At 41.7% G+C, this 102,049-nt stretch overlaps 1 protein-coding gene across 1 annotated transcript; it reads left to right on the forward strand.

Annotated features, from left to right (window-relative positions):
* Nucleotides 1-1,595: 1,595 nt before the first annotated feature.
* On the forward strand, nucleotides 1,596-97,313 carry slc22a13b (solute carrier family 22 member 13b). Its single transcript, XM_084702967.1, has 10 exons — nucleotides 1,596-2,740; nucleotides 3,231-3,334; nucleotides 17,720-17,874; nucleotides 44,423-44,591; nucleotides 95,437-95,557; nucleotides 95,759-95,853; nucleotides 96,057-96,271; nucleotides 96,525-96,633; nucleotides 96,783-96,992; nucleotides 97,071-97,313. The coding sequence occupies exons 1-10, from the start codon at nucleotides 2,366-2,368 to the stop codon at nucleotides 97,138-97,140; spliced, it is 1,623 nt and encodes a 540-aa protein (XP_084559093.1). The 5' UTR covers nucleotides 1,596-2,365; the 3' UTR covers nucleotides 97,141-97,313.
* Nucleotides 97,314-102,049: the final 4,736 nt, after the last annotated feature.

Here is a 102,049-nt window from a genome sequence, read left to right on the forward strand (position 1 = left end):
GACCCTGTACACTTGTTTCATCCGCATTGCATTCCCGCGGAGAACACGGTCCAGTGTAGAGAGGCTGATGGTCTGGATGTTTTTGAATGTGGCATGGTCAGCCAGGATCCTGGTTTGTATCTGTTCGAGCGTGATAGTGTTGTTTTCACGGACCATTCTCACAATGTCAGTCTCCTGTTCGGCTGTGAAAGTGCATGTTATTCCTCCACGGTGTGGTTCTCTTTCAGTCCTGCAAAATACAAATACTGTGAGCACACTATTCTATTGATATGCAATATTTCAGTACACAAGGCAAATATAATTCATACCTGTTCTAATGATGGCAGCAACTGTGAAGCGGCTGAGATTTGGTTGGACCCTCTGGCCAGCCTCCCTCATGCTCAAACCATGGTTGAGCACATGGTCAACCACGGTGGCCCGAATATCATTAGAGATCACCGTTCTCCTTCTTCTTTCTCCTCCACCTCCTTCTTCTTGTCGTCCTCCTCTTCCTCCTCCTGCTTGTCATCCTCTTCCGTGTCCTCTTTCGTGTCCTCTTCCTTGTCCTCTTCCTTGTCCTCCTCTTCCTCCTCTCACTCTTACCCCTCTCCTTCTCTGGTTGTTGATATGTTCTAAGTTCTCCATTGTTCACCAAACAAAACAGAGGCTCAAGGCCCTTTTTATGCTGCAGTCTTGATCGCAAATTGCTCACCAGACCTGAGTGTTTACAGATTTGAATAGTTGTGTATTATAGGTTGATGCTTTGAGACTTTACTTGAGAACTGTGTGCTACAACTGAACATTGTGTGTAGTGTTTTGACAAAAAGGTGATGTGTTATTGACATCAGTGTGTAAACAAGGAAAGTCTAATGCAGATAAGGGAGTTTAAAGTAGTGATAAATTGGGTCGAGCAATTGGTACATGACGTTAAGGTTGTGAAAATTGTGCCAAAGTTTTGCTTGTTGGGTGTTAACATTTGTGAAAAACTGTAATACTATAACTTGCATTTTCATGCTGTCTGTTTCAGCAGAATCCAGGAGCATGACACAGCTAATGAGCTATATAAATACATATTCATTGATGAGGTTGGATTCAACCTGGTGAAGGAGGCAGCACCGGGGGAGAAATGTCATTGGCCAGCGCGCCATTGTTGAGGTCCCTGGCAAGCGTGGTGGGAACATCACTTTGTGTACTGCAATGGGTTGAGCAGGCCCGTTGACAGTATTGTATAGTTCAGAAATAAAACTTTTTTTGCTGCATATGTGTGCTGTTTTATGTTTGACTATGGAAAAAAATAGGCCTACCTACACTGAGACATTTTACAAAAGGAGAAATGGCTCATTTTCCAGAGTCATTGTCATTCATATGGTGTGTTCCATTTCGAGAATTGTGTTTTCAATTTTGCACTACAGTGTGCTGTGAATGCTTGGTAGTATGCAGCAAATGCTTGTGTGTACTGTTATGAATGGTATGTGTGTATCCTTACAAAATATTGCTGTGTGTACCAAATGAGAACATGAGTTACATTTTGTGAACAGGTAAGAGATTTGATTAGCCTGGCTGCCAGACCAACTTCTCCCCGCCCACAAAAAAATGTGGTCGGGAAGTTGGGTCTGGAGGGCCTCGTATTGGGAAACAACTACAGAAAACCAGAATCTGGGGTACAAATGAAATTGCCAGGGCGGGCTTTATACGATGATGGACAGATGATCAACAGTAACGTAATCACCCACGTCACAAAAGAGCGCTTAAATTGAATTCGTTTTGAACAAAGAACATATTACGTTGCTCTGATTGGTTGTAGGTCTATCCAATTGAGCGAAGAGGCATTTGTTTTCCATGCTCGTGTGAAACACGCCCCGTAGTCAAAGCCCAACGGAGAGTTCTCAGACTCATATTCTGACTAGAATTATGAGTATGACAACGTCAGGCTAAAATTTGATGGCAAAGAGTCATCTTGCAAAGGGAGTGTCAGGTTTACCATTTTGGGTGTGAGGTTTTCAGTTTTGTGTGTGCAATTTTGAGAAATCCGTTACGTTTGTAATCAATTGTGAAAAAACTGTAAAGAAATCCCCACTTGTGGTTAGGCAAGACATTTTTTTGTGGTGTGACAAACTCGGAACACATTTTTAGTTCTCACTTTACAGGGGCTTTAAATACCGGTTTATATAGGCTACTTTCCCACTAACAAGCTCTAGTAGTTGGAAGCTATGGCGTTTCACCGCTAGCAATCTGTGTGCACAGTTTAGCCAATAGCTTAAATATTAATTTAATTTGTACATTGCCCGTCCAGTTTGTACATTGACCGTCTGTTTAATAGCTATGAAAACCTACCTCGTGGACGTCATATCCAACTCGATTCGTCTTCAGATTACAGTTTCCTAGAATGAGCGGCTTCGGGCAAGTACTCAAAGCGGTCGGAGAGTTTGGCGCATTTCAGAAGCGATTGCTTATAGCAATATGCATCCCAAACATTTTTACTGCCTTTCACATGTTTGGCCAGGTGTTCACAAGTCTTAATTTCTCACATCACTGTAATACGGACTGGATCCATACCAATGGCCCTAACTTGACCAACGAACAACAAAAAAATCTCACACTACCTTTGAACAAGGATGGAGAGTACGAATCTTGTAAAATGTTCACAGAAGTTGATTGGGATATTGAGTCGATCAAAACCAACGGGATAAATAGTACCACGAAGTGCACTAATGGGTGGGATTATGAAGTTCCTCAAGACACCACCAGTCTGGTGACAGAGGTAGGAATGTTGACTGAAATATTGATGTCATTTAAACCGCCTGTAATTTAGGAATAGTCTATTTTTGTATGATGAATTATAAGAACTTTGGCATCCAATGTCGATGTTGAATTGTAATGCTTCAAACACTTCAATAATATCTGGTACCATTTGATTTGGCAACAACCTAACCCATGTTCCTTATTTATTTGTCATATCACTACCTTGATAGAAACCTGTGTCATCAAATAAGCAACAGTATGTATAACTGGAGATGGAAGCATTTTCTCTGTTCCCTAGTTCCTTGTTTATACAAAGTTGACATAAACTTCAAATACATTATTCTGATCTAATCTGATGTGAGAGTGTGTCTGCTTATCTTGTTTACTTGTCAGTTACTATGTTATGCTTCATTGTGTCACCAAGCAAGACATCTAAGACATCAAGCTAAACAACGAAGATTTTAAAACTGTCTCTTATTTTCTCAATCTTCATCCCACCTTCTTCTCAGTTTAACCTGGTGTGTGATAACAGAGGTCTAAATGAGGCATCACAGTCCATCTACATGGCTGGCCTTCTGGTTGGTGCTTTAGTCTTTGGGCCAATGGCCGACAGGTATGGAACTTACTTTATTTAACGGCTACAGTGCACTTAACATTACCTGCTGTGCCCATTATGAATAGTATGCACAATTTTCATCTGCCCACTTTCAGGACTCACAAATCTGTAATTATTTATAACACAGCGCCATGGTTTCAGAACTTTGTTGCTTATGTTAACAGGTAGGCTTATACTTTCTGCCTACTTGCACAGCGGAATAATAATTCATAAAGAGATGATCAGACGTTTGTCTCTTTAGCCATTAATCATTACATTGTTTATAGCAGAATCTTGCACAACATACTGCTCTCCGTGACTCAGGTAGAGAGAGAAAAGAGGGTGAACATCCCTCTTATAAGACAGTGATGTCAACAGTCACACGTGACTTCATGCCATATGAGGCACAACCTGAACACATACAGTATCATACATTTATACACTTATCCACTCTCAACAGCTTATGTAGCCGGTTAAACTCACTCCTCAGGTAATGCATGTATACAGCAGTGTTTCCTCTAGGATTTTTTTAGCAGTGGGGGCAGGTCTGTCCGACCACACACCCCACCCCGGCCGAATCAAAGTGCTAACCCTATATTTCGGAGCAGGTTAATGTAGGCCTAATAGTTTAATAGCAAATGTAATATTGCACATACGTTTGTCCTATTTCCCCTAAAGAAATAAAGTTAGGCTACTTAATGACACCTTACAGTCATAAAGTATGTTCTAAATGGCATAAATGCTGCCAATTAATAATTGACATGCCAACTTATTGTAAATGGTCAGTAGCTTAGCCTATCGATTAAGGGGCCACTCGGAAGCATGTATGCTGTCTGATTCATTTGATCTTGATAGGCTAAGCGTTCTGTAGTTAATAATAACAATATAGCCACTATTTATTAACTAAAACTACTTCAGCATTATAATGCACCCAAAATACAAACGTGAGCAAGGGCAGCAATCGCATCGACGTGCAATCTCGCGAGCAGGGAAAGAAAAGCCTACAAACAACGAAAATCACCAGTTAACTTAATTTAAATTAGCAAGAACTATAGACTATTACAATAACAGGCTTAAATTAACTGACATCATAAGTTATACGAGTATCTACAGTCCTCAAGGACGCACACACGCGATCTCAACTGCGCTGTGAAGCACATGTCCGTACTATCCTCCGATACACTTTCTAACAATCACAGCTGCTGATAGACGGCCTAAAATTTTGTACAGCCCTATTTCTGATACCGTGGCGGCAGAAATTTAGCCGTGGCAAGCCGCCACGGAAAAATCAACATAGCGGAAATACTGTACAGGCCACACGCACCAGCGAATAGCTAGCTTTTTGTTGGGATGGTATGGAAGTTTATTGTATTCAAATGGAAATGCATTTTTCAAATGGCAATTCAATGTGCTAAGTGGCAATGCCATCTGCAATTCAAATGGTAAAGTAGATGTCAAATGGCAATTCAATGTGCAAACGACAAAGAAATCTGCAATTCAGTTTGTATTATTTTGAATACAAATTTTAATGAACACTTATTGTATTGCATTTCATATTGACAAGGTTTTTAAAACTCTTTATTCAATAGTCTATAGCATTAAAATATACATGTCACCACGCTCTTCTTGTCAGTGGATCGTCAAGGCGGGTCTTCAGTTTGGACGTCACTTCCTCATTCAGTGACTTGGATAACAGTGAGCAGTTGGCAATTTTCAATTTGGTCTTCAGTTAGGACTTTGACGTTTGTTTTGTGTTTATTCTGACACCTTAAATTTTGCTAATGCTCAAATCCGGACCCAACAGTAGGCTACAATTGAATTAAATATTTGCCTTTAAAAAGACAGACTGCAATACTGTTGTTGAAGAAAGCGTTATAGTCTGCCTCTTCACTAATGGAAAGACTAGGTTTAAGTTCTGGTTGTATTATCAATCTTTAGCTTTAGAGAGTTTATAGCTCAAAACAAAAAATGATGATTTCAGTGCACTGGTTCGTCCAAGTTCGAACCAAGGTGAAGTTAGTTTCATATTCGACATTCGTCTCACATTCGGAAGATGCTACTTTGCAGTGTCGTGTTAGGGACCAGGTGAAAACTACCCATACAATTTGGAAAAATTATGACTTTTATAATATTTTTATATATAAAACCTCAAATGAACAGCAGAGTATTCCAACAATGTCTATACCTCATCCCTGCCACCAAAGCTGATATCGAACCTGATATCGGCACTGTCTCTGATATCCACGTGTCAACCAAGACAGCCCTACAACATCCGGAGCGATTTTTAGAAACGTTTTGATTGGTTGAAACGAAAATGGTTGCAAATATATGTGTACAGGACTGTGTATACCACAAAACAAGACTGTCTGAATTTTTTATCAATTAATCAAGCTAAAAATATTACATTTATCGTACTCTCTGGATGATCTGGCCGCCATTGTTGCCGGTCGCGCAGTATTCACATAGCCCTAGGTTTCAAGTAAGCTCCCAATCTTACTTGGTTTTAAGGGGTGTATACCCCTTTGTCTTAGCCCTACCCCTACCTCAAAAAGAGTATTGGGACACCACTAGCTCTCACGGGAACGCCCAAAACTAAGGGTAAAGGGGTAAGGGGGAGTAATGGGATTTGGCCCTAATCTTGACATATCTAAGCATGGAAGAAAAAGGACCCCCCGTACGAGCAATGACTACGGAGCAAGAGCCTCCTGCTTTAGAATGTTTGAGAAGAAGGTTGAAGAATTCAGGGTGAAAGGTTAAATCAGAAAATCACACGTCTGAGGTGGGATTAAACACATTTGCCCGAGTGGTGAATTCCCTGCACCAAAGAAACCCATAGAAAGCCATTAAAAATGAACAATCCAAAAGGCAGTCGATTTAGCGGGAGAAACAACCACGTCTGAGCACCGAAAGCATGGCATGCAGAATAAATAGTGAAAGGGAGTCTGTCATCAACCTTGGGGGGAAAGGCTTTGCCTGTGCCTTTAAAAAGCAATTTTAAAATTGAATGAATGAGAGAATGAATACTCTCTCGCTTTCTACACTAGTGTAGGGGGCACAGAGGTATTTTGTGGCAGTGGCAGCAAGACAAGGTAATCGGTATTTGTTGAGTCCCCAGTACTGGTATGGGTTGTCTGAGGCAGCGATGGTTTTCTCTGCAAGATATCCATGCAGTTGGACTGCAGGGCTCGAGCTGCTTGCTGCACTGGGATCTTCACACTCCTCCACAATTTGGTCAAACTCTTGCATAAAGCTGCTCTTACTTGGTGCTGCTGCTGCCCGAGGGGCCTTTTCTTGTGGCTCTGCAGCCTCTGATGCTCCACCTGTGCTAATCCTCAAGTCTTCCTCTAGTACTCCTGTCAGTGCATCTTTTGCACGCTTTGCAGATGGTGCACTTGTAAAGTAACTGAAACAGAAATAAAACATGGTTTAGGCTAAATATGAAAAATTTGATAACACTAAAACTTGAGGCTGATTAAAGTAATATACAAATGTTCATTTGTATAATCTATATAAAGAATGTAGGCCTATATAATTTATGTCCTACATGTTTAAAAAACGTACACCATGGCATCTCATCAATTACAGTAGTAGTGTTACTGTGGAGAGTAAAACGATCTATATACCTAATGAAATTAGTTTAAAATCTTACCTGTCTTTATATCTCGGTTCCAGCAGGGTGGCAAGTGCATATAAGGGTTCATCTTCCACGGTGTCAAAGCGTTTGGTGACAGCTTGTAGCAGGGTATTTTTCATTGTTTTGATTCCAGTAACTGATTCGCCTTCTTTAGCCAGGATGCGTTTGAGGACGGTGACAGCTGGAATGACGTCAGCGGTGGAGGCAGTCGATGAGCTTACTTTCCTTGTTAGCTCTTCGAATGGTCCTAGAACAATGCTCGTTTTTTCTAGCAAAGCCCACTGGTTAGCGGTCAATGTACTGGGCAGGTCATGGTCAGCAATGTAAGCAAAGAGGACTCGCTTCTGTTCCAGAAGACTCTGTATCATCAAGTAGGTACTATTCCACCTTGTTTTGACGTCTTGTTGCAGGCGTTTAGGTTGCATTTTTATCTGGAGCTGGATATCTTGCAGCCGTGAATATGCAAGTGGGGAATGTTTAAAATGTCCCACAATGTGTCTATTGACTGCAATGGCATCGCTCACACTCCGTTGTGACAGTAGTCCCTCATTGACTACAAGCTGCAATGTGTGAGCAAAGCCGCCTAAGCTCCTCACCCCCATGTTATCCATGGCCATTTTCATGTTACTTGCATTGTCCCTGAGTATGACATGCACTTTATTCAAAGGAAGGTGAAACTGGTCAAGCATCTCCTTCATTGCAGCCGAAATGGTATCGCTGGTGTGTGAACCGTGGAAGTTCTTCGCTTGTAGCATAGCACTGTGTGGTGTACAGCTCGTGTCCAACCAGCGGACAGTTAAACATAAAAGCGACATTGGACACACAGCAGAGCTCCATATATCTGTAGTGAAACTCATTGCCTTTACGTCTTTAATCTCTTTTGAGATGTGTTCGCACACTTTTTTGTACTGGTCTGGCAGTGCGGTCTCAGAAAAATACTTGCTGGAAGAGAGTACCTTGGCTCTAAGTGTTCCAGTAGGCGACAGAAGCCCTCGTCTTCAACAACTGACATTGGTTGAGCATCTAAAACAATGAATTCTAAAACTTTCTTTGTTATTGCCAATGCTTTCAAGCTTTCCTTTGGAAACTGGTTGCGTCGTTGAAATGCTTATGTTAAAGTTAGTTGCTGTGCTGTATTGTCTCCTGCTTCTTTGGTTTTGTTGAGCTGCAGGAATTCAGTGTGCTCCTTAGCATGGTGCTTTTTGAGGTGTTTGATTAAATTTGTCATGTTGTACTTCGTCATGCTACTACCACCCCTCGAAACATTTTGTTTGCAGATATTGCAAGCTCTTCCAGCAATGTGACACACGTGCTGCTGACGAATGACGTAGGATGTGCTTTTTTGTCTAGATCGGGGCCGATATCCGATCTTGGTATCGGATCAGTGCACCCCTAGAAGCAGCGCAGGGACTCGAACCCGATTTAAAAGGATCCAACAAAGGGCCTCGGACACCTGCTTAAAGATAGAGGGGCTGCTCCTACACCCGAACAGAAGGCACACGGCGAAATAAAAACGATCCTCCCATTTCATGCCAAGCAGGTGCCACTGAGAGGGGTGCACAGGGACGATTTTAAACGCGTTGGTGATGACGGCCTTGGAAAGCCAAGCTCTGGGCCCTGCCAGCTTTATGAGCCTGATGGCGTGATCCACGGAGGCGTAGTACAACGAGAAAGGCTCAAGGGGAATAAGCCTGTTTATTCCTGGAACCGGACCAGAACGCGGAGCAGACAAGTCCAGGATAAGCCAGAACTTCCGCGTAGCAACACCGAGGGGACTGCTGCGAAACAGAGGAAACGGGAGACGAGCCAAATGGGCCCATGACGAAACGTTTGTCGCACTCCCTGGCCAGAAGCCGTGACACGACGTCTGGCTCTCGCTACGCCGACTGGAGGTTACCCAATACCAGAGAGGAGGACAAATGAAACCCCGATCCTGAACCCCTGAGTCAGCCCAGTTAACAGATGGTCAACGAACACAGAATCGGGATAAGTAGAGAGTTTGAAAGCCAGTGCATCAACATTTATTGGTGTAGAAGGGTGGCCAGCCATCAATTCAGGCCACCACAACGCCCTCGCTGAGGACAGACCCGGCGCGAGCATACGGAACGGGGGTGAGCTTCCTGACAGCCGCTGCAAACATGAAGAAAACTGCAATTGCCGTAAGCGCACACACCCTCATTGAAATTATTGCAGATAGGTTTGCTGTGCGCAACATGAACCCCTGACCAGCATGACAAGGAGCTCAGTGTCCAGCACGGACCAGTCCAACAGCGTGTTGCAACGGGTGTGGTACAGGTAGAAGACATTTTTCCCATAACGCAGATTAAAATTGCCAATGAGGGCTAGGTACCCGTCCAGTTCCTTCCTTCTCTGGGGTAAGACGGAGCACACATCCTCGCGCAATATGCCGAATGCTACCACAAACTCTCCAATAGACATATCCCTGGCCAGCCTTGCATCAGCTGTTTTAATGACAGCGCAGATTTGACTGCTGGCGGCCATGCTGACGTCGCACCCGGGGGAAGGGAGGATCAGCCGCATTAGATTCATATTCTGTCTTGCAAGATATGCGACCTCAGCATATCAGAGAAATATCAGCACTGACAGGGACGTAAGGCCTACACGGAAATGGTGCTGCCATGGCGGAGGCCAGGGTGTAAAGCGGCTCTTAGATAGCCACTAGGGACGCTGGGGCAGGAGGTGGAGCGCCCACAGGCGGGACCATCCCAGCAGCGGAGGTCAACACCCAGGCGCTCTCCAGCGAATGCAGACGGGCATCGATGGACTGCAATGAACAAGCCAGGACCAGCACGGTAGAGGACATGGCCTCCCCAGGAGGATAACAAGCGGGAACAGGCAGGGGAGCAACGGCGGACGCGCCGGTGGATGGAGCTCCTGGTGAAGCGACTTCCTTTCACACTTCCGACCCAGAGAACCGATGACCCTGGAAGCTGGGGACGACAGGACCTAGTTGGAAGAGACGCCGTCCGCCTCTGTAGCCAGTGCTTGGAGCAGGGAGAGCCCCAACCCGGGAACAGGAAAGACGCCCCGAGCTTGCAGCCGCCGCAGACCCGTCGGATCCCCGACGGGAAGCAAGCCGAGAACTACGGCGAGAAACCGAGACGACTTCCTCAAGATCTGGCTCAGAATCACACATCGTGAAAAATCCCCCAAAAAACAAAGAACAACTGCAAGACCAGCCAACGTATCACACAGTCGCGCACCTGATAGGCTGGAGAAACTACACGGGGAGAGAATCTTATTTAAAGGCACGTTAATGTGATTCTTCAACAGCGTTCATTGATAGACGAGAGCGATGATCGAACCGAACCATACGACAGGAAAGAGGGAAAGAAGAGCGTTTCGTAGTGTGGGGAGTTAGTAGTGAAACATTGTCGAAGATGCCCGAGTGTGGTCTTGCCTGACTGAACTTGTGCTATGCTACATGTGTTTCAATCAAATTACATTCATGGTTTCTTCCCATTTGTTTCACATTACTAGTCACTAATTCACTAATTTATAGTGAATTGTTACACTCTCACAGTCAGCTACTTCATGTAGGTCAGGACAATCCTCACCAACACGTTCAATACCTAGCATAGGGAGGTAATATTCAAAGTCGGCTCTATGCTTAGAAGTACACCTTATTAACATATAACGAAGTGCATTCTCTTAGTAAGCATCTCCACAGCGATAATCTCAAAAGTAAAACCCATTAAACCTTGGTCAAATACTCAGGACCCCAGCATGTAAAACATATCTGTAACATATGTAAGGGATAATGCCCGACGATGTGTCCAATATCACCTGATAATGGACAATGCGGAGGATGTCTGCTGCCCGTTGGACGGTTGCTTCCACGGAGTCCATTATAAGGTGATATTGGACACCTCAAAAGGCCTTATCCCGCTTATACCATGGTCACTTGCCAACATTTTTTTTACAAACATTAATTTATGTTTTAAGGCGTTTTGCAATAATCTAACGTTTTTCAACCTTAGCCAACTCTGATATTTCTAGTCCGCTCAGCTCATAGAACCCACACCGGCTTTCCTTTGGCTGACCTATTAGCCCAAAATCTAACGTTAACTGACTAGCGAGGTGAATAGCAAATGGGATGTGAGATGAGTGGTTACGTGACACTGACACGGTACATTCAGAAAGGTAACATTTTCAAATAGGTTAAAATAAATATTGAAGTCACTCATTGTTGTAAATTACAAGTTAGCTTCTTGTTAAAGATTTTCAAAGTTGTAAATGGAGGCTTTAACTCGGTCACTGTTGTTATGGTTACTTATTTCAGACATTTTGTACAGGCTCATATGATGTTGCCAGCGGAATAATTTAGAACGGTGAAAAGACAGTTTTGCTGCAATGACGTAGTAGATGTCCGTTATCACCCGATAATGGACACCCCTGCAGCCAATCAGAATCGAGTATTCACCCAGACCATGGTATAATAGTTATGCTAATCCCTTCATCTCGCCGTAACGGTCGTATATTTTAGAAAATGCTGCGAGTTGCGGAAGTCTGGCTCTGTCCTTCGTACTTCTGCTCAATTTTCATTTTGCTTCTGTACTAGCTCTGGGATTTCGGCATATTAGTCGGATTTTTCACATTTACTTTTTACTGGTCCAATCAGCAAACAAAGGTAGTGTCTGAGGACGATGACATTGATGTTGTGCGCTAGTTTGAGTTGTAGTTCAGTAATAGCGGTGGAGAAAGATGCGAGCGAAGCCATTCGGTCCGTTGGGGCAACGCTGCCGAATATCCAAAAGTTAAAGCTGGAGAAAGAACAATCTTTGCTGAGTTTTATTGGTGGCCATGATGTTGTGGCTCTCCTCCCCACGGGGATCAGGAAAATTCATTGATTTTCCAGCTAGCCCCGCTAGTGATAATCCCCTCACCCAGCGAAAACTGGGCGCAACACCAGCTAACTAATTGGTTCTGCTTCTATTGTTCCTATTAAACTAAAGCCTATGCTACAAAGTCTGAAATTAATTACATTACTAATTTACAGAAATGTTGTGTATGTTACAACAGAAATAAAGTATTACTATACATAGAGTAATAAAAAAAAGAAACAGGCATGTCAACTTTTAGTATTCCACATTAACTTAGGTATTCATCAGGGAATTAAAGCACATCGAATTGCAGTCTTAAAATCCTTTTCCGGCGTATAACAAAGCAAATTAAAATATAGCTGCAAGCAGCGATGCGGGTTCCTCCGCAAAATGTCAAAATATTATAAAGATGTACATTGTAGAAGGTCAAGAGTTGGACAACAAGAGAGCAAAACTACTTCATGTTGGGCCAACTACAATAGCCTGAATGGGGATTTGAACTCATGAGCATAAGATTACAAGGCAGCCTCTCTATCCTCTCTGCTACACACAAACTGTTGAGAAAGTGAGAGTAGAAAGGACAAAGTATTAGCTTTGGTCAGATTTGGGACAAAGGTTAAGAAATGGTTGACATATCAAAGTGGAATTGCGTGAAATTGCGCATGGTATTTCATAATAATGTCGTCCCGTTTAACTTAACAGATATTCCAATTTAAGACAGGCTAAAAGACTGTGGCTGGATTTAAATCTACAATCTTATACTTTGCAGGTCACTGAGGTATTGATTGAGGTATTGAGGTATTCTCAGTGTTGAATATTGTCATGTTCAGTTACTGTATAAAAAGTAAGCTGTTTCTTCTGTGGTAAGAGTTGTTAGATTCAGCCAAAGTTTAAACTACTCAAATTCAATCATATTTTGACATACCAAGGTGAAATTGTTGATGGAGCTTCAGAGTGATGTCATCTTGAACCCAATAAGGTTTGAAAACCATCAGTCAAAATGATATTTGATTTTTTGACACAAATATATTGAGGCAATGTGGACATTTACATAAATACACCCCTTTCAGACATTTTGTATGACATTTCTCATTCCACTTCACCCTATATAAAAATACACCTGCCCGCACACTATCCCAATCATGCCGTTTACCTCCCTCCCAGCGCAAGTCACGCCAAAGCAGAAATGCTGTAGCGGACGCATGAGGTTTAGATGACGACCAAAAATTGCCTCTCACAGTCAAAACATATTGCACTCAACACTGTTTCCAGAATTTCTCAAAGATGGCTTGAACACTGCTTTCCAGAACCACAGTCAACTTACTTTCAAGAATAGCCTCATTGGCAAAAGGTTTATGGCACAACCCATGATCAACTCCTTGCGGACATTGATCTATAAAAGCCGACTCTCACTTCCCATTAAACCACACAACATGCACTCTCAGAGTGACTAACAAGATTATTTTAACTAACAACAATATTACAAACATCTAACTGAACGAACGCAACAAATGAAATGCCTTGCATTGCTGTTGTAACCAAACTATTTTCCACAAGTCTTGGCATTTTTTACATGCCGCACTGCATGCTGGGTACCCAAGACACTGACGCTGATGATCTAGCTGTGCTCCGACTGCGTGACATGACGAGATGCTAGTGACACGCTAAGGTCTCGGAGTCTCCTGAAATGGAACGCGTTTTTCTGCCTTGAAGCTGCGTGCGCATCATCATCAAGACCCCATGTAAATGTCAAGATAACATCCAAGCTAACAATTTCGCCAAATCTGACTGCAGCTTTGTACACCATATGTACTGTGTTATGGTTGTTTGAGTTAAAGGTGACATGACATGTTGTTTTTGGATGCTTTTATATAGGCCTTAGTGGTCCCCTAATACTGTATCTGAAGTCTCTTTCCCGAAATTCAGCCATGGTGCAGAATTATAGCCACTACAAGTAGTCCCACAACCAGCTTTCATCAGAACGCACTGTTTCTGTGTCTGTAGCTTTAAATGCAAATGAGCAGGAGAGGGGCGGCAACATGCGCTAATGTTTACAACGGATGTATCGCAATGGCTTGTAGCCCCCGTTGCTGTAAGATGCCTCGAATTTAGCCATTCTCATCTGATCACCCTGGTTTGCAGAGGTGCACACTCAGTCATTTCAATGTGGAGAAAGGCGGATATCGCGCACGCCATAACACCAACAGCAGAACGGTTATCCAAATAACAAAGAAGTGTACAACACTCGCGTTACAGCTTTTGAATTCACACACACACTTAATGCCATCTACCTTTACATTAGCGACAGTAACTCAGCTGGCTCGTAGCCCCGTTGCTGTAAGATGCTTCAAATTTGCCCATTCTCATCTGATCACCCTGGTTTGCAGAGGTGCACACTCATAATAATTTCAATGAGGGGAAAGGCGGATATCGCGCACGCCCATAACACCAACAGCATAACAGTTATCCAAATAACAAAGAAGTGTACAACACTGGCGTTACAGCGTATTCACACACACACTTGATTCCATTTGCATTTATCTTTCCGTTAGCAACAGTAACTCAGCTGTTGGCTGCAGAGCTAATGTTACAGCCACATTCTAAGGGTAGCAAGCTAGGTAACTATATACAGTAAAGCAACAAAATGATATAGCTTTAGTTAACTTACTTGTCCAAGGTTTGTAGCTTGACCAAGGAGATTTAGTAATGATCCAGAATTTAATTTCAGCAAGGCCAGCTTTGTGTTGGCTCAAGTTGAGGAAACAGTAGTGGCTGAAATGTTTGGCGCAGACATGCAAAACTTTGGGAAGTTGTGTTGGCGCTTTTCCAGCGAAAATTAAATTGAGATATTGGTTGTGCAGAGGCTCGGATGAAGGAATTAAATAAAGACTTGTGCTTGCATTTGTACATCCAAGCACTGAGCAACTGTTGTGCTTCGTTTGTTTGCTCGGCACTTGCCATTGCACGGTGGTAGCTCAGTTTCTCATGGGCGGGCCAGATGATCTGGGCGGGCAAAGCAGAGAGAGGGGAGGTAACCTTTCTCGTATCTACGTCACTTGGAGGAGATTTTCAAACAGAGCGTTTGAGCCTTCATTTTGTCAATGGTGGAGAAGAACACCCAAATCAAATCAAATCAAATCAAATGTATTTGTATAGCCCTTTTTACACGCAAGCATGTCACAGAGGGCTTCACATACGCCCATAGAACTGCCCCTCAACCAACCTAAACCCTCAAGGAAGACAAGGAAAAACTCCCAGAAAAACTCCCAACGGGAGAAAAAATGGAAGAAACCTTGGGAGGAGCAATTCAGAGAGGGATCCCCTCCTCCAGAGACCCAGGGCTTTGTTTAGACCTATCGAAAATTCTAGCCACTGGGGGACCAAAGGCAGGCTAGGGGAACTCATATTAATGTTAAATAACCTCATAAAATGAAGTTTTCATGTCATGTCACCCTTAAACAACCTTTGCCTAAACTGACAAGCACCAACTCTGAACAGAAAACTGAGTGTCAACATCCATTTACATCCACATTTAGTCTCTATTTTTTACTCTACACTTAAGGCATAACTATGTTTAACTGAATGTCTGCACCTCTCTGTCACCAACTTTCTCTGGAGTGGGGGGTGGGGGCTTCACAGGTTGTCTACAGGTGTAAACAAGTTCAATTTAAGACTTTTTAAGACCTTTTAATAACACTTCGAATTGAAATTAAAGACCAAATTTACGATGGAAATACAAATCAAAAGTGGAAATATACAGTAATCTTCCCAAACACTGATGTCTGTTCAATATGAACAGTATGGTAAAATGACAACAATTGGTTGAGTTTAAGAACATTGACTAAATGTGTGTAATGCGAAAGGATAACACAAATGGAATTGCTGTCCTAAATTATATTTTTTATTACACAATAGTGGAGCAGAAACTAGCAATTCCATGAATCCCATGGAAACAAAGGCAAATGTTTGAGATGTACTGATGTGGAGCACAAATCATCCAAAAAGCAGTACTTCTCTTGAGTGGTTTTTATTCAGATGACTAATCATTGGATTCAGGTCAAAAGTCTATAACTTTAACTGGTTTCATTACTTAAGACACTAAAAGTCAGCAGCTTGGTATGCTGGGACATGGAAAGGATTAAACATTTAGACTTTCATCAAAGTAAAAAATGCTGGTTTGTCCTTTTTCATCAATGTCCTCAAAAAAGCAGTCTGCAGAGCTACTGTGTCTGTGGGGTGACTGTGTCTCTGTAGGGGCAAGCAGGCCCTGCAGGCAGGGGCAAGCAGGCCCTGCAGGCAGGGGCAAGCAGGCCCTGCAGGCAGGGGCAAGCAGGCCCTGCAGGCAGGGGCAAGCAGGCCCTGCAGGCAGGGGCAAGCAGGGCCTGCAGGCAGGGGCAAGCAGGGCCTGCAGGCAGGGGCAAGCAGGGCCTGCAGGCAGGGGCAAGCAGGGCCTGCAGGCAGGGGCAAGCAGGGCCTGCAAGCAGGGCCTGCAGGCAGGGGCAAGCAGGGCCTGCAGGCAGGGGCAAGCAGGGCCTGCAGGCAGGGGCAAGCAGGGCCTGCAAGCAGGGCCTGCAGGCAGGGGCAAGCAGGGCCTGCAGGCAGGCAGTCAGGGCAGGGCATGCCAGCTGGATGAAGCTGTCCTGATTCTGTCCAGCTAGAGGGGGTAGTCCAGCAAGGGATCAGTTTTTCTCTCAGCAGCCTCTGTTGAACTCTGTTGAGCAGGCCTCTGCATGACCCTCCAGACCTGTAAAAGTGAAGAAAGGATCCATGTCAGTTGTGAAAAATTAAGCTTTTTACATGACACTTGACATAAACTACAGTTTTGACTGTGAAATGCAGTGGCATTACTTGAGCTTGAATCCAAATGTGTTGAACTGATGGAGACCCGGCCATGCAAAGTCACTCAAAACATTTGGCTCGATTCCAGGCTATGGCAAGAGTATTTAGCTCTAAACTGGTCAATATACACATCTGACCAAAGACCAGCTCGACCTTTGCCTGTAAACAGTGATTCTGACTGTCAGAGACCTTTAAATACGCTGACCGAGTGAAACTAGCCTGGCTAACGTAGGTCGCTTTCTCAGGATAATGACAAATGAAATAGGCTTGTTTTGAAAGATCCTATATACTGGCTATCTTCAGCAGACTCTTGTCTACAAAAAGCAGCCCTCCCTGACGTTTTAGGAGTAAAATTGAGTGAACTACAATATTGTTTACACACTGCCAGTGAGTGAGCGAGCCGAGTCTGTCACCGAGGCTAAGTCAAAACAATGTACCCCCGGGACGCAGTCTCACTCCACTTGCAAGATTTTCACAAATCACAAAAATAATCGGAGCATCCGGCTACAAGCACAATTCCCACATCTCCTAAAGGCTGCCCTCCTCGACATTTTTGTTGTCGACCGAACTGTGAAATGGTAAACTTATGAACATGACGCGACCAAAACATGGCTGCCGCCTAAGCCTATGCGGTCTCCCTGGCGCAACAATAGGTTCCCTCCTACCGGAGGAACCCTATTTATAATCGAGATCAGTCGGCTGAACCAGGAAAAGACGCCCCATGTCTGCCCACTGTATCAGGCTCAGAAAGTGGGAGGGGATAGGTAGAAATGCAGACTTTGTCATGGAAAACCTGCTAGTGATTAGGTTAGGATCACAGCGTAAATTACCATAGACACTGACCAAAAGTTTTCGTTACCTCTCTTTCTGGAACGGAAAACCCAGAGTTTGCCTACTTTTAGGGTTACGCAACTCAGGGTTTTCACTTAAACCGCTTTCTAGAATACCCCCCAGGAGTACAGATGTACAAAAACACACCACTCTGAATTTTCTGTGTTGTGTAAACATCAACATGAGGAATGCAAGTATTCTTAGTCAAAATCCTGTAAACTAGGTAATGTAGAGTCTCTCCTTTTCTCTCTGCAGGTATGGTCGTCGCTTTGTGATCCTCTTCTCCCTTCTCCTTCAGCTGCTCTTCGGCGTGGGGGCCGCATTCTCACCCAACATATATGTTTATATAGCTCTCCGCTTCATAGTTGGAGCTACTATTTCAGGCATTGCCATCAACACATTTGTCTTAGGTGAGTATTACTACACACATGATGCATGCACACTGAAACATGATAAAACTAGCCATCAGGACATAAGCATGCAGTTTATATATTATTTATTTTCTTTTGAAAATTTACCGTAACTAAGCACCAAAACGGTAGTGTAAATTATAATTACCCAAGACTGAGTAGTTGTGTGCAACAATAATTTGTATTTATAAAAAATATATATATATATTTCTGCACTGTATTTATACCGCAAGCCCCAACTTCCTCTCTTTCATGATCCTATATCCTCTCCTGTCCTGTCTCATGATATGTGCTTTGAGCTCAAGTTGTCATGAGTATCTGGCAGTTTTCAGAAATAAAATCGGTGATTGGACGGCAAAGATATTAAGGCAGGAAACATGGGAATTTTATTTCCCATAGTTGAATTGTCAGGCAGGAATCATCTCGTCTCCAAATATTTTTTACGACCCCCCGACAACCCCCACTTTGAGAACCGCTGGTCTAGCTGACTGGTTACTAAGTAACAACTTTGTTGCAGGAGCATTCTTTATACATTGCGAGCTAACAGTGTCCGGTAGGCTTCTTCGCTATAAATAATGATGTCGCTATAAATAATGATGTAAACCGAGGCCATTAAGCCCTCAAAGAAAATGTAATGTCAAAGAAACAAAAGAAAGGTTTGAGGTTACTCTGAAAATTATAAATAAAATAGGCTAATGTAATAATAAAACTGCTAAATCCTTCTCTAACTCCTCTATCTTGCATAATGAAACATCAAGTTTTTTAAGTGTAGGCTGTGAATCAAAAAGGCCAGAGACGCGCTTGGTGTTTGTCCCTGGCTTGGGAACCACAAGTCACCTTTGGTTAGATTCTCAGGGAGATAATTGACTCGTTAATATCTGACTCCAATTTTTGACAATGTGCACAAGTGCGTTACCTGTAACCTTGAGCGCTAAACAGTTAATGACATGAAACTCTGACGTAGGTAAAAATCATCTGCTTGATCAGAGCACCGACCCTAAAGTATGCGTGTTCACTAATCAGTCGTTTATCTCTACTATAATATGGATTTTAACCATAGTAGACCTAGTAGGATATGTAATCGATCACTCAGAGGCTCCGGTAAATTCCTTCAGAGCGTGGAGATCCACTGTAAGTGACTCAGAGGCCTTAAGTTAAAACCTATTCCAAAAGTCTATGTTTATAATCAGTTAGCCGCATCAACCAGACTAGATCAAAGTTTTCACCGCCGTAGCTTGATAGATACGTTTCAAGGAGAACAAGTAACCTAAAATGCACACATTAATAGTTTATTATCTAAATAGCAAGATAATCAATACAATGATAATGAAATATCATCAAGTACAAAACATACCTTCAGAGCAATGGTTAACGAAGGTATTCACAATGAGGACTAGGCGCCTAACGCACCGGAGCTGTATCGTAAACAGAACTCGAAGTGATTGGTAAAAACTTCTTCCTATATACACCCAAACCTGACTAAAATGGGGACATCGGTCATGTGACAGAAAAGTTGTCGAACGCATACAAATTCAAATTGGATCATTAATCAAGACTGCAGTAGACCAAGTGGTGCCCTTGCAAGACAAGGGAATATGTTAAACATATGTTGGTCTGCTGCAGGCACAAACTCTGTAAACCCCGTACATGTACATGTTACAGTGTTAAAATTATTACTAGAATGTAACACACAAAATAAGAAACAAAAGCATATCAAACATGACATTTAAAGCTGTTTAGAACCTTATTTTCAAGAACACAACTTTTAATGATAATTTCAGAGTCTTCCTCTGTCCACCTTCCTCTTCAACTGTTGAGACCACCTCTCCAGAGGTGTGTCATCAAGGTGTGATTGTCATTTTAGCATTCATGCAAATCAACAACTGTCCCAGACGAGTGTCTGGGTGACCAGTGACAAAGGGGCTGCCAAAACAGCCCTGCATAAGTAATCAATACAGGGCTCCAGACTTACTTTTTTTACTTGGAGCACAGTAGCCCTTGCCTGAAAATTTTAGGAGCGCAAGCAGAAAATGTAGGGGCACACCTTATATTGACCTAATGCATTTATTAATGTAACTAGAGAGGGTACAATTCAGTTACAATTTTAGACCCTTTATAGGAGTGCTCAAGCACCCCTAAATTTATTCTCAGCACCCCTAAAATAATATATGTTAAATGTATTGTTTATTATCATTTGATGCTGGTAGTTCATGAAGAACGGGACATCCTTAGTTTTTTCATTTAATATTTTGCATAATAATACATAAATGTATTAATTGTTATCTAGTGAAATTAGGGATTTATATTAGCAAGGGGGTTTACGTTTAGCACTTTTGCAAGGCACTGTATGTCATGTCACATTCTCATTGGGGGCTGAACACCCCTAAAGGTCTGATCCTAGAATCGCCCCTGGGACAATTTCTGGGGAAATTGTGGGGTGTGCCTGTGTCGGTTGCAGATGGGTCAGTTTTTTTTACTGTCATTTTTACAACTGATATACAGCGACGCACCATATAAGCTTGAGTTTACATTATTTGATGTGACATTACGTAGGCCTACTGTACATGCAAGTCTTAGCTAAATGACTTAAATGTATGATGCACTTTTCGATCAGTCCTCCGACACTACAACACAATACTTGCTGAGTATAACAGCGCAACAGCTCAAACACAGGCAGGGATGGAGTAGCAACGCTAGTGCTAAATAAGTATTTAGCTGCTAGGCTCCATGACGCCGGGTAAGAAGGGCTTGTGAAACTGCTCATCAAAAGAACGAAGGGGAATCCATTTGTCTGGCAGATTAAGACGTTCGTAGGAACCTAGTGAAAAATAGCCTAAAATTTCCAAGACTTTTAGCTAGGTTTATAGGTACCTAGCGAAAAATAGCCTCAAGTTTCCTAGGCTTTTAGCTACAGTACTAATGCAGAAGGAACACTGATATTGTTGTCATACTAGAACGTCGTACCTGTGTCGTTGCTAACATGTGCTGACATGTGCACACTCAATGAATTCAAAATTTGTCGGTCACACATGCGCGAGTGTTTGTAAAAAATGCTTGCATTGTCTCAAAAACTGGTCGCAAAATGCGACCATTTGTTCGCAGTCTGGAGCCCTGAATCAATAAGCCTGCGCTTGCCCTCATTACTCAAATGATGCCGTTCAGGGCGTTAAAATGACAAAATAGGACGCGAGTGTCTCAGAAATGATATAGAGCTATTTGTGTTCATGGCCAACCAATGAGAATATTGTGAATAAAAACAACACAGACACTGGCGGCAAATAAACAGGCAGATGTTAGCCTTGCATTGTTTGAAAAAGAAGAAGCGGGAAGCCAGCTAGTATATAAGAGGCAGATGTTGGATCATATCACACCACGGAAAACCAAAGTCGTCCCCACGTCTGGATCGTTGGCAGCTCGTTGGTATACTGGCTTGTGCGACACGCAGAGGAGGTCGGACTGTACCCCGACCTTGCACTGGAGTGCCATATTGAATGGGTAGGGGTGAGGGGCATGAGGTGGGCAGACCTTGTGCCTAAGCTCCGTGAGAAGCGTGGCATGCTTCTCAGCCCGGACATAATGGTGCTCCACGTTGGGAGAAACAACCTCAGCCAAGTGACCGGGCTAGACCTGACGAGGCGGACGAAGCGAGACCTGGGGGCCATCATGGAGATGTTCCCAAAGACTGCTGGTGTTTTCGGATATCCTGGAACGCTGCGTCTGGTGGTATCAGAGGAGCACCAGCGCTTCTGGTATCGACAGGGTAAGACGTCGAGTCAACGCAGCGATGTCTAGCTTCCTGGCCGACCGTGGGATGGGGAGCATTCAACACCCCCAAATACGACACGGTTTCATGTGGATGTACCGCCACCTTGATCACGTTGGAAACAATGTGTTCTTGGGAAACATCCAAGACGGTCTCCGACGACTCCTGTGCTAGCCACAGCACACACAACGACGACTCTTTTAAGAGCCACCCAAAATGTAAAAAAAAGAATAAGTAGACCGTTCAAAGTGCCATTGTAATTTTACAACCATGGGGTCTTACGGGGTTAAATGGTACTATCTTTACATCTTTGAAGTGTGTCATAAAAAGTGGCGTCACGTAGGCTACATTGCGAGCTCAGCTCACGGTGTCCTACTCTATATAGCGAGCAACTCTACATTCATACGTCTCTGAGCTTGCTTTAAAATAACAGAAAACATTAATATGTTTACGTTGATACATTAAGATGCTTTTATGAATCAATATGTCACTTGAGAAAAACTGTCCTTCACATAATAAAAAATAAAGACAAACGCAATATTGGACCATAGCCTACAACCTCATAACCAGGTGCAACAAGTGCCTCAAGAGGTTTAAGGAGTTGCTGTGTGTAAGCAGATACTGTGTCTTCCTCTTGTTGGGCAACCAACAAGTTGCTTATATCTGAATACAATTTACTAAGTTACCTACTGAGCGATACCATCTGAGTGATAAATGTCATTTTTACAAAATTATTATCAAGGGAACATAATGGTCAAAACTACAGTCATACACTTAAATGCTTTTTAAATATGTAAACACCAAAAGACTATAGGCAGCTGGGGCAGCCGCAAGCACACCCTCACAATTTCCCCAGAAATTGTGTTCTCTCTAGTTCCTTATAAGTAGCCTACACAGAGCAGCGCGCAGCTAAACTAGTATCAGAGATAGACGCTACCTTGGGCTGGTCTGGATGTAAATTTTTGGGCGTGACAAAGATACAGACCAGAGCCAAAAAGGACGGTCCCCGGTCGTACGTCACACCGGTGGCTTTGTTGAAAAGCCAGCGTTTTACAGCAAACATTTTTTTTTTGGAGATTTGCATAGGAAAGAGGTGTCAATGGACTTTGGTATTCACTGTATATTCATTTTACCCACTGAACTGTCATTATTCAATTATGACAAGGTAAAATCGGTTTTGCAATCAATCGCCCCTTTAAGCTGAAGTCAGGTGAAGTACAGAGTTAATGTTTGTTTGACGTATGACGTAAACATAATAACGTTATTGTCAAAGGATCCTTAAAGCTCCTTCGTTTGAATGCACCTTGGAGAAATAATGAATAGAAATTCTTACTAGATAAAATTTGTATTTGCATAGGATGTGTTAGAACTTGCTTCCATATGTGTATTGAGACAGGATGGATTAGCAAAAGCTTGCAATATGTTTTAGAACTCTTTTCCATTTTGTTATGAATTAGCAACTGCTTGCTAATGTGCATCTAAGATAAGATGTGTTAAAACGTCTTGCGTAAAGTTTCAGATATGAGGCCTCTGTATGACAGCTTGACACTGTTTGCCTATGACTTCTTAGAAACTGCCCGCATAGGATGTGGTTAGAGAACTGCATAGAGGAAGCCACACTTGACCTTTTAGAGACTGCAGGTTACTTGGAAACATGCACGATACCTGGATACGTGCGTCATAGCATAGTCAAAAGTTAAATTTGTCATCAGTATTGAAGCATATAAAATGATTTGTATGTCTATGTGAAAAGGAGAACACGAGACTTCAGAGACGAGAGCAAGAGAAGAGAGCACTTCGAGTGCTGCAGCGGGCTCACAGAAGAAGTCAATCCAATAGACAGGATATAGCTTGTGAAGTCTTGTGCGCCCCTCGCCGGACCCGGGAGATTTGCAAAGCCCCACACGCCTGGAACCGTGGTGAGTCCCCAGGAAGTGTTCAGCTGTTCAGGCTCACTCTCTCTCAAAAACCAATAGGTGCGGTGTTGTGTCCTAGAGATAACGAGTGGAATAAGAGCGAGAAGAGAGCTCTTGATCGTTTTGTCTGTAAGGAACTGTTAACTGGGAGAGAAATATAACAAAGGAATAAGTGAGCGACAAAGAGTGATGTTTGCCATGGAAGGCCAAAAACATTTGCTGTAATAAAGATCTCTTGATGTTGTATTCAAAGCCCAGCGCAACACCGTGGTTGGTTGGGTGCAGGGATTCTCGAAAGGGAGCCTCTGACCAACTGAGAACCAAACGTGCGTTCTCCGCGCACGCAGCCTATGCAAATTCGAGAGACCCCGAGCGCGAGGTGAGGTGAGGGCGCCGTGCATGCATGCTCTCATGCTCTCAGTGAGCCCGGGCCTCGTTCGTTCGACATTATCAACATAACATCATCGACACACAAACATAAGACAACCTTACACCCTCTCAACAAAGGCAGTAGCATTTTCTTACCCTCTCCCAGACCTTCCCTGCTTGGCTTCTATCGTATTGTCTAGTCATTCCTGGAGAAATGCTCTGAAGTTTCAATCATTTGGATAGTTTTTGATGATATTACTCAAAAAAGTGGATTGACTACAACCACAAAAAGAACCAACCTGAGGGACTGAAGCCCAAGGAGAACAGAAGTATTTTGGGCTGCTCTCCCAGACTGACCACAGGCAAGCAAGCTAAAGCTTGTTCCCTGTAGAACTATGGCTTACAACAACTACAAACAACTTACTCAGAGGATAGTCGAACTGGAGTTAAGAGTCAGAACCCTCTTAGATATCAGAGAGGCCGAAGACTTTATAGATTCCATGCTACCTAGCCCGGAGGCTAAGCTACCGGCTGATGAGCCACCATTGGAACCAGCTTTCTTTCCACCGGCCGGTGGACCGGATGAGTCATGGCCTGCTCTTGGCGCTAAACCAAAGAGGCCTAGTGCCGCTTCTACCTTCATCGGAGATGGGACTGGCACCAAGGATAAAAAGCGAGGCAGAAACTCTTCCCGCATCACCTCTCCTCCTGTCCCACTCAGAAACAGATTCAAACCACTGGGAACTCTTTCTCTCTTGTGTGTGGAATCCAAGGCGAAGAGGCACAGGAGTGCTAGCCACGCAGCTAACAAACATGAAGGGCCCAGATCGCAGACACACCATGATGGTAGCTACTACACACATGCAAATCCAACACATCATCGTCTGCTGCGACCGGGAGTCCCCCATTTCACTCCAAGCCCCTCTCGGACCACTGTACGACCCCCTATCAAGCCTAATCAGACAATTATATCACAGGATTATCAAGAGCCAAGGTATGCTAAGACTACATTTACATTTAGTCATTTAGCAGACGCTCTTATCCAGAGCGACTTACAGTAAGTACAGGGACATTCCCCCCGAGGCAAGTAAGGTGACCGGGAACCGAACCAACAACCTTCTGATTAATAGCCCGACTCCCTAACCGCTCAGCCATCTGGCCATCTGACCATCTGGCCATCTGACCCCGCCATCTGGCCAAGACTACCCACAGCCCATCAACACTTAGAGGAGCTAACGCTGCTAGCACTATAGAATCTACTGCTAGCACTGATACAGTAGCTAACCTTGGTCTAGCACAAGGTCCTATCATTTCTAATCCAAATAAGATAAGAACGCAGTTACTGATAAGGCGAACGTTAGAAATGCAAACACAACACCATATATGCCCACTATCTTGATTGGAGATGCCATGACAGCACATGTTAAACTGGCATAGACAGGAAATATTTGTCTTAGCAACACATCTGTTGAGGAACTGTCGTCAGAGGTACCAAAAATTCTCAACAATAAACCAAACAACCCTAAGATTATCATCCACACTGATTTACAAGAAAACTGGCACTGAGATACTTAAACATTTCACCCAGCAACTGAACACACTCAAGAGATGTCAAGATGTATTCATCAGTGGACCAATTGCATGTTTTTGCACTGGAAAAGAAGCCTTCAGTCAACTACTATCTTTCAACACGTGGTTGGCATCTGTCTGTCTGGCACACAAACTGAGATTTATCGATAATTTTAATGTGTTGTGGAACTGTGCAGACCGTTTTAAAGCTGACAGACTCCACCCGAACCGTAGAGGATCTCGACTACTAACAGCAAACATCAGTCACGTGCTCCTGACCACAAATCAAGTTTCTCTCCCTATCCCTGTTGTGTCTAAGGTGACTGACGCATCCCAAACAACCTCCCATGGAACAGAACATTCAAAGAGCTTCCTGCAAGGACATGGGCCCTGCACAGATCTGCACTGCCCGGATGAATTCCCTTGTGATGGAACAGCTAAGTGACGTAGACCTTCCCAAAGAAAAGCTACGCTAGGACAGCCACCAAGCTATTTTATTAGACATACCGGTCATCATCACAAACAGAAAATGGCATGGTAAAATTCATGGTTAGAAGTCACAGAACTATCCATATTCTTCCAACAGATTTATCAACCCCTGTTTTATCTGTTAATATCCTACAGATGAAACTGGCCCTTCTAAATGTTTGATCACTAAATAACACCGGCGCGAAAAACCGTGGAAACGAACGTAGTGTCCACCAGAACACAAGGAAGGAGTCAAACGAAGCATAGCGGAGCATAGGAGGTAATAAGAGCTAGCTTGAGTAGTAAAGTAAAAAGTTAACTTAATGCGGCGGTGGTTAGGACAAAGTTCTGGGGGCGAGTAGAGGAACAAGGCAGGGGATGAGGATATTGATAGCACTAGAGAAACGAAGAAAAGAAAATGTAATGCCAAATGGCTGACGGGTCGGGAATGGCTTGTGTTTGACAATTAAAATGTTGTCATGTTTTGTAAGGATTGCCGCATGTAGTCTACGCATAAGAAAATTATGTTGCTTACTGACACAGTCTAGTGTAATGTAAATACACTGTTCTTAATAAAGAGTATATTTGGTCAGTTTAATTAAAGCCTGCTTAGGACAAAACGTTACTGTAAATCAGGGCTGCCAACTCTCACGCATTGGCCGTGAGACACACGCATTTCAACCATTTCACACGCTCTCACGCCACACCTTCTATAGCTCACGCTGAAAAGGCAACGGCAACCAAGTAGCCCTGTTAACATTGTAAACAGGGCCGTGGTGGGTAATCGGGAGAATCGGGATAGTTCCCGGTGGGCCGCTTCACTTTTGGGCAGGTCGATGACTTTTTGTTGTCGACATTTGTCACGTTAGTATTATCTATCTTCTCTTAAAGTAGGCTACACACGTTCCGCATTCTGACACCTCAGCATCTCCATGGATTGTACCATGTGAGGGAGATCTCCCCTCCCAAATCGAGTTGGGTGGGTCTATAGCCCGTCTTTTCCAAAACGTTTTCTCAGATAGGCTACCGATAGCTGGGCCGGGGGGCCCTACCACGATACGCGTCAGCAAGGATGGATGGGAGCAGGGTCAGAGTGATGGCATCACTAGACAAGGTTTTACCAATTGAAAAAGGTCTATGTTTATTTTCCATAAAGCTCAATTAAACTATTTTGCGCTCAAATAATGGCCAAAATGTTTTGGTCACGCGCTATGCACGCTCGCATTACGTGTGGTGGTTCCCATCTTGCATCACATCGAACTCATACGTCCTAGGTTTGGGCTAAGCCCAGAATGTTTACAAAGTCTGGCTCCGTGCCTGATTAACATTCTGATCGTTAGCAGTCTCAAAAAATTTATCAATATAAATAATAATACGATCCCTTTCTGTAATCATGATACCCCAGAAAAGGCTGCATCCGGCCCTTTTTGGTATACAAGAAAAGTGGGCGGGGGGGGGGCACCAATACCAAATCTCACTCCAAGGTTTTTGCAAAATTTGGCAGCCCTGTGTAAATGCATGGGCAGGAGTCAATCTCATCATGATGCGAATGGACGTTTTAGCCATTTACAATAAATTGTGTCCTTACTTAGTCACGTGTTGGTGATTTCAAATACCATTGCATCATACTTCTGTGCTTCATTTTACTTCATTTTCTGTTTTTTTCATGCCAACAATGTTAATAAAATGATCAAATGCATTCAGTGAAACTCATAATTGTTCTTATTTTCACCGGAAGTAATTTGGCTAGTGGAAATTCTGATTGGCTGGTGATCAAAAAGGTTAATTTAGAACCCTGCACACAACATGTTTTTTGAACATTGAATGCTACAGCATATTAACAGGGAATGTGACATAAATATATGACAAATCTACTGGACACATTTGTAATTGTACATCTGAAGTATTCATTTTTAGTTCTTTTAAAATTATTTATTATGTTATCCTGTTGTGTGCATTAAGCATGAAAACATTGCCATACCCTACAAAAAGCATTTATAGATTGAAATTCGCTAATAAAAAGAACCTCAAATACATTTAGTATGGAAGCAAATCGTGACCAAAATTAAAATTAAAATGCATTTCCAGAAATGCTTTTTCATTTTAAGAATGTGGCTGCATTATTTGACTCATAAATAAAATTTGTAATCAATCATCCTATTTGCATTTTAATTTTCTTTAAGACTGCTCATTCTTTCACTTAATTAAAATGAAAACGAAAAAGACATTTGAAATTTAATTTTCAAAATATGCCCCAGCAAATAGATACCAAAATTCAATTTGAAATGTAAAATTCGAAAATGAAAATGCATTTCTAGAAATGCGTTTTCATTTTAAGAACGTGGCTGCAAAATCGTGACCACAATTCAAATTCAAATGTATTTCCAGAAATGCATTTTCGTTTTCGTGTTCTGCCCGCAAAGAACTGCCCATAATTCAACATCCAGCCTGATATAAAATCATGAACTTCAATTGTGTCTCTTAATTATAATACCTACACAGAAAATGCTATTGCTATTAGCCAATTTTGGATGGTCAAGCATATTTTTCATTGTCTCCTTATTCCTATCAAAGTCAATGTTCAGCCTATAGGCTATGTTCATTTGCTAAGTGACATTTCATATCGGTTATGGATAGTGAAATATTTGCTTTCTGAGAGATCGGACATAGTCTAGTATTTAACAGCATATAAGGAGTTATCTATCAGCATATATCTGTAGTGCGGCCGGGTGTGATTTGATTAATCGTCCACACATCGTCTGGAAGTCAGTTTCGATCTAATACCAACTATCTCCATACATCTTGCCGACGTATCTTCTACACATTGGGCCGACGTCGGCAAGACGTATGTGTGCTATCCCAGATGATCTGGGTCTTCGTCAAGCAACTAACTCAGTCACGGGCATCAGACTCAGATATATTATTAGTTTCTACCAGCTCAGCTAATTCTATCAGTGTCTGCACAATTTGAGGGAGCGCCATGATCTGTGATGCGTCCTCTAAAGACCCGTCAATTCAATCAATTTCCCCGCAAATTTTGCCATGTAAAGCAATGCGTATGTGCACACCGCCCCCTACCGAACAAGATGGGTAGCTCGGTCAGCAGGGAGCTGAAGAAGAGCGGCTACTGACGTCACTCTGCTGCGCCGTCAGAATGCATTTTCGTTTTCGAATTATGGGCAGTTCTTTGCGGGCAGAAAACGAAAATGCATTCCTGGAAATGCATTTGAATTTGAATTGTGGTCACGATTTTGCAGCCACGTTCTTAAAATGAAAACGCATTTCTGGAAATGCATTTTCATTTTCGAATTTTACATTTCAAATTGAATTTTGGTATCTATTTGCTGGGGCATATTTTGAAAATTAAATTTCAAATGTCTTTTTCGTTTTCATTTTAATTAAGTGAAAGAATGAGCAGTCTTAAAGAAAATTAAAATGCAAATAGGATGATTGATTACAAATTTTATTTATGAGTTAAATAATGCAGCCACATTCTTAAAATGAAAAAGCATTTTTGGAAATGCATTTTCATTTGGTCACGATTTGCTTCCATAATTTTGGAATTGCCTTCTTTAATAACTTGTGGCAAAATATAGCATCAACACATTTCTGAACTAGGAAGAACCCATTATGCCAGGTCTCAAAGGTCAAAATCAGGGATACAGATATAACAGCTCAATATCTGCAAAACAAAACTGAAACAATGTCTGAAAGTACTTGTTTGTAATACAGCTCTTGAAAAGATTTAGATTTACATTCCCACTGTTCAACATTCTCATTGCTAATACATAACAGGTTAGGTCAAAATAAATTAAATGTCATGGTCTACAACAGGGTTCTCCAATCCTGGTCCTCGAGGGCCGCTGTCCTGAATGTTTTAGATGTTTCCCGCTCCAGAACACCTGTTTCAAATGAATGGACATGCAGGACAGTGGCCCTCGAGGACCAGGACTGGAGAACCCTGGTCGACACTCTACAATGTATATTTATTTTAGCGTTCGACATAACAACTAAGGATTTTAGGGTCAAAATCAGGGATACAGATAAAACAGTTTGTCATACAGCTCTTGAAAATATTTCGATTTACATTCTCACTGTTCAACATTCTGAAAGCAAAATAGTTCGGCGGTTGCTGTTTTGTTTGTCCAAGTCCAGTGCTTTTGCACGCTTGCTCTCCATGCTCAGAAGAGCTAAGTTACTTAACCGCTCCTCCTCCATCGTTGAGCGCAAAGGAAAAATAATAATTACAACTACATAAGACAACTTTGTTAAATGGATTTAGCAATACTTACGAAATACCAAACATGTTACCCTTTACAACCTAGATAATAAAAATGAACAAAAGTTGTATCTAGCTTTACCATGGACTTATGAACGGTACTGATACTATCAGTGACAGCTGAACTGTTGCTAGCATGGCCATATAAGAACAATACTGAATCAGGGCTCGACGTTAAAGGGGCAATTGACTGCAAAACCGATTTTACCTTGTCATAGTTGAATAACGACAGTTCGGTGGGTAAAATGAACATACCGTGAATATCAAAGTCCATTGACACCTCTTTCCTATTCAAATCTCAAAAAGAAAAAAATTGGCTGTAAAACGCTAGCTTTTCAACAAAGCTACCGGTCCTACGTAGGACCGGTGATCGCCCACTTATTGGCTCTGGTCTGTATCTTTGTCACGCCCCAGAATTTACATCCAGACCAGCCCGAAGTAGCGTCTATCTCCGATACTAGTTTAGCTGCGCGCTGCTCTGTGTAAGCTACTTATAAGGAATTACAAAGAAGAACGTTTTGATTTATAACAAGGATATAGAAATGGACCACGGTCGTAAATGCTGTGTTCCAGGCTGTAGCCTACAGGGAAGGCTAACACTCACAGTCTTCCCAAGGAGCCAAACATTCAACAGGCATGGCTGCTGTTGTCTTCTGAGAAGATCCCGGCGATGTTCGACACTCAATCATTCATTTGCTCTGAACATTTCACCCAAGACATTTTTGTCACACTTGGACAATTGCAAGCAGGATTTGCTAGGAAGCTGAACCTGAAAAGAGGTGCTGTTCCGACCATATGCTCATTGCAACCGCCTATAAGGACAGTATGATGTTGTGCTAACAGTTATTAGCAATGCTAACGTTTCCTGTATAATATAGCATACCAGGTAGAATGCTAAATAAGTTTCTACACACATCAAATGACTCTAGCTAGACTAGCTGTAGTCGGCATTAGAAGGGAAGCTTCCGAAAAATAGCCAGAAAACGAACAGCAGTCTGGCTTATTGCTAACGCCTGTCTAGATAATCTATTTGAAAGAACTGGAGAAAGGCAGGTGCTTGATACAGGATACGGTAGCATTGCTAGTAACTGTTACTAGTAACACCTAAACTGTAGGCATGTAAACAAGTTTAGCTTGCTAACGCAAGAGCATAGGTAGAATGTGTGATAATTTAGCCTAGTTTATTGGCAATGGGGCTAACGTTGATTCATGTTCCTGACTGTGTTTCATTCAAATAAATAACCTGTGTAATGTAAATCTACAATTCAAGATGCATGTTTGTCCAGATGTTGGTCATGTTATTTTTCAGCAAGTTATTTAGAGCTAGCTAGCTAACTGAAGCTGAGTAGAATTAGGATATGGTTTGGTTGCTAAGCTGTAGCCTAACGTTCTACCCACCCAAGTCAATCCAGTTTGCTTCAACAACAGAAGTGGAAACAAGTAATGTTATCATTTCAAATGATATATAGTCAATCTGTTGAAAACAGTGTTGTGTAGACACAATAGATTTATTTGCAAGTTTTTATTTCAAGTCTCCAACTTCGGTGTTTCAGCGAGTGCTGCTGTTGGCCGTGTTGCGTTTTTGCTCCCCAGCTTCACTTGTTGAAAACCAACCAATCAGCGCGCAGCTCATCTAAATATTAATGAGCATACCATAAAAGGAGAAAAGCTAGTGTTTTTTCCCGGGAACATTTCAGAGGATCTGTCAGTGGGCATAGAACAGCACCCGGGCCATTTTCAACCCAACCAATGTTACATACCCTATTCGGAGACCTTAAGGAACAGTGTGAAATACCCCCAAAAAACAGTCAATTGCCCCTTTAAGGCTTGTCCGCGGCACTTATCCGGGACGAGTAGAAGAGAAAGAAATGTACTTGTAATTTTGTAGGCTGATTTACCAAAGGATCCTTATCATCCTTTAAAAGCTGTATACTGTAGAGATTTAATATTAGCTGATATTTAACTACGTTGCTCTACATTTAACCGATACAGATGCTGCTTATGCTTGATAGGTACTGTATACAGCTGCCAACGCTAGCTAACGTCAACGTAAATATAGCTATATAAAATGATAAATCTATAGCCAGTCACCAAGACAAGTGACTTTTGTGCATTGACAATTGAAACGTTAATGTAATTGTCAAAAGAACAAGTGCCTCAAAAAGTTAATGTCGAGCCCTGCTGACCTGGGGCAAGCACGGCCATATAAGAACGGTACAGTACTGATAGCTGAACTGAGGGCTAGCATGAGCATAATTAGCTAGCCTAGCTACAGTAGGCCTATAACATCCACACTTGTGACTTAACAAAGTCAAGTGTACACTTAATTATGCTTTCATGAGTATGCTTTGAGAGAACGATTATTTATTCACCTTAAATATACTGCTGCTGCACGGTTGAACGAAATACCATTTGCTCTCGGCGGTTGCAACTTTGAGTGTTCTTCTTTTTCCAGATTAGGCTATGTTTAACTAGCAGTTGGTACTCAAAATAAATTGCCATTACTGCCACCAAGTGGAAGTTTGCTATTGTCACCTCAAAGTCGAGAAAATGGACATGGACCCTACCATTAGAAAAGGGGTGACCCAATGCTGCCATTAATGAATATAACATTGTAGTTCTAATGTTAACAATAATCTTATTTTAATGTGATTTAATAACATTTATTATATTGTAATAATATTTTTTTTAGCATAGCGAGATTGGGGTGGCAAGTCTTTTTGTTGGGGTGGCAGCTGCCACCCCTTGCCACCCCGTAGATCCGCCACTGGGCAGGTGATATACTCTTTAGAGTTGGCATGTTTTTGAAAACCCTTATCTTTTTCAACTGCATGTTTCCAATCATTGTAGCCCCGGACCATGGACCACCGGTCTACTGTTCCCCGAGCAGTATTACCAAAATGGCGGCAAGGAAAGCAGTAAACTGCGTCTGCCTTGACACTGTATTCCAGCCAATCTCTGTTATGATACCATCCACTTACGAATGACCGCTTTTTCCCTGTAGGCTGTCGGGCTCTCACGTTGCAAACAAATCAACGTTTTTACAGCAATCTATATTAAAATCTCATCACTTGGCTGTTTTCACAATAGTCATATCGTCATAACATTTCCCCCTTTCAGTTTTTTCATGTAAAATTGAACTATAAAATTAGCTACAAAAAATACTACTATGATGCTTTCTAGCATGGCTGCCGCCTAAAAGATGAGGCGGTCTTATGGGCGACTTGCACTCGCTCAAATTTCAAAGACTGTCACGACCTAAATCAAAAATGCGAGATTGCAGTTCCACTTGAAATCGCTTTCTCTACAAAGCCAAATGGTTGTGATTTTTTGGGGGTGGTATTTTTCACTCGTAATCCAAACTCCAATTTGCGAGCTAGAAAGTCTATATCACGTTGTATCCATGCGTCGTTGCTAACGTGTGGTGACGTAGCTTACACAGATTACCCTTCATCGACAAAAGGCACTTTGTCCCCACAAAAACGTTGTAACCTCCTAAACTGTGCAACGGAACGTAAATCTGAATTGCAACGCAATCGAGACCAAGACGGACCTTTTGACATTGACGTTGTCTATGTAGTCCAAATATTGACTGAGCCTTAGGGGCACGAAAATAAACAATAATAAAAATAAATATATATGTGAGATAACAATGGTTTGTGCTCGCCGAAGGCAAGCACACCCCAATAATTATTTTATTTATACATTTTAAAGTGTCATCATATCAATTCAGACAGAATTATGACACACTTATACTTTAACAAAAAAAATTTGGGGGGGCATCCCCCCCAATGCCCCCCCTTGGAGCCGACCCTGCCTCATAAGCGGTCTTTTGTTTCCATGCTTGTAGTTTTACACGGTCTTTCATGCTTCAATCTAGGAAGCGGACAATGATAGCTCGCGGGGGGCATTGCTCTCTTTCGGCTTGGTAACCAGTGATAGGTGGGCGCTATCAATGCGGATATCCGTGTCTTGCAGTGGCGGCTGCTGGTCTTTCAAATGGGTGAAGCTCGTTTTCAACCTACATCATATACATTTTCCATTTATTTTGCTAGTTCACTGGCTAGTTCACCCCTTCGACAGTAGCCTAGTCTACTTTATGAATAAGTGAAGGAACGATATACTGAAACAATATTAACAATATTAAACTTGAAGGAAATGTGGGAATTAAGTTAAACTGAAACAACGAGGCCTAATTTGGTGTATAATTGTATGAAATGTATGATAACAAAATTGGCTAGCAATTTCGCCAAGCAAATACAAAGAAACAGGTGGTCGCAATTTGTTTTTCAACGAGTTGCAAAATCCGCAATGGGACTGAGCTGGAATTGCTTCGGTGACTTTTTATAGTACAAAATCACTGTAAATCAAAAGGAGATGCAGTCTTTCGACAGACCCTCCAATCATTACGCAGAACCCCAGCGTCCAGGCCAGCCCACTCCTCCATTCAGCCCCAGAGACGCTGAGCATCCAGGGCGGGACATAATTGCAGCATTTATCCAATGACCGTATAGTTTCGAAGCACTGAAAAAACAAAGCAGCCCCATCGGAAGTCCATGGAAGCTGAGCTTCCACAGGGAAATGCACTCTGGCACAACGGGAATGTATGAGAAGGAAATCAGTCAGTCGAACTGCTAATGTATGTGGCTGATTCGGAACGAACTCGTCTTCGATATGAGCGTGTTCTAACGCATTTAAAATGTTAACACGATAGTAAATATTTGACCATTATTTTTTTTTGTTAGGGGAAGCTAAGCTTCCCTTGCAGTCTTAAAGAAATCGCCACTGGTGTCTTGCAACAATGAACGAATAAAATTAGTTACGAAACCTAAACCTAGAGCCCTCTGGAATGCCATGTATCCGATTATAATACGGGTAAATGAAATCAAGCATTCTGATTGGTTGAGAGGGAGTCACGGGGTGTGCTTTATTGAGCGATAAAGTAGTGTACACCTGGGTACATTTACCTTAAAGGGGAAAGTTCCATATTAGTGCGCACTCAAAATAACTAAAAGGTTGCCGAAGAAAAAGGCCGTCTACAAGTACTTGTGTTCAGCAGTTTATTGGTTAGCAATATGGATGGGCGGATCGATCCTAAAGTATTGATATTTTAGATACTGGCATTGTATCAAAAGGATCGATTCTCAATTTGAAATATCGATCCTACCTGGGATTTCTTTTAAACAAGTGATTTTAGAATATTTTTTGAACATTAATAGTAGTCGGCCGTGTAGTATAGAAATGTACTTTAACCACAGAAGTCAATGGGAACTATTTTTTCTTCTGCTGTATCATGAGTTCATCAGCAGCAGCGCGCTGCGCTCTTCCACTCTCACTCAGTGAAAGCAAACTCGGCGCAGATTCGAGTGCATTAATGCGGTCATGACTGAAAGAAAAAGAAGCATAATCTGGAGTTATTTCACTCCAGTTAACAACGATGAAGCATTTGTCAAACAACAATACGCCATTGTGGCAATACCACAAACATGACAAGTATCTAAAAGTTGAACACCCTAAAGAGCACAACGAAGTAGCCTACAGCTGACGCGAGCAGAGGAGGCAACACAGACATGTAATGCCTATTGCGATCTATTTAATATTAATAACGATGGCTTTTTGAATGCATTATAAAATACCTCAAAGAAAAATATTTCATATAGAAGTATCGGTATCGACGATACTGGTTACTGACAATACTTGAAAGTACTTGATATTGGATAGAAAAGAAAATGATTGGTATCGCCCATCCCTAGTTAGCAAGCTAGACTAGCAACATTGCAACATAGCACTTTTCCGTGTTATCATTGCTAACTAGCTGGTCTACCTACTGAAACTTTGCACGGAAGCTCAGGTCTAGCCATTAGTTGCTAACTAGATATCCACTTATTTAATTTGAGCTTCATAGCCACGCAATAACATGACATGGTCTTGGCTTCTTAAAACTATGTTTTCCAAGCATGCACAATTAATGGAGATATCCAAATCAACATAAGCTAATCTTAACAACAGCCTAATGTTAGTCTATCGAGTCCCAAGTCACTCGTAACTAGTTTACAGCATATGTAGCCAGCTAGCATATACCCAGTGCCTACCAAACATTTATGATTGATTTAGAATGTTTAGGCCTAATGTTGAAATTAAATATTATTTTATTGAAAGTGTCCCATTGTCGTTGTTATTTTAAAGGCAACTTTTATAAAATGAGCATTGAGAATGAATGAGATGGTGTGAGATCTAGCTAGGCTAACAAACGTAAATTTCACAATACACGTACAGGACTATTTTCTCTCGGCTACTGAAATGCAATGCACAACGTTTGGCTATAACTATTTTGTGCTGAAAGGCACCTTACTATTTATTTACTATTTATGTCGCTGGTAACCGTATTATAAAATCAATAAGGTACGAGAGGCAGTACTTTATCGTCAATAAAGTACGTGTTCCAGGGTTTTCGCTCCGCTGAGCGTCTGGCATAACAACACCCTTGAGCATGTACTTTATTGATGATAAAGTAATGCCTCTCGTACCTTGTTGCTTAAATATTGTTGCGCCTTGACTCCAACTCGTCGCACTTTGCAGCTAGTTTTGCCTCTTGGTGTAGCATACAAACTACTGCCAGAGCCTGTTTAAGGAGAGCTTGCCCACTCCCTATTAAGCCCCGTTGTACCGAATTGTGTTGCAGTTCCACCAGAGTTCCACTGGGAGTGATCGTGGTAGAGTGCAAAGTGAATGGGAGTCTATGGAGCTAAACAGCTACATTTGTCATTGAGAAATCTCAGATTTGATTGTAGTTTTTGCATGTTCAACATGGATTACCGTTCAAAAGTTGAATGAACGAGTGTCCTTTCAATTTCTTACAGGGTAAGTCGTTGTTGCCCATAACACGCTAGTATTCTGCCAACGAATGCTGATTGGTTAGTGAAGGACTGACTACAACCAGAGATTCCGCTGGATGACATCCGAAGCAGAACCAGAATAACAGAGCATTAGCAACATTAGCAACAACATTAGCAAACCAAAACTCTTTCTAGCATGTGTATTGACAGGGAGAGCCTCCCCTGTCAGCTGTGTTGTCGATGCCTCGAGAGAAAAGTGGCAGTAACCAGAGCTTGCCGTCAAGCAGTATCTCGGGCCGCACAATGTGTATGACGTCAATGACATTTTAAAAGGCTTTTTAGAACAGAAAGGCGACTTTAAAAAAATCTATCACCCAGCGGTGTGTATTTTTTTTGCCTCCCCTTTCAAATTCAGAATTCAAATTACTAGACAAAAAATTATATCCTGAGAAAAGTGGATTTTGAGGGATATAGCTCCATAGACCTCCATTCATTCTGCAATCGACCTTTAGCGCCCTCATATGGAACTAAAGTGGAACTGCAACCAGTTCAGAACCCGGAAGTTTCCCGAGAGTGGGAGTTCTCCCCATATTAGACATTGGCTGTTTATCAATCCGAAGAACGCTGAGAACTCAAGTACATTCTTTTGAAGAACGTTCTTGCAAGCGTCCTTGCAAGAATGGTCTTGCAAGTCCGCAAGGACTTCTGGGAAATCAGAAGCGTTCTCGCTGGTCAAGTCACCATCCGATGCATCCTCGATAAAAGGGGCGGATCAGGAACATTTCCGGGTATTTTTGGCGTTCTTGGTGACTTGTGTTCTTTGGATTGGAACCGTACTTGGGCAATGAAAGATGACGGCAAATGAACACAAGAACGGAAAAAAACGTGGATTGATAAACAGCCATTCTCTGCTACTGCTCTGTCCAGCCGCGACCTCATCCAGTTTTTCGTCCATAACAACTGTTTGGTGTTCCAGAGAGTCATTTACCGCTTCTGTGTGCTCTTGTCTTAGCTTGCATAGTTCTGCCAGTATTTGAAACTGTTCTTTCCAGAAGTTGTCATGTTAGTCTCCAGTCTTGTACGCGCCTTTTTGTTGCCATTTACCGCTTCTGTGTGCTCTTGTCTTAGCTTGCATAGTTCCGCCAGTATAAACGAGTCCTGGGGCCCGTTCGTCGTAAGGGTTGAAGCTAATGCTGGGGACACACTAAAATATTTTTTTGATCTTATAAGATCTTCAAACTGTGAGAGACTACAAACATGAAGACAAAAAATCCTAGATTTAGCCGTTTTGCTCCTACAGTGTGTGGTGTGCCATGATTTAACAAAGACAGCGCATCACAGACAAACAGATTTCCAACCAGTGTTCCAACTGTTAACACAAGAAATCTCGCAAAAACGGTTGAGATTTAAGAATAAGCATGGCGGACGATATGCAGGAAGAAATTGCAATGATAGTGTTTGGAATGATTTTCACAGAAATCACAGGAAAAAAGAAAAGGGTTTGCTTTTTCCACAAATCAATTCCATTTAACTTTGTGCTGCGCCGTGACTCCGTTTGTTATGCTTCCGTCTTCTCTCAGTTTGCTTTCTGATTGGATATTGTTTCGTTTCACCTGATAAACTCGGCGTTTGTCCTCGGGGTTCCCCCTACACATCAGGATTTCTGATCGCAAATATTCAACATGTTGAATATTTAGGATTCGCGATCGGGGCGCCTCCGACGTCCTTCCGAGCAGATTCAGTCACTCTTGACACACCTCACACCAAGGGAACATCTGATAAAATAATCTGTAGAACCATCAAGATAATCGGGACGTTACCTAGGATTGTCGGAAGGGGCGAAATCGTCCCGATTATCCTGTAGTGTGTCCCCGGCATTAGTTAATCAATTGTCCCTTTAGCCCGTTAACATTAGCGAGCTAACTGAGAACCGCAAATATCGGTTCATCGACGGCTGATCCGCATCTAAATCATGTGGTTAATTTCAATCAGGCTAAACTTATCAGGGCAAGTGCACGAGCACGTCCTACTTCAGAAGGCAGGAAAGGTCGATCACCAAAACCGTGATTTTCTATTGGTATAATGGTTGAAAAGACGAAAGAGAGAGCGGTGATATTCTCGCCATCTGAGCAAACTATTATAATGAGTCTCTACAAAGACAAGCATATTATCATTGCTAAGTCAAACACCGCCACCGCTGCCAGAGCAAGACAGGCAGCTTAGCAAAAAAATTGCCGATAAACTAAATGCGTATTTTGGTAAAATGTATAGGCTCATCTTTAGTGCCTTATTACCCCAATCAGATCATATTTCTTTTAATGTGCATGCTGGCAGTAGGCTTAATGGAAATTAATCATCGAATGAGATCTTGCAAGCGAAAATAATGATAGGCCCCATAAACTATTTTAGAATAAGTATAAAAACAAGGCCATAGAGTATCTAATTGATACGAATTAATAGACACTTATGAGGATATATGTAGGCCTACTGAAAGCGCTTATATCATGTACTAGGGTGATCTCAGGTCAAATGGGCCACTTTTTGGTAAATCGTTTGGGACAGTAATAGAATACCATGCCTTTTCCATGTGTTTTTATGATTACTAATGACAGTTTTTGAATTGTTTTTATTGAAATGATGTAATAAAATGATTTAGGCCCTACAGTTCTTGAAACATCAGCTGTGCTGATGCTCATTGTTTGCAATTGTAGGCTACTGTTAATAATTATATTGCTATGATAATTATTCTCTGATAATTTAGATTGAGATATGCCTGATGCCTAAACATTTGAAATCTCAAACTAACATCCATACATTTAACGGTGATCGTGTAGCCTATCAAAGCAGTGTTACAGGAACGTCTGGTTAAGCACAAAGTCACGCTAAGCCTGACAGTTAGTCTGACCCTGACCAGACTAGTTTCGCTGCCGAAGTTGCCATTGTAACCGAGTTAGAACTACGTTGAGCTAGCTTTATGGAACCGAATGAACTAGAAATGAGTCCGACTAACTGACATAAGTCTGGCTTATTCGGTAAACTCGCTTTATGGAACAGGCCTCTGGAGTCTCGTGTAAAATCAGCTGCCGCTCTGATCCGAAATACAAGTTTTGAACATTTATTCTGTTGTCTTCTGAATGTGTCATTGTGTATTTTTTATTAATATGCATTACTTGTCACTATTGCTGTCACAAGTTTGATTTTAAACCCTAGTATTGCAGTTGTTTAGAAATGGTTGATGAAGTTGCAACTGTGATATCAATGACGTCAGTAATGAAGGCGATATACAATGCTCAAAAAAATTAAGGGAACACTAAATTAACTGATGAAGAAAGTGTTTTGTCCGTCTTTTCATAAACGGAGTGACTAAGTTCAGTTCTGGATTTTAATAAGTATTTATCAATCTGCAGATTGGGAGAGAAAACCAGACCTCTGACAATAAATGACAACACAACACCAGGCTTAGGTCTCAATCAAGTCTCTCCCCGCTCTGAAGGCCGGAGGACCATCTTTTATAGGGCACAAGAATGTAAACATAGATAGTGACAGTCAGGCAGTAATGACGTTACAACAGTCTCAGAGAAAGAGATTCACAGCTCCCAACACATGACCACTCAAACTACAGAGTTAATAGTTGGAGCTCTCCTTGTAGTTATGACAAGGACCATTTAGCCTGTACTTTCTCCTGATCTCAAACATCTATTTACCCTGACACATAGACACAATCTACTCTTATTAATAGCAAGCTTACATGAGAACATACTAACTAGTATCCAATGACTAGTTCTCTTGATTAGTGAATAATGTAAGCACACAGGAAATCTAAATTTCTTCCACATAAAACATCCTAGATTTGAATGAATAAAATAATCTCATTAAATACTTTCTTTGATTCCATTGATAATTGATCATTTTTGTGTGATTTTGTTGTCAGCACATTCAACTATGTAAAGAAAAAAGTATTTAATGAGATTATTTCATTCATTCAGATCTAAGATGTGTTATTTTTGCGTTCCCTTTATTTTTTTCAGCAGTGTATAAAGTCCCATTCACCTGTGTTTCTTACTGCACCATGGCATGCCCATTTCTGAACTAAGTTTTGGATGACGAAGCATTGATATTGCTGCGGAAGTGCTGAAGCAATATCTAACTAGGATGTGCTTTCAGACGTGAGAGGTTAATACATTGTTTTACAGTGTGGATTGAAGTCACTTATTTTTCTAGTATCTCCAGATACAGTTTCCTCAGTGTTTTCTTCTTGATTTCAATACCAAGGTCTAGATCCTGGAGACTTTTACTGACAGCAATCTGTGCATCTGCCAGCTCAATTAGCTTTTTCAGATGTTGAGTAGAGACATCTGACAGTTTGTGAATTCTGTAAACCACCCATTGATTAGCACAGCAGGAATTGTGCGTGATTTAGATTTCCTTTAGCCCATACTTACTATGTTGCCAGGCTGGCTGTCAGGCTGTAGCGTACTGTGTCTGGATCCTGTTACAAATATATATTATCAGTGCCATATAGCTGACTTTTGTTGTGTTAATTGTTGTGTGGTTTGAGTTGTATATTCTCATGTGAAGCCTTCTTGCTGCATACAAATTGCCCTTCTGGGTCAAAGAATAAACTAAGCTGAAATGACTTCTCATATATTATGGGCTAAATATGCATTTCCAAACAATTTACATGATACCTCAGGCCTTCTGGAGTCCAGTGACACAGTCTCCTCATCATCAGCTGCGGAAGCCGCATCCCATACTGCAGAAGTTCCTTCCCCCTGCCATATTGAATATAATTTGTGTTGACAGGATGTGCCAAGCCATGTGCTTTTAATGAATAATACTCACTGGATCTTCATCTGGTGGCAGGAGAGTAACTGTGTTGCTGTTTTACAGTTTTTTTTACAGTCGCTAGGACACATTTCTGAATACTTAAGTCCCGTTTTCAAAACTCTTCACACAGCGAGCACAACAGAAGTACATGTGGGCTAAACTGTGGACCATTTATCATTGCTTTGGCACAAAATGCATTCAATGACTACATTCATTATTTTCTGACTTCGACACAACAACTGCCAAAACTCTATGTACCTACAGGCCAATTTGCACATGCTTACATACTGTTTTCAAAACTGTTAAACTTCAGTTCAAAACAATAACATAATACAAAATGCTACATTTCTACAGTAATATTGTAATTAAATATATTTTGAATCAAAAAATTAAATGCTATAAAATTATCTCTACGGAAGGGTTGTGCTAGGTGAGAAAAAGGATGCAGAGAAGAAAGCCAACATTTGTATGGGACAATGTGGCATGTTACCACTCCTGTGCAGTCACCGAGTGGTTTGCAGCCCATCCCAGGATGGTGTCACTTTTCTTCCCACCTTACTCTCCATTCCTCAACCCCATAGAATCATTATTTTGGAGGTGGAAGGTTTACTGTATGACCACCATCCACATGATCAAATGTCCCTCCTGGACGCAATGAATGCTGGATGCCTGAACATTGAAAGGGATGGATCAGGCATACCAGAAGATTTTTTCCTAGGTGTATTGCCCTAGATGACAAATAACCAAATTCAGAAGATTTCAGTAGCATTCCTATTGTATCTGTATCAGTGGATGGTGTGTATACAAATTCTTGTATTCTGGAATTAGTGAAAAAAAAGAAAGATATACAACATATTGAAGCATACTGCACCATGTCTGATTCATTCCAGTAACATATATTGCAGTGAATTCTAAACAGTAGAGTTGTCCTTGTTTTACACAAGAAAACATTGTATAATGCTATCTGTTGTTAGTGATTTTTAGGTCATTGTTTTGTGGGTGACAAAGTATGTTTGTTGGCTGTCAACCTTTGCTACTGTTATGTAAGAATGAGTTGATTTGAGACGTGTATGAAGTGATTTGGTAGTTTTAGTGCATTTTCAATGTGCAATTAACTGCTGTGCCAAGCTGAAGTTGGATAGGAGAACTGTGTGAAGAGTTTTGAAAAAGTGACTTAAGTATTGAGAAACGTGTCATAGCGACTGTAAAAATCTGTAAACCAAGGAAGGCCTGTGATGGAAGGGATTCAGGGTGGGACAGCTACTGACCACCTGCAAAAACTGCCCTCTTCATACAAGGTACTTGCAGGCCTTATGTGTCCAGCGATCCAGTGAGTATTCCTCAGCTGGGGTGAAGCCTGGAGCTGGTGCTTCTGCTCACTTTTAAGGCAAAGTAGGCTAAATAATAATACATTTTATTTACATAGTGCTTTTCATGGTAGGCTACTCAAAGACACTTTACAGTCCAACCAGCACATTTAGCACATAAACACAGATACAGCAATATAACCAAGACATAACACAAGCATATTTAAAGCAATTAAAACAGAGTGTACAACTTTCCTAATAAGTAGATACTTTTCAATCCTTTTGCATTCAGTTGCTCTGCGATTGTCTGCCAGGCTTTTCTCTGTTTAATAACAGCAGCCATATTTCCTTTTTTACATATTATATGCTTTACTAAGCTTCAATTTCGGTAATTAGTTGCTGGTTAGCGGATGAAGAATATGCCGCACGCGTCTTCTCCTTTTCTGCATCAGTCAATCTGTGATCGATACCATGGTCTATTTAAGAAAGCCGTGAAGGTGCACTTATCCCAACTATGTACATCTGGATTGACATAGCTTCACCTTCTCATCCTGGTTTGGCAAACGTGCAACCACATAAGCCGTGATGAGCGGATCACACTAAGTCCAGCTGCGCTTTTTCAGTTATCCTGGATTTCTTTATTCTACTTTTGTGCAATAGCCCCCAGATGTCTAGAGTTTATATAAGACCAGATACTTGTGGCATTAGTTATCATTCGGCTGGACGACACTAGCAAATACGTGTCCTGCAGTAGATTGACCACAGAGCGCTCTGTTAGGTAATGTACGGTACAGAATAAATAATTTGTAATAATATTCAAGTACACAGTATCTTCAGACAAGCGCAGCAGACCCAGCAGATTGAAGTGACAGCAAACTAGCAGCATTCTCTAGTGTGTGTAGAGAAAATAAAAATAAAAATGCCACTGTGGCATGTAGTCTCCATAATTTACTTGACAAAGACTAAATTTACCCGCATTTAGCGACGTACGAGTGCTTTTTTTTTTTATCCGGTATGAATTATGAATAAAATGTTATTTAAAAGGTTAGGCACAATAATAAAATAGTACATGATGCTTTAAATGTATGGACTGTAATTGTATTTCCTCAGTGTCATCTATCTTAAATAACATCTGAATCATAATTTTAGTTATAATTTACATCCTAACAAACTTATTGTGCTATACTTACCATATTAATTACTCTATTCCAAAGGGACTGAATGGACAGGGACCTCCAGACGAGCCCTCTTCACTATCCTCTCCCATTGCTTCTACGCACTGGGCCTGATGCTGCTATCAGGGATCGCCTACTGGATCCGTAATTGGAGGATCCTGCAGCTTGTCCTCTCCAGCCCTGTCTTGATTCTCGGCATCTTCTTTTGGTGAGGTTCACTTTTATTTTTAGGGTATTTTCCAGAGTTGTGGAAAATGTAAAATAGTTTGATTAGAAAAGCAGTGTGGGGGATTTCAGTTTTTGTGTTTGTTCAGCTAAATGTGTGTAATGTTATTGTTTGTTAGTTAAGATAATCCTGTTGGTCATGGGCATAGGTTTAGGGGGGGACGCTAGGTACTAGTCCCCACCAATATTTTAAGATTACAAAATTGTCCCCACCAATATTTTAGCAAACTCCTTTGTGCTGCAATTTGGATCGATTCTGAAAAAAATATTTTGCACAATATATTTGAAAAACTCATATTCGTATTATTGTTTGTCACCCAGAAAAGTGAAAAACACATTTCCAAGTTAACCAATGTGCCCTCGAGCCTGCGAGACAAGATTATGTCATTTAATAGGCTGAAGTGGCAGAGTCAGAAACACTGTGAATCTTGACTTGCAGAGAGAGCTGTCAGTAGTCTGACACTGTAAACTACTAAATACGCCAGGAAATAATAAAGCCTCATATTAGTATTTTGTTTGGTCTCAGCATTGATATTTTTTACCCTTTTGTGCTTTGTAGATAGGAAAATGTCACCCAAAAAGAAGAGATGTATCAGAAGTTTGTTCACCACCCAGAGAGTATAAGTAGCTATCAAGAAGGTTGTTAGTTAGCTAGTAGGAAAACTACCCACACAGTGCAAACCTGCTAGGCTTACATTGCCACCCATTGGCAACAATGTAGAATTGCCATTCTACAATGGAAACATGTTTTGAAAGTTGTTATAGTAGAGCATGTAACTTTTGCTTGTATTAAATCTATCCCTACCGTCTGCAATCTTTCGACCAGTCTGTTAGCAGCAGCTGGTCTTGTTGAAGCCAGAAGGATAAAGCTAACCTATCCACATGGAATGTGCTAGTTTAGCCTAGTACCAGCAGGTTAGCTACTCAAAATTGATATTAACTGGTAATAAGTAGGCCTATATGATCCCTTGGATAGTAATATGGCTATCCCTGTAATCTCGACCAATGTCAGCAGTCAACTAAGCATGGTTAGTGTCTGTAAATTGATGAATTACTGTGCAGGAAAAACAGCACTCTGAAGCTACAGATGTAGAGCAGGTTGGTTGTCCATTTTGGTAAAGATTGCATTATATTACCATTTTTTAAGGGATGTTTAGACAATGTTACCCATGAATGTTATCATTCACGCTTATACTTGTATGTAGTTTTTATTATTATTAGCGGGGGTGGGGTGCCGCCGGGCAGTGTCCCTACCAAAGCAGAGACGAAGCCTACGCCCTTGCTGTTGGTCACCCTGATTGTGTATGTCGTGTAGTTTAATGGCACGAGAGAACCTAACAATGTTTGGCTATTTGGAGACTGCTGTATACTCCAGTTATACTCGCAAGCAGAATATTATTAGCACTGTCCAAGCACAGTTTTCCTCATGACTCTTGTCATTTGTGCATTGACTGAGATTCCGGATGAGATCAACTCAGGCAGAGTTGTCACATCTGCTTATATCTTGCTAAATTGGGGAGCTGTGAAAACAGTGTCGCGGTTAAAATGTAATGATCGTGGGTGGCATGTGTTTGTGCTACTTCTAAACCTCATGCGGCAGCCGCATTTATGCCCCGATGTGACCTGCGCTGGGAGAGAGGGAAACATCACGGATGGGGGAAAATGTGTGGGCAGAGCGTGCAATAATAGTTAATAACCTACACACACTTCCTTTAGTAATGTGGCTCTTCACTTTCATAAAATAATTGTTGCTCTGTGTCTCTGTTCAGTGGTGATAGGAAGTGGCATGATTAAATAATTTGTTGTAATGAACCAATGAAACGTGAGAATAGCAAAAACATTCGGTAAGTTTTCAGGCATTTTGGGCTGGTTTATAACACTCGTTGGGCTGGAAATTTTTGCCAGACCTGGCAACCTTGGACTCAGGTGTGATGTAATTCCGTCCTGAGTCAAAGTTTTTAAAGAATGGATCTCTGCATGATGGGCTTGACCAGAGCACAAGTGGCCTTACAGAACACACTTCAAAGTTGTCACTTTCAAAAGGGTGTAGTTTTGACCCAATCAGGCCAAGATGTCTGAAAGTTGGTATGCATGGCTTATTGCTCATGGGGAACAAAAAAGTCTCAAGAATTATGTTGGCATGGATTTTTGTCTACAAAAATGTACTTAAAATCAGCCATTGCTCCAATTGCCTTGAAATGTTGTTGACATGAAATCGTGTATGTCGTGTCTGTATCGTGTATGTTTTGTTTGTATCGTGTCAATATTGAAATAGTTTGCAATGTTGAGGAGGAACCCGCCATTGCTGCCTGGAGCTATATTTAGGGTTTCTCCAGTAGGAGAAAACCTATTGTGATTGGTGTTATTTTTTTGTTCTTTGTTCCATGGGAGTCAATGGCAGTAATGTAAAATGTTGAGAAATTAGGCATTAATGCAGAGCATTAGTAACTACCATGCCAAATATGGCCCATGTGAGACAATAGGTGGCGCTAAAGGCCACGCCCTAATTTATCAATTTTCATGTAATTTGCAGCCCAAAGGTCCCAACATTTTTAAACTTAGTATATATGCCTTATTTCTCATAAGGAACCAAAAAACCTCGAGAACCTATAATGGCCACCATATTGGATTTTTCTGTACAATAAAAATTTGTACAAAACTACAATTATTCTCCTCATGAACCGTAGCTCCGATTGACTTGAAAAACGAAACGGATTTGTAAGGCATATGTCTATGTATAGGCGATGAGTGATATATTACAAAATTGCCAAATTATTACAGTTTTTCACAATTGTTAACACACGTTTCTCAAAACAATAACGGCTTTCTCAAAACTGCACACACAAAACTGAAAACCTCACACACAATATGCTAAACCTGACACTGCCTTTGCAAGATGACTCTTTGCCATAAAATCTCTTACCCGTTCACAAAATGTAACTCATGTTCTCATTTGGTACACACAGCAATATTTTCAAATGACACACCCATACCATTTATAACAGTACACACAACTCAGCATTTGCTGCACACTACCAAGCATTCACAGCACACTGTCGCAAAATTGAAAACACAATCATAGAAATGGAACACACCCAATTAATGACAATGACTCTGGAGAATGAGCCATTTCTCCTTTTGTAAAATGTCTGTGTAGGCCTACTTTTTTCATAGTCAAACATAAAACAGCACAAATATGCAGCAAAAAAAAGTTTTATTTCTGAACTATACAGTACTGTCAATGGGCCTGCTCAACCCATTGCAGCACACAAAGTGATGTTCCCCCACGCTGGCCGAGGACCTCAACAATGGTGCGCTGGCCAATGACATTTCTGCCCCGGCGCCTCCTCTTCACCTTCACTTCTTCCTCCACGGTGTGGTTCTCTTTCAGTCCTGCAAAATACAAATACTGTGAGCACACTGTATTCTATTGATATGCAGTATTTTAGTACACAAGGCAATTATAATACATACCTGTTCTCCATTCTAAAGATTCTAATGACGGCAGCGACTGTGAAGCGGCTGAGATTTGGTTGGACCCTCTGGCCAGCCTCCCTCATGCTCAAACTATGGTTGAGCACATGGTCAACCACGGTGGCCCGAATCTCATTAGAGATCACCGTTCTCCTTCTTTCTCCTGCTCCTCCTTCTTCTCCTCTTCCTCCTTCTTGTCGTCCTCCTCTTCCCCCTCCTTTTCCTCCTCTTCCTCCTCCTTCTTGTCCTCTTCCTTCTTGTCCTCTTCCTCTCCATCCTCTTCCTTGTCCTCTTCTTTGTCCTCCTCTCACTCTAACCCCTATCCATCTCTGGTTGTTGATATGTTCTAAGTTCTCCATTGTTCACCACACAAAACAGAGGCTCAAGGCCCTTTTTATGCTGCAGTCCTGATAGCAAATTGCTCACCAGACTTGTGTTTAGAGATTTGAATAGTTGTGTGTTGTAGGTTGATGCCTTGAGACTTTACTTAAGAAGTGTGTGCAACAACTGAACATAGTGTGTAGTGTTTTGACAACAAGGTGATGTGTAATTGACATCAGTGTGTAAACAAGGAAAGTCAGAGTCTAATGCAGATAAGGGAGTGTGAAATAGTGCCAAATTGGGTCGAGCAATTGGTACATGAAGTGAAGGTTGTGAAGATTGTGCCAAATTTAGCTTTTTGTGTGTTAACAATTGTGAAACATTGTAACATAAGGGTAAATTTGCACCTGATGCACATATATCATGTGTCCATAAATAAGTGCCACATTGACCTAGGGACTTGATTTGTTCCACACATGACACACAAGACATTACAACATGTTACCATGTGTGAAGGCAACTTCATATCTCCAAAAATGATTGAATTAAAGGAAATCTAATTTATCGCTAACGCTAGAATAACGCTTTACACATCCGCCGTTCAAAAACCGATACTCTGATTCAATCACAAGACTTGACAATGTTAGTACATATAAGAAAAAGGTGAACGTAAGATTAGGGATGGGTATCGAGAATTATAACCGATTTCTTGAAATAGTCAGCCAAATTCTTTAACGATTCTGTTAACGGTTGCGCAAACTTTTATAGTTTGTCAGACTGCTGCAAACATTGCAAATAGGCAGAAGCGTTCTAAAGTTTGGTTGTATTTCACACGACAAAATGACAACAACGCCCCTGTAATGCATGTAAAAAGTCTATTTCGTCGAAGGGAGGAAATAGAACAAATATGAAGAAGCATTTGAACACAGAGCATGGAATGAAGTTACTGGAATGTCTTGTGTTCAATGCATGCAGCAGCGCAGCTAATGTTCGTGCTTCATCTTTAACTATCCAAGGTAGAGCTAAACCGTGTGAAGCAATTTGTCAAAGTCATGCAACAGCCGCATCACATGTTTCGTCAACACTGGTTAGGCAGGAAGCACAACATGCAGCTCTGCTAGAGCGTGCTGCAGCACTGAAGAGAAAACAAGAACTTGAATTTGAATCCGCTAGAATCCAAGCTGCAAATGAATTTGAAACTGCTAGAATTCAAGCTGAAAAATAAGAATTAGAGATGAAAACGTCGTTAGCTGAAAGGCAAGCAAAATTAAAGGTGCTTAAAGAATATGAAAGAGATGAAGATAGTTACAGTTACCATATGCATTTTGGGAATGTGAAGAAGGAAACAGTTAGCATCAGCGGCGTAACAATGCCTTGGCGGGCCCGAGTGCAGATCTCACCAACGGGCCCCTTACCGACAGGCAAAATTATTGAGTATTGAGCTTAGCGATGCGCAGGGAAATTTAGGCTACTTATGATGTACAATTATGGGTAACGACTGCTCCTTCTATGTGAAGATAAATGACGGTTTAAAAAGTGAACGCCTCTGACTCGCGAGTCTCTGGCTCTAGATATGCTTGCAATAGCTAGGCCTACAACACGGAATGAGCATAATGGAACAGTCAGTCATGAGCAGACGTATCTGCGACGTTTGAAATAGAGCACAGAGATGAGAAGAAATCTGATCATTTGCCGATGCTTATCCAACCGTTATGAATGACGATTCGATCTGTCATGTGTGCTATCTGGGTATTAGTCTAAAAAAACAGTCAGTTCAATGGTGAATATTTGATTTTATGTTCGTTAGATATGCTAGTTTACTTTAGTCTATCTAGCTTTAGCTATTTTCCGGCTATCCTGCACATAGTGCACAATATCTAACCTGGCTGCTGCCTGGTATAGCCTATGCCTATATTTGCATTTTTATGATATTTAATAGCAATGTCAACTGCATACACCAGACAGTAAACATGTAAGGGATAATGTATAGAATGCCGGTCATTATCGGGAAAATAAGCCCCTTCAGAGCGAAGCTGTTCGCCCTGTCGGGGCTTAGGCTATTTTCCCGATAATGACCGGCGTTCTATACATTATCCCGCTTATTAAACGGCTACTTGCCAACAAAATTACTTAACACAGTGTGTCTTTTTACAATTTGTTACCATTGGTATTTGTTATGGTATTTGTTACCATTCGTAGTGTTGATCAGCAGAGAAATAGTTGGCCAAAGACGTTGAACTTCATAGACATTGAACATTCTTTAGGCTTCAAATCAGCTGACGTTGCTAAGCAACGGAGTACGTTAGGGTTGAAAAGTTACCGGACTACTTGCGGAGTGCTACGAAAGACGTGAATCAGAAGCAAAAAGGCCACTTTCCTTGACAGCGGTCTGTTATTCATAGCAACGGTCTTATCAGAAGATATCAGACTGCAGAACGTTGGGAAGCCCCATTCAAGTGAATGGAGCTTTCTACAGCGTTAAGAACAGCCGTGTAATAATAGGTAATTAGCCTACCCTGATGCCTGAGTTTCACACATTGCTGTTGCCGGGCTGGTGTTCAGACGTAGCGTCCTCTTCAACACGCTTCGCCACAAATCCAAATGAGGATAGTTTTGACAGCTTTGCCACCCTTACATCTTGCTCTTTTCGTTCCTGCCGCTTTCTGGAGCCACTTTTATGTTTAAAGGGCATGGGGTAGCCTAATTCGCTTCAAAACGCTAATGCAACAGAACTGTAGTATCCCAACAACAACTGTCTGGTATTCCAATAACTGGATGGGAACAATCGTGTGTGGGTGGGCGGGAATCTTTGACAACAATATTACCCAGACATCCTTGCTATTTTTCGAGGGCAATATTACTTAATAAAAACGAGATTTGTTTCATTCAGCAAAAGGCAAATGAGGAAAAATCTATTATTTACTGTTGTTAAGACTGACTGTTTTTAAAATGTTTATTGGGCAGGTGATAGCTCATAATTATGAATAACTGACACCATAATTGAGAAATGTTTGTGAATTGATGGGACTATTATGTAGGTTACTATTTGCGGTTTAAAAGCGGAGCAAGGGGCCCGGTCGGGTGGCCTCAAGGGGCCCGGTCAGGTTGTCTCACTTTTACTATGAGATCGAGGACGGGCCCCCTTTCGCCACGGGCCCTAGTGCAGCTGCACTCCCTGCACTCCCTATATTTACGCCACTGGTTAGCATAAGGATACCGCAACAAACTAACACAAACGTTCGCATTCAACAATCAATGCTGTACTCTCAACCACCACCGCCTCAGTCAGCCACAAGTCATCGGCCTAACACTCGAGTGGACAGAGATGATGACATACTAAAGGTCATGCCAAGGCAGAATGTAATCACTGAGCTACTTGTAAAACAACAGCAGCTGTCTCAGCTACCAACAAAGGAAATTCCTGTGTTCAAGGGCGATGCGCTACAGTTCAAGTCTTTCATCAGAGCATTCGAACATGCGATAGACCAGAAAACTGACAATGAGCAAGATAAATTGTACTTCTTTGAACAGTATACAGCCGGTGAACCCCAAGAGCTTGTCCGCAGCTGCACTCATATGACACAAAGCAAAGGCTATCTTGAAGCAAAGCGGTTACTTCATAAGCACTACGGGGACGAACTACGGATTGCCAGCGCGTATATTGATAAAGCACTAAAATGGCCGCAAGTGAAGTCTGAGGATGGAAAGGCGTTGAGTGCTTATGCAATGTTCTTAATTGGATGTCTCAACACCATGATGGACATTGAATACTTAGAAGAGATGGACAACCCTACCAATCTACGGACAATGGTGTCCAAACTGCCGTACAAAATGAGAGAACGTTGGCGGGCTGGAGCTTTCGATATTAAAGAGCGAAGTGGCAGAAGAGCGAAGTTTGCTGACTTGGTGAAATACATTGACCGTCAAGCTAAAATTGCATCAGATCCCCTCTTTGGTTATATACCAGACAACCGCCCATCTACAAGTGGAAAAACAGAACAGAAAGAGAGGCATCCACCAAAGAAAGAAATAAGAGGAAGCAGCTTCGCCACCAATGTTTCAGCAGAAAGCAAAGGGCCTCAAGAAACGCATGGTAAGCCAGCAATCTCAAGCAAAACCACAAGCGCCTTCGATAAGCCGTGTCTGTACTGCCAGCAGCCTCACACTCTTACTGCATGCAGTAAAATCAAAGCTCAACCACACAAAGAACAAGTGGACTTCTTGAAGTCAAAGGGATTGTGTTTCGGATGCTTAATGCCTGGACATCTCAGCAAAAGGAAGAATTGAATGTAAAGAATGTAAGTTGAAACATCCGGATATTCTGCACATAATTAAAGAAAGTTCTGCTGTGTCTGAAAAGAAAGAAGATGCTCATGGAAGCCAAGTCTTGTAGCCTCACAGGGGCCGTAGAAGCTGAATATGTGCTGTCAATAGTACCGACGAAAATTAAATCAAAGAAGAGTAACAAGGCTCCTGTATGGTCATTGACATAGTCACTGATCTGCATTTTGCACTATTGTATTGTACTCCACCTAGGTTAGAATAGGTTTAGGGTTGAAATAGGTTGTATGTGCATTTAGGGTTAGTATAGTGTATTATTTATTGTTATCTGTAATTTAGGAAGTTTTAGTATTAGGGTTAGTATAGTAGATTATTTATTGCTATCTGTATATTTAGGCAGTTTCACTTATTTAAGATCGGCATAGATGTAGATTATGTTCTGTGTACTAATATGTTATGTTATGCCAGGTGCTTGCGTTGTCTTGTTTTAAGAATTTCAGTGCCCAGTCTGACCTTGTGTTGTTCTGTGTACCTGACAATAAAATACTTGAAACAATTCATCAAACTGAAAAATACCCTGAAAAGGAAAGGTCAAAATTAGAACAACACATGAAGAAATACAAAAGAACAATAGGAAAGAAATCACTTACCTTGGATGATTTAGTTACTGCAGAATTAGAGATTATCCGATGCAGCCAGAGACAGCAGTTCAGAGAAGAGATCAAAACCTTGCAGAAGGGCAGACATCTCAGCCGCAGCAGTCAGTTGCTCAAACTGGACCCCATTCTTCAAGACAACACCTTTAGGGTTGGTGGAAGACTCAACAAGTCTGCCATGCCAGAAAATGCTAAACATCCAGTGATTCTGTCTAAGCATAGCAGAGTCGCCACACTGATTCTAAGAGACATACACCAAAGAACAGGACACTGTGGACGCAGTTATGTCTTGGCACAATTTAGACGCAAGTACTGGATCCCACAGGCCAATGCTGCGATCCAAAAGATAATCAGCAAATGTACAACATGCCGCAGGATCAACAGGTAGGTTGGAGAACAGAAGATGGCAAGCGTTGTGAGTGTTGATTTCTTCGGACCGTTTGATGACAGACAGGGCCGAGGTACGGTCAAGAGATACGGCGTGATGTTCACTTGTCTCATTCTCAGAGCAGTACACATCGAAGTTGCAGATAACCTTGACACTGACTCTTGTGTTAATGCAATTCGACGTTTCATAAGCAGAAGAGGCCAAGTTACCATCATGAGGTTGGATAATGGCACTAATTTTGTGTCTGCTGAAAGAGAACTTGAGAGGAGCCATCCAACAGCTGGATAACGTCAAGATTGAAAGAGCCCTGCATCCAAAAGGGATAAAGTGGATATTCAACAGCCCAGCGACCTCTCACCAAGGTAGAGTTTGAGAAAGACAAATTCGGACAGTGCGAAGGATCCTTAATTCCTTATTGAAAGAACAGACAGTGAATGACGATTGCCTACACACTATAATGTGTGAAGTGGAAAGCATCATAAATGGCAGGCCGCTCACATGCGTCTCGGATGATGTGAACGACGTTGAGCCTTTGACACCGAACCACTCGTTGTTACTGAAATGTCAACCCAGCATGCCTGCAGGCATATTCAGCAAAGACGACACATACACAAGAAGGAGATGGAAACAAGTCCAATATCTCATGGATTCATTCTAGACCAGATGGACACGTGACTATTTTTAACTTCTGCAGGATCGGCAGAAATGGCTGAAGCCTAGAAGAAACTTCATGACCGGAGATGTCGTGCTACTAGTGGACAGTTTCTCTCCACGCAACTCCTGGCTCATGGGGAAAGTTGTGGAAACATTGCCAGACTCAAATGGAACAGTGAGAAGAGTAAAGATAAAGACTAAAACCAGCACGCTTGAAAGGCCTGTAAACAAGCTGTGCCTATTGGAAAAGGCAATATCAGAAGAGTGAAGAGAGAAGATACTAGTTTAATTGTTTATAGACATTTGAAGTATTGTGGCTCTTGTTTGCTGTTTTGATGTTTAAGTTAAAATAGCTTAGTCCTCCTGTCTAACCAATTAGGGGCCGGGTAATGTAAGAGCCAAATTCATTATTTCATGTGTTATAATAATTTAGTTTAAAAAGATTTACAAAGGTAACTGAAGATAAAACATTTCATTATGGTTTGAAAGAATGTTTAGGTTAAACTATATAATTTAGTATTGGATTTTGAAAGCTGAATAACGTCAGAATGTAAGCTTCCATCAGATGACGTTACGTCAGTATAATACCTGCTGCCTGTAGTCAGTGAAGGAGTAGCATCAACGGGCGGTGGGCATGCAGTTTGCGCAGAGCGAGTTCCAGTTGGGGGAGCTGAGGTTTCCCTGTGAAGGGTTCTCACAGCCCTTACCGTCACAGGGATGTACTCTGGTGGTGTACGATACCCTGGTAAGCCAGACAATGAGCGCTCTTCCTCAGCCTCTCTGTATACTCGACTTTGCAAGTTCACCGTCAAACTCCACCCTTTCTCTTCGATCTTTTAATTTTGCCTCCTCAAGATCAAGCTCATGTTTGGATTCAAGTGCTTGCACTTTTGCTCTGATAACCGCGCATTCGGCTTCGGCCTTTTCACACTCGTCCTTTAACAATTGTTGCACAGTGATGAAGAAAGTGTTTTGTCCGTCTCTTCATAAACGGAGTGACTAAGTTCAGTTGAGTTCTGGATTTTAATAAGTATTTATCAATCTGCAGATTGGGAGAGAAAACCAGACCTCTGACAATAAATGACAACACAACACCAGGCTTAGGTCTCAATCAAGTCTCTCCCCGCTCTGAAGGCCGGAGGACCATTTTTTATAGGGCACAAGAATGTAAACATAGATAGTGACAGTCAGGCAGTAATGACGTTACAACAGTCTCAGAGAAAGAGATTCACAGCTCCCAACACATGACCACTCAGACTAGAGAGTTCATAGTTAGAGCTCTCCTTGTAGTCATGACAAGGAACATTTAGCCAGTACTTTCTCCTGATATCGAACATCTATCAACCCTGACACAGACATAATCTACTCTTATTAATAGCAAGCTTACATGAGAACATACTAACTAGTGTCCAATGACTAGTTCTCTTGATTAGTGAATAATGTAAGCACACAGGAAATCTAAATTTCTTCCACAACAGATGCTTGCAAGTTTACAAATGCTTCCAAATATTCTTGAAACTATGACCAGTGGCTTAACAGTTTCTTTTGGCTGTCCACTTTGTTATGGAATGCAGCTAGAATCCACATCTCAAACAAGCAACATTTTTAAATAGAATCTATGTTAAGGTTCAAGACGGAGGAGAAACTTATAATGCGTGCCTGCACACCCAGTCCTGTTCAGACACTTAATTTAATATGACATCAAATAATAATCCATAGTGCAGGGTTGCCGATGTTGTCGTTGTCCCTGGTGAGTTTTTTATTAATAACAAGACCATGTTACTCTCTCTAACCGCCGGATCATTTCTTGCAAGTGTGTCAAAGTGGTATGTAGATCTACTACTTCAAATTGAAAACGGAGAAGATATTTAGAGTAAAGACAAGTTACTTTACATCTGTGTTCAATATCGTCAATTAAAAGTAAAAACTTTCCAGTTACGATGCGTTTGTTCGTAGAATTAACGCCAGCTGCAGCAAACACTTACCCCAGCCCTGGTTTGGCTGTTTGTGACGGTTAGCTATGACTGTCTTGAGCCTCGATTTTTGCAGATTTCTGTGAAACACGATCTAGCTAGATCATGTACACATTACGCCCAATGTACATACCTTGTTTGGCCAATTTGGTCGATACTGTGGTTGAAGAAAAAGTCGAATGGAGAGTCATATTGCGCTAGCTCGATTATAAGAGAAAAACAAAAATTTACCTAGCATCCACACCTCAAGCAAGTTAACCTCGACGCAAAACTGTACGTCCAATCCAAAAATAAGGATATATTCCGAGACCCAAGACTCTGCCGAAACCATTGATATCCTTTATGTGTCTGTGCGGTCAGAAATACAACTCTTTTGGCAGTTTCCAAAACGTCATCCAATTCTGCTTTCATGGTGCGTGTCTGTTTGGTTGCCACGGCAATGGAGCAGCTGTACTCGCTAACGAACTGGGCAGAGAATGACACATTTAGCTAGCATCCACACCTCAAACAAGTTAAGCTAGACGCAAAACTATACGTCCAATCCCAAAAATGAGGATATTTTCCGAGACCCAAGACTCTCCCGAAACCAGACATGTCCTTTATATGTCTGTGCGGTTATACGACTCTACCGGCTAGGGCTGCCCGATTATGGCCAAAATGATAATCACGATTATTTTGATCAATATTGAGATCACGATTAATTATCACGATTATTTGTTGATTTTAACCTAATCAAATTTGATTGTCACAATGTATTGTACCTGCAGAATGGATGTAAATAAAACTCTAAATATACAATCAATAAAAAACAAACGATCTCCGTCCACACTAGCGTTTTCATATAGTTTTCCAAATGTTTACCGTCCACACTAACCTGGTACATGACAATCGTTGTCATGGTTACGCCATTCCTGACCTTCCCTCCCTCCCGCCACGGTGCCCTGTTTACATACTCCTCTGGCAATACTATTTGGTGTTTTAAAATTGTCCGACCAGCTAGCTGTTCAGCCAGGTCTCACCCAGAATCGCCGCTCTATGTTTGGTTTAAACCGTCTCCTCTGCCTTGTCCCCCTATCGTTTAGGCACACCGAGCAGGCTACAAAAATCACCTTCTGCGTAGGAGTAACGCATAGGCTATCTATTAAATGACAGGCTAATACTTGTACCTGAAGTAGCCTACACCAACTAAACTGGTAAATAAATTATAGAGATGGAGCAGCATATTTCTTTCACCTTCCATGTTCATCTTGACTTTAGCTAAAGCTACCCCCAATGCCATATCAACTGTATGTCATAGTATCTGAAAAGCTCCGTGGACCCCGTCCACACTAGCCTACTACGCAAACCCAGCATTTTCAAATTTCTCCAGCTAGGAGAGCGTATTCGAAAAGCTCAGTTTTCAGTGTCCAATTACGCCGTACGGGAGGTACAAATGCAGACATATGTATGCGTTAAAAAATTTACTCGACTCCATGCAGCGCCGTAGCCGGCTGCAGCCTACAGATTGGAGAAAGTGTTTATCATAGCCCAATACATAAAATGACAAATGTTCCGACTTTACAGAGCCGTTTATAATTCCTCCCCGACTGCAAGCGGCAACTCTCGCTGGTCGTTGCATGCAGCCGCAGCCGATGTCGAACGTACCTATTGGTTTACGGAGCGCTAGATTGGCTTTGCAAAAAATAACTTTGATACAGAGCGTTCTATTAACAGAATGATGCATTTAAAATATTGCTCGATCACGTGAATTTGATCGTGGGAAGCCGAAATCGTGATTGTGATTAAAATTCGATTAATCGTGCAGCCCTACTACCGGCAGTTTAAAAACACGTCTACTTTCGAAATTCTCTAACGAATTTTACCCACCTCTCCATTGAAGTTACTGAGAGAATTTGAAAGGCTGCTCTCGCTTCAAGGATCAAAGCTGAAAATCTGTAAATGTGAGCTCTTTAGTAGTTACATTGGCTGAAAGAGTTACATTGGTTGAAAAGTTTTCCTACATTTTAAGGTATAACTTGTTTCTGTAAGTTAAACTATATGAACGTCAGAGGAATTTGTTTGTCAATTTAGTTGAATATCAGAAAAAGAGCAACCAGCTGGCTGCTCAACCATAAAAATCAAGAAGGAGCTAATTTTTTCATGTATTTAAAACTGTCACGATTCAAAATTGGCTGAATGTCTTGTGAACATTTTAAAGTTTCAATGGTGTCTCTAGCTGAAAGAATGCTAAAGTAGTTAAGTTTGAAAGAGGAGGAAGCTTTTTAATGATTTGAAAGGATTTACCATTACTTTTAATGGGAGAATAATTTGCACAAAAACCTTAATTCTTTAAAAAGTATAAAAGTGAGAAATACCATCATCTCCCAAAAGAGCTGAACGTTTTGATAACAAAATTGCAGGAATCGGTGAAAATATGCAGGACTAGTTAAAGGCCAAAAAACCTACGGAAGAACTAAGAAGTTGGAACTAGAACATGCATTTCCTGCTGAAAATGCGTTGGAATGCTGAAATCAGATTTTTTTTTTTTCAAATGGCTGAAAATACAGAAATGAGAAAATACCCTCAAGCTGAAATTAATTTAACAAATGTATGACTTACTCAAAAGAGGGAATGTGGAAGCTGAACTGCATCATCTAACGAAGCTCAGTGCTTAAAAACTATGCGGGAGAAAACGTTTGAACGTTGTGAAGCAATCGAAGAAAAAGTTTAATTTCAAGAGGCAGTGTGGAAGCTGAACTGCATCAACAAAGCTAAGAGTTTAAATAGCCTACAATGCGGGAGAAGCTGAAAGTTGAACTGTTAAACAGAAGAAGAAGTTGGCTATCGTTGTAACAAGAACATTATAGTTTTAACAGCTGAAATTATAGTTGGGATAGTAATATCAGTAGCAGATGTAGCCAATCATTGAGTGCATTTACTCGTCTTTCCTAGTAGGATTCAATGTTTTGATTGAATGAAACATACAGCAGTAGTAGGGCTGATACAGGAAGACACGGCGACACTTTGTTGAAGAAGGATGATGGTGCACGTTTTGTCCGTGGTCCATAAAAGGATTAATAAAAAGAATCATGTAGACGTGTTTGAGTAATCGCATAACTAATTACACATGTAAACGGAGTAATCGTATTATAGAGGGTTTTCACGGACGTCACATTCTGGGCAATAACCCAGATGCGCGGCCATCTTGGAGGCACTCGATGTAAACAACTCAACGGAGTACAACGAAAATAACGTAAATTCTACACTCTTTGGTACAACTGTAGCCATGTCTAAACGACCGAAAACGTCACCAAAACGTGTCCAAGATCCAAAGGCATACAGGGAAGGCCTTGGACCGCAAGAAAACCGTCAATATGTTGAGAAAATTGGATTTATTGGCGGTGCAGATCCCTACCAGTTAGCTCCCTCGTCTTGGATCTGTGACGACCCTGTGATTTTCCTTCAGTCGGACATCCAGATATTGTGAACTACCTGGTTTTCTCGCTGAACCCATATACAGCGGAAGACCTTAAAGCTTACAAAGGTTTGGAGGCCTACAACCAGATGGTGTGTGGATGGGTGAGGGAGATGCAGTACCAAGTCCTCAACGACCGTTGTGTTGTCAAGGCGAAAGTAAGTGATGCAATAGCGTCTTAAATCAACCTAACCATAACTGTATGATATCATTGCAATACTTAAGGTGTAGCCAAGTGACACTCAATCGTGTTTTTCTTTTCATTTCAAAGACCCCCAGATTGCTATGTACACTGTACACTATCTGAGTTCGTTTCATAAGATAAGATAAGCCTACATGTTATTATCTTGGACACGTTTTGGTGACCTTTTCGGTCATTTAGACATGGCTACAGTTGTACCAAAGAGTGAAGAATTTACGTTATTTTTGTTGTACTCCGTTGAGTTGTTTACATCAAGTGCCTCCAAGATGGCCGCGCATCCGGGTTACTGCCCAGAATGTGACGTCCGTGAAAACCCTCTATTGGCATAAACTGACAATTGCTATTGGGTTTCTCATGGTCAAGAGAACGCACTCAGTGGCGTAGTTGAACAAAACAGTAGCATTAGCATAGTAGTTAGCAAAAGAGATATTAGCAGCATCTTCAGAATTAGTAGTTGTAGTGTGGCATAAGATATAGCAGTATCAGTAGTGGTAGTAGTTGTGTTGTGGTGCTCTTAGTCTTTAAATGAGACGAGTTGACTGAATCGCTTGTCTTGTGTCTCCACTAATCATCTAATACCAATCACCTGTGTAAGAGGCGCTTGTTTGTGTGGTTGCCACGGTGATGGTGCAGCTATGATTGCTAACGTTCTGAGGGCAGAGAATACCAGAAATTTAGCTAGAATCCACACCTCAAACAAGTTAAGCTAGACGCAAAACTATATGTCCAATCCAAAAAATACATATATTTTCCGAGACCCAAGACTCTGCCGAAACCAGAGATGTCCTTTATATGTCCTTTATCCTTAACAGCAGTTTATAAATCTTGTAATTTTTTGTTTTCAGTGACTAATTTGTCACCAGATTTGCATTGGACTCCATGGGGCGAGGGTTGGACGTTGTCCCGCTTTCGTGGAGCTCTGAATAAATGTGTAAGTCTGTTAGTTTCCACAGACAACTGTCTACGACCAGCACAAAATTAGCTATCTATTGATCCAAAAACGAAGCATGAAGATCGAAAATTGTGGCAATGCTGGCAAACTAGAAATATGTTTTCAACGTCATCCGAAGCTCCCCTTCACTCTAAAGGTGCCAGTATGGTACTCAGACTCCGTTACGGATGGGCGGGCCGCCGGATAGGACGGATTAATTAGCATTTCTGTTGCCTTTATGGTTCTCCGAAGGCTGGGGGTGCTGAAAACAATTCACCGCCAGAACAGTAGGTGGAGAAGCGTTTTTTTGTCGAAAACACTTTGCTTTGTTGCGTTTTTGTAAGTTAGAAATCGTCGTTGTTTATCTCCCACCTCTCATCACACGTGTGACCCTCCTACCAGCTGTCACTAGTCAGACGATGAGTGCTGCAGGTGCAGTCGCATAATATTATATTAAAGACTGTGTCTAATGCAATATAACCACCTGAAAGAGCAAACGTGGCCAAATGTGGCCCGCCACGTCATTTTATGTGGCCCGCGGAAGCTTAATGGGCTATTGAAATAAGTCTATGCTGCTTTACAGCGTGCATTGACCATAAACGACATCTCTCACCATGCATTTTGAATGTGTTACGGCAAAGTGACGACATCCCGCCTCTAGAAAGCAGTGTATGCACATCAGTGTTAAACGCAAAGTTTAACTGGGTGAAGGCGAGCATGGTTTGAATGACAGCACTCCAATGCAGCCGGTTCTGCGAACGTACCCCATGTGCATTTTTAGTCAAGGTCCTCGGGCATTCAACCCAAGTTGGTATCACTCTCGAACTTGGTTAGAGTACTCAGCCAAGCTAGCATGTTTCTGCTTCCCTTGTCGACAATTTGGAGCCAGAAATGATGAAGACATCACCTTCATTAGACAAGGTTTTACCAATTGGAAATTGGATTTTACATAAAGCTCAAAAAGCTATTCTGCGTTCAAATAAAGGGCAAAAAAAGTTTTGCTCTTGCGCTATGCGCTCTTGCATTTTGTCACCAAACACTGAGAAAAATATGCACATTTATCCTCCATGAAAAACAGCAGATTGTCCAAGAATTAAAAGGCGGACTTCGATTGCAGCATAATAGGCCCTATGTTCACAAAAGCTACAACAAAAACACCATGCTTTTACATTGTTACTGACGTTACATCGTAGTTACAACTGGCCCTTTGACGGCAACCGTAATGCTGATGTGGCCCTCGGTGAAAATGAGTTTAACACCCCTGCGATATAGACAAGGCTCTGGTTTTGTGAATTCATTTCTCCACCACCAAGTGTATAATCTAATGTGAAAAATGATAAACAAAAAGACTGATATAATTGAAAACAAAAAGATCCATGCAAATTGTATGTACAGTCAAAACTACCTACTCTAGGTCACGTTTCTGAATTCGCTAGAGAAGAGCATAAACTAGCTCACAATAAACTTTCTCTCCAAGAAGTTTTCATCACAGACGTCTTTCAAGAAGACGACCTTAGAGAAAACGCCTTTCTGTCGAAGTCTGAAATGATGTCGTAGCGGACCAATCACGGCCAAGGGGTATCCGTCACTGTACAGCACGGCATGACGGATCGACAGGAATTTCAACAGTGCACGGGAGAGCTCTCCGACGGCCCCGCAGACGACGGAGAGGGCGTTCCAGGGCGTTCCATCTATGCGTAGGCCCTTCCCATGTGTCCGTAATCGTGAAGTACGGAGTACCATATAACGGCCTTAAGCGTTTCAGTCTGCACTCTAGGGCTTTCACGTAGACACCCATGTTAATCTCAGAAATGGTTTGAAAAACTCATTAAACATAATCAGTGATATTGAAAAAAGTTGAATGGATATCAAAAAGCTGAATTATTTTAAAATAGTTTAAGGTTTTGTCAACATTTTAAAGTTTAAATGGTGGCTCTAGCTGAAAGATTGAGGAAGAAGAAGGATTTGGAAGTTGAAGAAGTTTTAAGAAGTTTGAAAGGATTTGAAAGAAAACTCCATTGGAATCCCATGTTAAAAATATTATGAATATTGATTTATATTAATTCAAGCATACGAGGTACAAAGCTGAATAGTTATAGCACCCATGGTATGAAACTGCTGAATTTTTTGATAGTTGAACGGTTTTAATAGCTGAAGATTTGAAGGCGCTGAAAGGTGTCATGGAAGAAATAGAAGAAGATGCTGAATAAAGATTCAAAGAACAATACTTGCTGAAGCAGCATTCCAACAATAAGAAAGAGAAACAGGAAAACAATAGCATTCTCACAAATAAAACAAAAATGTTCCAAAGAACACATGGCAGTGGGCTTAGGACAATTTCCAGAACACAGACGCTGAACAACGGGTTTCACCAGGGAGCGCACAACTTCATACACGTGTCACTGTCTTGCTATTTATTTTACACAATGTACTCCGGCATTTCTCCCCGTGCTGCTTCCCTGCTCGGCCTGAAGGAAAAAGAGAGCGACCGAGATGCATCGTGCAACTACTTGGCCACCTTGGCTGAAATAACTAACTAAAAACGTACCTTCTGCCAGCAAACAAACAAACATATGTACCTTTCTTTCAAGTTTAGAACACAAAAAATACATACTGTAGGTCAGTGGTTTCCATCCCTGGTCCTCAGGGCACCCCTGTCCTGCATGTTTTAGATGTTTCCCTGCTCTAACACACCTGATTCAAATGAATGGGTCGTTATTCAGCTCTGCAAAAGCCTGCTTATGACCATTCATTTGAATCAAGCAGGGAAACATCTAAAATATGCAGGACAGGCGTGCCCTGAGGACCAGGGTTGGGAACCACTGCTGTAGGTAACCTTAGTTCTTGGTTTAGGAACCGGAATTGTTCCGGGGCGCAACCCAGTCCGGTGAACTCTCTTCATTGGCCCATCTTCCAAAGGTTCAGCAGTGTATGTGGTCCCTTGTACATCCATAACTTGGTAGACTATAGGACTCCATGAATCTTGAATCTTATTTCTCCCTAACAACCTGTGACGCAAATAGACAAGCTGACCTATGCCTACAGGAGGACAAAACACCTCATTTTGGGAAGGGATTCTGTCAGCTGCCTTCTGTTCTGAGTACTCCCTAGCTTGCTCATGTGCTTGTCTCAACCTCTCCTGATGGACAGACAACCAGTCCTGTTGCCTGTCTGTAACATGCTCATGCCCTAATAATGCATCTACAAGGAGATGTGGCTGTACCACAAAAAGTAAATAATAGGGTGAATATCCTGGGGGGTATTCCAGGTAGGGGGGTTTAACAAACTCTGAGATTAACCCTGAACTCTGAGTTGAGTTACTCTAACATGGGAAACTCTGAAAATTTGGTTCCAGAAAAGCTGATATGAATTTGTTAACTCAACTCTGAGTACGGCAACTCTGAGTTCAGCGCGTTTATGAATACTACCAAAAGCCAACATCTATGGAGCTCCGATACTAGGATTCACCATGGCAACCGACGACAAAAAACGTCATATTTCACCACACTTTAGATACAAGTTTTATTTTGTGATCATGCATCAATCTGAGCACATATTCCGGAAAAAAGCAACACGGCTGTATAGCCTTTAGCTACAATTGGCGTGGGAGACAATTGCTGCCGAGTCAATGCATTACTATTTGAATGCAATAGCCAGTCCTTAAATTGAACATTTAACCCCACTGTCCGTTAATATTACAGGAGAAAAAGTGGTGGACTTAATAAAATAGCATGTTCAATGTTATATTACATATAAAAACATACTACGAACATGTAATGCATATGTTGCTTCTAGGCTACGCTTGTGATTGTAGCCTCGACGTCACCATGGTTTTAATCATATTCAACATGATACAAAGTTTAAATATCAATTGGTGGCTATTTCAACTTGTAGTAGCAGTTTCCCTCAACAGAATGCTTTTTATCAAAGGATGATGATGATGATTAAGATGACGAAGAGACATTAATGAATGCTGCCGCAGAAATGGATGCAGAGAATTACTATGTATGGTAGCTACTGGTAGTTCTCTCTCCATGTACTTTTATTTACATGCTTTTTTTGTATTTGTCAGTTACACTGACATTATGAGAATATTGAATATAAAAAAGATTTGCACATTCTGAAAACAGGGTATGCTGTATACAGTGAGATGTTCATTTAATGGCAGGTGAATTTTGCATGTGGAACAGTGAAATGTAGCTAATGTAATCTCATGTTACAAGTAAATTAGTTGTACAAACTGCACCTCGTGAAGAAAGTGCCAGAAACTGACCAAGAGATGATGTAGGACTACTTATGGTAGAAGAATACAGGCTAATCTTGAAAAAGATTTACTGGAACACCAGTTACGAGAGGATGCATGGTCACAGGTGATGTTAATTGTATAACCTACATTAATATTGATTGTTGAATTTTCTGAATTTCTATTTTGACTCAGAGATGTTGTACATAGGGCAGAAGAATAAAGGCTGATCTTGTAAGGCTATCCACCTGCCCCCAGCTCTCTTATGGTAAAATATGGAGTTACTGGATGGAGTCTCAACTTGATGGCTCTCACATCTTTGTAACTTACTGTAGCATTACTAGACATGTTGATAAGTAAGGGTCAAGATTCTGGTGTGATTGTAGTTGTTCTCGGGTATAAACGGAATTGTGAAGCATTGTTCTGTGGATTCTTGATTTCCTGAGACCTTCTCCTCAGCTCTGGCTTGTCCTAGGCCTACTCCTTCTTCCTCACCTCATGCTTTCTATCTCTGGTTTACAATAATCATGGTAGAGTAGGCATAAGAGTTAACTTCATTGATTGCATTTATTTGCAATATGATAAAATGATTATATTATTTAACCTTAATTTGACCATACCTGCTCTGATTTAACCCAAAGAGTCAAATAACTGTAATTCCATTGGTATTGGCATTATTTGCTTAATGTTAATACACTGTTTAGTTTCCCATCTTCCTTCAAACAATAGGGGAATTAGTTTCGGTTGTTTGGCCAATATATTGACCCCCAACAATGTTTAAATAGATTTGCTGAAACAACAGTTACAGGACGGTAGCATACATCGTGTAAATTGTAGGAATTATATGAATCATGTAAATTGTAGGAACAATAGCCGATAGAAATAAGCTACTCATTGTTAGATTTCTATTTGTAGGCAATAAAGAAGACCAAATACAATTTCAATTATTTGTCTTTATTTCAGTGCCAAAAGGCATTTGGTCAATTCTGAGTGCAAATCCACGGCGAGTAACACTATCGATGAAGACCCAAGGGCTGAGAATGTTGCTAAAATAAATTACAGATTGTGACAGGAAACGGTGACGTTAACTTAGACATTTATCAGGGAATTAAAGTACATCAAACCGCAGTCTTAAAATCGTCTCCCGGCGTATAACTAAGCGAATACATTTTTGTTCGAGATCGCTCGGCTGAACCAGGAAATGATATGCCGTGTCTGCCAACGCTATCAGGCTAAGAAAGTGGGGGCGGATCGGTTGAAACCAGAGTTTGGCATGGATAACCTGCTATCGAGCAGGTTAGTTTCAAGGAGTAAGTTACCATGGAAACTTACCAAAAGGTTTCGTTACCTCTCTTTCTGGAACACGGAACTCGGAGTAGGCCTATGCCTCTTTTCAGGGTTAAACAACTCAAAGTTTTCTCTAAACCCGCTACTTGGAATACCCCCCTGTAGTGGAATGTGGCGTGACATTGTAGGCATAAACTAACTCAATAAGATAATCAGGCCACCGTCTCTTTTTCCCTGGTGGGAGTGTCTTCAGTAAATCGTGGAGTGTCCTGTTGTACCTTTCACACTGCGCGTTGCCCTGCGGTCTGTAAGGAGTTGTCCTCGCCTTTTTAACACCATAGAGCTTGCACATTTCAGCCAAAACTTCAGAGGATATATGGTTTTAATAGTTGAATCAGTTTTGCCTTTATGTTACAGACTAACATGTAGCAAAGAAATTCTGCGAATTGCCAAAATTACAAGTTGAGCAACCTTGTTTAATTTGGTTAGACAATTCTGAAATAAAGGGTTTTTCATTCTTCTTTTTTTCAGTCGTTAGAAAATCTAGCTTGTTAGCTAAGGTTAACTCCAGATTAGCTCACGGTTGTTATGACAATAAAAAAAACACCAGCAATTTCTTTTGTAGCTACTTGGAAAAAACATCCTTGTCATCTTTTTCTGCCTGAAACAGACGCCTAGGTCTGAACACAGCCAAAAGAACAACATATTTCAGACCCAGAATAAGAAATCAACAAATGCTGTTCCACTTTTAATGGGTAAATAAAGTATGGTATTGCCTTGTGCTAGATGTAGGTAAAAAGCTTGCTTATCTAGCTAGCTATAATCATAATGTTTGCAGAAGGATCTTTGTGACTTAAGTAATGCTAGTATACTCAGAGAATGTCTCATAAGGGTGCTTTGGCCACTGAAGGGAAAACTTGGGCAACTCCGACTTACTTTCCTCTTCCTCGAAAAAACCCTCCTTATGTCCATCTCGTCTGTGGAACATATATGTCTGAAGTGAGTAATGTAAAAGATTAACAGCTCCCAACTCATGACACTCTCAGACTAGAGAGTCATAGTTGGAGTTGTCCTTTTAGTCATGAAAAGGGACGTTTACCCAGTACTTTCTCCTGACCCCGAACATCTATTAACCCAGACACATAGACACAACCTACTCTTATTAATAGCAAGCTCACATGAACTGTAGTAAGTTCAGAGAAAAGCGTACCTGCACTAATCCCCTAGGGGGAGGTAACGTTGGGGTGAAGGTATAAGACACTGTGTTAGAGAGACAATGGCAGAGAATAAGTTTAGGCCTGTGGCTATGCTCTGTTGGTGTGCAGTGGACAATAAACAAACGTTTAATCAAACCATCATGTGGTCGTGAGGATATTACAATTGGCGACGAGGATCGAAGCGGGAATTCAAGACTTCCGAACTGCAGAGGAGGACAACTGCAGGTGTGTCGGACTTGTCTGTGTGGTATATCCTCCCCATCCGACCCACTCGACAAGTCCGACACCTTTACAGATAGTTTACTAAACTAATCTCTGAGGAAGGGAATGTTGTAAGTTAAGAGAAAAGCCTACCTGCACTAATCCCCAAGGGGGAGGTAACGTTGGGTTGAAGGTATAAGACACAGTGTTAGAGAGACAATGGCAGAGAAGAAGTTTAGGCCCGTGGTTATGCTATGTTGGTGTGCAGTGGACAATAAACAACTAAACTAAGCTGTTAGTTTAATAAACTTTCCAAGAATCCATGTTGGGAAAATGTTTCTGATTCAGGTGGACGCATACTCAAAGTGGATTGAAGCGCATGCGGTGAGTAAGTCCACATCGGCTGTCACAATTGAGTGCCTGAGACAGAGTTTTAGTCAACACCGCATACCCGAGGTTATGGTGTCGGATAATGGCAGTTGTTCACAATATCACCCCTCTTCTAATGGCTTAACGGAGAGGGCAGTGCAAACCTTTAAGTCACTGGTTGAGAAGAGCACAGGAGACTCAATTGACACCAAAATCGCACGAGCACTGTTCAACTACCGTATAACCCCTCAATCCACCACGGGAAAATCACCAGCTGAGTTATTGTGCGGTAGGAAGTTTAGGGCAACTCTAGACTTAATACACCCAGATTTCCAAGGCAAAGTGCGCGGGAAGCAGGAGAAACAAAAGTATTACCATGACAGGCATGCCAGAGCAAGGATGCTTGGGGAAGGGGTCTTAGTCTTCACACGTAACTACAGCTCAGGACCACCCTGGGAACCTGGTGCCGTAACAGAAAAGACTGGTCCTGTATACTGCAAAATCACACTCGGGAACGGACGGAAGTGGTGAGACGACACATTGACCAGGTGAGTGGCAGAAGTTCCCCCGCGCCAAGGAAACCGGAGGCCTTCCCTGAGGCTTCACAAGTGGAACCACCAATCGGACCTGAGACCCCTTTCTGCGCTGATGATGACGGCACGGCCGCCGAAACAGCCGATGAACTGTCAGAGCCATTTCCGGCAGAGGAACAACCAGCAGTGAGAAAGTCTCAGCGAGCTAGAAAGGCTCCTGATTACTTCTCTGCAAGCTAGAAAAAAAAAGACGTTGAATGATTGGAATGGTACTTACTAGTATCCAATGACTATTTAGATTAGTGAATAATGTAAGCACACAGGAAATCCCAATTTCTTCCACATCAGTGACCGCCCATTTTAAAGCAAGTAACTCCAGCTTCATGCTACTGTAATTACGGTAATTCTTCTCAGCATGGCGTAGCCTGCGACTAGCGTACGCTATCACTCGTTTAGTGTTACCTTGCTCCTGATATAACACTGCACCTAATCCATGCTGGCTGGCGTCTGTCTCAACGAAAAAGGGACAAGTGAAATCAGCAAAACCCAGTCTGGGGGCAGACGTAAGCTTCTCCTTTAACTGTTCAAAGGCCTGACTGCACTCGGGAGTCCAAATTGACTAACATACGATTCCCCTTAGCTACTTTCCTTTCACACAAACAATGGTTGACGAGGCTGTGCAGTGGCTCAGCAAGCTGCGAGAAACCCTGAATAAACCTCCTGTAGTAGCTACTGAATCCCAGAAAGGATCTAAGCTCCTTGACACTGGATGGGATCTACCACTTCTTAACAGTGGAGATTTTACTTGGATCTGTCCCCACACCCTCTGCTGACACCTCATGACCAAGAAACGTCACTGTTTTCTGTAGGAAAGCACACTTCTGCAGTTTTACTTTGAGGCCAGTCTTTGCTAGTCACCTAAATACAGCTTCCAACCTGTCCAGGTGCTGTTCAAATGTCTCAGAATAAACCAAGTTGTCATCCAAATACACCAGGAGTATTTGGAAAACAAGGTCACTCATAGTAGCCTGCATAAGTCTCTGAAATGTGGGTCGCCCGTCAGACACCAAGCGGCATCCTAACATACTCAAACAAACCAAACGGTGTGGTAAATGCTGTCTATGCCTATCTCTCTCATGCATGGCCACTTGATGATATCCACTGGCTAAGTCTATGGTGGAGAAGAACTTAGCACCAGTCAAAGACTCAAAACTCTCATAAATTATTGTTAATGGGAAGGTGAGTCAGAACACATGAATAGGTAGGTTGGAAAACACATGTAGTAGGGCAGAATAGAGGAACTGGGCAAAGGGTGGTGGTGTGGAAAGTCCCCAAAAACTGTGCAGAATGGGCAGAAAATATTAAATGGCATTGTATCAAGGCCCAAATGGATAAGAAGCCATAGGATATTTACATTTACATTACATTTACATTTAGCAGACGCTCTTATCCAGAGTGACTTACAGTAAGTACAGGGACATTCCCCGAGGCAAGTAGGGTGAAGTGCCTTTCCCAAGGACACAACGTCATTTTGCACGGCCAGGAATCGAACCACCAACCTTCTGATTAATAGCCCGACTCCCTAACCGCTCAGCCACCTGACCCCCACACGATATTTACAATTGTAGTAGGCCAATAGATCTGTTTCAAAAGTTCAGGAGTGTAATTTGTTGGATATTAAGCCCCCACCAACCACTCCAGAGACAGTTGGTGACAGATAGGTGCAGATCATAAGTTAAACATGTGTTAAGAGTAGGGTCAAAAATAGAGACTTAATGTGTAAATGGATGTTGAAACTCAGTGCTCGGAGATGGTGCATGTCAGTTTAGGCAGAGGTAGCCCAAATTCAGATTTGATTGAAACTCTTTTATACATTTATAGTTGGATTTAAGATCTTACAGGCATTGAATTAATTTAGCAAGTTCTTTAACTCAAACAACTATAACACAGTACATATGGTGTACAAAACTGATGTCAGATTTGGTGAAATTGCTAGCTTGGTGTGGCGTCACAAGAAGAGCCTACTTGGGCAGGCAAGAGTGAGGCAGTGCAACAGGGCGGAAAGGACAACGCAAACAAAGGTTCCAAAGGAACCCAGATAGCACACATACGTCGGGCCGACGTCGGCTTAAAGGGGCAATTGACTGCAAAACCGATTTTACCTTGTCATAGTTGAATAACAATAGTTCGGTGGGTAAACTGAACATACCGTGAATATCAAAGTCCATTGACACCTCTTTCCTATTCAAATCTCAAAAAGAAAAAATTTGGCTGTAAAACGCTAGCTTTTCAACAAAGCTACCGGTCCTACATAGGACCAGTATTCGCCCTCTTATTGGCTCTGGTCTGTATCTTTGTCACGCCCCAGAATTTACATCCAGACCAGCCCGAGGTAGCGTCTATCTCCGATACTAGTTTAGCTGGGCGCTGCTCTGTGTAGGCTACTTATAAGGAATTACAAAGAAGAACGTTTTGAATTATAACAAGGATATTGAAAATGGACCACGGTCGTAAATGCTGTGTTCCAGGCTGTACAGGGAAGGCTAACACTCACATTCTTCCCAAGGAGCCAGACATTCAACAGGCAGGGCTGCTGTTGTCTATGAGAAAATCCCGGCGAAGTTCGACACTCAATCATTCATTTGCTCTGAACATTTCACCCAAGACAGTTTTGACAACCTTGGACAATTTCAAGCAGGATTTGCTAGGAAGCTGAACCTGGAAAGAGGTGCTGTTCCGACCGTATGCTCATTGCAACCGCAAGCTATAAGGACAGTATGATGTTGTGCTAACAGTTATTAGCAATGCTAACGTTTCCTGTATATAGCATACCAGGTAGAATGCTAAATATGCTTCTACACACATCAAATGACTCTAGCTAGACTAGCTGTAGTTGGCATTAGAAGGGAAGCTTCCGAAAAATAGCCAGAAAACGAACAGCAGTCTGGCTTATTGCTTAACGCCTGTCTAGATAATCTATTTGAAAGAACTGGAGAAAGGCAGGTTCTAGATACAGGATACGTTAGCATTGCTAGTAACTGTTACTAGTAACACCTAGACTGTAGGCATGTAAACAAGAGCATAGGTAGAATGTGTGATAATTTAGCCTAGTTTATTGGCAATGGGGCTAACGTTGATTCATGTTCCTGACTGTGTTTCATTCAAATAAATAACCTGTGTAATGAAAATCTACAATTCACAATGCATGTTTGTCCAGATCTTTGTCATGTTATTTTACAGCAAGATTTCTAGAGCTAGCCTAGCTAGCTAACTGAAGCAGAGTAGAATTAGGATATGGTTTGGTTGCTAAGCTGTAGCCTAACGTTCTACCCACCTAAGTCAATCCAGTTTGCTTCAACAACAGAAGTGGAAACAAGTAACGTTATCATTTCAAATGATATATAGTCAATCTGTTGAAAACAGTGTTGTGTAGACACAATAGATTTATTTGCGCGTTTTTATTTCAAGTCTCCAACTTCGGTGTTTCAGGGAGTGCTGCTGTTGGCCGTGTTGCGTTTTTGCTCCCAGCTTCACTCGTTGATAACCAACCAATCAGCGCGCAGCTTATCTAAATATTAATGAGCATACCATAAAAGGAGAAAAGCTAGTTTTCCCGGGAACATTTCAGAGGATCTGTCAGAGGGCATAGAACAGCACCCGGGCCATTTTCAACGCAACCAATGTTACATACCTTATTCGGAGACCTTAAGGAACAGTGTGAAATACCCCCAAAAAACTGTCAATTGCCCCTTTAAGATCGAAACGTCCTGTTCTATTCATAACGTCGGATATGCATCGGCAAATGGTCGGATTTCTTCTCATCTCTGTGCTCTATTTCAAACGTCGCAGGTACGTCGGCTCATCGTCGGCTCATCACTGACTGTTTCAGGAAGAACGTTCCATTATGCTCATTCCTTGTTGTATTGCAAGCATATCTAGAGCCAGAGACTCGCGAGTCAGAGGCGTTCACTTTTTAAACCGTCATTTATCTTCCCAAAGAAGGAGCAGTCGTTGTTAGGTAAGTAAATGAAAGTAGAAAAATATCAAAACGTTTTGTAATAAGTAGCCTATGTCAACAACAATGTGTAAAGTTACTGTAATGTGCAAGGTTTGAGTGAACGTTATGCTAAAGAGCTAGCGCAAAGGGACCCCAACCGGCTAGGCTAGTTCGACACTGGTCAGACATTTTACAAAAATGTAGCTACTAACTAGAGCAAATAAACATACACTATACATGTTATGTCAAAGTGTTGTATTGTAATAAGTAACCTAGGCCTACGTTGCCCGAAGAGACAACGTGGGACCCTCTTCCAGTGGGCTCACCATCCGCAGGAGGGGTCATGGGGGTCGGGTGCAGTGTGAGACGGGCGGCGGCCGAAGGCGGGGGCCTTGGCGGTCTGATCCTCGGCTGCAGAAGCTAGCTTTAGGGACGTGGAACGTCACCTCGCTGGCGGGAAAGGAGCCTGAGCTGGTGCGCGAGGTAGAGAGTTTCCGGCTAGATATAGTCGGCCTCGCCTCGACGCACAGCACGGGCTCCGGAACCAGTCTCCTTGAGAGGGGCTGGACTCTCTTCCACTCTGGAGTTGCCCTTGGTGAGAGGCGTCGAGCTGGGGTGGGAATACTTGTTTCCCCTCGGTTCGGTGCCTGTACATTGGGGTTCACCCCGGTGGATGAGAGGGTAGCCTCCCTCCGCCTTCGGGTGGGGGGACGGGTCCTCACTGTCGTTTGTGCTTATGCACCAAACGGCAGCTCAGAGTACCCACCCTTTTTGGAGTCTCTGGAGGGGGTGCTGGAAAGCGCTCCTCCCGGGGATTCCCTCGTCCTCCTGGGGGACTTCAATGCTCATGTGGGCAATGACAGTGAGACCTGGAGGGGCGTGATTGGGAGGAACGGCCCCCCCGATCTGAACCCGAGTGGTGTTCTGTTGTTGGACTTCTGTGCTAAACACGGCTTGTCCATAACGAACACCATGTTCAAGCATAAGGGTGTCCATATGTGCACCTGGCACCAGGACACCCGAGGTCTCAGTTCGATGATCGACTTCGTAGTCGTGTCGTCGGACTTGAGGCCGCATGTCTTGGACACTCGGGTGAGGAGAGGGGCGGAGCTGTCAACTGATCACCACCTGGTGGTGAGTTGGCTCCGATGGTGGGGGAGGACGCCGGTCAGGCCTGGCAGGCCCAAACGTAATGTGAGGGTCTGCTGGGAACGGCTGGCGGAACCCTCTGTCAGAAGGAGCTTCAACTCCCACCTCCGGGAGAGCTTCGATCATGTCTCCGGGGGGGCCGGGGACATTGAGTCCGAATGGGCCATGTTCCGGGCCTCTATTGTTGAAGCGGCTGACCGGAGCTGCGGCCGCAAGGCGGTCGGTGCATGTCGCGGCGGTAACCCTCGGACCCGGTGGTGGACTCCGGAGGTGAGGGATGCCGTCAAGCTGAAGAAGGAGGCCTATCGGGCTTTATTGGCTGGTAGGACTCCTGAGGCAGCTGATGTGTACCGGCAGGCCAAGCGGAACGCGGCTCTGGCGGTCGCGGAGGCAAAAACCCGGGCATGGGAGGAGTTCGGCGAGGCCATGGAGAATGACTTCCGAACGGCTTCAAAAAGGTTCTGGACCACCATCCGGCGACTCAGGAGGGGGAAGCAGTGCTCTGTCAACACTGTATACGGTGGGGACGGTGCGCTGCTGACTTCGACGGGGGACGTCCTGGATCGGTGGAAGGAATACTTTGAAGACCTCCTTAATTCCACCAACACGTTTTCCGACGTGGAGGCAGAGTCTGGGGACATCGGGGGGGGCCCTCCTATCTCTGGGGCCGAGGTCGCCGAGGTGGTTGAAAAGCTCCGCGGTGGCAGGGCCCCTTGGGTGGACGAGGTCCGCCCGGAGTTCCTTAAGGCTCTGGATGTTGTAGGGCTGTCTTGGTTGACACGACTCTGCAACATCGCGTGGACATCGGGGACAGTGCCTCTGGACTGGCAGACCGGGGTGGTGGTTCCCCTCTTTAAAAAGGGGGACCGGAGGGTGTGCTCCAACTTTAGGGGGATCACACTCCTCAGCCTCCCTGGGAAAGTCTATTCGGGGGTCCTGGAGAGGAGGGTCCGCCGGATTGTCGAACCTCGGATTCAGGAGGAGCAATGTGGTTTTCGTCCTGGCCGTGGAACAGTGGACCAGCTCTATACCCTCCGCGGAGTCCTGGAGGGTACATGGGAGTTCGCCCAACCAGTCTACACATGTTTTGTGGATTTGGAAAAGGCGTTCGACCGTGTCCCTCGGGGGCTCATGTGGGGGGTGCTCCGAGAGTACGGGGTACCGGATTCCCTGATCGGGGCTGTCCGGTCCCTGTACGACCGGTGCCAGAGTTTGGTCCGCATTGCCGGTAGTAAGTCGAACTTGTTTCCGGTGAGGGTTGGACTCCGCCAGGGCTGCCCTATGTCACCGATTCTGTTCATTACCTATATGGACAGGATTTCTAGGCGCAGCCAGGGTGTTGAGGGGGTCCGGTTTGGTGACCTCAAGATCGGGTCGCTGCTTTTTGCAGATGATGTGGTCCTGTTGGCTTCATCGGGCCGTGACCTTCAGCTCTCACTGGAGCGGTTCGCAACCGAATGTGAAGCGGCTGGGATGCGAATCAGCACCTCCAAATCTGAGGCCATGGTTATCGACCGGAAAAGGGTGGAGTGCCATCTCCGGGTCGGGGAGGAGATCCTGAACCAAGTGGAGGAGTTCAAGTATCTCGGGGTCTTGTTCACGAGTGAGGGAAGAATGGAGCGCGAGGTCGACAGGCGGATCGGTGCGGCGTCCGCAGTGATGCGGGCTCTGCATCGGTCCGTCGTGGTGAAGAAGGAGCTGAGTCGAAAGGCGAAGCTCTCTATTTACCAGTCGATCTACGTTCCTACCCTCACCTATGGTCACGAACTATGGGTAGTGACCGAAAGAACGAGATCGCGAATACAAGCGGCCGAAATGAGCTTTCTCCGCAGGGTGTCCGGGCTCTCCCTTAGAGATAGGGTGAGAAGCTCGGTCATCCGGGAGGGGCTCAGAGTAGAACCGCTGCTCCTCCGCGTCGAGAGGAGCCAGCTGAGGTGGCTCGGGCATCTGATTAGGATGCCTCCTGGACGCCTCCCTGGTGAGGTGTTCCGGGCACGTCCCACTGGGAAGAGGCCCCGGGGAAGACCCAGGACACGCTGGAGGGACTATGTCACTCGGCTGGCCTGGGAACGCCTCGGGGTCCCCCAGGAAGAGGTGGTGGAAGTGGCCGGGGAGAGGGAAGCCTGGGCCTCCCTGCTTAGGTCGTTGCCCCCGCGACCCGATCCCCGGACAAGCGGAAGATGACGAGACGAGACGAGGCCTACATACACATAGGCTAATACATTCTGGTTGACAGTGATATGTCTGACTTTTTTTCTTCTAATTTCGGCAGTTAGCTACTGTAACCATGGCAGTCAAGACAGTCAGAGGGCGGCGGAGACCAATTAACGTCACTGTGTCCAATCCCGACCGGTTTTTAGCTAACATTCTGATAAAATGCCACTTCAAATATTGATAAAAATGATTGAATCACGTTTTAAGCTGATTTACTGATTTCATGTTAAGCTTTAACTTCTTACCTTTCGAGCTAAATATTGTAAAAAAATAAAAATAGAGTTTGCTTATCCTTTACTAGAGCCGGTAAAGAGACGCTGGCGCCGGTAAATCAGCCGTGGGCCACCCTTGTCCAAACCCGACCGCACAAATACTCGTAGTAAACACTCGCTGCTGCTGTTTTTCCGGGGATATTAACTTGATCCAGGGTCACCAAACTGACCATAATGTTGTCAATATATACGGCTCAATAAGATATCACGCTTCAACATCTCCAAACTATGCGATACAATCTCAATTTGACTGTTTACCACCACCTGCTGGATGTTTTGTTGAACTCATGTCAGAGTAAAAAGCGTCGCCCGAGCGTCGCCCTAGTGGTCTTTCGGCTTTCTCTCATCAATGTAACTTTCCTAAATTATTTAGACATGTAAACATCCATATATGTTTATGAAATTTAACTGAGTGTCCAAACCCCGTTCGGGTTTGGACAAAAGTAGTTTACAGCGGTCGGGATTGGACACAGTAACGCTAGGCCACAAGGTGAACTAGGAAAAAGTGGCTAGAAAGTGATTTTCGTTCCCACACCTGGGCACTACTTTTTAAAATAATTTTTGCATAGACAACACCCTTATGGACTTTATGTTAAAAGTTCTCCGCAAAATATCCTGCAGTTTTTTGTCACGATCCATAAATGTATAATTGTAAATTTAAAAACCGAAATTCTTATTCTGCTGGTTTTGCTTGTAACTTTATTTATATTCATTTTATCAACACAAAATAGCTCTCAAGCTGTCATTTATACATGTACCTGAACATTTGAGACAGGTATTGGTGCATTAGTATACTCAAGTGTGAATGTAGACCATGAAATATGGTAAATTTGTAGAAAATATGCTTATACTTTACGGATTGGCACCAAGTAAAATTAAACATACACATTATAAATTTAGCAAGACTGTGATGTTTTATACATCAAAATGTTCAGTAGGCACAGTGTAATCACAGAAAGATAAAAAGAAAAGAAGCACACTGGCCCAAGTTGGCTGAAATGACTCAAAATGCTACCCCGTCCCCCTTAATTCTGAATAATGCCAAACATTTGACAATTCTTGATTAATTGCAGCTCAAAATCAACCTAAAATACAGCACAGCGCATCTATCCCTACTCATCAGTAACATACTCATCAGAATCATCTTTACTCATCAGAATCATCTTTACTCATCAGAATCATCTTTACTCATCAGAATCATCTTTACTCATCAGAATCATTTCTACTCATCAGTTTCACCCCTACTCATCAGTATCATCCCTACACATCAGAATCATCTTTACTCATCAGTATTATCCCTACTCATCAGTATCATCAGAATCATCCGTAATCATCAGCATCATCCCTACTCATCAGTATAATAATAATCATCAGTAACATCTTTACTCATCAGTATCATCCCTAATCATCAGCAGGGCTCGACAATAACGATGGCCCGGGGCCATTAAAAAATAACGTCGGGACAGTTAAACTAGCAACTCACTGGCCCGATCGGGCCACTGCAAATTATTGATTGAAAAAATGTTTTGCATTGTAAAAGTTAACATCCTTCATATGTTTTGTTATCTGCTAAATGCATAAATAACTTTGCAGCTTGTGGGGCGCACAGTTGGCAAATCAAGAGTTGAGGAGTGACGAGTGGTTGTCAAATTGTAATTCTCTAATCTCAATACATTTTTTTTAAGACTGGCGCAAGACAATAAAGTGAAGATGGCAGCAAAGTAGAGCTACGAGCTCAAACGGAAGCAACTTTTTTTATGGAACGAAGATGCACTGTGTCGTTTGTCGTATGTTCTCGTCTAAAGCAGACAAAAGTGGATATTTGTACATTTTACAGAGGCACTGACAATTTGAAACAATACCTGACCAGCCATGCTAGCAGTAGAAGACAGTACCTGGTTTGCGCGACAGCTAAGCGGATGGTTGATAATCCATATTCCAGGTTGTTGACTATGCTGGTCAGGAATTTCAATGTAGATGCCGATCACGTTATTGCACGACTTATAACAACGGCATATCACGTGATTAAGACGGGCCAGCCGTTCGCCTCGTTCCCCCGGGCTATTGAACTGCAGCGGAAGAATGGTGTCGACTTGGGTACTTAGTATCATACTGATGAAATGCTATGGTAGCTTTTATATATTAGCATTGAGGGACCAGAGGTTTCAGTTGTGCAGAGAGATGGCTGTCAGCAGGGAAGAGAGCACGTCACGTTTGAGGTTAAAAGTCAATTGTTTTGCTGACTATTACCTTTTTATTATCACTAGAAATGTGATTTCATTTTTGTTCTTTTTATATTCAGGATGTGTTTAATAAATGGTTAAACATGTTAACAGAATAACACAATTTATAAATTGTGATAAATTATGAAATGATAAATTACAACTTTGAGGGGGGGCCAGTAAAAATGGTCTTGGGGCCAGTAAGTTTCAAACCCACTGGCCCGGTGGTAGGCTGGCTCTGCCCTCCTACGTACTTCCGCTCAATTTGGATTTTGCTTCTGTACTTGGTCTGGGAGCTTGGCTCTGAAGTCGGTTTCCAGAAACACATTTGTAGGTCCAATCAGCGAACAGAGGGAGTGGCTGAGAACGATGACGTTAATGTTGTGCACTAGTTTGATTAGTTCAGTAATGGCGGCGGAGAAAGATGCGAGCGAAGTTATTCTGCGGTTGTGGCAATGCTGCCTAATACCCATAGGTTTAAGCCGGAGCAAGAACATTCCTTGCTAAGTTTGGTTGGTGGCCATGATGTTGTGGCCCTCCTCCCCACGGGGTTCGGGAAAAGTTTGATTTTCCAGCTACGGCAGCTAGCTCCGTCACAGTAGTGGTGAAGGAGTTGGCTAAGGCGAACGCTTGCGATTGGTTATGGCAAATCGGAGTGGCTCTGGGCGGATCCAATAGTTTTAAACTTCAACAGAGGACCCGCCTTCAAGGAAGTTAACGTTTGTCTATGGAGAGATCCCAGACCCTCTGTACAAATGAAATGTACGAGGGTCTGGTTAGGACCAGGCTAGCCCGGTGGGGCCAGTGCCAAATCTTTTTTAATGTTGAGCCCTGATCAGTAACATCTTTACTCATCAGTATCATCCCTAATCATCAGTAACATCTTTACTCATCAGTATCATCCCTAATCATCAGCATCATCCCTACTCATCAGTATCCTCCCTACTCATCAGTATCATCCCTAATCCTCAGTAACATCTTTACTCATCAGTATCATCCCTAATCATCAGTAACATCTTTACTCATCAGTATCATCCCTAATCAACAGTAACATCGTTACTCATCAGTATCATCCCTAATCATCAGTAACATCTTTACTCATCAGTATCATCCCTACTCATCAGCATCATCCCTACTCATCAGTATCATCCCTAATCCTCAGTAACATCTTTACTCATCAGTATCATCCCTAATCATCAGTAACATCTTTACTCATCAGTATCATCCCTAATCATCAGCATCATCCCTACTCATCAGTATCATCCCTAATCATCAGTAACATCTTTACTCATCAGTATCATCCCTAATCAACAGTAACATCGTTACTCATCAGTATCATCCCTAATCATCAGTAACATCTTTACTCATCAGTATTATCCCTAATCATCAGCATCATCCCTACTCATCAGTATCCTCCCTACTCATCAGTATCATCCCTAATCCTCAGTAACATCTTTACTCATCAGTATCATCCCTAATCAACAGTAACATCGTTACTCATCAGTATCATCCCTAATCATCTGTAACATCGTTACTCATCAGTATCATCCCTAATCATCAGTAACATCTTTACTCATCAGTATCATCCCTAATCATAAGTATCATCCTTAAGCATCAGTATCATCCCTATCGCTATAGACAGAGCTGTCATCCCATGTAGCCCTTTCCTCTGTTTCCTGGGTAACATTTGCACAATTTTGGCACCGACAAATCAGTACAAGAAAGTCTTGCAGACATACAGGAACATCTTCCAGACTCACATTTGCCTTGCTTGCAACTGCAGTGGACTACCTGCAACAGACAGGGGCAATCCTAGCTGGGATTTCTATTCAAGTTCAAGTTTTTATTTTGTCAGATGCACAGAACAAGGTCAGACTGGTCACTGAAAAATTCTTAGGACAAGACATCGCAAAGCAACCTGGCATAACATAACATGTAAGTACATAGAACATAGATTACATCTATGATAAGAAAAATATAATAAACCTCCTAATATATAATATTCAATACAGTATAGTAAACCTCTAAATACACAATACACATAATAACCTATGGTAACCAGTAGCTGAAAGTGGCAGTGTTAGAAGCCTGACGGCCCTTGGAAAGAAACTGTTGTCCAGTCTGCGTGTGTGAGACCAAATGCTACGGTAGTAGATAGTTTGCCCTTTTGCAGTGTTGATACAGGGCGTCACTTGTCAGGGGCATGGATAGTTCTGGCAAAGCTGACGATGCCATGCAGAATGTGGTAGAAAATTCAAGCTGGTCTGTGTAAATATGAATAGTCGAAGATGGAAGTTTCAATACAATTTATTAAGACCATACAATTTCATATGATTAAACAAAGCTTTGTTGACCAGTCTCAACGAAGGAGGAGGTGCTATCCACACAGATCGTTCGTAGGAGTGATGGCGACTATCACACATGCACAAACTTATATAAACTTGAGATCAATGGCATTCTATAAAGTCAATCAATCAAATGTAGCCAACTCTGTGATTGGCTCACTCAACTCAGTGACAGTTTAAAACTATACGTTTACATATCAAATGTCTCACTGTTCTTTGTGTGGCAAATCTCCCCAAACCAACAGATAATACAACCATGGGAGTTTGACCAGTCAAATGGTCAACTGTCCTTTGTGTGACCATCTTCAAACAATAACTTAATTAACATCACCTATGAAACAGGAAGAGTCAGGGCAGCTTGATCCATTTATCTATCTCATCAAAGGTGACAAGAACAATACCACCAAACCCACATTGTCCTTAGGACCAACTGTCTCTTCCCCCCCAGGTGACAAGTACTCTCAGGTCACCCAGACTCCCCGTCTCTTAGACTTCACGTCTCCAAATGGCATCCATACCAAATGGAGTTTTCCACAGCCATCAAGTTTAACATACTGTAAACTTCTCTTAAAACACATTTATTGCACATATGACTGAAATGTCTTTCACAAGAATGCTTTGTATCTTGCATCGTTCACGGTTTTGGCAGATGAGTGGCCATACAGGTGGCACATATATTTGAAAAGTAGTTGCAAAGTAGTTCATCATTGTGTCAGGACAATAACCTTTCTCTCAATGTCAGCAAGACCAAGGAGATGATTGTGGACTATATGAGGCTCAGGAGGAGGAGCATGCACCCCTACACATCAACGGATCTGAAGTGGAGAAGGTCAGCTGCTTCAAGTTTCTCAGGGTGAGCATCGTTAATGATCTCACCTGGTCTGTTCAATCAGACAAGGTGGTCAAAGCGGCCCGTAAACACCTCTTCTTCCTGAGGAGACTGAAGAAGTTCGGCATGGACTCAGTCATCCTCACTAACTTTTACAGATACACTATAGAGATCATTCTGACCAGTTGCATCACAGTGTGGTATGGGAGCTGCACGGACAAGGACTGCAAGGCCCTACAAAGTGTGGTCTGTTCTGCTGAGTTCATCATCGGCAGGAAGCTCTCAGCCCTACAGGACACCTACCACACACGTTGCCTCAGGAAAGCTGGCAGGATTCTAAGAGACTGTTACCACCCATACTTCAGTCGCTTTACCCTGTTGCCTTCTGGCAGGCGTTACCGCAGCATTCGGTCACGCACACGCAGACTGTACAACAGTTTTTATCCAAGGGCAATCAGGCTTCTGAATGGACATTGATATAGACATTGATTCACTTCATACTAGTCACTTTAAGCTTCAGCTACTGGTTGCACTATCAGTAACATTGCACTCCTGTATTTCACTGTACTTCGCCATCAGGCTCCTGAATGGACATTGACATGGTCATTGATTCACGTTTTACTAGCTACTTACACACTGTCACTTTCAGCTCCTGGTTGCACTATCAGTAATATTGCACTATTATACTTCTCTGTACTTCACTTAGTTTAGAATAGGTTTATAGGGTTATCAATATGTTATTATGTGTATATTAGGTTAGGTTATTTGGGTTTATTATATTGTATTTTTATATTTCAGTATATTTAGGTTTACTTATTTAAGCTTAGCATAGATGTAATTTATGTTCTGTGTACTTATGTTAGGTCATGCCAGGTGCTTACGTTGTCTTGTCTTAAGAATTTCAGTGCCCAGTCTGACCTTGTGTTGTTCTGTGCATCTGACTATAAAATACTTTAACATGAACAAATTGACACTGGTCCAAGTTAAAACTGCTATCCAAATTTGTAAATGCAGTCAGGTATTCCTCTTTCTCGCAACAGAAAATGCCTTTCTTCTGCCTTTGCCATAAATGTCAATGAAATGCCTGTAGCAAGTGGAGTGAAACCCAGCGTCTTCGGGAACATTGTCAAACTCAACTTCTAGACAATGTTTGCATGTTTCCGCTATTTTCTGATTCTGAGGCTGTGTTCGAAAACTTAGACAGCTGTCTTAATCCTTGATGTCTTATTAGACAGGTGTCTAACGAGACAGCTCTCTTCGGGGTAAGGTATCTTAAAAACCGTTGTTTTCGAACAGCCTATTAAGACAGGATGCACGTCATCGCGCTGCGTGTACTTATGTGCTTGCACTAGCGCACTTTGTCAGACGGCAGTCAATTGCATTGAGTTTGTTGTCACACTAAGTCAAGTTAAGCTGTATTTAAACTTGTGTTAGATATAAGCTCAATAGCTCATAACATTTGTGTTTGTATATCACTCAATTGATAGGATTATGATTAAAAGCAGCAACTAGTGTCTGCACTGCGATGCTAGCTACTGTACGTTATCGAAAAGTCGGAGCAAATTTACAAATTAGGAGTTTTATCAATAAAATAAGTACATTTTCAGCAACTACACTGCCCAATTCTCGATACATTTTTATTCAGATACTGATTTATAGGTACCGTTTAGCTGAAATATGAATTGTAAAAACGTAGAGCAATGGCGGTGAAAGGATTCTGTTTAACTTTAACCCCGCGCACAGAACTATGGGTAATACGTGCCGCCATTAAGACAGCAAGGCAGCTCAGATGCTCTCTTAAAAAATGACCGTTATGTGACGTATTTCAAGGTATCTTATTAGACAGGAAGAGAAGATTTAAGACATTTCGAACAGACCTCGCTGTCTTAAAAGGAAGGAAGGAAGGAAGGAAGGACGCATTTTAAGAGTTTTCGAACAGAGCCTGATTCTGCAAGCCAAGCCACCTTTTGGCCCTGTTTCTACGATGTTTAACATACTTTTTCTTTCTTTATGGACGTGAGATGCATATAGCATTGTTTAAAATCCTTACCACGTAGTTTTGAAGGTTTGTCCTTAATTTCGTCGTTTTCGGTACTTGATATTGACGAGATTGATTGAGAAAACATCTTGGACTCTTTTAAACGTTGTTACAAAAAGTGGCTACTTCATTGGTCTAGCGGTAACCATGTGATGATTTCCTCATCACTCATGATCAAAATATAGTTACGCGATGAAAGAACTAGTGCTGACTTTAAACACTAATAAAAAGTTAACTGCAGGATTTCACATGGAGAACTTTTTTCTCTTGCTCAAAACCAATAGATGTTTTTATTTGAATCAAAGGAATGTAGTGCCCCATATATGGGAACGGGATGAAACAAAAAACGGCTTCACCTTACTGCCGTTAAGACGCAGAACTGTTGGCAAAGCTGTATATTTATGTTTTTCTGTTCCGTTGATCTCTCTTTTCTGTGTTGGAGTTATTTTAAGAGCTTGATGACATCAACATCCAGTCCGATAATAAAAGATTGTGAACTTGAATTGTGTCTCTTCATTACCCACACACAGAAAATCCAGGTTGAATCAAGTAGCTAGCTACTGCTTATAGCCCATTGTATGTTCATTTGCTAAGTGACATTTCAGATAGGGCTTAGATCGTGAAATATTTGCTGTCTAACAGTGCGTTCACACTGCAGCGACGCGATGCGAGCGACAACATGTTTTCCATTCATTTTCTATGGAGTCAGGCGAATCGCTTGCGTGGTGCATTGTGGGTAGCGACACGACAGAGTTGAGATTGTCTCAACTTTATGCAAATGAGGAGCGATTTTCACTAGCGATGGCCAATCGCTTTACTTCCATGAGCAAACTACAAAAAATAAACTCAGGCAGGTGCCTCCTCCAAACTTTCACAGTCCAACAAAAATCCACAAAAGATAAACAAAAACTATTTTCCCCTTCAATGCCGTCCTTCACTCACCAAACAGGGCTTGGGATACAACTGCTGCTCTCTGGTCCAAGCTAACCAGCCATGTGCTCTCTGTCTCCCTGGTTTTCCTCCCCCTGCAGGGTTCAACATAAAAAAAAATTGCGACTGGCCCCACGGGCCAGTGGGTTCGAAACTTACTGGCCCCAAGGCCATTTTTACTGGCCCCCCCTCCAAAAGTTGTAATTTATTATTGTTACAACAAAACTAAAGACTTAAGTTATGTTATTCTGTTAACATGTTTAACTATTTATTAAACACATCCTGGATATAAAAAGAACAAAAATGAAATCTAATTTCTAGTGATAAAAAATAATAAGGTAAGGTAATAGTCAGCAAAACAATTGACTTCTAACCTCAAAAATGACGTGCTCTCTTCCCTGCTGACAGCCATCTGTGCACGACTGTCTGGCTGAAACTGAAACCTCTGGTCCCTCAATGCTAATTTATAAAAGCTTCTTAATTATGTGATATTCCGTTGTTTTTAGGGATGCACGATATTGAATTTTAGCCGATATTCGATATGCCGATATTTACAAGCTCATTTTGGCCGATTGACGATACCGATATATATACACCTCTGCTTTTTAATTATTGAAAAGTCTCTCCTGTACTAGAATTAATCTGTTATTATGATGGGGTACTTGCTGTAGATACGGAACATTAAAAACTTGTATCATTTTAGAAATAGACATTCACTCATGAAAACTATTGAAATGATTTCAAATATGGCAGATTTATTTATATTTTCACGTCACAATTTTCATACTTGAACAGTACCTCCTTGAACTTGAACAACTACATTTTCCTTAAAACTGTGTTGTTGACAATGACACATTCTTGACACATATGCACAGAAATGCAGCTGTAACTCTGTAAACTTAAAATGTATCGCATCACTGACACTTTACAAACTCCGCAAATAGCCATTTTGTCATCATCCTTTTATACTGTGAACTCCTGCCACACAGCCGACATGTTGAATCATGTTGTTGGCACTCATAGTAACTTCTAAAACTGTGCCAATCCTTGATTCTGATTGGCTATATCGCGTTCCATGCCGTTGTAAAATCCAGCATAACCTTTCAAGTTGTCCTCATAACATAACATTCCATATTACTGCGCATCGAATATTTCAAATAAAAAAGACGTTACAAAGTTACACGGTAGCAAGCAACCTAGTCGTAAAAAGGAAATGGCATTTGTTGTGAATTTTGATTTGCTGGGTGGGCTGACGTTTGACGAGTGGTGGGGGACTATTAACAGAATGGAGGAGAAAGAGTTTAAAAAGGCCAGGCATGCAGAGAGGCTGAAATCGAAGCGTTAGCAAAGGCAAGGAATGAAGCCGGCACTATAAAGACGATATGGGCCATCCACTATTTTCAATCTGTTGTGTGGCAACAATTTATGTAGATACTATACTTTGTTGTGGCGGAAGAATGACGGTTTATTATTAAACTATTTTTGTTTCTTAAATTTGATTGTCTTTATTTATGAAACCATATCAAATATTTGTAGTAACAGTTTTAGAAAAGCAATAAGGCCCGCATGTCTGTGTTTTGCGCTGATTTTAGAACAGGTAAGGGAAGTTGTTAGGCACAACGCGACGTACATCAGCAGAAAGTTTCATATCTGCAGATGCCGATAATTAAGTTTTGAAGCTTTTATCTACCGATACCCATGACGTGCAGATATCATCGTGCATCCGTAGTTGTTATAAATTGTGCAATAACATGATGGGCATCTGCATTTAAATTCCTAACCAGCATGGTCAACGGCCTGGAAGATAGATTGTCAACCATCCGCTTAACTGTCACGCAAACCAGGTGCTGCCTGCTAGCATGGCTGGTCAGGGATTGTTTTCGAAAATTGTCGGTGCCTGTGTAAAAAAGATCCACTTTTGTCTGCTTTAGACGGGAACATACGACAGACGACACAGTGCATCTTAGCTCCCCCAAAAAAGTTGCTTCCGTTTGAACTCATAGCTCTACTTTGCTTTCATCTTCACTTTTGTCTCGCGCCAGTTCTTAAAAAATGTATAGGGATTAGAGAATTACAATTTTGACAACCACTCACTCAAGTCTTGATTTGACAAATGTGCGCCCCACAAGCTGCAAAGTTATTTATGCATTTAGCAGATAGCAAAACATATGAAGGATGTTAACTTTTACGATGCTTTTTTTTTTTCAATCAATAATTTGCAGTGGCCCGATCGGGCCAGTGAGTTGCTATTTAACTGTTCCAATGTTACTTTTTACTGGCCCCGGGCCATCGCTTATGTCGAACCCTGCCTTGCTCTTTTCCCTCCCCTCCTTTTCTAGTCCTAACTTAATTAGGTGGCTTACACACCTACACCTGTCCAATTGGTGTGGGATTCTGGGAGATGTAATGTGGGCTTCTGCCACCAGGTTGGTGTGTTGCCACCTCAGGAATGTAACATCCCTCACTACCTGTCCCCTGGTGATGTCACATTGGATATACATTGTCAGCTAGATAATCATATTGTAGCGTCAGTGCCATTGGGTACCGAGCATGCAGTGCGGCATGCCAAAAAAGGGATAGAGTTGTGGAAATAGTTAGGTTAGAAAAACTGTGCAAGGGATTTCAGTTGTTGTGTTTGTTCAGTTAAATGTGTGTAATGTTACTAGGTGCGTTCAACTTCATGCAGCGCCGGCGTCACCTGCAGCCGCCTATTGCTGGTTAGTTAAGATAATCCTGTTGGTCCCCGATTGTGCATGTTGTGTAGTTCAGTGGTTCTCAAAGTGGGGTCCCCGGACACCTAGGGATCCGTGAACCATAGCCAGGGGGTCTACGAAATACATTTCCATAAATTATAACATCATAAAATATGTTGACTAGTTTTGAACTGTATTAACTACTTGTACTCACTGTAAATTATATTATTGTTGCTTGCTTTCCTACAGGTACACTCTCGCACTTTTGAGGTTCATGTTGTTTAATTTGTAATTTGTTTAACTACATACTCTTATGTTTCTTCCTATTGGTACTTATTTGCTTTTCACAATGTATGCTTCATGTTTCGGTCTTGTTGTTTATGATAATTGACCTATGCACTTTTGTAAAGCTCTCTCTTGGATGTCGCTTGGATAAAAGCGTCTTCTAAATTAATAAATGTAATGTAAATGTAAAACAAGAATATTGTGTCCATTTAAGAGCACAAAGGGTATGCTGACTAGGTGTTATGATTATTGGAGGGTCCTTGGAAAATGTTCTCCCTTGTAAGGGGTCCCTGGCTCCAAAAAATGTAAGGACCCCTGGTGTAGTTTAATGGTTCCAGAGAGTCTAACTATAGACTTGTCGAGACTTGTATGTCGAGACTGCTGTACTTTCACTAGTTACACCTGCAAGTAGCTGAACATGTACTTTGTCCTAGCCCAGTTGTCCTCATGACTCTTGTCAATTGTGCAATGACTGAGTTTTTAGAATGAGACCAACTCAGGAAGAGTTTAAATATCTGTGGTTTTCTTGCCAAATCTGGGAACTTTGAAGACAGTGCCGCGGGTGAAAATGTATTTGTAGCGGGTGGCAGGTTTTTGGGAAACTTATAAACCTCATGTGGTTGCAGAGTTCGCCTTGGGGTGACCTGCGCTGGGTGAGAGGGAAATAGCACAGATGGGGAAAGTGAGTGGAGAGAGCGAGCAGTAAGAGTTCTCAACCTACACACACTTCCTTTAGTTATCTGTCTCCTCACTTTCATAAAGAAGTTGTTGCTCTGTGTCTCTGGGTGGTGATAGGAAGATTTGACATTTACATTTATTCATTTAGCAGACACTTTTATCCAAAGCAACTTCCAAGAGAGAGCTTTACAAAGTGCATAGGTCACTGATAATAACAACAAGATAGTCCCAAAGCATTGCGGGTAGCCAAAACAAGAAGCACACATTGTGAACAACCAAAAAATAAGTGCTAAAGCAGGGCTCAACATTAAGGCTTGTCCGCTTGTCCGGGACAAGTGGATTTTTTGTAGGGCAAGTGGAAGAGAACTTTACTTGTCCCACTGGACAAGTTAAAACTCAAACAAAATAAAATGCTATCTTACTTCACGTTATGTTCCAATCATTACGTCTATTTTACCGATTTTATTTGACCGAATTCTGCTTTAGCAAAACACAAAATAAGTGGCTTCGTCACAAGATCCCTACAGACAGTGAAGCGAATTTAATGCTAAGCACTTGAACGGGGGGTTATTACTTGAAAGACGAATTATTTACTGTGTCATCTCAGTTACACGATCAGGGCTTTAAAAACTGTGACTTGCTCAAGTAGGCAAATGGCTAGTAGAACATATAATTTCACAAAAAATTCAGTAAATCAAAATTCAGTAAAGCAAGCAACGCTGTAAGACCCAGTGAAATGTTATACAGCTAGCAAACTAACGTTAGCTAGCATCGCTACGACATTGGCCAACACTCGGTAGGCTATCCTCAGTATTTGCAAGCTATCTAAACTTATACTGTATCTGAAATAAGAGAAATAGCCCCGAGACAAGCTTTCACAGGTGTTCGCGTGTCTATGTTGCTTCACTCCGTGGGACTGCACCTTGTCCATTACTGTTTACATTGTTAGCAGGACTACTTGGTTGGCGTTGCCTGCTCAGCGTGAGAAGTACAAGGTTTGGTGTGAGAGCGTCTGAGCAGGGGTGATTCTAGGATCACCTCTTTAGGGGTGCTCAGCCCCCAATTAGAATGTGACATGAATACAGTGCCTTGCAAAAGTGCTAAACGTAAACCCCCTTGCTAGTATAAATCCCTAATTTCACTTGATAACAATTAATACATTTATGTATTATTATGCTAAATATTGAATGAATGAAAAAACTAAGGATGTCCCTTTCTTCATGAACTACCAGCATCAAATGATAATAAAAAATGATATATATATATATATACAAATATATATATATATTTTTAAAAAAAGTTTACGGGGTGCTAGGATTTTAGACCCTAAAAAGGGTCTTATAGCCTACTTTACAGTTGAATATTAGCTGATATTTAACAGATACAATACAAATGCTGCTAACGCTTGGTAGGTAGATCACTGCCGACGCTAGCTAACTAGAAACGTCAACACAATTATTATATTTTATAAAATGATCAATCTTTACCCGGACAAGTGACTTTTGTGTATGGACAAGTGAAACGTTAATGTACATGTCTAAAGGACAAGTGCCTCAAAAAGTTAAAGTCGAGCCCTGGCTAAAGGTAAAAACCCTAAAAGCATGTAGTTACAATTAAACAACATGAATCTCTAAGACCAGCCTCTATTTTAGGCCGGTTTTGAGCACCCGTTGAGATGGAAGTGTTTGCTGGACCTGGCAACCCCAGTGTTTCCCACACATAGACTAATTTGTGGCAGTGCGCCACAGAATCAATACCGGCCGCCACATATTGTTTTGTTATTATTATAATTGTTTTTTTATGCTGTTTAAAACACGCAGCGTATTCGTTCAGCTGCATTTCCTTTCCCTGCGCTCCCTCCGTCTCTCTGTCACTTACGCGTCTCTCACATACACACACACAGTCACAACGTCAGCACACTCTTCAACGACGCATAGATAACACATATTTCAGACACAAAAAAGGTTATTGGTAAACCATAGTTATAGATAGAACAATCCTAATATATACATATTCACCAGTATTAGATCAACATCGTATTACATATTCATATATACATTTGAACATAAATAGAAAATGCAATATAGAATGTGTAGTGCAACACAATTTAGAAAATGTTTTAGCTTTGCTGAGAACAGCAATACTTCTGGATACACAGAAAATCCAGGTTGAATCAAGTAGCTAGCTACTGCTAATAGCCCATTGTATGTTTATTTGCTAAGTGACATTTCAGATAGATAATGAAATATTTGCTGTCTGAGAGATCCTAAATAAATAAATGTAGAGTTCAGAGGAAATATCTGTAGAACGGCCGGTTGGTACAGTTTTGATTCATCGTCCAGACATTGTCTGGAGGTCGGTTTCGATCAATTGCCGACGTCTCGGCAACGTCTTACCAATGTGCAAACAATGTCCATACGATGTCGGCCGACATATGTGTGCTATCTGGGTCTAAGTTGATTTCAGGCAAAAGCTGCTGCAAATCACCCGTACAAAAAATATTTGTATAATCTGCAAACAAAACTAACTTAGTATAGTACTTAGTATAAATGCTAAGCTAAAATACTTAAGTATTTTAGAAACTTTACTAATGTCATTAATATAAAGAATAAACAGTTTTTGTCCAAATACTGACCTCTGGGGGACACCACAAACAAGGTCCAAGCAAGATGACTGGCAGTCACCCATTTGCACAAATTGTTGCCTGTTGCTTTATATAGCTTTTCATCCAGTGCAAGACTACTCCCCTGATACCATAGCGCTCCAATTTCTTGATTAATATTTCATGATGTATTGTGTCAAATTATTTTTTGAGATCAATAAATACACCAAAGGAGCTAGAGACTTCTATTATTTAAAGGACTGCCATTGCTGTGGATCTTTGTAACCTAAATCCATATTGACTTTCAGAAAGGAGTTTACGTTTATTAATGAATGTATCCAATATACCCACAAATAATCGTTCAAAATGTTTGTGAAATGGTGTCTGTCCTTAGTGATGAGCAAATCGAGGCTTTTCGAAACACCGAGACAATTGAAACATTTGAGTCGGGGCCTTTGAAACGCTCGAAACCTTTACTCAGCAGCGACATCTGCTGGCAGCTACGAGTATGGCATAACCAACAGATTTATAGCTAATTCCACATCAGAAATGTAATTGTCCGTGTGATTGAGTGGCATTACTGCCGTTATGCAACGCAGATAGCGTGATATCGATTACGGGAGCGATGTCTTTCAACGAAAAATATGATTGGGCCAACACATGATTTTCGAATGGTTTGAGACGATAAACTCAGTTTAAAATGTTTACATTTTAATATATATATATATATATATATATATATATATATATATATATATATATTTATTTATACATCTTTTGCACTGTTTCCAAACCAAAATGAAGGCCAAAAATATATCTTCTCAGTGTTAATGGAGTACATGGATTTTGGGTGGATGTGTGTCATGAAGTAGTGCTTTTGCAATAAGACTTGAAGGGAGAAGGTACATTTACAGGTTTTTATTCAGAAACAGGATCTTATCAACATTGCCTGGGCTCAGGTGATTACGTTTTTTATCAACCACCTGGCCACCTGACCTTCGAGAAAATGCGCTCACATGGCACCGAGGTTGCAGGAATGGCCAGATGGACTATTGCCAGTTTATAAAGGTGAGGGAAGACCCCTGCATTTCTGGCCCAGTAAACCAAGGGGTCTTCCTCTCTGTCCAGGTAGGCATCTGCCAGGTACCGCTGTACCTCAATTGTAGCACTGGCAGTGGTGCTCTGCACTCTCCTGGTGTCACTCACTCGGTCATCAAGGAGTGACCACAGGTTGATGTCGTTGACACTCCCCTTTCAAGGAAATAAATCATTAGTATAAATCATTTCTAAGGAATGTTAAAGATACAAGTACATATCCAAGAATAACACCTGTGATGTTGTTGGTCCAGCTTGTCTATGATGGCTGGTGCCAGGGGTGGAAGCAGGTGTAGGTGGCGTGGGAGCTGATGTAGGTGGCGTGGGAGCAGGTGGTGGCGTGGGAGCAGGTGGAGGTGGCGTGGGAGCTGGTGTAGGTGGCGTGGGAGCAGGTGGAGGTGGCGTGGGACCTGGTGGAGGTGGCGTGGGAGCTGGTGTAGGTGGCGTGGGAGCTGGTGTAGGTGGAGGTGGCGTGGGAGCTGGTGTAGGTGGCGTGGGACCTGGTGGAGGTGGTGTGGAAGCTGGAGCTGTTGCCTTGATGAGTTTTGCGCACTCTGCTGTGACGTATCTGAGTGCATCTTTTGCTTTATCCAGGTTGCCAAATGCAATCGTTTTGGATCAAAAAAAAAAAAATCATCTTGGATCTAAAATGGTTGCAGCCTGTAGGCAATGAACCGTCTCTGGACATTGCCTGGCCCTCAAACATCGCAGCAGCTTGTTGCCCAAATCTGCTGCTGTGGGGTCGCTCATTACAGTCAGCTGCAATGCAATGTTGTGCACACAAGTAACTAACTTTCTCTAACGTTCTCTAACTGTCTCAAACTCTCTCAATCTCTCAAACTTTCTCAATCTCTCTCAATCTCTCTCAAACTGTCTCAATCTCTCTCAAACTTTCTCAAACGCTCTCTGTCTCTCTCAAACTATATCTCTCTCGAACTCTCACAAATCTCAACCAAGGTCTCACACATTCAAAACCTTTGGCTTTGCCGCCTCATTTTATACCCCGACACGTCAGTCTTTTGGCAAGTGCGACACAGGTTTTGTTCAAGATCACGTCACAAATTGTTTCCAAGCATTTTGCCACGTGACCGGAAGTGTTTTTAAAACCCGTCTCGAAACGTTGTTCCATTGCAGTAGGTGTTGAAAGTGTCGGGACAGTATCGACACCCTAGTACCGAGCAGCCCATCACTATCTGTCCCCAGATTTATAAAGTGGAATGACTTAAGCAATTTTCATCTTTTTTGGAAATTTACCCACTTGAAATGACAGATTACAGATGTAAATCAGAGGCTGATTAATTTCATCAATTACTTTCTTAATTATTGTCATGTCAATGCCATCACAGTCAGTTGAACTTTTTACATTTACCGAGAATATCCAAAATCTCTCTTTCTCCCACTGCAGTGAGAAACATTGAAAGTCCTTTCCTTGTTAGTGAGTTGATCCCTGTCCGGTTACAAGTATTAACATAACTGCCAGTAAATTAGAGCGTAGTATTTGTAATCCAAGGGTTTTGTAGTTTTAGGCCGAATCCCAATACTCCCCTTCCCCTTAGTTTTGCACGTTCGATGAGAGCTAGTGGTGTCCCAATACTCTTTGGAGCTAGGGGTAGGGCTAAGACGAAGGGGTATACACCCCTTAAAACCAAGTAAGATCGGGAGCTTACTTGAAACCTAGGGCTATGTGAATACCGCGCGACAGGCAATAATGGCGGCCAGATCATCCAGAGAGTCCGATAAATGTAATATTTTCGTCTTAATGAATTGATTAAAAAATTAGTCTTGTGAGTCTTGTTTTGTGGTATACACAGTCCTGTACATATATATTTGCAACCATTTTCCTAATTGAAATGTTTCTAAAAATAGCTAGTTTGGTACACTAATGCTACAGTGCTGATTTGCACAACAGTCCCGCATTTCTCTGACTAACATGTCTACAGTTTTAAGTAAACTCCATTAGTAGCGAATTTCATTTGATATCAGTGCGTAACACTACTTGCTTTGGAGATATCGATACGTGCTGACGTACCCGTAACCAAGTTGCGTCCCATTTCTTAGGGATATGTAGCCCTTACCCCCAGTTTCCAGGGCCAAGGACTAGGGGTAAATTAAGGGCTAAGGGTAAGGGGGAGTATTGGGATTCGGCCTAATGAATCTTGTTGACTGCGGGGGGGTGAAACTTGTTTTTACATTTCCTTTGTCACAAGTTAATTACTACTATGTATGTAATAATTCTACTATGTAATTATTATATTTTTGAGAAGGAACCTGCATCGCTGCTTGAAGCTATATAATTTCTTTGTTATGTTTTAACTAGTGGTGGGCATAGATAACATGTTTTAATCTAGATTAATCTCACTGTAATCTTAGATTAAAATGTCTCATTTGAATTACGCCAAAGTCATTCAGAATATGTGTGCTACCCAAATAATGACTAAAAGTAAGTCTTTGAGAACGGGTTTCTCAAGCCAGGTGGCGCATTAGAACAGGGGCTCATCTCCTGTTTCCAAAATGCATCACAAACTGGTTGTGTTTTACAATGATAATTGGTGATGAAAATAAATTATGTTCAATAAAATGTACTTGTGTTTACTAACTGTTTACTCAGTTTGGCTGATAGAGCTGTGCTGACGGGTTTGCCTCTGTTGCCCTCAAACATAGTAGTTTGACGACGACTCTTTCCCTGCGCTACATCAGTGCTTGGCCCGGCATCTTCCGCATTAGCTAAGGGATGCTTTGCGTTTAGGTAGTATTTGAGACTGGAAGAACTCCTACAGTACAAGATGCAAACAAACTTAGTCTTGTCGAGGTTTCCATTGGGAAGCTCTTTAAAAATACATTTTCCCTGAAGGAAACCCGGTGGCTTAATTGCTGCATTTATGTTAGCACGTCACGTTTGATGTGGTATTTTCATACACAAGGCATACACACAGGTTCGAAGACTCGTTCTCGCCCCCTACAGTGCAATTTGGCTAGGTATAGATCCACGCTAAAATATCAAGGTGAAAGTCATCATAGCTCGTGTAGTATAGACCCAGCTCCAACCCAATTTTGAGAATAGATTAACGGCGATATTTTTTTTTAACGCCCGATAAGAGTCTCACGTTAATGCAGCACGTTAACGCCGATAACGGCCCACCACTAGTTTTAACTCATACCCTGTAAATATTTAGTCTTTAACATGTTCTGATTCTCAAAGTTTTAATAGGGCTTGGTGTGACACAGGAGTACAGAAGAGCAGTCCAGGGAATTGAAGTTCATGGTGTATATATACATTTGTGTGTGTGTGTGTTAGGATTCTTCCAGAGTCGGCTCGCTGGCTTGTGACCCAGGGCAGGCAGGAGGAAGCTCGGCAGGTGGTCTGTGAGGCCGCCAGAATGAATGGGAGATCCATCCCTGAGGCTTTGCTAGACAAGGTGACTGACTGCAAAACCCACTGTGTACTGTTTATACCGTGTATATGTTGTCTACAGTTCTCATTGTAAGTGGAAAAGAAAAATGTCATACCCATTTACTCACTCATGTTCAAGTCATGCATTGCAATGGTCTGAAATGTGTACAATAATGCATTATATCAAAGCAGCAGAAATCTTGGTGTTACACACCTCTTTCTGTAGTTGGAGTCTGAGGGTGCACCCAAATCAGGCAGTATGTTGGACCTCTTCAGGATCCCCTACTTGAGAAAGCGTGCTCTCACTTTGAGCTATGTTTGGTCAGTATGAAAATAGGCCAGCTTGATTGAATTGACTGATTAATCAAAGTCAATGTAAACAATATGAATTACTACAACCCCAAAACCTACTTAACCCTCTGTCCAAATAGTGTTGCTCATTATAATTTACATTTCTTCCTATTCATATAATTTTCTGTATTTACAATGCCATTGTAAAAACCTCTCTTGTGTGTCTTTGACAGGTTTGTGACCAGTTTGGTATACTATGGAGTGAGTCTAAATGTGGGTAACTTTGGCTTGGATATTTACCTCACACAACTCATCTTTGGCATTGCTGAAATTCCTGCTCGAATGGGTAGCCTGCCCCTCATTGAGCACTTTGGGAGGAGAATCTGCCAAGCAATTGCCCTGTTCTTTGGAGGCACAGCTTGTCTAGTGATTCTAGTAATTCCAGCAGGTAATGTGTCCAAAGATGCTAGAAAATATACCCACTTTTTACAATGCTTTGGTTACGTTGTCATATACAATAAGCAAAAAACAAGATTTTTTCCTAGTTTTACGTCCAAGTGTAACACTTAATAAAACTAACATTAAACAATATCCAAATATATTTATTTAGTGTGTTAGTTACTGTTCAAGTACAGTAAATGATCTGTCCAGTTGTACCCAAATTAAATCTATATTTGTATGTGTCATGTTCTCTTGCTCAGACTTTCCAATTGTTGTGACCATTATTGCTGTGTTGGGAAAGTTCGCTCTTGCATCTTCCTTTACCATTGTGTATGTTTACACTGCTGAACTGTATCCCACTGTAGTCAGGTAAAGTTTATACTACAAATCATATCAACATGAAACTATCCATATCTCTCTTTTATTATCATCTGTGCTTAATGTGTTAACAAAAACATTTTTAAAGATTACATTAATGTAGCATTAGCATGAAACTAACTGTTTGTTTATCCTTGCAGGCAGAATGGAGTAGGTTTAAATTCCATGTGTGCTCGTGTAGCAGGTATCCTGGCTCCTCTTATCAGACTGCTGGAGGTCTACCACTGTGCCATTCCCATGCTCATCTATGGAATTCTTCCCTTTGTTGGTGGTGGACTTTGTTTCCTGCTGCCAGAGACCCTTGACTCCGAGTTGCAGGATCTTGTAGAATCACAGAAAGATAAGGACATGTAAGTAATTCCCTCACTATTGACTGATTGCCAGCTATGTAATTACATAATAACTGTTTTATGATTTTTATTTTCTAGAAAGACAAGTAGTTCAGAAAATGGACCAAGAATGGATGAAGAAAAGGTGATGAAAAGCACAAAATTGTAAAGCACAAAATTGTAAACCACAATCAATCTATTTCTACTGAAAATACAAGAGCATATTATATTTTTCAGAAATGTCTATTTAATTTGTTTTGATTTATCATATTTAACTACCAAAAATGTGATAGCCTATGTCTGATCTCACTTTAATACAACTGTTTTTACTTCAATAAATTAATCTTCTATAAAATGTGCAGACATTTTACCTAATGAAAATACAGATTTTTTTTCTCAAATCAATCAATTCAATATTCAAAAAGAAAGATCTGAAGCTTAGGCCTGTACGAGAGGCACAAAAAATAACATGTTTACTAAGGTTATGTAATATGGGTGCTGTGGGCGGGCTGTCACCTATGTAGCTCTCAATGAGCTATTTTCCTCTGGACCTCTTTGGATTTGGTTGTGTGGAGTGGTGTACTGATGGGTACAGCTACAGCTTTGCTGCTTGCTTACAGCAGATGTGGTGAGAAACTAACATAAACATCACCCACAACCTTTCTGTGAGGCGGCTCGTGCTGAAAGCACTGGGGAGGCTTCAACTCTCCAGGGGTGTCACGGCAGGGATCCAAAGCTCCGCAAATAGCCGCAAAGCGCCTAGAAATGCAGCCAGTTTACTTTTGCCGCCCATGGGATAGGTCAGTGGTTCCCATCCCTCATGGCACCCCTGTCCTGCATGTTTTAGATGTTTCCCTGCTCTAACAGACCTGATTAAATGAATCGGTCGTTATCCAGCTCTGCAAAGCCTGCGTATGACCATTCATTTGAATCAAGCAGGGAAACATCTAAAACATGCAGGACAGGCGTGCCCTTAGGACCAGGGTTGGGAACCACCGGGATAGGTAATGCATTTGAGAAGCACTTTTTGTCATATATGCTGAAATAAACGTCATCCTGATGGCCATCTATAAATAAAATACTGACGATAAAATACAAATAAATCCATTATCTGTGGCCGTCTCAGAACCGTAATAAACAATCATTGTGTTTGCACCAAATACAATGATTGGACTGCATTCCCACTGAATGCAATGATTGGATGGGCTACTTGCCTGTGTTGTTTCAACACATTTTGTCCATACATATCTTTCATTTTAGGATACTAAGGGCCTCATTTACTAACATTGCGACTGCAGCTTAATCTGCGCCTTTGCCCAACCATAAATAGCGCACGGTGTATTTACGCATTTTGCGTGGTATTCCTCAAACCAGATCCTCGTCGGGCAATCGGCGCCTTACTCCACCCTTTAGTGTTAATTAGCGCGCTGTTAAAAGACCGGAGAAACCGCCTGCATGTTACTGCCACCATGGGTGATTCGAGGAAAAGAAAAAGAAGGTTCAGCGAACAGGAGATCGAAATATTGGTTTATGAAGTTACAGCTAACATTAACATGTTACAAGGAAGAAATACACCTCTCCTCCCATCTCTTTGCGGCACACACTCACTTTCCCTTATACCCTCCCAGCAGCGGTAATCTGCATTTTTACTCAAGTGCGCTGCCTTTGTAAATGCGGTTTCATGTCTTTACCCGCTATTTTACGCCTGAAATGGGCGCAATCCTGTTAGTAAATGAGGCCCTGAGTATATATTGAATTGGCTTTTGTGCATTTTTACAAGACAGTTTTTAGTGCATGCCCAAGACAGCTGTGGTCCACTGTGTGCTTTGCATTCATCAAAACAATTATAATTGTGATATCATCCAGTTCTGTGTTTATTTATTTTGCCACCATAACGTCAGCGTTGCCCTCTGCCCCCAGTCTCATGAAATTGTTTGTATTCTCACGCCGGTGCACTGCGAGTGAAGTAATGGATATAATGACAAATGCCCTGTGAATAGTAAAAAATATATATATCCACTTGTGTCTCCAATAATGTGCAGCATCAGCTTGTAACGTTGCGTTACCTCGCCTGATATTGATGTATAATCATGCTACCAGCGAATGATTTGTAGGGGAGAAACTTTTTAAATTAATTTTTTAATGTATTTATTTATTTTGTCTTCACAATACAAACAATAAAGACAAAATCAAGGCTCAGAATATAACAACACTTGTTCAGTCTACGGTTGAGCACATCCAACATCAAAAGAGAAAGATCACAGTAAACCAAACAAACAAAAAGCAAGAATAATAAAATAAAATAAAATAATGGGCTTTTTAAATTAATTTTTATGTTTCCAGACGATAAATCAATTTGAGGGCTTTCTGGTTTTTAACTCATTTTAAAGATTGGTATAATAATCTAAGCTAATTCATCCACTGATTAAAGTTGGGTTTAGATTTACACCATCTACATTTATGAATGAAAAACTTACTAAACCACAGGGGCAATTTTAGAATCAGACCTTTAGGGGTGCTCAGCCCCCAATGAGAATGTGACATCAATACAGTGCCTTGCAAAACTGTTAAACCCCATTGCTAATAAATCCCTAATTTCACTGGATTACAATTAATACATTTATTTATTATTATGCCAAATATTGAATGAATGAAAAAACGAAGGAAATCCCTTTCTTCATTAACTACCAGAATCAAATGATAATAAACAATAATTTTTGTATTTATTCATTTTATTTTTAGGGGTGCTGAGATGAAATTTACTTGAGCACCCCTAAAAAGGGTCTAAAATCGCCACTGCTAAACCATATCACAAAATTAATAACAAAATCCAACTGTTTGTTTTACAAATGCCAAACCTAATTAGTGAGGGGTGGGAGTAGATCCTAACCAGTTCTTAAAATCTCTCCAAAAAGGATGCGCTATATTACAACAAAAGAAAACATGTCCTAAATGTTCAATATTTGTTTCACAAAACACACAAATATTCACGTCAAAATAAAATTTTGATCTTAAAAATTCATTGGTTGGATAAAAGTCATTTAAAATTTTAAAGTTGACCACTTTAGCTTTAGGAGGGAGGGGAAAAGACAGATAATAAAAAATAATCTCAAACGCATCAAAATATTTTTAGCACGTAATCCCTTCTAATAGGGTTTTGGTAGTACACCCGTAAAATACAATTTCTAATGACCCCATGTGTCATTTTTTTGCTGCAAAAATCACAACCCTCTAAGGAGAGCTGCCTTAGAACTAGAGAAACTCTGGAGTAACAAATGTAATCCTTAATCATTAATCTCAAAGCAATTGGAATGGCCCTAACCATCTCATCAACAATATTAACTGTACACTGCAGTTGAAATTTCTCACAAAACTCACTATACAGTAACACATTTCCCTTATCATACAAGAAATGAGCAACTGCTCAAATCCCTTTGTATTTCCATTTCTCGAAATACACAGGCTTTCTGCCAAACTTTATATATCTGTTATTCTAAACTGGAGTGTTCAAAGTTGTTTAAACAGTAGTTTCCAATAAAGCAGCACTTGCTGGTGGAAGGCTTAAAGTTAAAAAGGTAATGCGGTACACTCAAAATCACAACAAAGAAAAAAAATGCATTCCCCCAGTTTATCATAAATTGCATTGGGGACAATAAACCAGAAAGAGTGGCTATTTTGTATGAAAGATTTCAACCATTTCAATTTCAAAACAGTATTCATAATGTCAAAATCAATTGCATTCGCACCACCGTCTTCACATTTTTTTGTCATGTCATCCTTTTTTTTGTACTGACATTTATTTCTTCAAATACAACTCACCTTATTTACTAGTTTAATCATTCGTGTGGAAATTTGCTGCTAATTTTTTAGAGACAAAGTTGTGTCAATCAGCATTTGTCTATCTGACACTGATATACCTTGAATACCATTGTTTTTCATAAATATAGATAAAAGCTCCGCAACCATTATAAATAATAATGGTGAGCTGCCACATCCCCCTTGAAATTGAAAATATTGTGCAAGTTCCATGTCCTAGAGCTACAGAGCTATTTAATATTATTATGAATTGACAACCCTGCCAGAAACCCTGATTGTGTCTGACTAATTATAGTGGCAATACCCTTTTTCAGTCTTGCAGCAATAGCTCCAGAAAAAACATTATAATCAGTCTTAAGCAAAGTTATAGGCCTCAGATTGTCTGAAACTCTTTTATCTTTACCAGCTTCGGGAATCAATGTAATCAAGCCTTTCTTCATACTTTCTATCAACTCTTCTTTTCAATACATTCCTTTAAGGCACTGAATAGAAGATTTCTCAAATCCCCCAATTTTTTTTTAATACAAAATTACTAGTGAGCCCATCTGTTCCTGGGGATTTGTTTAAAGGAATCTTCTCAACAACTGAATCCACTTCTTCAATCCTAAGATCCGAATAACATAGAGTTGTAAAGTTGTAAAGAGTCCTCAATTTGTGGAATATTATTAAGGATTTTTGCCAAAAGAAGATCTGCCTCATCTAAGGAGAAATCTGAACAATACAGTTTAGAGTAGAACTGAAATATTTATTATTCAATTATTCTCCAATCTTTGCATTCCTCATCTTGGATCATTAAACTACCAATAGCATTCCTTTTCTGTCTACCTTTTTCCAAATTACTGAGTTATTTTCACCTTCCTCAATCCACCTAGCACGTGATCGTATACAAGCACCCTGTGCCCTCTCCAGATACAAATGATCTAATTTATTTTGAAGCTCCATCACCCTATCTTTGTTACAATCATTTAAATCAGGTTTGTTTCAGCCACTGACTTATTTCAGAAATAAAAGTCCTTTTATACTTTTTTTTCCATTGTTTAGATTCTTACAGAAGCCTATGGAAAATGCACTCATTTTAAACTGTAAAAATTCCCATATACCTATATTGCAATCAAAAGAATCATTTATCTATATACCCCTTATTAATTATTTGATTTTATTGCAAAGAGAAAGGCATTGAACTTCCATTAACCGTTGTTTCTAAATTACTTATCTGTGGGTTCTATAACGAGATCAATATCGCAATGATCAGTCAACGGAGC

The sequence above is a fragment of the Hypomesus nipponensis genome, chromosome 8, assembly GCF_054491055.1.
Source record: "Hypomesus nipponensis isolate SF chromosome 8, ASM5449105v1, whole genome shotgun sequence".
Taxonomy (NCBI): Eukaryota; Metazoa; Chordata; class Actinopteri; order Osmeriformes; family Osmeridae; genus Hypomesus; species Hypomesus nipponensis.

Excerpts from the sequence above, each read along its gene's own strand:
- slc22a13b (XM_084702967.1), top strand. The coding sequence starts at position 2,366 with ATGAGCGGCTTCGGGCAAGTACTCAAAGCGGTCGGAGAGTTTGGCGCA. Across the intron at positions 2,741-3,230 it reads CCACCAGTCTGGTGACAGAG|TTTAACCTGGTGTGTGATAA; the intron begins GTAGGAATGTTG and ends CCTTCTTCTCAG. Across the intron at positions 17,875-44,422 it reads CATCAACACATTTGTCTTAG|GGACTGAATGGACAGGGACC; the intron begins GTGAGTATTACT and ends TCTATTCCAAAG.